Source organism: Oncorhynchus keta, chromosome 4 (genome assembly GCF_023373465.1).
Source record: "Oncorhynchus keta strain PuntledgeMale-10-30-2019 chromosome 4, Oket_V2, whole genome shotgun sequence".
Lineage (NCBI taxonomy): Eukaryota > Metazoa > Chordata > Actinopteri > Salmoniformes > Salmonidae > Oncorhynchus > Oncorhynchus keta.
Window position 1 is genome coordinate 22,754,286 of NC_068424.1, and position 142,064 is coordinate 22,896,349.

A 142,064-nucleotide genomic window follows, 5' to 3' on the forward strand; every position below is an offset into this window, starting at 1 on the left:
CAGTGGAAATGGATGTGTGGGTAGTCAGCTCTGCATTAGCTGTTCAACAGTCTTATTGCTTGGAGATAGAAGCTGTCCACGGAGCCGGTTGTATTTTTGTGTGTGGTGGTGTCATGTCATTGATATCCCCTTGAAATACATTCCCGTGTTTTCCTGAGACAAATTGGGCATAGCTAATTGGCCAATAGAAGTGTGGAGGTTTAGTATCTATCGGTTCGGTCTCATTCTCGGCCACATCCTGGCTTTTCCAAGGGTTTGGAAATGAAACACTAAATTGAAACGGGCACCTCACCCACCTGTCCTTCTGTGACCTGCACCACCGACCACATAAAACCCTTTACTGTAGATCCTCGGCGTCAGAAGACACCCACTCCTGAGGTCCCAGCCTGCTTTAAGAGGGGTGTGTGTGTGTGTGCATGCAATGCAGGCATACGTGCTTGTCTGTTTGGATCCCCAATTGATTACAAAACCATGACCACCACTTAAAGGGTTGGCCCTGTGCATGGGCTGCAGGCGCACTTGTATAAAGCAATTACAATAACAAAGTTCATTCGTTAATATCAATTGATGCAAGGTTGTGTGTTTGCACAGAGCAGAACATCTCGAAGTGAGTTTTCAACAGTGATTTACCACTGGATGCTTTATGTACAGGATACTGATGGTTCTCGTTACTCTGATAGATTCATGTATTGTTATTAGGGCTGTTTGGTAGTATATAGTGTGTGCGTGTGTGTGCGTGTGTGTGTGTGTGTTTTGGTTCCTGATCTATGTGGGTGGTGAGCCTAGTATCTGGCAGTGTTATTGGGATTAGGCGTCCATTAACACTTCCCCCCAGCGGGTGACCTCCTCTTGGCAGCCAGCACACGGCTTGACTGGGGCAGCAGCTTCAAACAGCTGGGTCTTCAGGACCAGCCTGACTGTTTGGAGTAGGAGACGGGACTGGAGCCACTGCAAACACACAAAAACCCACGCTACCCCAAAATGTCTGCACCCATTTATTTTCCTTACTGAGCTGCAAACACGGTCTTCCAAACACTGCAAATGATTACCCTCAGAATATCTGCTGTGGGTTTAAGTGACCGTAATGATAAAAACATCAGGACTCGGGAGAGCGAGAGGGAGGCTATGTCTGTCTTTGCGGATGCAGAGCAGCACACTTCCATGCCCCATTGCTTCCTCGTCAAGCTCCATGTCATGTAGAGTTTGCACTTCATCACCTATGCTGTACACACCCCATTCATTATTACGCTAAGATCGCCCCACCAAGCTGGTGGCTTTTAGGATCAGAAATTTAGACCAGGTTTAATAGTTTCATCCCCTTGGGGATTTATAGACAAGACCGGGATTGAGTTATATCACGCCGTTTAAACTATAAAGAAATGAACAGCACAGAATGTTCTTTGGGGCTAAACTTCATTTTCATTTTAGTAGAACAACTTGCAATTAGGGTTAAGTGCCTTGCTCAAGGGCATGTCGACAGATTTTTCACCTAGTTAGGTCAGGGATTTGAATGAGCGACCTTTCAGTTATTGACTAAAGCTCTTAACCACTAGGCTACCTTTCCGCCCTTCTTTGGTAAAATCAAAACATCTCTATTTGGCAGTGAGAGAATGTTGGATGCCCGCTTGAATATCGTTCCAGAGACCTAATCGGTCCAAAGTAAATAGCATGTGGTGGAATGTGACTACAGACATGCCTTATTGTGACCAAACATGTCAATCAGACTCTATGTGTGCTTATTTATCACAAGCCGTTGGCTGTTGAGAACACATTATTTTCAAGTAATGAAAGGACTTAACTGACAGACATGGAGAAGGAGTTTGACTCTGCTATGGTACAATAATTCTATCCTATGTTATAGAATACCAGATTCAGTGTGGGGATCTTCCTCGAGCGTTTAGTCCTTAACACGAAAGCAAAAGTACAGAGACAGTAAAGAGCTGCAAATTCTACATTTCAGCATCGTAAAAAAAAACAGGGTGTCGTCGACAATAATGAAGTTGAATGAGAGAGACAGCAGTGTGGGTTAACAGAAGACATTCACAAAAATGAGTTGTGTCACAAAACAGTGTGTGGTATGTCCCTAAATCAGACGAACTCAGCAATTGCTCAGCAATTTTACTTGCTAGCAACCACAGGACACAGATATTGAATTTTAGCAAACATAACATGCTAATAATTAAGACAGTTTAATAATGCAACCCATAATTCTAGTTCATATTTCCGGTAAAAGCACATCAAAAGATCCATTACTGCACCACAAAGAATTTGCAAACAATAAATATTTTCACCCTTCCCTATCCCAACCTTCCCACTTCTGGCCAACTAAACGACTAGTGTTGCCAGAATTATGCACCAAACATACTAGCAGTTTAGATTTTTTTGTAATTCAATTCTTGTTCCAACATCTGTGTTAGGGTTTTTTTTTTAAACGATATCTATTTACAGAATCTTCTGCAAATCTTAAAGTTTGCAAATCATGAAGGATCATAGCAAACTTTACTTTGAAATCACACAGGACGGCCAATAAATGATGAGGTATAGCATCCTATGGGACTATGAAGTCGGTGTGGTCATCGTATTATCCCACAGACAAAGCGTGTCTTCTGTATGTGATCCTGTAACACTCACTGTAACACCTGTGAGCAAATCAAATAGCAAGGGGCATAATCCCCCATCCAACCTCCATTCACTCCCATTAATTTCACCTCTGGCAGAAAATATGTGTATCGACCAATCACACATCATCATGGTCATCATACATATAAATACTGTACATACACGACATGACCAAAAGTATGTGGACACTGTTCGTTGAACATCTCATTCCAAAATCATGGGCATTGATATGGAGTTGGTCCCCCTTTGCTGCTAGAACAGCCTCCACTCTTCTGTGAAGGCTTTCCACTAGATGTTGGAACATTGCTGTTGGGACTTGCTTCCATTCAGCTACAAGAGCATTAGTGAGGTCGGGCACTGATGTTGGGCGATTAGGCCTGGCTCGCAGTCAGCATTCCAATTCATCCCATAGGTGTTTGATGGGTTGAGGTCAGGGCTTTGTGCAGGCCAGTCAAGTTCTTCCACATTTCTGTATGTACCTTGCTTTGTGCACAGGGGCAATGTCATGCTGAAACAGGAAAGGGCCAGAAGCACAGAATCCTCCAGAATATCATTGTATGCTGTTGCATTAAGATTTCCCTTCATTGGAACTGAGGAGCCTAGCCCAAACCATGAAAAACAGCCCTAGACCAGTATTCCTCCTCCACCAAACTTCACAGTTGGCACTATGCATTGGGGCAGGTAGCATTTAGCCCTTAACAAGAAAGCAAAAGGACAGAGACAGTAAAGAGCTGCGAATTCTGCATTTCAGCATTGTAAAAAAAAGCATGGCGTTGTCGACAATAATAAAGTTGAATGAGAGAGACAACAGTGTGGGTTAACCCCGATCCGTTGGACTGCCAGATGGTGAAGCATGATTCTTCACTAAAGAGAACGCATTTCCACTGCTACAGAGTTCAATGTGCGGAGCTTTACACCACTCTAGCCGAGGCTTGGCATTGTGCATGGTGATCTTAGGCTTGTGTGCGGCTGCTCGACCATGGAAACCCATTTCACGAAGCTCCTGACAAACAGTTATTGTGCTGACATTGCTTCCAGAGGCCATTTGTAACTCGGTACTGAGTGTTGCAACTGAGAACAGATGCGCTTCACCACTCTGCGGTCTCGTTCTGTGAGCTTGTGTGGCCTACCACTTCACTGCTGAGACATTGTTGCTCCTAGACATTTCCACTTCACAATAACAGCATTTACAGTTAACCGGGGAAGCTCTAGCAGGGCAGAAATTTGACGAACTGACTTGTTGAAAAATTGCCATCCTACTGCCAATTTTTGTCTATGGAGATTGCATGGCTTTGTGCTCAATTTTATACACCTGTCAGCAACGGGTGTCGCTGAAATAGTTGAATCCACTAATTTGAAGTGGTTTTCCACATGTTTTGTATATATAGTGTATGTTACTGACAGATAAGTCTCTCAATTACATTATTGTAAGACGTTACTGTCACGCCATTCATTTGGTATGACCTTGAACCCTGGAAACATATTTATGCTCAAAGGAAGATTAAAAAACATGTGATAGATCTCTCCTGTCATTCAATCAATTACAAGAGAGATTTGAATTATCCAAGGCCGATTTCTTTAAGTTCTTACAACACTTACTCAATCTTACTCAATCGCTGCAATCGAATCTGGATGAACCCAAGGCATCTAGCATGGAAAAAATACTGAAAGAAGCTGCTACGCCAAAGAAGTTGATATTAAGGGTTGATTGAAACTCTACCTGATGGCTCAGAACCTAAAAGGAACACATGAGAAACCGATCTAAATGAAGAAACTGAGGAGAACCATTGGTCACAGATAAGTGAAAATGTTCATACCGACTCCTACAACCGAAGACATAAACTACTGCAATTTAAGATCATTCATAGGACTTACTACACTCCTGCCAGAATGCATGTTATGCTGAAGATGCAAAAAGCACAAAGGAACCCTATTACATATGCCGTGGTCCTGTGATAAACTGACACCATTATGGGATAATGTATGCGCTGTCATTTCATTGTGTTTCCACGATTATGTCTTCTGGGAAATGTAAATATTGGTGATCAATATCAGAGAATGTTTTGTAATATAGGTCTAACGGCTGCAAACAAATATATAGCCATCAATTGGAAAGCCTCATATCCACCCACAATAGCAACCTGGAGAACTGAACTATCTAGCTACATCCCATTAGACTCTATATATTATAAATCAGACATTAACCAGACTTATTTGACAGAATGTGGAGACCGTATGTTGACCATCCTAGAGAATGTGCTGTGTAGTGGGCGTTTTTGATGTTGTTGTTTCTGTTTGTGAATGTCAGTTTGGCACGTACTCTCACACTGGAGAATAGAGCCACTGGAACTTCCCTACTCTTTGCCCGATGAGTCACTGGAATTGAGGGGGATTGTGCACAAATTCAAATAATAATTTGTCCTATTTAAACAAGGGCATTTCCATCTAAAAGGACCCATGAGCACCAACATGTGAAGTTCAAAGGAGCATATCAAATTGGATGTCAAATTGTATTTTATTTAAACTTGATTTAACTAGTCAAGTCAGTTAAGAACAAATTCTTATTTACAATGACGGTCTACTGGGGAACAGTGGGTTAACTGCCTTGTTCAGGGGCAGAATGGCCGATGTTAACCTTGTCAGCTCGGGGACTCGATCCAGCAACCTTTCGGTTACTGGCTCAACACCAAATTAAGCTAAGAGTATATATTTTTGAGAAATGAAGGCATTTATACTGTATATTTTTCAACCATTTAACATCTTACAAATAAGGCTGATTTCTGGATGAACAGATGGAAAAGGGGTCTTAGGAAACATCTTCCAGAAAAAGTCTTAAAAGGTATCAGAAATACATCAAAACACAATCATGTTGATGTAAAGACCCCTGCCAACTAATATCAACACTTATATTTAGTTTTGTGGAAGTGATTTACCTCCTCCAAGTTTAATAAATATGCCCTTCTCTACCTCATGAGGAGGGAGGATAATGAAAGTTCACACAAGTAACAAGTAATGGTAGACCTATCAATAAATTATAGTGATTTCACGTATATCAATTTTATTTATGAATTATTAAGTAATTAAAACTGGTAATCAGATGGTACTACTATTGTACATTATGATAGTCAGTTTAGATAACACATTAGTATTTATTTTTCATTATTTTTTTTTAATGTAAAAGGAATACCATTGTTTGCCAACTGAATGACCCCAAAAAATCTGTAACGGAATTACTACAGCTGAATTGGCTACAATGGGAAATCATAATCCACAGTTAGGCCACCTGCTACTGTCCTCCCTTCCACTGGCATACTGTTATGTGCAGCTGATAACTGATTTCTTTCTCTTTCTGTCATCAGGTGGTCAAAGCAAGAGTGTGGGAGACAACCCCTCCCAGTTAATGTAATCTCTCCTAGATCTTACTGACACCTACCCAGGAGCCCCCTCTCTTTCCATTTACTTTAACCAGCATCCTCACCTACTAAGCATCGACCGACACCGGACGTCAATGGACGTTGAAAAGTAGTTGAAATTTGGTCAGTTCACCCTGGCCTTGACTTTAACATCCACAGACGGACTGGACTAAATCTGAACCTGTCATAGACGCGTGTTTCACAAGTTTGGATAGGATAGTAGAATACAGTACATTAAAGGTCTTCACGGGTCTGACAGACATGAAATTCTGACTTTTGTCTCGGATCTGGGTCGGGTCTGATATCGTTGCCACGAGTCTCGGGTATTTGCAATTTCAATTGATTTACCAACTGGACCCAATTGGACCCATCCTCTGATCATTTTAAGTGTGTGAGTCGATGAGAATTGTGTGAGCTTGTTATCTGTGTCAGCCAATTGCAACTCTATAAAACGTATAGCCTATGTCCAGCTGAAACTAGTTCCGGCTGCTCACATCAGGGGCGCCTGTTGCCGGGGAGAAAGAGAGCAAGTGAAAGGAGCATTGGCCTAGGCTACTGTTGATTGTTAAGATAGAGGCCTTTTTCATTGGTGTAAATCAACAGTTAGAGGAGAAGGAGTATAGTGAAAAGAAGACTACAAGGAGAATGGACATCTAGTGGACAAAGATGAGAGGAAGTTGGCGAGGCCATATGGACTGTGCAACTTCAGGTTTGAACTTGTATTTATTTATTTTCGTATTTATTATCATTTGTTTTATCATTATTATTATTATTATCGTAGGCCTATTTAAGAATTTAAAAGTTCTTTATATTTTTAAAGAGGGTTTTATTTCATATTTTTAATTTTGTGCTATTTAGGCCATTGCTGTCATTTGTTAGGTAAGTAGGCTCTACTCACCTTTGTTGGTCATTTTTGAAGGTTTAAACCAGTTTTTTAAATAGGCTATGCAACAAGTGTTTTGTTTCATTCTGTTGAGCCATTTCCTTTGGCCAAATTAAGTTAATGTTGTGTTTAACCCAATATAATATAATTACCAGTAGGTCTAGGGCCACTTGCACTCAAACCATGAAAAGGAGAAACCAAAGGGGGCGAGATGCAAAACGTAATTTAATGAACCAGTATATTAACCTGTTCGTATTTCCCCTATAAACAATTACTTGATTTACAGTAGGACTACTTTTGATATTACCCTTATAAAGTGCATTGTCGGAACTAGAAGCACAAGCATTTCGCTACACTCGCATTAACATCTGCTAACCATGTGTATGTGACAAATAAAATTTGATTTGGTTTGATTTGATTTGAAGAAACTTCTGCGAAGGTTTGGTGTGGTATGGCTATCATTAGTCTTAGCTATGCAGGCCTATGAAGGACGTGCGCACCAGCAATCCAACAGACAGTTCAACATGAGGTGAGGAAGAAGGTTTTAGGCCGACCAGGTGGTACTCTTTTAATCGAACAATATGATGCTTATCTTTATAAAAAATATTCTGATTGAAAATGTTCCAATAAGCCTCCTTCTGTGTAGCAGTAGTAGCCTATCTGACAAGTAGCATAGGAAGGAAAGCAGGTCGGTGTCGGGAACATGGCGCCAGAATATCTCCATCTTTCTCTCAGTTTCTCTAGGGCTAGACCTTAGCTTTTCTTCCTTTATGTTTATGTTTTAAATATGAATATCATACAGCGGATGACTAGGCCAATAAGCCTACAGTGCATTCGGAAAGTGTTCAGATTCCTTGAATTTTTCCACATTTTCTTAGGTTACGGCCTTATTCTAAAATTGGTACAAAATTGGGGGGTTTGTTGCTCATCAATCTACACACAATACCCGTTAATGACAAAGCAAAAATAGTTTTAGCAAAACGTTTTTTTATTTAAATATACATTTACATAAGTATTATAAGTATAGACCTTTTACTCAGTACCTTGTTGAAGCACATTTGACAGCGATTACAGCCTCGGGTCTTCTTGGGTATGACGCTACAAGCTTGGCACACCTGTATTTGGGGAGTTTATCCCCATCTTCTCTAGAGATCCTCTCAAGCTCTGTCAGGTTGGATGGGGAGCATTGCTACACAGCTATTTTCAGGTCTCTTCAGAGATGTTCGATCCGGTTCATGTTCCGGCTCTGGCTGGGCCACTCAAGGACATTAAAAGAGTTGTCCTGAAGCCAGTCCTGTGTTGTCTTGGCTGTGTGCTTAGGGTCGTTGTCCTGTTGGAATGTGAACCTTCGCCCCAGTCTGAGGTCCTGAGCGCTCTGGGGCAGGTTTTCATCAAGGATCTCTCTGTATTTTGCTCTGTTAATCTTTGCCTCGATCCTGACGAGCCTCCCAGTCCTTGCCACTGAAAAACATCCCCACAGCATGATGCTGCCACCACCATGCTTCACTGTAGGGATGGTGCCAGGTTTCTTCCAGATGTGACACTTGGCATTCAGGTCAAAGAGAATCTTGTTTCTCATGGTCTGAGATTCTTTTGGCAAACTCCAAGTGGGCTCTCATGTGCCTTTTACTGGGGAGTGGCTTCATCATTATGGGGTATTGTGTGTAGATTGCTGAGGATTTTTATTTATTAAATATATTTTAGAATAAGGCTGTAACATAAAAAAAATGTGGAAAAAGTCAAGGGGTCTGAATACTTTCTGAAGGCACTGGTATGTCCATACAATGTCCTGATGCATTTAGCGCTCAAATCTCCAACAGCTGAACCACGAGGTGGACAATCATTGTTTTAGGAAGTAATTGACTGTAAAGTTTTGAATATGCTACACATGGAAACACAACAAATATTTGTTTTGTAATTTGTTAATGGCAATTTTTAAGGACACAACTGTTGAACATTTGGCCATTATCACTCGTTTATTGATAGTGCTGACAGCGCCCGGTCGAAGGTTTCTTTCTCTCTCTCTTTCTACTCTTGGACTGAACCGGTCTCTCGGATCTGAAATGGCACAGGTCTGTTTGGGTCTGTTAATTCCACTGGCCTTTTCGGAATGGGTCTGACTGTCTCTGGGCCATTCGGAACAGGTCTTGTTTAAAAAATATATATTTATTCATATCGGGTTGGGTGGGAAAGCCACAAGTACTTTATACTTTTCTTTACTGTAGTGTACTGTATTGTACTGTACTCTACTCTGCTATAATCACTGTACTGTAGAGGTCTTCACGGATCCAAAAAGTTGTACCATATCGAAATGGATCCGTGAAGACCTCTACAGTACAGTGATTATAGCAGAGTAGAGTACAGTACAATACAGTACACTACAGTAAAGAAATGTATAAAGTATAGTACAGTAGAGTACAATATATTGTACTGTACTCTACTGCTGTACTTTACTTTACTGAACTCTAGTGTACTCTACTGCACTCTACCCTAATCTGCTCTGCTGTGCTGTGGTGTATTGTAATCTACTGTACTCTAGTGTGCTCTGCTGTGCTGTGCTGTGCTGTGGTGTATTGTAATGCACTGTACTCTAGTGTGCTCTGCTCTGCTGTGATGTGCTGTGGTGTATTGTAATGCACTGTACTCTACTGTGCTGTGCTGTGCTGTGCTGTGCTGTGCTGTCCAAACTTGTGAAACATGAAGAGAATGACATTCATATCCATAATTATGCATTTCTGTGTAGTACAAATCAGAGACCCATGATGTAATTATATAACCGTATTCCATTACCGGGTGTTAATCCACTTCACTTACTGTACTGTAGTTCAATAACCAAAATATATGTTTTTAAACTCAAGGTGACATGTCATAGCTGACAACCCATTTTTTCTGCAGACATCTTTGAATCTTAATTTGGAGGCAATATTTTTGGAAAACGTGGTCGCATAAAAACCTGAGGGAGATTTTAATGTTTTTCTGTTGCATCGGCACAGTTCTTCCACTTATATTAATTTTTTGTGCATAGAGTTGTATGGTTTGTTCAACTTTGAAATCAATGCTTTTTGTTTGGCCTACATTTTAAAGTGAAAAAACAACGCCTAATTCCGTTTCCGTGGAATTGCCCCCAACACACCCACTAGGACACACCTTTGCTTGGCAAAATAAATAACCATACATGTACCCATATTCTTCTTTGGGGATATTATTTTGCTTTTGTTTGGTCAGTAAAGCCCAAGTCCTAGAAATCATGCAATACTTTTGAGCTTTTTACAGCACCAAGTGGACACAGAAAGCAAATAAGTAATGTTGAAAGTCAAATGTATGTTTCATAAAACATGATTGGCTATACAGAGAATATCTCTTGGAACTGAAATTATATTTTGCTCCAGGAAATGTGTACTTCAGATTTTAAACTGCCTGGTTATGAGGGACATCAAGGGGTGAGGGATGGAGAGTCAAGGATACCATATAAAGTACATGTGAAATACCAGACATGTTATACTATCACATATCTTTAATGTAAAGTTATGATCTTGAGTGATGGTCATTAATATAAAACTACTGATCTTATTTATCTTACTAATGACTTGAAAGATAAGCAATTTAGACTTTCACAGTAAATCATACATTGGTGTCAATCAACCTTCTGGGTTTTTCAGTATTAATAATCAGAACTGGCCTGAAGATTTATGAATAGTTGTCGTTTCAATATTGACGGTTCATTTCTGGCAGTATTGTTTATTCAGAGTGAGTGTTTTCTGTTCGGTGAGTTTTTGGCCGAGAGAAAATTCTCGAAGTCCCTGGCATAGTCTGTGTCTACACTGAATAACATTGATGTTGACATTAAAATAATACCAAGTGCCAATGAATATATATCCAAACATATTAAAAAGACCCCAAAATGTTCCAAAATGTTTATATCAGAGCTAAACATTAATGTTAGGCGTAAATATGTCAGTTCATTGATGCTGGTGAAATGAATGGGAGGCGGAGAGGACAGAAACCTCCGGCGGGAACAGTGTGCGCAGATATCCAAGTTCACCTCTCTCACCGGCCCCCTCCAAAATGGTTCCGTTTTCACAGGTAACTCAATCTGTTATTTAACTGGGCTCTGTTTACACTAGAACTGCCAAACTTAAAAATGTCTGAAGTTCAGGAATGAGACAGAACTAACTCTAGTGAGCCTTGTTGCTAAAAAAACCCTGACTAAAACTAGCTGCACTCTGCCTGCAATTCCCACTCCCCCACCCCACATCACTTTTACCATCACCCTGCCATGTCCACCTTTCCACCCTCAGGGATTTAACTCTTTAAGAAACAACTGACTGGTAATCGGATGATACTACCATTGTACATTATGGTAGTCAGTTTAGATACAATAGTGTGCCAAACTGTGTCTGTAAATTGAGAATCCTTGCATTCTTTCAGTGCAAAAATAATACTATCTTTGACTTATCAGAAGCCCAGTATCCAGGATTGAGGGAACAGGGTCCTGAGTTTTAGTAACTAACTACAGTTTGATTCACGGTAATCTTAGTCTTAGCTCAATACCAACGCACCCATGGTGATTGTGGAAGAGTCTGGGGGATATTTCATGACCTCAAGACAAACTACCAGTAACTCCCAATCACTGCTGGTTGTGATACAGCCTGGAGTCAAACCAGGGTCTGTAGTGACGCTTCTAGCACTGAGATGCAGTGCCTTAGACCTCGGTGTCACTCGGGAGCCCAGATGCCTTGCAAGAACTACCATCTGTCTCCTAGTTGAGTGACTTCTATGACTAACCCTTTCTGGAAGCTATTCCAATAGCCAGTTAAACAGATATGAGTCATCATTGAGATGATGCGAGACCAGAATCAGAGAGACGGGAAGTTCATTACAGGGTTATTAATGGAAGAATCCATAGGCATTGTTGCATAAGGTTATTCTTGATGAGTACATCAACCAGCCACCACTAACTCAGTAGAAAAAAAATGAAACACTAATACTGAAATCACTTTACCACAAAGACATCAGATACTTCGACAACAACAGGTTGTGCTTCCAGAATATTAAATTGTGTTAATTTCTGTAACAGTCAGAACTGTGGTAAAAGACAGAAAGCTTAAATACAAATGTTTGTTTTGTCTGCAAGTGGGAGCTTTGGGACCAAAGGCTTGGGACATCTTTCAGTGTGACCGTTGCTTCCACAGGTCTGTATTGTTAAGCGTTGGCGTCTGCTAGCTCGTCAATTTGCACATCGGTCCAACAAACAAACGAGCAATGCAGCTGCCAGTGTGAGCAGCGTTAGCCCCCTCACAGCCTGGCTCAATGGAGTGACTACCTCGTGTGGCAAAGGTAAACCCTGAAACAATAATAACCTGTTGATTCTTTATTTAGACAAGGTATATGGGACTAAGCCTAAACTCAGTACCCTCCAGCCAAAGTTACATTTCTGAGCTGTATAAATGATGTCCGCAATCAATCATGGGCCCTGTATTCAGGAGTCTTGGCTGTGTTAAATACAGTATAGTAAGAACGTGGGAGGTGTATTTCAGTAACCTCAATCACCTAAGTAATCGGTGGGCTTATTCAGAAGGCTTTCTAATTATACTATCACTGTCAGATTAACAAACCTGCTAAACTGGAAAGAATCTTATTCTTACCCCATTATTTTACACACAATGTCAATCCTATAATTAACTTGAGATAGAATTGAAAAGTAAAACAAAAACACATCTTTAGCTCTTGAAACCAGACACTGTGAGGTGTGATATAGAACTGGCTTGTTTCTAGTAGTCTGCCTGTGATTGCTTAAGTGGATGGGTGGGAGGGGCTCTGGGTTCTGTGTGGTTGGGGGAGTTCGCACAAAAGGTCCATTCAGGTGGCTGAGTGTATTTCAGTGGCACTGCTGTCAGATTATAGACAGGAAACAGTTAAGATAAAACTGTATGAATAGTCTGACTATAAAGCCAAAGGGGGAAGAGAGAGAGAGTGAGAGAGTGTGAGAGAGAGTACTTTAACCATTTGTACATTGTTACAAAACTGTATATTTATATTATGACATTTGTAATGTCTTTATTGTTTTGAAACTTCTGTATGTGTAATGTTTACTGTTCATTTTTATTGTTTATTTCACTTTTGTATATTATCTACCTCACTAGCTTTGGCAATGTGAATGGAGCCCTTTGAATTGACAAATTGAACTGAATTGAATTGAGAGAGAGAGAGAGAGAGAGAGAGAGAGAGAGAGAGAGAGAGAGAGAGAGAGAGAGAGAGAGAGAGAGAGAGAGAGAGAGAGAGAGAGAGAGAGAGAGAGAGAGAGAGAGAGAGAGAGAGAGAGAGAGAGAGAGAGAGAGAGGGAACAGAGTGATAAATCCCCAATAATGGCGTAAACTTAAATAAAACTTTATCCAACTGACCAGGAATGGAAAAATAATCACAAGTTTATACCCCAAAATGTTTTGATATATATCTCACTAGGTATTTGACTCCATGTCCAGACAAATGTTTGCTTCTGCTGGGGACATAATGTACAATGCCTTCAGAAATTGTTCATACCACTTGACTTATTCCAAGTATGGAATAAGTCAAGTTAGAGCCTGAATTCAAAATGAATTAAATAGATTTTTTTCTCACCCATCTACACACAATACCCCGTAATGACAAAGTAAAAATATGTTTTAGAAATGTTTGCAAATATATTAAAAATTAAATACAGATAGATCTCATCCACCTGTAAGTATTCACAACCCTGAGTCAATACATGTTAGAACCACCTTACAGTTGTGACTCTTTCTGGGTAAGTGTGTAAGAGTTTTCCAACAGCTGGACAATACAATATTTTTTACCTAGGCAAGTCAGTTAACAACAAATTCTTATTTACAATGACAGCCTACCAGGGAAGAGTGGGTTAACTGCCTTGTTCATGGGCAGAACAACAGAATTTTACCTTATCTGCTCAGGGATTCGATCCAGCAACCTTCCGGTTACTGGCCCAATGCTCTACCCACTAGGCTACCTGCCGCCCCTATATTATCACATTATTATTTTCAAAATTCTTCATGCTCTGTCAAATTGGTTGTTAATCATTATCATGGATTATCAAGCAGATTTAAGTCACAACTGTAACTTGGCCACTCAGGAACCTTCACAGTCTTCTTGGTAAGCAACTCCATTTTATATTTGGCCTTGTGTTTTAACTCCCCAGTCTGTAACAATTAAAAGCATAACTATAACATGATGCAGCTACCTCTATAATTCAAAATATGCAGAGTGGTACTCAGTAATGTGTTGTATTGATTTGCCCCAAACAATACAATATGTATTCAGGACAGAAAGTCAGTATTACTTCAGTGCCTTGTTGCAAACAGGATACATGTTTTGGAATATTTTTATTCTGTCAATAATGTTAGTATTGTGGAGTAAACTACAATGTTGTTGATCCACCCTTCGTTTTGTCATATCACAGAACATTAAACTATGTAATTGTTTTATAGTCACCATTGGCCTCATGTTGAAATCCCTGAGCGGTTTCCTTCCTCTCCGGCAACTGAGTTAGGAAGGACACCTGTATCTTTGTAGTTACTGCATGTATTGATACACCATCCAAAGTGTAATTAATAACTTCACCATGCTCAAATGGATATTCAATGCATCTACCATTAGGTGCCCTTCTTTGCGAGGCATTGGAAAACCTCCCTGGTCTTTGTGGTTGAATCTGTGTTTGAAATTCACTGCTCAACTGAGGGACCTTACAGATAATTATTGTATATGTGGGGTATAGAGATGAGGTAGTCATTCAAAAATCATGATAAACACTCCTGAACTTATTTAGACTTGCCATAACAAAATGGTTGAATACTTATTGACTAAAGACTGTTAATGTTTACTGTTCATTTGTATTGTTTATTTTACTTTTGTTTACTATCTACTTCACTTGCTTTGGAAATGTTAACATGTGTTGTCCATGCCAATAAAACCCTTAAATTGAATTGAGAGAGAGAGAGAGAGAGAGAGAGAGAGAGAGAGAGAGAGAGAGAGAGAGAGAGATGTTTTACTGATAAGAAAGAGGAGAGAAAGCAATGTGTGTTTTTGAGGCAGCACACACTCAAATCCCAGCCTCATTTAAATTCTCATCTTCTCAGACTAATCAAGGGGAGATGCTGGGTAACTCAGCACAAATGGCGGCCACCATGATAATTTAGCAGAGCCAATGAGGCTTCCAAAAGTTCCAGTAACAGTTGTTTTCAAGGGCAGAGAAGAGGCATGCGTGGCAAGACTCGGGGCTAAGGGACAGCTTAAAGTTATCTGGAAAGCCTTGCGGCACACCATGTACAAACACTGGTCCCTTCCTCTCCAGCCATGCACAGCTTCATTTATCCATTTAGCTCATTCACCAGCACAGCTCTCTATAAACTTTATAGTCTCTGTATACATCCTGGGGACCCATGCAAAAAAAAGTGTTTTTCCAAAGAGAAAACCGCATAAAAAGCTTTAATAAAAGCTAAACAAAATTGGTTGATGGTCACCAGTGCGCTGTGAGGGGAACTTGAGGGAGCAGTAGGCTATGACTGGAACATGAAATAGCACTCAGGTATAATGTCTTCTTTTGTTTACACATTAGTCTGACTGGTTGAGATGTATAGTTAGAAACAGCTATCACTCTACTTGGTCTAAAAGCTCATGGATTCTTATGTCCTATCATTTGTAAAGAAGGCAAATTACCGTCACTCTTATTTCAAGTGAGACAGATCAGATACCAACTATCCTCCAAGAAGCTGTTTCATCAGGTGATAGGAAGACCACCGTCTCAAATAAAACATATTTTCGTCACATGCTTTGCAAACAACAGGTGTGGACTAACAGGGAAATGCTTAGGGGCACTTCCCAACTATGCAGAGAGAAAGAAAATAGTGAAATAATAGAAAAGTAAAACACATAATAATCGCAGTAATAATAATAGATACATAATGAGTAATGATAACATGGCAATATACAAGGGCTACCAGTACTGAGTCTATGTGCAGGGGTACGAGAAAATTGAGGTAGATATGTACAGTACATACCATGCATTCGGGAAGTATTCAGACCCCTTGACATTTCAAAATTTTATAACGTTACAGCCTTATTCTAAAATTAATTAAATATTTTTTTTACCCCTCATCAATCTACACACAATACCCCATAATGACAACGCAAAGACAGATTTTTAGACATAAAAAAAACAACTGAAATATAACATTTACATAAGTATTCAGACCCTTCACTCAGTACTTTGTTGAAGCACCTTTGGCAGCGATAACAGTCTTCTTGGGTATGACGCTACAAGCTTGGCACACCTGTATTTGGGGAGTTTCTTCCATTCGTCTATGCAGATCCTCCTAAGGAGAAACCAGCTATTTTCAGGTCTCTCCAGAGATGTTTGATCAGGTTCAAATCCGGGCTCTGGCTGGGCCACTCAAGATCCTTCAGAGACTTGTCCCGAAGCCACTTTAGCACACATCTTTAGCTCTTATAACCAGACATTGTCAGGTGTGATATAACTGGCTTGTTTCTTGTAGTCTGTCTGTGATTACTTAAGTGTGTGTGTGTGTGTGTGTGTGGGGGGGCGCTCTGGGTTCTGTGTGGTTGGGGGAGTTCGCACAAAAGATCCATTCAGGTGGCTGAGTGTATTTCAGTGGCACTGCTGTCAGATTATAGACAGGAAACAGTTAGATAAAACTGTATGAATAGTCTGACTATAAAGCCAAACGAAAGGGAGATCTAGAGAGAGAGACAGAGAGTGAGAGAGAGAGACAGAGAGTGAGAGATCTCCAGGGAACTACAGAGTGATAAAACCCCATCTTATTTTAACAATGGGCCATAAACGATTTTACTGATAATGGCATCAACTGCTTTAGAGGCACTTTAACTTAGATTAAACTTCAACAAACTGACCAGAAATGGAATAATAATCACACATGTATACCCCCCCAAAAATTGAACCATTTCTCCCTAGGTATTTGACCCTAAGTCCAGACAAATGTTTGCTTCTGCTTGGACCATCATGTGCCTTCAGATATTGTTAATACTCCATGACTTATTGCACATTTTGTTGTGTTAGAGCCTTAATTCAAAATGGATTAAATAGATGTTTTTGTCACCCATCTACCTATCTACACACAATGCCCCATAATGACAAAGCAAAAAAGGGATTTATACATTTTTGCACATTTATTAAAAAAACAATAACATTTAAATAAGTATTCAGACTCTTTACTCAGTACTTTATTGGGTATTACGCTATACACTTGGCACGCCTGTATTTGGGGAGTTTCTCCCATTCGTCTCTGCAGATCTTCGCAAGCTCAGGTTGGATGGGGAGTATCGCTGCACAGCTATTTTCAGGTATCTCCAGAGATATTCAATCAGGTTCAAGTCCGGACTCTGGCTGGGCGACTCAAGAACATTCAGAGACTTGTCCCGAAGCCACTTCTGCATTGCCTTGGTTGTGTACTTAGGGTCATTGTCCTGTTGGAAGGTGAACCAAGTCTGAGGTCTGAGTAGTCTGGAGCATGTTTTCATAAAGGATCTCTCTGTACTTTGCTGAATATACGACTGATTGTTGTCCTATGGACAGAGTCTCCCACCTCAGCTGTAGATCTCTGCAGTTCATCCAGAGTGATCATGGGCCTCTTGGCTGCATCTCTGATCAGTCTTCTCCTTGTATGAGCTGAAAGTTTAGAGGGACGGCCAGGTCTTGGTAGATTTGCAGTGGTCTGATACTCCTTCCATTTCAATGTTATCACTTGCACAGTGCTCCTTGGGATGTTTAAAGCTTGGGAAATCTTTTTGTATCCAAATCCGGCTTTAAACTTCTTCACAACAGTATCTCGGACCTGCCTGGTGCGTTCCTTGTTCTTCATGATGCTCTCTGCGCTTTTAACGGACCTCTGAGACTATCACAGTGCAGGTGCATTTATACGGAGACTTGATTACACACAGGTGGATTGTATTTATCATCATTAGTCATTTAGGTCAACATTGGATCATTCAGAGATCCTCACTGAACTTCTGGAGAGAGTTTGCTGCACTGAAAGTAAAGGGGCTGAATAATTTTGCACGCCCAATTTTTCAGTTTTTGATTTGTTAAAAAAGTTTGAAATATCCAATAAATGCCGTTCCACTTCATGATTGTGTCCCACTTGTTGTTGATTCTTCACAAAAAAATACAGTTTTATATCTTTATGTTTGAAGCCTGAAATGTGGCAAAAGGTCGCAAAGTTCAAGGGGGCCAAATACTTTCGCAAGGCACTGTATATATATTAGCAAACATTTCTAAAAACCTGTTTTCACTTTGTGATTATGTGGTATTCTGTGTAGATTAACAAGTTTTAAAAAATTCAATCCATTTTAGAATAAGACTGTAACGTAACAAAATGTGGAAAAAGTCAAGGGTCTGAATATTTCCCGAATGCACTGTATAACTAGGAATAAAGTGACATGTAGTAAACAGTAGCAGCAGCGTATGTGATGAGTCAAAAAAGTTCGTGCAAAAAGGGTCAATGCAGATAGCTATTTGGTTAACTATTTAACTAACTATTTAGCAGTCTTATGGCTTGTTGGTAGAAGCTGTTCAGGGTCCTTTTGGTTCCAGAAATGGCGCATCTATACTGCTTGCTGTGGTCTAACAGAGACAACAATCTATGACTTGGTTGGCTGGAGTCTTTGACAGTTTGTAGGGCCTTCCTCTGACACTGCTTGGTATAGAGGTCCTGGATTGCAGGGAGCTTAGCTCAGTGATGTACTGGGTCATCCGCACTACACTCTGTATCGTTTTGCGGTCAGGTGGCAAGCAGTTGCCATACCAAGCGGTGATGCAGCCAGTCAAGATGCTCTCAATGGTGCATCTGTAGAAGTTTTTGAGGGGGAATAAGTGTTGTCGTGCCCTCTCCACAACTTTGTTGGTGTGTTTGGACCATGATAGATCCTTGGTGATGTGGACACAGAGGAACTTGAAGCTCTCGACCCGCTCCACTACAGCCCTGTTAATGTGGATGGGGCGGCCCTCAGTTTCCTGTAGTCCACGATCAGCTCCTTTGTCTTGCTGACCTTGAGGGAGAGGTTCTTGTCCTGACACCACACTGCCAGGTCTCTGACCTCCTCCCTATAAGCTGTATCATCATCATCCGTGATCAGTCCTACCACCGTTGTGTCGTCTGCAAACGTAATGATGGTGTTGGAGTCGTGCACCGCCACGCAGGTGTGGTTTAACAGGAAGTACAGGAGGGGACTAGGTACGTACCCCTGAGGGGCCCCCGTGTATTGTTGCCTACCCTCACTCCCTGGGGACATCCCTGGATCCCTCCAGGATCCAGTTCTAGAGGAAAGTGTTCAGAGTCCCAGGGTCCTTAACTTAGTGATGAGCTTGGAGAGCACTACGGTGTTGAATGCTGAGCTGTAGTCAATTAACAGCATTCTCACATATGTGTTCCTTTTGTCAAAGTGGGAAAGGGCAGTGTGGAGTGCAATAGCAATTGCGTCATCTTTGGATCTGTCTCACCCTCCCTCTCTCTCTCTGTTTCTCTCTCCCTCTTCCTCAAACTGGACTTTGAAAAACACCTTTCAAAATGAGTCATCCAATGTAATCATACTCTACATGAACAGAATTAACCAAATCTGGCTTAGGGCTTCCTTCCAAAATGCCAGAAATGACCCTAATGGTGCCACTTTAAAATAAATCTAAATTTTCACCATCTGATAGGGTTAAGTGCCTTACCCAAGGGCACATCTACAGATCTTTCACCAAGGCATCACTTGAATTTGAACCAGCAACCTTCCGAATACTGGCCAAAGGCTCTCAACTGCTAGGATACCTGCCTCCCCGTTTCTACTAGGAAAGACCCAACCACAGCTGCCTGAGAACACTCCATGTTTCAAAGAGTCATAGAAGATTTTGAAAAACATTAAGGAGCAATATTGAAAAAACTAAAAACTAAGTAATCATACCATATTTTGAAAACTTTATAGAAAATCCCACTGTCAGACACAATCCATCAAAGTCACATCTAATATCATCTCTAAAACAGCAAATATTTCATTATCTGAGCATAAAACCTGTTTTACACAAGCCACATAAGCAGCTGCTTAGGGCCCTGTGGACAATAGGGGGCCCCCAACCAGGAAGTGAGTTGAGGTAGTATCTTACTGTTAGTAGAATACACAACATGCTATCTTAACTATTTCAAAATGTGGTAATGCATCAGCACTTGTCTAATTGATATGTCAGTCAATTCTTCCATGTCAGCTAACATTTTATAGATTGCTGAGTGACTCTCACTCAGATATCACATGAACATGGCATAAGTCATGGTAAAATGTGTAGAATTTGTTTATCTACGTCGTGTTTAAAATGATGGTGACACATGCAAAAAATGTAGAGATCTACATTTTCACCATCTGGCCAATGGTGAGTCATGAGGATGGGTCGTTGTTAATTGACTGAACTCCTCCAAAACAAGAGATATCAATCAGCACTGGCATTGGTCGCCCAGCTTCGATAGGTCTGTATAAACAAGCCTTCCAGATAAACCATGAGTCATAGAACAGACATGTCGCTGGACAATCACATTACCAGGGGACTCTGAAACTCTGACTGCTCGTCCTCCCATTGAGCGTGGGCGTGTCGTAAAAGAGACTGCACAGAGTCAGATAAAAGGACTGAAAAGGGAGGAATAATAAGAAGCAGGACAGAGGACGATTAATATAACATCTTTCAAAGTTGGAAGTTAATCTGCTTTGAGAGGTGCTGATAGTCTCCACACAAATCTTTATCACTGCCAAACTGAAGGAATGTGTTGGTGGCATACACTATTTTCTTCTACGAGGCAAGTCAGTTAAGAGCAAATTCTTATTTTCTATGAAGGCCTAGGAATAGTGGGGTAAGTGCCTTGTACAGGGGCAGATTTATACTTTGTCAGATTGGGGATTTGATCTTGCAAACTTTCGGTTACTAGTCCAACACTCTAACCACTAGGCTACGCTGCCACCCCAATGAAGACTCTCCTATGAGGTGATGCCATTAAGAACAAAACGTGCAATGGTTCATGCTTTATTTGTTGGACATTTTGTACTGTATTTGATAGACTCAGTCCATCCATGTCCAGCTAAACACACTTCCATTATTTCATGTATAACAGATATTGGGGGTTTCAATGGTCAAAAGTGACATGACCTCAGCAAGTTGCTCATTTCACATTAGTTTGCACTGCTTTGAAAATGAATACCTGGTCATATAATAATAATGTCCTTAGCTGTCGTAGTTTGCCAACCCTACAGTCTTTAGTGTAGAAATACACAATGTTGATGCTGATAAAACATCTTAAATGATATCACATATTTTCTTTAAATCTGAGACTGATTCCCTAGGCAGTGTACCCCTGGTAAGGTTCATCCAAACATTGTGACCAATCATTTACAGTAGCAGGCATCTGTTCCAATATCTCACCAATCTGATCCTTAGAAATGTAATTAGTATATATTAATTTTTAACACCCATCCTTAACATCACATCAATTGTCTTATAAAACCTACACAGCCTTTGGCAAGTGATTTGAGGCATCAAAACATACATTTACTCGCTCACTTTGGTTTCGTTTGTAAAGCAAGATTAGTCCCCATACTGCGAGATCGTGAGCAATTATTGTGTAGTGAGAATATTCCGAATACAAATCTGAATATTCTGACGATTGGAAGTGAAACACAGCCAAGGCCAACCTGACCACAGTGTCCTGCTAAACAATATAATGATGTTCTATGGTCCTGCTGGACACCCCATCCACATAGTTTAATTTAGCAAAGCAAATAGGTTTAAACGTTGAAGATAATCACAGTGTCAGACACAATCCATCAAAGTCACATCTAATATAATCTCTAAAACACAAATATTTCATTATCTGAGCATAAATCCTTTACAAAACTTCTAAAACGTGTTTTATGCTTAGATGCTACCTCTGAAGTTATTAGAAAATAACGCATTTTCACAATGGCTTCTTAAAAACCCATTTGGCCTCCAACACAATATTCCCGAAATGCAAAACAGTCCATTTATTTTATTTTAATTAATCTAAACAAAAGCACAGTTTTAGTCGCATATTTGCATTACTTCAAATTAGTTCATATTGGCACTTTTTATCGAGTGATCAATAATTAAGCCATTTTTATTTCTTGCATCAAATTTCGTTGAGTTATTGTTTTGTTAGTTGTTGCAATGTTGCATAACTGGGTCTGATGAAGGATACATTGTTAGCTCAGTAATCATATTAATAATAGTAATGAATAATTATTATTAGCGTTATTATATGGATGTGCATATATTATTATTGCTTGTTTTATTTTACAAGTGTTTATGCTATTATCAAATGTAGCCAGTGGACTGATTTAGAACGTTTCCAAATCAATATGGTAAGTTCCAAAAAAACAAACCAACAACCTTTCAAAATACTCCAGTAATATGTCTAGATTATTGCACATATTTCTTGGATTTTCAATTATCGATGCAGCTGCAATTTTAGCAACACGCTTCATAAAATCCGCTTACCTGCAGCGAGACAAACTGGCAGCAGCAGCCTGAAGATCAGTCCGCACACCACCTGGGAAGCCATTCCTTAAGATGTATAAAATATAAACAGGCAGCTGTCTTATTGTGATACGCTGCTATCTTGCATTGGGGAATCTTAATGCACCCGTCCAGCTCTCTCCAAAGTCCAGGTGAGAGGGCATTGTCCCGTTGGTGTCTCCAACATCCTTTTTAGAAGTCCAAGTCCAAAACAGCGCTTTTGATAAGTCATAGCCAACAGCGGAGAAAAGTTTAGGCACAGCTGCTTCCTCTGCCCTTAGTTTCGACACCCCATATCCAAGACCCTAAACATCTGGGCCAGTTGGATAACAAACGTTACACGGAGTTTCACACTATTTCTAACAGGGGAAAATGTGGTTGTAAACAACGATGTTGCAGTTTATCCACACTAGGCTACCTGTTGATAACGGTTGGACCACGCTTAGAGTAAATAAATACTTCACCGTGCTTAAAACAGAAAACAATTATGAAATACGGTCAGCAAATTGCAAATTCATCATCTCCGTCTTCGATAGTTAACGGAGTTAGTCAAGCGTCCTGTTTCTTAATTCTCCATTGGTTTTGTAAGAGAAGACACTTGGAAATGCGTAAAAGCGAGACTATAATTTCTTTCGGAGTAGCCTTAACAGACATCGCGCACGACCCAGCCCCGCACAGCTCTATGCTTTACCTCATATGATTACACTTTTCTCCTCCTCAATGAAAACTTCACAAGACCACCCTGTAACTGACAAATGACTCCACCATTCAGAAGTCAGGCAAGAATTAGGGAAGGATGTCTAGTCCCCAATGAGGAGGAGCGGGAGGCAGACGCAGGGCAGGGCTGTGAGCGTGTAGCCTAGCCTAACATGTTGCTCGCCCCTCCTCTGAGAGAGCCGCAGGCGTGGCTACCGCATTCCAAGCCCTCCTCTGGGTCAGGTAACTCCAACCCTCACAGATTCCAAGCTGGGCCGATTTTACGCGACTAACGGGAAAAGGGGAATAAGGGTTGAGCCTTGCACAGGGACAGGTCATGGACTAGTAGTTCACTATTATATAATTTTGATATGATCTACACAATCTATATAATGTTGTTATAACCATAAAGATAGAGCATGTTCACACACACGCACGCACGCACGCGCGCGCGCACACGCGCTCTCACACACACACACACACACACACACACACACACACACACACACACACACACACACATTACCAGTCCAAAGTTTGGACACACTTACTCATAATAGGGTTTTTCTTCATTTTTACTATTTTTTACATTGTAGAATAATAGAGAAGACATCAAAGCTATGAAATAATAGTTATGGAATCATCTAGTAACCAAAAAAAGTGTAAAAGTGTTTTTGAGATTCTTCAAAATAGCCACCCTTTCACTTGATGACAGCTTTGCACACTCTTGGCATTCTCTCAACTAGCTTCATGAGGTACAGGAGTCACCTGGAATGCAATTTCAATTAACTGGTGTGCCTTGTTAAAAGTTAATTTGTGGAATTTCTTTCCTTCTTAATGCGTTTGAGCCAATCAGTTGTGTTGTAACACAGTAGGGTGGTATACAGAAGTCCATATTATGGCAAAAACAGACATGATGGTCAGTCAATGTGGAAAATGTCAAGAACCTTGAAGGTTTCTTCAAGTGCAGTGTCAAAAACCATCAGGCACCATGATGAAACTGGCTCTCATGAGGACCGCCACAGGAATTGAAGACCCAGAGTTACCTCTGCTGCAGAAGATAATTAGAGTTACCAGCCTCAGATTGCAATCCAAAACTATGCTCCACGGAGTTCAAGTTACAGACATATCTCAACATCAACTGTTCAGAGGAGACTGCGTGAATCAGGCCTTCATGGTCGAATTGCTGCAAAGAAAACCACTACTAAAGTACACCAATAAGAAGAAGAGACTTGCTTGGGCCAAGAAACACGGACGATGGACATTAGACCGGTGGAAATCTGTCCTTGGGTCTGAGTCCAAATTTGAGATTTTTGGTTCTAACCGCATTGTCTTTGCGAGACACAAAAGAAGTGAACGGATGATCTCCGCATGTGTGGTTCCTACAGTGAAGCATGGAGAAGGAGGTGTGATTGTGAGGGAGTGATTCGCTGGTGACACCGTCTGTGATTTATTTAGATTTCAAGGCACACTTAACCAGCATGGTTACCACAGCATTCTGCAATACGCCATCTCACCTGGTTCAAGACAAAGGAGATGATTGTGGACTACAGGAAAATGAGGACCGAGCACACCCCCATTCTCATTGACGGGGCTGCAGAGGAGCAGGTTAAGTGCTTCAAGTTCCTTGGTGTCCACATCACCAACAAACAGACATGGTCTAAGCACACCAAGACAGTCGTCAAGAGGGCACAATAAAACCTTTTCCCCCTCTGGATACGGAAAAGATTTGGAATGGGTCCTCAAAAGGTTCTACAGCTGCACCATCGAGAACATCCTGACTGGTTGCATTACTGCCTGGTATGGCAACTGGTCGGCCTCCGACCATGAGGCACTACAGAGGGTAGTGCGAACGGCCCAGTACATCACTGGGGCCAAGCCTCCTACCATCCAGGACCTTTTATACCAGGCGGTGTCAGAGGAAGGCCCTAAAAATTGTCTAAGACTCCAGCCACCCTAGTCATAGAATGTTCTCTCTGCTACCGCATGGCAAGCGGTACCGGAGTGCCAAGTCTTGGCCCAAAGAGGCTTCTAAACAGCTTCTACCCCCAAGCCATAAGACTCCTGAACATCTAGTCAAATGGCTACCCAGGCTATTTGCATTTCCTCCCCCTCTTTTACACTGCTTACTCTCTGTTGTTATCATCTATGCATAGTCACTTTAATAACTCTACCTACATGTACATATTACCTCAAGTAACCGGTACCCCGCACATTGATCTGTACCGGTACCCCCCTGTATATAGTCTCACTATTGTTATTTTACTGCTGTTCTTTAATTACTTGTTACTTTATTTCTTAGTCTTATCCATTTTTTTTAAAACTACGTTGTTGATTAGTGGCTCGTAAGTAAGCATTTCACTGTAAGGTCCTGTTGTATTCGGCGCTGGTGACTAATACCATTTGATTTGATTTGCGCTTAGTGGGACAATCATTTGTTTTTCAACAGGACAATGACCCAAAACACGCCTCCAGACTGTGTAAGAGCTATTTGACCAAGGAGTTCTGCATCAGAAGACCTGGGCTGTATTCCAAACACTTAACAGACACACCCTATCCCCTCAGCCCTCAAATGTAGTGGATACTTCTGATGACGTATCATGACGTCTGACGAGTATACTCTTGCAGGGCAATGGGCGAGGGAGAAAGGAATGATTTTTAAATGGACCGCCCTTGCCCGGAAATTCGTCACTAGTTCATCCCGCGATGATTGTGTTTTCAGCCACCAGTACCTTGTGGGTGCTTTATATGCATTACAGTCAATTATGATTACAGACTTTTCTTAGCAGATATACAATCATCACAAATTGAATTATGGGGCGTTTCAGGCCCCAAAGTGAACTTAATTGTACACTCACAAACAACGTTAAAAGCAAGGGCTGAGGGGCTTATGTTGCAAACTAATCTTTTGGACAGACAACAAATATGGCGACGTGGATTCCCCCAAGGACATAGGGCTGAGGGTTTAGGGCCGAAACACAGCCCCGGTGTCACGTTTACGTTTACTCCCGTCCCCCTCTTCGGTGCTTGACATCGCCGTTGTCGCATCATTACTCACACCTACCACCATCGGTACGTGCACCTGCGCCTCATGACACTCACCTGGACACTATCCCCTTTCTGATTACCTCCCCTATATCTGTCACTTCCCTTGGTTCTGTTTCTCTTTCATGTCTCTTTGTGTTTTGTACTATGTTCTATTTATTATAAAAGTTGCACTCCCTGTACTTGCTTCCCGACTCCCAGCATACACGTTACACATGGCCTCCACAATCACCTGACATCAACTCAGCATATGTGGGAACTCCTTCAAGACTGTTGGAAAAGCATTCCTCATGAAGCTGCTTGAGAGAATGCCAAGAGTCTGCAAAGCTGTCATCAAGGTAAAGGGTGGATACTCCGAAGAATTTAAAATATAAAAATGTATTTTTTCATTTAACACATTTGTGGTTACTACATGATTCCATATGTGTTATTTCATAGTTTTGATGTCTTCAGTATTCTACAGTGTAGAAAATAGTAAAAACAAAAAAAACATTGAATGAGTAGGTGTGCCCAAACTTTTGACTGGATTTGTGTATTGTATATTAAATATTGTCACGGATCCTCCAAAAATGCTGCTCACAGATCCCAGGTACTACTTCTCGTCCCGTGTATTGTTGTGTACTTGTTATTACGGGTCTCGTCCCGTGTATTTATTAGAGGTTTAACCTCGCTCTTTTGTTTGGGTTTACATCCCTGTTTTTGTATACTTCGGCAGTAGCAACTGGCCCGTCCGGCGCCGCTACAACTTCGGCAGCTGCAACTGGCCCGTCCGACGCCGCTACAACTTCGGCAGCTGCAACTGGCCCGTCCGACGCCGCCGCAACTTCGGCAACTGCAACTGACCAGCACAGCGTCCCTGTGGTCGTCCCCGAGGCCTGTGTCATTCCGCTGCTAGTACAGTGCATCGGGGTACCGTCACGGATCCCCCAGTAATGCTGCTCATTCCGCGCACCAGTTCTGGAGGCCTACGTCACCAGCCTCTAGGCTTCCCTGAACTGTCCAATTACGCACTCCTGGTTCCCATTTCCCCTGATTAGTAATTGTATATATGTGCCCTCTGGATCGCATTGTCCTGGTTGTTATATTTTCCAATGTCCGTTGGTCTTGAGTACCTGTGCTTTGTTGTTTTGGCTTTCGTGCTGCCTGTATTGTGTTCTCATTATTACGGTCCCGTGTATTGTTGTGTACTTGTTATTACAGGTCTCGTCCCGTGTATTTATTAGAGGTTTAACCTCACTCTTTTGTTTGGGTTACATCCCTGTTTTTGAATGTGTTTGTTTTGGGCTTCCTGCCTGTGCCTTTCATGGCATGTTATAATTTTGGGTGGAGTATTAAAACCCCCTATTATATATTCCTGCGCCGGTCTCCAATCATGTATACAACTTGACATAGATAGAAATGTATTAATACTCCGACATTGCTCGTCGTAAATATTCTATAATTTTCTTAATTCCATTCTTTTACTTTTTAGATTTGTGTATGAGATATTACTGCACGGTTATTGCTATGAACACAATCAAATCTGCTAAATATGTGTATGCGACCAATACAATTTGATTCATATCTATGGTTATTGCATATACAGACATTTCTCATTCATTAATTGTTAGGCCTACACTAATTGTGTAAACATAGGCAAGTTGAGGATTATATTAGGAATAGGCTTTCATGCATATGGTTGATTTTGTACTTCACTTATTGTATGAAAATAACATGTAGGCTACACCTACATACAATAAATCATAGCCTAACCTATGGCTCAGCAACAGTAATCTAGGTGATGTATTCATAGGCTACAAAACAGTTTGTAACAATTTATTTGAAGTAGAGTACAGATATAGGTTCAAACGCATTTGCTTTGTGGTGTTACACAACTTAAAACCAATAGCGCAGTAGCAGGCCTATTTGGTTTTAGAAGAATGGTCATGTGTAGTGAGTCGTGTATAGGCTACAACAGCGACATCTATCGGGATTTGAGTGGTGCAACATGAGCGCTTTAGAGCCTTGCTACAGTATCTGTGTTCCTTGGGACATCCCTACCCCGTTGAATTTGCATTTTAAAATGGTTAAAAGTAATGAACTCATGAAATGTGATATTTGGATGAAACCAGATCCAAGTATGAAAAATGGCAGTTGCTTTTACATTAAAGTTTGATCATAAAGTTACTGGTCCCCTCCCCCATGTCAAAGACTTGGATTCAGGAGGTGGAATTATTAAGGGGATAGTGACATCACCCTAACTCTCCTTTTAATACACCAATGGTAACATGAAGTTCTCTTACGTAATTTAAATAAGTACCTTCTTGTAACCAACATCTGAGAAGGTGTGTTTGCAGAGGGGTGTGGTTTATACGTAAATAGGTACTCTACTCATGCCAAAATGTGACTGTAGGGTTTGAGCAAATATAATTAAACGTTTACACTATTGATCTATGGCAAAGATACTTATATGTTTCCCTTTTCATCCATGTCTGGTGTTAGCTAGTTACTGACCAGCATGGAACAAAAGGGGGAGGGTTGTTCAAAACTCTGACGCAGTTGTCATGTCAACACATCTGTCAGAGCTGCTGTGAATTGCATCACAAGAGACAGGCCAAACGGGAGATGTATATTAAAAGAATGTACATAATTGATGCAGTTTCAAGGTCTGAGTTTCTTTAAGTAATTTTTCTAAACTTTTGGGCATTTCTATCTCCCAAAAAGACTATGGGTGTTCCAGGGACATTATTGGAGAGCCCTGGGGGCAAGGGTTAGGGTTTAGGATAGGGACGTCACAAGGATTCGAGACAGCAGTAACCTTTCTACCTGTCACTGTCATCTGAGATATTCTCTTTCCAGAAGGCCTATTCAGTTGTTTAATTTATTCAACCTTTATTTAACTAGGCAAGTCAGTTAAGAACAAATTCTTATTTACAATGACGGCCTACCCCGGCCAAACCCTAACCCGGACGACGCTGGGCCAATTGTGCGCCCCCCTATGGGTTGTACCTAGTGTTATGAAATCTATATCAGTTGTATTTTCTTGGAATGTAATTTGGTGAGAGAACATGGATTGTTAGTAGCATAGTCTAATATTGCTAAGCAATGCTACTGTACCACTTCTTGACCATCTAAAAGTGGAACGCCCGAGTGGCACAGCGGTCTAAGGCACTGCATCTCAGTGCTTGAGGCGTCACAACAGTCACCCCGTATCATGTTTTAGGGAAGACCCAGATGCAGACAGTGTCAAAGTAACATGTTTATTACTAGAACAGGGGGCAGGCAGTCTCAGGTTCAGGGCAGGCAGAGGTCAGTAATCCAGTGTGGTGGGACAAGGTACAGGATGTCAGGGCAGGCAGAATGGTCAAAACCAGGAAAACTAGAAACAGACAGGAGCAAGGGGGAAAACCGCTGGTAGGCTTGACAAACAAAACAAACTGTCAACAGACAGAGAACAAAGGTATAAATACACAGGGGATAATGAGGGGAGATGGGAGACACAGGTGAAACAGATCAGGGCGTGACACCCTGGTTTAAATCCAGGCGGTATCACAATAACTGGCTGTGATTGGGAGTCCCATAGGGTGGCGCACAATTGGCCCAGCGTCGTCCGGATTTGGCCAGAGTAGGCCGTCATTGTAATTAAAAATTGGTTGTGAACTGGCTTGCCTAGTTAAATAAAGGAAACAAAAAAAATGTCATACAGCTTGTGAGAGCAAGGCAAGGCCTACCTTTAAACTCAGTGTCTCTTTGCTTGACATCATGGGAAAATCAAAAGAAATCACCTCAGAAAATAAATTGTAGACCTCCACAAGTCTGGTACATCCTTGGGAGCAATTTCCAAACGGCCGAAGGTACCACGTTCATCTGTACAAACAATAGTACGCAAGTAAAAACACGGGACCACGCAGCCGTCATACCGCTCAGGATGGAGACGCGTTCTGTCTCCTAGAGATGAATGTACTTTGGTGTGAAAAGAGCAAATCAATCCCAGAACAACAGCAAAGGACCTTGTGAAGATGCTGGAGGAAACCGGTACAAAAGTATCTATATCCACAGTAGAACGAGTCCTATATCGACATAACCTGAAAGGCCGCTCAGCAAGGAAGAAGCCACTGCTCCAAAACCGCCATAAAAAAGTCAGACTACGGTTTGCATCTGCACATGGGGACAAAGATTGTACTTTTTGGAGAAATGTCCCCTGGTCTGATGGAACAAAAAGAGAACTGTTTGGCCATAATGACCATCGTTACGTTTGGAGGAAAAAGGGGGAGGCTTGCAAGCCAAAGAACACCATCCCAACCATGAAGCACGGGGGTGGCAGCATCATGTTGTGGGGGTGCTTTGCTGCAGGAGGGACTGGTACACTTTACAAACTAGATGGCTTCATGAGGAAGGAAAATGATTGGGATATATTGAAGCAACATCTCAAGACATCAGTCAGGAAGTTAAAGCTTGGACACAAATAGATCTTCCAAATGGACAATGACCCCAAGCATACTTCCAAAGATGTCAAAATGGCTTAAGGACAACAAAGTCATGGTATTGGAGTGGCCATCACAAAGCCCTGACCTCAAACCTATAGAAAATGTGCGAGCAAGGCCTATAGACCTGACTCAGTTACACCAGCTCTGTCAGGAGGAATGGGCCAAAATTCACCCAACTTATTGTGGGAAGCTTGTGGAAGGCTACCCGAAACATTTGACCCAAGTTAAATAATTTAAAGGCAATGCTACTAAATACTAATTAAATGTATGTAAACTTCTGACCACTGGGAATGTGATGAAAGAAATAAAAGCAGAAATAAATAATTCTCTACTATTATTCTGACATTTCACATTCTTAAAATAAAGTGCTGATCCTAACTGACCTAAGACAGGGAATTATTACTAGGATTAAATTGTATTTGGCTAAGGTGTATGTAAACTTCCAACTTCAACTGTATGTTAGCTGACATGGGCTAATTGACTGACAGAAGAGAAAAACTACTGATGCACTAACTTACACCTTGTATAAGTTACCTACTCTCAACAGTAAAATGAGACCCCGACTGAGTTCCTTATGTTCGCTTATGCCTTGGGCCGGCCCTGTGCGAGGAGCCATGTGAGGGTGAAGTGAATTAGATACAGCCATCACACACCAATCCAGTAAAAACAGAACCAACAGAACCAAAGAGCTGCCTACTGTAGAACCAAAGGACACATATGTGGATCCATATTTGTACAGGCACACAGTACCAAGAAAAACATGTTTCCCAGTGATAACTACCGTACATCACAGTGCTATTCTATCAAAGAAAAACATGTGTCAAACATGTGAAAGGAACCACAAAATTCATTAGACAATGTGTAAAATGAATATCCAACTTTCTTGTGAAAATGCTTGTGGGAAAAACACTATGAAAAAGGTGCTGTCTAACAGCACAGACAATGAGAAACAGGTGAATACAACTTGCAAAAAAGAAAAACATACATACTGTAATTGTTTATTTATTCATTTAAGATTACATATTGAATAAGTAAAGGTGCTGAAAATAAGTGATTTTAGTGGCAGTGATTTAGGTCTTAAAAACATGAACAACCATCACTACAAGCCAAATCTCTAGCTCCCATACAAACCTGCTCCATCTACAGTATTTTCATTGCGTCCATTTTCCTGTCTGTATGAGGATCCATATTTAGAAAAAGTTGTTTAAAAAAAGAAGGTTAAACATGGTTAACTTCAGTCAGTGTATAAACCACAAGAAATGAGTGAAATCATACAAAACCATTGAGTTTCAGTAGTTTTAACACAATGTAACAGTGTGTGTATCATAATTAAAGGGACATTTGACTCACAAATAAATTAATACCTAGAACTTTACTGTAGATATGCGTTGGATGAGATCCAATTTGGAATATGACTGATCTACTCCTTTAATTTCCTATAATACATTTCTATCATGGTCTGGTACCACGTATGGCAAAGACTGTCAAACAATCTAGGTAACAACTACTGTAAATGTAGTCAAAAATGTATAACTTTCCTGTGTGTATATTATTACATATACACACATGTTAAACTGTAACAAGAGTTTGCATATTGAAGGAGGAAAATGGTGTTTCTTGCAGAATACACCGCAGATGGTGTGAACAGGACAGTGTGCTGCAGGATTTCACGATTTGAGGTAAAAGGCGGAGGAGAATCCACTAGAGAGATGGAGGTTGACTTTCACTTTTGCACACCGGGGTCACTGTCGTCCCGCTCGTAGCTGATTGGCTGCAGTTGCTGGACGATGTAATTGGCCATCTCGTGGGTTCCCGCAGCGACCACTCTTCGGGACATGAGGTCAAGTGGACCCCCTGGAAAAGAAAAACGCATACATATGTTGTGTAACAAACACACTCATATAACCACATATTAAAAGAAACTATAAAAAAAGAAAACTATAGATAAATTAATCAGTCCTAACCGTCAGCACCAAAAGCCTCCCCACTAATAAAAAAAACCCCGAAATTAACTATTTCAATCACATTTCTATTCAGGCACCATAGCCACCCACTACTAGACTGTTGGAACTGGTTGAAAGGTTGAATGGAGTCTCTTCCAACATTACAGGGAAGGAACTGATAGCTTGGCTTCGCCTGGCCTCAAGAGGGCCCTTGTTCTCTCTGGGCTGCCAGAGACTGAACTGCAGCACACCCAGCAGCTGACCACATGATCCTGACCTCACGTCCAGACCAGTCCCTCACACTCTCAACAGTGGTCCTTTTGTGCAACACCCCGGAACTGGGGAAGAAGAGATGAACGAGGCGGGCAGTCAGTCACTTCTTCAGCCGGATATCAAGCTCAGCCTCACAAAGGCTTCGGAAGTCCATTCACTCATACAGTATCACTCAGGAGATAGCAGCCATCGTGTCAAATACAATACATTTTGGATTCTCTTTTTAAAAGTCAGTGTGTCCATCAAAATAATGACAGCCTATAAGAACTGCTTTAATCATACTCTAGGGACTTTTCCATAATAACAGCATGCATTGTGGGGCCTCAATAGTTATTTTCTCAAATGAAAGCTCAAGTTCCAGGAGAACCGTACAGCTGAGAGCTAAGTTTGAGACCAGATAACAGAGGACAGTCAGGACAAATTATTTAAACAAACATTGACTGCTTGTGAAACCGGTCCCCATCACCTATCGACCATCATTGACTAGCAGTAACATATTGTATTCTAGAACCCCCACCTGAGGTGTCTATGACGATCCCCCCAGCCTCTCGGATGATGACAGCTGCGGCGGCGATGTCCCAGCAGTGCAGGCCGTACTGATAGTAGGCCTCAGCCGCCCCCGTGGCTATCAGACACAGGGCCAGGGTGGAGCTGCCGATGATCCTCACCCTGGAACACAAGGAGTAGCCTAGGGCCGTGTGTATCAAGCATCTCAGAATAAGAGTGCTGATCTAAGGTCAGGTCCCACCTCACCTGTCCATGTAATCTTGTTCATTGTTATCTAAAAGGCAAAACTGATCCTAAACCAGCACTCCTACTCTGAGACATTTTAAATGTACGGCCCCTGGTCCCAGATCTGTTTGTGACAATGGCCATAGGAGTTGGCGAGAAAGATCAGACAGATCTGGTACCAGGCTATTCAAGGAAAGTCTAGGGCCAAAATACATCACTGTATTGAGATTTGGAGCGCGCCACATATACCCTGATGTGAGGCCCATTAGACCAGGCTCATGTGTTGGCTGCTGCCAACACACTGACTCAACTCCAGCCACTTTAATAATGGGAATTGATGGGAAATGTAAAATATATCACTAGCCACTTTAAACAATGCTACCTAATATAATGTTACATACCCTACATTATTCATCTCATATGTATATGTATATACTGTACTCTATATCATCTACTGCATCTTTATGTAATACATGTATCACTAGACACTTTAACTATGCCACTTTGTTTACATTCTCATCTCATATGTATATACTGCACTCAATACCATCTACTGTATCTTGCCTATGCCGCTCTGTACCATCACTCATTCATATATCTTTATGTACATATTCTTTATCCCCTTACACTTGTGTCTATAAGGTAGTAGTTTTGGAATTGTTAGCTAGATTACTTGTTGGTTATTACTGCATTGTCGGAACTAGAAGCACAAGCATTTCGCTACACTCGCATTAACATCTGCTAACCATGTGTATGTGACAAATACAATTTGATTTGATTTGATGTTCATTAGGGAACACAACGGAAAATGAGTGTCCAGGTAATCCCTCCCTGTTTCAGTCTGTTTTCTTTCGTTTGGTGCCTAATGAAGATGACCCAGAATGACCACTGAAAGTATTAGAGAACAACCGGTCAGTTCTTACCCATGAGTTGGAGCACTCAGTAACTTCATGATGTTCCCTGAGAAAATGTTCAGTGTTGCTGGATCCCGCTTGGCTCCAATCTCGGTCAAAATGAGCGCCTTGGAGACGTCTAACAGTCGTTGGGAATAGAAAAACAGCTCTAGATTAGGATAATGGATACAGTACAGGTGTGGGAACTTAATTTGATCACTTTTGTTGCTGAGAATTTTCCTGCACCGCCGGAGACAGATCTTTGTGATTTACATACATTTACTGAAAACCCACAGTATTGCACATTTCATGTAGTCAAATTTTGGCAAAGTAAATAGCCTAACCACAAATGTTTGAGTCCTATTGCTGCAGGATTCTTTTGTTGTGACAATATAGGTCAAATGAAGATTCTATATCTGTACATTTTGGTAAACCAATATATTTTTTTAACATAAATTAATCAATCAAGCTTTTGATAATTCTACATTGTACAATGTTTTTAGTTGCTTGCCTTGGTACATTACAATCCAAAGAGAAGTTGACTTACCTTTTTCCTTTGATACTTGGATCCTTACACCATTGCAAAATGCCCCATGGCCTTTTCTAGCTGTGTATAATGTTCCATCGAAGCAATGGTAGATCACTCCAAACTCAAGCTACATTTGAAAACAAATTAATAATAATAATGAGAATATTTTCAACTTGATAACTTCTGTTTACCCACATTTCTCATGCTTACCTCTTTCTTTACAGCGAAACCAATGCTAACTGCAACCATGGGGAAGCTGAGAAAATCAAGTACATCATCAGTAAATCATCTGTGGTGATAGAATACAATCGACGACTGAGCATTCATCTTTTATTTTTATTAACAGCTATATTCTCCTGACTTCAACATGTATAGTTCCAAATCTCTAATCTGAGGAAATGGCTGTTGTGTATACATTTCTGAAGGAATCTGTATTGTACCTGTGAACAAAGTTGCAGGTCCCATCGATAGGGTCTATGATCCAGGAAGGGTTGTCTGTGAGGATGCATTTCTCCCCAGCTGCAGACGATTCCTCTCCAATGAACCTGTCAGGTCACAATTTACAGTGACCTTGATTCACGTAACAATAATGTATTTGCATACCCCATGGCTGTAAGGAAGCGCCATTCACTACCACTCAGAAGTGTCAAAATGAGATGCCTAAATTCACTGGTGTGTTAAAATTCTTCGATTCACAAAGCAAAGTTAGCTATTAGCTCACTAACCCTTACAATGAGATTATTTTTGATGATTCAGTTTACCATCACTCGCTTGTGAAGAGAGAGGCCAACGCTTACTATTTTTGACTCATTCCATTTAATTGCCTAGACAATTCCCCTCGACCCTATTTCTTTAGAATCCACAGATCTGAATGGACTGTAAAGGACGTTGTCAATATAGGGATGGCTACATGGCTGTGGCTCCACCTAGCCCTCCAATACAGCTAACACGTATTCAGTAAACACAAGAGATCTTTCAGATCTGGAAACGCAAAGGGGACTAGGTTAAGGGGCAAGCTAAGGGCCAAAATAGAACCACCCCTTTGTTGGGAAGATACCATTGGCATACATGTTTGAGTAGACAATTGGAATACTTATTTACAATGACGGGCTACACCAGCCAAACCCAGACATACTGGTTCGAATCCAGGCTGTATCACAACCGGCCGTGATTGGGTGTCCCATATGGCGGTGCACAATTGGCCCAGCGTCGTCTGGGTTTGGCCGGTGTAGCCCGTCATTGTAAATAAGAATTTGTTCTTAACGGACTTGCCTGGTTAAATAAAGGTTCAATATTTTGGGGGGGGGAAGATACCATTGCATACCTGTGTGAGGGGAACTTGTCCCTGAGGGTGGAGATGATGAGCTCTTCCACCTGCTGGTCTGCCTCCGTCACCAGGTCAGTTGGAGTGCTCTTCGTGCTCACACTCTTCTCATGTTTCACTGCCTCCTGTACTACCTGGAGGGAGAACAAGTAACATAAAACACACACCACCAACATTCAAGACTGGGAATCAGGACATGGGCTTTCCAAGCAATTTTTGAGGGTAAACCCGGTTTATACAGAATCAATATATTAATGCATAGGTCTTCGAGTCACTTCACATAAAGCGAGCCAGGTTCTCTTGTCCACTGTTACAATGTCTGCCTGATTAAACAGGATAGGAAGATCGGAGTGGCAAGTTCTGCCAACCTCAATGTGTCAACACGGTGAGGCATAGCAGGTCATGAACATGCGCTGTGTCTAAAGTATAGCCCAAACGAACGTTAATTGAATAATACCGCCATCTGCCGGCCAATTGGGCTATCTAAAGTAAAGTGCAATGGGTAAACTTACAAGTAGGCATCAGTGTTTTATTAAATTATTATATTATCAATTATTAAACACTTGTTGAAATACAGTGTTACATGGTAACACTGTATTTCAATACAGTGCAGACTATTTATAATAGCACACTGATGCATACTTGTAAGTTTACCCATTGCACTTTACTTTAGATAGCCCAATTGGCCGGCAGATGGCGGTATTATTCAATTGATTTTTTATATATTTAAGCTACATGGTAACACTGTATTTCAACAAGTGTTTAATCATTTCAATACAGTGCAGACTATTTATAATAGCACACTGATGCCTACTTAGGCCTGTGGGGCAAAATAACCCCTGCAGGTCCTCAACAAAATATGTTCTTAACTGACCTGCCTAGTTAAATAAAGGTACAAAATAAATAAAAACATTGTAGCCTTCTAAATGTAGCCAGGTTAAAAACATTTTAACCAGGTTCGAAACCTTGTAGCGAGGTTTGCAAAAATATAAAATGTCGTTACCTACATTAAAAAAACGTTACAAACATTTTAGCCAGGGTCGAAACCTTGTAGCCAGGTTTGCAAAAATATAAAGTGTCGTTACCTACATTAAAAAAAACGTTACAAAGAGCAACACAGACACATCATGGAATTGATGGATTACGGCGCCCTTGATTTACCTTGCCAGCTCTACATGCAACTTCTACAGCAACATCCATGCACTCCCGCCAGCACTTGTCGCTTTCCGAGGTTGCCATTTTATAATGAGGAACAGATGCTATTGTTTTGCCGTTTACATCACCTTATTCTAGACATCCAAGAGTCAGCAAATTATAACCTATTATGTGGCTTGCGTGCGGTGTAGGCTACGGTCTCTGGTATGGTCCCGTAATGGCCGTTGTCCTCTGTCGACTTACTCGGTGCTGCAGACGGGTGCTCTCGCCTCCACTGTCCTGTTATTGAGTGGATTTGTGCGGCCTATATCTCCGACCTTCGATACAACAACATTTGTAAATAATGTACGATTCTACATCGGATGCGAAGGGCCTTGATAGGCGCAAAACAAATCTCTAAAATAGTCCCGTCAACGCCGATGAGACATGACGGGTCTGTTCGGAACTAAATAAAAACAACTCCATGTTATTGACAGCCATTGTCAACCTGTAGCCTATAAATAAATCCAATAAATAACATTTGGCGAGGAAAACTCTTGATTAAACAATATTGTATTTAAATCAAGTTAGCTCGGCACGTAGAATGAAATATGTTGCAGGTAACAACGATGTATCCAGAAGATGATGCCAGACGCATTTTCTCCAGTAATAACAAAAGAGATGCAGCAGTGAGAAAGGTACGCGGAACTACCACTGCACCACGTGATCATGTCTGGCATGCTGTTGCCGCGGTCAACAATGGTTGTCACTTGCAACACCCCTTTGCTAAAGGGATAGCCTACAATTGTATTCACGACCAAGAATGTATCCTAGCCTAGTAGACTGCATTACATTTGTGCTTGAAGATCAAAGTGAGGTCTCTCAATGCATCTAAAATATTTAGTATATGTACAGTGCATTCGAAAGTATTCAGACTCCTTGACTTTTGTTACATTACAGCCTTATTTTAAAATTGATCAATCTACACACAATACCCCATAATGACAAAGCAAAAACAGATTTTTACGGAAATATACCATTTACATAAGTATTCAGACCCTTTACTCAGTACTTTGTTGAAGCACCTTACGCAGTACAGCCTCAAGTCTTCTTGGGTATGATGCTACAAGCTTGGCACACCTGTATTTAGGGAGTTTTTCCCATTATTCTCTGCCGATCCTCTCAAGCCTCTCAGGTTGGATGAGGAGCATCGCTGCACAGCTATTCTCAGGTCTTTCCAGAAATGTTAGATCGGGTTCAAGTCCGGGCTCTGTCTGGGTCACTCAAGGACATTCAGAGACTTGTCCCGAAGCCACTCCTGCATTGTCTTGGCTGGGTGCTTAGAGTCGTTGTCCTGTTGGAATGTGAACCTCCACCCCAGTCTGAGGTCCTGAGCACTCTGGAGCAGGTTTTCATCAAGGATCTCGCTGTATTTTGCTCCGTTCATCTTTCCCTCTATCCTGATTTGTCTCCCAGTCCCTGCCACTGAAAAACATCTCCACAGCATGATTCTGCCACCAACATGCCCCATATAGACAAAGCAAAAACAGGTTATTTTTTAAATGTTTGCAAATTTATTACAAATAAAAACCAGAATTATCTTATTTAATAAGTATTCAGACCCTTTGCTATGAGACTTGAAATTATGCTCAGATGCATCCTGTTCCCATTGATCATCCTTTAGATGTTTCCACAACTTTATTGGAGTCCACCGGTGGTAAATTCAATTGAATGGACTAAATTTGGAATACTTATTAAATACGTTTTTTTATTTGTAATAAATTTGCAAACAAAAATAATATTATTTCGCTTTGTCTATATGGGATATTGTGTGTAGATTGATGAGGAAAACAATGTATTTAATACATTTTAGAATAAGGCAACAATGTGGTCAAGGGGTCTGAATACTTTCCGAATGCACTATAAATATGAAAAATAAAATGTTTTTCTTGCATGAATGATTGTAGAGGATGTCTTCATTGATCACACCTTTGATTACACATTGGATAGATATTATGGAAATGATAGATTTTCTGTCAATTTTGTTGGGTAATTAAAGTGTATTGATTAATGTGAAAACTGTAATCTGTCATTTACAGTACTGTAACATATTACTTTCGGCACTTCTATGGGTGATTTTAAATGCGTATCTTGCATTGTTTGCCTTTGGATTAACTTTGTAGCTAAAACAACTAAATTGAAAAGATAGCATTATGTTGTGTTTAAACCAATATTAAACCAATGTTCTCATTACATTTCACAATAAACTTAGATTTTGAATCAATGGTTATGTGGCAAAATAGGTTGACAATCCAAATGAATGCACAATGACAGGTTTTGAATAAAAAACTGTCTGCGTTACAATTGTGACCAGTTTGCAGTTTTATGTAATTTCTTGAACCTTTATTTAACTAGGCAAGTCAGTTAAGAACAAATTCTTATTTACAATGACGGCCTACCGGGGAACAGTGAGTTAACTGCCTTGTTCAGGGGCAGAACGACAGATTTATTTTTACAGTGTCAGCTCAATTCAACAACCTCTTGATTGCTTGCCCAACGCTCTAACCACTAGGCTACCTGCCACCCCCAAAAGAGAATTAAGAGTTGTGAAGATGTGCAACATACTTGTAAAAATAGTACCAAAGCGATATATTTTTTTGTAATATTCCTAATAGGAAGAAAAGAACATCAGCCGAGATTCTGATGAATGATACTCAAATAGAGTCTGACAATTCCTAGACAAGGATCTTGTCAGGGTGAGCACGCTTGTAAACTATTCTCTCCATAATCCCAATGCAATTCCTAGACAAGGATCTTGTCAGGGTGAGCACGCTTGTAAACTATTCTCTCCATAATCCCAATGCAATTCCTAGACAAGGATCTTGTCAGGGTGAGCACGCTTGTAAACTATTCTCTCCATAATCCCAATGCAATTCCTAGACAAGGATCTTGTCAGGGTGAGCACGCTTGTAAACTATTCTCTCCATAATCCCAATGCAATTCCTAGACGCAGGATCTTGTCAGGGTGAGCACGCTTGTAAACTATTCTCTCCATAATCCCAATGCAACCTCTTCCTAGACAAGGATCTTGTCAGGGTGAGCACAATTTCCTAGACAAGGATCTTGTCAGGGTGAGTACTTGTAAACTATTCTCTCCATAATCCCAATGCAATTCCTAGACAAGGATCTTGTCAGGGTGAGCACGCTTGTAAACTATTCTCTCCATAATCCCAATGCAATTCCTAGACAAGGATCTTGTCAGGGTGAGCACTCTTGTAAACTATTCTCTCCATAATCCCAATGCAATTCCTAGACAAGGATCTTGTCAGGGTGAGCACTCTTGTAAACTATTCTCTCCATAATCCCAATGCAATTCCTAGAGAAGGATCTTGTCAGGGTGAGCACGCTTGTAAACTATTCTCTCCATAATCCCAATGCAATTCCTAGAGAAGGATCTTGTCAGGGTGAGCACTCTTGTAAACTATTCTCTCCATAGTCCCAATGCATTGCTGGATATTGTTGAAGATTTAAGAAAGGACGATTAAAGAGATGGATTTAGAGCGATTTTTATTAATTTACTTACAGATCTATGGGTAATATAGGCATATATGATAGATATTCCCCAAGGGTTAGAATTAGGTGGAAACACATGCAGAAATGCATTCTACAAGATATTTTGAAAGCAGCAGTGGCTATAGTGGGGTGCCTCAATAGACTAATCCTCCCATTGTGCACCCAGTACATGGTGGGTTAACTGGCTTGACTGGATCTGAAACAATACAGAAAGGTTTCTGTCAGAGATGACATAATAGGACTCATGAAACATACTCTTCATCCCACTGCTGGCTTGCAGTGGGATGGTCCCTGGATGGGAGGCCAGATGCTGCTGGAAGTGGTGTTGGGAGGGCCAGTAGGAGGCACTCTTTACTCTGGTCTAAAAAATATGAACTGTGTAGTGTGCCCTGTAGAGTGCCCTCTTTTGGATGGGACCTTAAACAAGTGTCCTTACTCTGTGGTCACTAAAGATCCCATGGCACTTATCGTAAGAGTAGTGGTGTTAACCCTAGTGTCCTGGCTAAATTTCCAATGTGGTCCTCATACCATCATGGTCACTTAATCATGCCCAGATTCCAATTGTCTCATTCATCCCCCTCCTCTCCTCTGTTTATTTAATTTTATTGAACCTTTATTAAACTAGGAAAGTCTGTTTAGAACAAATTCTTATTTCCAATGACGGCCTACCAAAAGGCAAAAGGCCTGCCGGGACGGGGGCTGGGATTAAAAATAAAAGTATAGGACAAAACACACATCACGACAAGAGCGACACCACAACACTACATAAAGAGAGACCTAAAGACAACAACATAGCATGGCAGCAACACATAACAACACAGCATGGAAGCATCCCCACATGACAACAACATGGTAGCAGTACAAAACATGGTACAAACATTATTGGACACAGACAGCAGCACAAAGGCAAGAAGGCAGAGACAACAATACATCATGCGAAGCAGTCACAACTGTCAATAAGCGTGTCCATGATTGAGTTTTTGAATGAAGAGATGGAAATAAAACTAACTATTCCCCAGGTCGTTGCTGTAAATGAGCATGTGTTCTCCGTCAACTTACCTGGTAAAATAAGGGTTAAATATAAAAAATTAATGAAAAATCTTTTTCATTTCCAAAATGAAATGACATGAAATCTCATAAAAATAATAGGCTTATTAATATCTCACATCTTGGATTTCCAAAACCTTAAAAGATAATTCTTGCTAATCATGTCACTATGTGTGTCCGAAGTGTATCAGGTAGTTTTTGTCTTTCAAGGATTAGTGTACTATCTAGTATGCATTGAAATACAATGTAATTTGCACTTCAGTGAAATAAGAGATAGAAAGACTTCAGTGGTGGCTGAAACAAGACAGGTCACTTTAGGTCTCTTTCAGTAAGCTATATATCATCAGGAGGATAGATGATAGAATGGTTGAAAAATACAAACCTTATCATGTTGAAATTAAATCGATGTAGCTAGTCACAAATCAAGGGAAATGCACGTAACAAAGTAACGTACCAGTCAGGCGTGCGCCATTGGGAATCAGATCGATCTCTGAGGAATGTTGCTCGTCCTGCCTTTTTTAGAAGTCAAAACAGCTCTCTCCCTCTCTCTCTCTCTCTCTCTCTCACACACACACACACACACACAGGCTACACCGTCTTTTTATTGTTGACCAGGCTAAACAGTCTATCTCACTCATGCTTTGAATACTTTGTAGCCACATTAAGCACGCAACAACAACAATTCAGCGTCCGCATTCTCTCGACTAGGGTATGCGCACATCGCACGCGAGTCGAATTTGGGAGATTGCTGTCGCTTGGCAATCCTAAACGGACCAAAAAAACGATTCACACCGACGAATATGCGCATTTCTTTGCCAGGGATACGGTTATCTAAGGCACGTTTTTTTTCATGATTTAGCAAGGTTCAGTTCGCCTCGTCCCCGTGTGGAACAGATTCACATGTCTTTCTCAGACATGCACGGACTGAGCGGCAAATGCAAATGGAGCGTAATTTTCACTCTGTTCTTATCTGTCATTTGCGTGTTAATCTTCTGTGAATATTTGATATTTTGCAATTTTGCATTGTTCGTGGTCGGAGTTGAATGGGAACAGCGGCAAAGGACTCCCCAACCGCCCCAGCTTCGCGCTTTGTTTCTCTCGTGTACCCACCTGCTAAGGTAGGCTGTTCACTCCTGTTCCAATTTCATGGTTTATGCGTTTATTACTTAGTTATCATACTGATAAGTGATAAAGAAGAAAGTTTACATAACCCTCATATTATTTGTGTGTTTTACATTAATTTAGGACTGTCATTTGTTGAATATTTTAATGGAAGTGTATTTAAAACGTTTCATTGGTCAAAGCTCTAATGTTCATCTCAGATCATGTGACAGGAAAAATAAAACTCTGAAATAATGAACAGACAGACTGCACAAATCAAGTCCTTGAAAACAAAAAGCATAAATCACACATTTTGTTCATAGCTGATTGAGTCAGGACTATTGGAATTTGCATATCGTGGGAAAACATAATTTTGATCCTGTGTGCACTGAACACTTTGGGTTGGATAGTGGGCATTATTAGTGTTTTTAGGACAGGAATATAATTAATCGTCTTAATATCAGATTCTATGAATTCACCATGACATCCACTTCACCAGCTAGGGCAACCAGATGCCCCGCGGTGACTCCAATGTCTCATGTTCACATGGTCCACAAAATAAGTTATAGTGGTCATTCTCAATAGTTTTCTTAATTGAGACAGGATGCTACCAGGACATTGTGCATTATACAGCATGATAGACAAGAATACTTTAAATCGGTGGTTGTCTCCTTGTAGTACTGGGCAGCCATGGCCTAAAGATCATTATTACGGCCAGGGGATATTCCTTATGTGGCCTGACCAAGGACAACTCTGGGTTGTTATTGCAGGCTATGACTATAGTCAGGACCCAGAGTTTCTCCTAATTGTCCTTCTTAGTGGTCTTTCCACATGGTCAATAAAACTCCCTGCCCTAATCATAATGTACTGTACGTTCCTTCCTGATAGAGCAGGGCAGATGGAGAGGGCTTTCCGGACAGCCCTGGGGCTCCTACAGCCAGAGGTGGTCTTCATTTTGGGAGACATCGTTGACTGAGGAGAAAAGGAGCTCCTCAAAGGTTTGTTGATAGACACTGCCGGTTATTAGACCACACACAGCCCCACCAGCTGGACTACTCAGGATAGTATGTGATCATGTCTTTTAGCACATAAGGGGATCTGTGTGTATGTGTGTGGTCTTATTACCAACCGTGTCCATTTATTCTAATTCCTAATTATATTATATCGCCCACTTACGACACAATGGTATGATTTAACCCCAATTCAAGTGATTGAGGAAGTAAATAACAGTAGAGGCCCAAATGGTTTGTGTTGGGAGGAGATGGAGACATCCTACTGTGTATAGTGCTGAGGGGTTAAGGCAGATGTTCCTACCCCAGCTCAAACTTCTCTGTAACACTTTACTTGACACTGAGTGTCATAACACGTTATGACAGTCAGAACCATGTCATAATATGTCATAACATAACTTTTCGGAACCTGTCATAATTGGGGGTGGCAGGGTAGCCTAGTGGTTAGTGTTGAACTAGTAACTTAAATTTGCAAGTTCGAATCCCCCAGCTGACAAGGTACAAATCTGTCGTTCTGGCCCTGAACAGGCAGTTAGTTAACCCACTGTTCCTGGGCCATCATTGAAAATAAGAATTTGTTCTGAACTGACTTGCCTGGTTAAATAAAGGTAAAATGAAATATTAAAAAAATAATAATAATAATAGGATCATAACACAGTCATGACCCACATTTCCACCTGTTATGACATATATTGCATTCTTTTATGACACCTACATAAGTGTCAAAACCCACATGTATTAAAATTATATTTTTTTCTGCCATGAAGTTTCCTTTGTTGTCGTTGTTGTAATGAATTCTTTACAGTCATCATTTTTTATTATATTTTAAATAACATGTAGAAAATACACTTTATGTCATGAAGCATTATTACAATCCCGTGTCACTTTACTTGGACTAAGAAAATACACTTTATGACACTGTCAAGAAGCATTATGACCATATTAATCATATAAGCCACATTGACCTAATACATACAGTTGAAGTCGGAAGTTTACATACACTTAGGATGGAGTCATTAAAACTTGTTTTTCAACCACTCCACAAATTTCTTGTTCACAAACTTTAACAAAAGTCGGTTAGGACATCTACTTTGTGCATGACACAAGTAATTTTTCCAACAATTGTTTACAGACAAATTATTTCACTTATAATTTCACTGTATCACAATTCCAGTGGGTTAGAAGTTTACATACACTAAGTTGACTGTGCCATTAAACAGCTTGGAAAACTCCAGAAAATTATGTCATGGCTTTAGAAGCTTCTTATAGGCAAATTGACATACTTTGAGTCAATTGGAGGTGTACCTGTGGATGTATTTCAAGGCCTACCTTCAAACTCAGTGCCTCTTTGTTTGACATCATGGGAAAATACAAAGAAATCAGCTGGTCTGGTCTGATGAAATCATCTGGTCTGATGAAACAAAAATAGAACTGTTTGGCAATAATGACCATTGTTATGTTTGGAGGAAAAAGCGGGAGGCTTGCAAGCCAAAGAACACCATCCCAACTGTGAAGCACGGGGGTGGCAGCGTTATGTTGTTGGGGTGCTTTGATGCAGAAGGGACTGGTACACGTAACAAAATAGATGACATCATGAGGGAGGACAATTATGTGGAAATATTGAAGCAGCATCTCAAGACATCAGTCAGGAAGTTAAAGCTTGGTCGCAAATGGGTCTTCCAAATGGGCAATGACCCCAAGCATACTTTAGGCTAGTTGAGAACAAGTTCTCATTTGCAACTGCGACCTGGCCAAGATAAAGCATAGCAGTGTGAACAGACAACACAGAGTTACACATGGAATAAAAATTAATAAGTCAGTAACACAGAAAAAAAAGAGAGTCTATATACATTGTGTGCAAAAGGCATGAGGAGGTAGGCGAATAATTACAATTTTGCAGATTAACACTGGAGTGATAAATGATCAGATGGTCGTGTACAGGTAGAGATATTGGTGTGCAAAAGAGCAGAAAAGTAAATAAATGTAAACAGTATGGGGATGAGGTAGGTCAAATTGGGTGGGCTATTTACCGATAGACTATGTACAGCTGCAGCGATCGGTTAGCTGCTCAGATAGCAGATGTTTGAAGTTGGTGAGGGAGATAAAAGTCTCCAACTTCCAAGGTTGTGGCAAAATGGCTTAAGGACAACAAAGTCAAGGTATTGGAGTGGCCATCACAACGCTCTGACCTCAATCCCATAGAAAATTTGTGGGCAGAACTGAAAAAGCGTGTGCGAGCAAGGTCTACAAACCTGACTCAGTTACACCAGCTCTGTCAGGAGGAATGGGCCAAAATTCATCCAACTTACTGTGGGAAGCTTATGGAAGGCTACCCGAAGTGTTTGACCCAAGATAAACAATTTACAGGCAACGCTAACAAATACTAATTGAGTGTATGTAAACTTCTGACCCACTGGGAATGTGATGAAAGAAATGAAAGCTGAAATAAATCATTCTCTCTACTATTATTCTGACATTTCACAATCTTAAAATAAAGTGGTGATCCTGACTGACCTAAGACAGGGAATTTTTACTAGGATTAAATGTCAGGAATTGTGAAAAACTGAGTTTAAATGTAATTTGGCTAAGGTGTATGTAAACTTCCGACTTCAACTGTACATGCCCTTGTGTCAGTCATCAGTCAAAAAGAGGGTGTCTTGTCCTGCTCCTTGCAAAAATGTCTAAAAACCTGCTTTTGCTTTGTCATTATGGTGTATTGTGTGTAGATTGATGAGGGGAAAAAACTATTTACTACATTTTTGAATAAAGCTGTATCGGAACAGAATGTGGAAAAGGTGAAGGGGTCTGAATACTTTCTGAATGCACTGTAAAGCAGGCAGAGAGGCAGAGGCATTGACTTACTGTTCTATTGTACATTAGAATGGGCAAGTGACCTAAGTGACTTCGAGCATGGTATGATCGTCGGTGCCAGGCGCGCCGGATTCAGAATCCCTCCTGGGCTTTTTATGCACAACAGTGTCTAGGCTTTTTCGAGAATGGAGCTACAAAAATAAAAAATCCGGGTGGCGGCAGTCCTGTTGGCGAAAATAGTTTTTTGATGAGAGAGGTCGAACGAGAATGGCAAGAATCGTTCGTGCAAGATAACTGGCGGGCCTCAAACAGACAAATTATCGCACAGTACTACGGTAGTGTGCCTATTGGAACGCACAACTCGTCGATCCTTGTCATGGATGGGCTATTGCAGCAGACGACCACACCGGGTTACATTCCTATCAGCCACAAGCAAAAAGAAGCTGCTCCAGCACAGGAGGATGGTAGGACCTTAATTGGGGAGGACGGGCTCGTGGTAATGGCTGAAGCGGAAAAGGTGGAATGGTATCAAATGCACCAAACATGGTTTCTATGTGTTTGATGCCATTCCATTTGCTCCACTTCAGTCAATATTATGAGCTGTCCTCCCCTCAGCAACCTTCACTGGGCTCCAGGGGGTACGCGATCACCAACACTGGACAATTGAGGATTGGAAAAACATTGCCTGGTCCGACGAATCCCAGTTCCTATTGCATATTCTGATGGCAGAGTCAGGAGTCAACGGTACAGGCTGGTGGCATAAGGTGGCATAATGGTGTAGGGCAGGGGTGTCAAAGTCAAATGGACGGAGGGCCAAATAAAAATTTAGCTACAAGCCGAGGGCCGGACTGTTCGAATGTTCATTGAAAAATTTTAAATGACGCATATAGTCTAGTGAACCTAATTGAACCTACTGAAAACCTAACAAATATATTCCAATATGATCAGATAAATAAAGCAATATTTTCTTATGGCTCTGTCAGTAATCTTTAATTTTCAACAGACACAAAAGACAAATTTCCTTTATATAAAAATCCCCATAACATGAACATTAAATGAAAGAAACCGGTATTCAAGGCACCATCAGTAGCCTATATTTTCTATTTTAGCAAAAGTGGGCTAAATTTACTTCAAAGAAAAAAACAATAATAGCAATTTTCTATCATCCACTCAACTGAAATATTTTTAAAATATAATTGGATTGAAATACAATAAAATAAAGTGCAAAAATCTATTAATCAAAAACAACACTTTGTTTAAGGAGAAGTAACATGCAGTGAAAACAAATATTAAACTTTAACTTTTAAACTTGAACTGAGTAAAAACTCTAAATATGTGATTGCACAGTAATGTTCACTTGTTTGAGGTTGAGGGTGATACTTGGTGGTGTCCCATCTTTTCCACAAGTTCATCAATGTTCGGGGTAAGGCTCTGAGCTGAGGAAATCCTCAGAATTGAGTGGAGGTGTTCAGCAGTAAGTCGACTTCTGTGTGATGTTTTGTTCAAGTTCATCAAAGAAAACAGTTGTTCACACAGGTATGTGCTGCCAAACATAGACAACGTTTGAGCAGCCTGGATGCGCAGCTGGGGCATTGTGTCGGGGAGGAAACGGGCGAACTCCGCAGCACCCACTGCCGCATATTTTGCCCTCAGTGCATCATTGCATTGGAGGTCAATCAACTCCATTTGGAGGTTTGGTGGTGAGCTTTCCACGTCAACAGCAAATGGGTTACCGAGCAGTTCCAACCTGCTTTTTTGTGCTTCAAAGTCAGCAAATCGGCGTCGAAAGTCAGCGGCAAGCATACCTATTTTATCAGCCAACTGTGCGCTCGGGAACGCACTGGTAGAGAGCTTCTCTTTCATGGTCTGGCAGCTGGGAAAGTGGCTCAAATTTTCTTTCCGCATCTGCGTCTCCCACAGAGTCAGTTTGGTTTTAAATGCCTTCACTGTACTGTACATATCAGAGATGACACGATCCCGACCCTGCAGCTGCAAGTTCATTGCATTCAGATGACTCGTAATGTCACACAGAAAAGCCATTTCACACAGAAACATTTCGTCTCGGAGTTGTGTTGTGTCTTTCCCTTTGCTGTCCAAGAACAGACAAATCTCCTCACGAAGCTCGAAACATCTTTGAAGCACCTTTCCCTGGCTTAGCCATCGCACCTCTGTGTGATAAGGCAAATCACCATGCTCCGTTTCTAACTCCGTCAGAAATGCCTTGAACTGGCGGTGATTCAAACCTTTGGCTCTGATAAAGTTAACTGTGCGCGTGATGATGCTCATTACATGCTCCATTTTCAAGGCTTTACCGCACAACGCTTCCTGGTGTATGATACAATGATAAGCTGTCAGCTCACCTGTCGCGTTTTCCTCTTGCATCTTTTCCCGTATCTTCGCCACCAGTCCGCTCCTGTGTCCACACATCGCAGGTGCTCCGTCGGTTGTCAAACCCACGAGTTTTTCCCAAGGCAGCTCCATCTCATTTACACATCTTGACACCTCTTCATACAAATCATGCCCCGTAGTTGTGCCATGCATAGGACGTAAAGCCAAAAACTCCTCTGTCACGCTTAGGCTGGAGTCCACTCCGCGGATGAAAATTGACAACTGGGCAATGTCAGAAATGTCGGTGCTCTCATCCACAGCCAAGGAATATGCAATGAAATCTTTTCCCTTTTTCACAAGCTGCTCTTTTAGATTGATGGACAACTGGTCTACTCTCTCGGCAATGGTGTTTCTGCTCAGACTCACATTTAAAAAGAGTTGCCTTTTTTCTGGGCAAACTTCGTCACAAACTTTAATCATGCAGTTTTTGATGAAATCCCCTCCGTAAATGGCCGGGCTGATTTAGCGATCTCTTCTGCCAAAATAAAACTGGCCTTGACAGCAGCCTGGCCTTGTGATTTGGCTTTTTTGAACAGAGCCTGTCGAGATTTGAGGCCTCGTTTTAATTCCTCTGCCTTTTGTAGCCTTTGTTCCATGTCCATATTCTTGTTTTTGTCTGCGTGTTTCGTTTCATAATGTCGTCTCAGATTATACTCTTTCAGTACCGCCACACTTTCTCCACACAGAAGACACACAGGTTTTCCAGCTACCTCCGTGAACAAATACTCCGACTCCCACCTTGTTTGAAACCCCGGTTCTCAGTGTCCACCTTCCGTTTTGCCATTTTTGATGGGTATCTGAAAGTTAATTTTACTGTGATGCTGACAACTGCTGTGCCAATAAATATTGAAATGAAGCAGCCTACTGCTCGGTGCGTCACCGTTGCATTGTGGGAAATGTAGTATTGGTGCGTGTAAAAGATCTGCGGGCTGCCGGCTTGCTGCGGTCTGCGGGCCGGTTCTAATAATAAATCAAGATCATCCCAGGGGCCGTAAAAAACCTTCTCGCGGGCCGGATGTGGCCCAAGGGCCTTGACTATGACATATGTGGTGTAGGGAATGTTTTCCTGGCACACTTTAGGTCCCTTGATATCAATCGAGCAACGATTGAACGCCACAGGGTATCTGAACATTGTTGCTGACCAAACCCAAGAGTATATTTGGGATGAGAAGGAATGGGCTGTTTGCAGCATGAATGTACTGCCGTCCAATCTGCAGCAACTGTGTGATGCCATTGAGTCAATATGGACCAACATCCCTGTGGAATGTTTCCGACACCTTGTAGAATCCATGCCCCGAAGAAATCAGTCTGTTCTGGAGGCAAGGGTGGTCCAAGCCAGTACTAAATGGGTGTACATAATACAGTGGCCACAGTGTATTTGACCACATCTGTATCATTAGCACTCATTAGCATAGTTCACTCATGTAATGTTCTAAGTGTGGCAGGTAGCCTAGAGGTTAGAGCTTTGGGCCAATGACTAAAAGGTTGCTGGTTTGAATACATGAGCCAACTAGGTGAAAATCTGTCGATGTGCCCTTGAGCAAGGCATTTAATCCTAATTTTCTCCAAGGGTGCGTACTTAGTCCAAACACACCAAACAGTCGTGAAGAGGGCACAAAACCTTTTCTCCTCAGAACACTAAAAATATTTGGCATGGGCCCCCAGATCCTCAAAAAGTTCTACAGCTGCACAATCGAGAGCATCATGGCCAGTTGCATCACCGCCTGGTATGGCAACTGCTCTGCATCTGACCGTAAGGCGCTACAGAGGGTAGTGCGTACGGCCCAGTACATCACTGGGGCCAAGCTTCCTGCAGTCCTAGACCTATGTAATAGGCGGTGTCAGAAGAAAGCCCATAAAATTGTCAGAGACTCGTCACCCAAGTCATAGACTGTTTTCTCTGCTACCGCACGGCAAGCGGTACCAGAGCACCAAGTCTAGGACCAAAAAGTCTCGTTAACATCTTCTACCCCCAAGCCATAAGACTGCTGAACAATTCATCAAATGGCCACCGGACTCTTACATTGCCCCCCCATTTGTTTTGAACACTGCTGCTACTCGCTGTTTATCATCTATGCATAGTCACTTCACCCCTACCTACATGTACAAATTACCTCTAACCTGTGCCCCCGCACACTGACTCGGTCCCGGTGCCCCATATTTTCTTAACTCTTCTTGAACTGCACCTTTGGTTAAGGGCTTGTAAGTCAGCATTTCACAGTAAGGTCTACACTTGTTGTATTCGGAGCATGTGACAAATAAAGTTTGATTTGACTACTATGGCCAACTCTTTGAAAAACACGTTTCACTGCATCTATCTGGTGTATGTGACAATAAACATCTATTTACTGTTTGTTGACCTTTTCTGTGGGCAGCACTACCCTGTGTACCACCTGAACGATGCAGAGTGCACTGGGAAGGATGTCGCCTCTCCGGAAGAGCGCCACCAGGTGTTCCATGAGCATTATGACATGCTATACCAGGAAGCTTCTCAAAGGGTGAGTTTAAATACACAGGACTATCACTCACACATGGGATTCATCTCTATTGTCTGAAGTGGCCTCTGCTTGCTTTCATAAGTCGTTTTTTCCAGATCAGTGCAGATGAAGGAAAGGTCCTGACAGAGGAAGCCACTTCAGACTGAGATAAATCCCTAAGAATAATTCTCAAGGATATCTTTCTGACTGAAAACAATAATAGGTTGTCACTTACAAGCTTGTGATTGGAGAAATATGATGGATTCTTTTGGTTTCACTCTACAGTTACTTTGCTAGTTTCAGCTCCCCCTTATCCTGAGTGGCCACACCCACAGTGCCTATAAGGTGGTTCATGACAACAAGCACCCAGAGATCGGCTTTCCTTCCTTCAGCTGGAGAAACTGCAACAACCCCAGCTTCATCCTAGTAACTGTCAGGGTTGGGGTCAATTCCATTTCAATTTAAGTTTACTTCATGAATTTAAATAGTGTTAGAAGGGTAGAGAATCGGGACACAACCTCCCACTCCCTCTCTCTGCAGGGCACCTTCTTTCCTGCTAGAGGAGAGCAGCGTGCTGGCCATCTACTGCGCCACAGGCATGGTTGTCTCCCTCATGCTCATGGCCCACCTCCACTTCTCAAAGAGCTTCATGCTCCTAGCCACCAGCCTCATGGGCAAGCACAAGGGCCTGTGACTGTTATAGTGATTGTTTCCCCTAGATCAAATAATTATTTCCTTGGCAGGCCACATAAAAAAAAGGGCAGCATTCAGGTTAGCAAATACACAAAGTGTGATTGAAATCAAAGTAACGGTAGGGGACGTCTCATCTGTGTGACCGACGACCTTTGACCTCCTCACCCTGACCATGTTCATCCCTGAGACCAAAGAGACAGTAATAGGGTTGACACTCCTGACATCCAAACCAACAGCACCTTTTAAAGGCCTTGGTCACTCTTTGTTGGTGCATTTTAATAGTGTGCAAAGATATGTTATCCGTTCATTCTCTTTATAAATGATTGGCAACTGAATGTTTTTTAAATTTTTTTATCCCGGTGAGTAAGCTATTGACCTTTAAATGTGACCCGGACGAAAACAGTCGAGGGAAGACGGCAGAACTGGGTTTCTTGCAACTGTAATTTATGCATATACAAAGTGTACATAAGTATCATTTCCCCACATATTCAGTTTAGACAAACCAAAAAAAATAAACAAAGGTCTTCTGATGTGCCTCTTTATTAAAATAAAAATACTTTTTGTATTCCTTAAAGGCCTGAAAACACAAACGTTATCACATCTACCTCCTCGCTCTCAGAATAGACTTGCACATTGAAAGCTTCTGTTCAGTGTTAAGAATATCCTGTCTAACTGTGCCCACACGCTCACAATGCCTGTGCCATTGTGAAGGGATCTCTATGACCGAAGGATCACTACTTTATCATCTTGTCTCATTCTATATAAGTTGATGCCTATACATCTGTATGCATACATACGTTCTAGACAATCATAAATATGTATACGCATAGGTACACACATTACTATGTATAATTGTACATATAGATTTATAGAATATATGTATATCTTTATAAATGTATATGTACATATATATTAATACAAAATGCACATGTACAATGTAGATATACAATGCATGAGTACATGTGTGTATATATGTTTTACAGTACATGCATGCTTTGAAGCACACATACACACACATTTACTGGCACGCGCATGTATACATCTCATACACACTTCATATCTAAAAAGATGCTTCCTACTGTAGTAAAACAACGCCAGGTTGCGATTTGGACACGTCAATGGATCTTCCAATGTATTAAAGCTGAGAATCAGAAATAAAAATATACATTTTCACCGTCGAAACGAAAGAGGATGAAGGCATGTCTCTGGCTGCGACCTGCGGTCACTGCGGTAGGTAAGTGGTTAATTTGCATAATGTATACAGGATTTGATTTTTTTTTTTTACACCGCACAAATTTTTCCGCCGTTTTCTACTAAAAGAACATTTTCTTTTTTTATAAACCAGAAAAACTAACCGAGAGAGAAAGAGAGAGAGAGCGAGAGCAAGAGAGAAACTCCCTGCCTGCAGTCTCTACTGTCAGATAGAGTTTGACATCAAGCTGTACAGCGCAGTCAAAAACATACATCAGAGCTCAATTTACAGGTACAGCCATTATCAAGGCACAAAGATATTCTACAAGAAGTTTTTTCTCTCAATAAAGTTGTACAAAATAACATTACATTTTGCAGTCTGTACAAGATAATCAACCTTGCACAGTGTGCAAGATAACAAAAACAAAAATATATTATATATATTTATATATATATATAGAACTATTGCCCAAGAGGATCTAAGTCAAAAAGGACTGTCTGTGGGCAAATCAAAGTGAGTGTGGTATTTCTCTTTCCATCTAGACACGTGGCAGAATGCTGCTGCCCTACGACAGGAGGTGCATTGGACTCAAACTCCCAGCATCCTCCTGGTCTTCCCACAAGCCCCACCCCCTCTATGCTAATTCTACGGCTCTCAGCAACCACACAAAAGCAGTCAGAAAGCCTCTCTCTTCATGTTGCAATAAAAACAAACAAACCCAAATAAAAAGTGACAGAGTAATAAATATCTCGGTGCTACATCATGTGTATACTTCCTTGACGGCGTTAAGTTACCTAATGCAAAGTGCATTACATCTCCTGCCCGCCCCACTCCTTCATCAAGTACTCAGAGCAGAATAGAGAGAGGGAGGGAGAGAGCGAGCAAAGCGGAGTAATCCATGCAAAGGAGTGTCGGAAGGTTGATTCCAACTCTGGAACCAACACACACAGGAGTTACCTCATTAGATACCTCAACTCTCTCACGCACAAACGTACACACACACGCCCTCTGACAACATCAGCTGGTCCAGGTCCAACCACAACAGAAACTACAGAAGACTAGTTCAAATCAAAACCCACAAAACAAGATGTCTAAAAAGGCTTAGTGGAATGAGCAGAATAAAGGCATTTGAAATAAGACAGGCACACACACATCCTTTCCCATCCCCGCTTATACCTACAAAATAACAGTAAAAAATGGGCCAAAATTAAAGAACAAAATAAAACCAAAAATGGCAAACAAAATGACAGCATTGTGATGCTTCAGTAGTTCTCCTGGTCCCTGTGTTGAAAGGAACTTGTGTTTTGGGAGTGGAAACAAACTGCACCGGGATTGGCCCAGAGCCGACTGGATGGTGGGCTACGACCAATCACAAGAGTTCGTACTGGCGCAGGTGCATCCTCTGGATGATGTCTCGGCAGTCGTTGAAGACACGGCGGATGTTCTCCGTGTCCACGGCGCAGGTGAAGTGGGGGTAGCAGTAGTGCTTTCCGTCGCCGCTCGCCGTGCTGATCCTCTGTGGGGAGACACATTTCTGTTAACTTCCTGAATCGGAACAGAAAATGACCCCAAACCTGAAATGGTTAACACTACAATACAAGCATCTACAGTCAGAACATAGAATGAAAACTGTACGTACAAGGAACTCATCTCGGATGAAAAACTTGGCCCGGGTCACTTTAGGGTCCTCTCCGGGGTCTGGAACGGCTGTTCAGAAAGAGACAAACAGAAGAAATCCAGGTTCATCAGTACAAGGATACCATATCATTAGGACTGGATGTAGTGCAGTGCCTGATGATGGTATCTGCAATCAAATGTTTATGGAGCATCTAACTAGTGCTCTCCGTGCTCCAAACTATTCTGTGATTTAATTTGACGATGGGAAGAAAGGCATGTTTATGCTATTACATCCTGCAATTGAGTACCTGGGATATCTATAAGTTAGAGGGTCATATGAGGGCTAAATAAAGGTTTATTCCAGGGCCTGCGCAAATGACTCCATTTGAGTCGCAAATTTCAAAAGTGTGAGTCGCCAAAATGGGTTAATCTTTGTATACATCTTGTGGATCGGTTTGGAGGTCCTTCACTGTGAAGCAACAACGATTTGGTGCACGCTTCGTTGCTGGAAGAGCGTAATGTGTGGGTCTCTTAGGTTAGTAGATCTTAATTATTATGATCAAGTTTTATTTAAAGAAACAGTGTTTTCCGCACATCTCAGCACCCACCTTCGGCCGGCACAGTATACCGAGCGTACTCAGGGAAGTAGTCTTCAAGTTTGGATTTCCCTGCTAAGATCTTGTCAGCCAGCATGTCCTGCTTGTTCAAGAACAGGATGACTGAAATGGTCCGTAAAAATCTGAAAAGAAAGATTGTAAGAATGACGTGACTTGACAGGCATTTAAACAATGACACTGTGTCAGAGTTATTGGAATGTGAATGGATGCGTCTAAAAGTCAAATATCTCGATCCAACTCATGTGTTGCTTCCGTTTGACCGATTCACACTGATATCACCACGTTGACGGATTAAAACTAAAATGGGAAGCACGCTTCAGTCTGTTACCATTATTACTGTCAATCGCTAAAAGTACATGCTCTTACAATAATATATACTCCAGAAGTCATATTATTATACATGTAGTGTTGCAATGTACTTTAAAACATATTTTCACCAAGAATTTGCAACAGAAAATAAACAAATCTGGTTTAAAATTAATTCAGTTTGCAACTGTATTGCAAGTATATTGAAATCGTAACAAAATGGAATGCAAAAGTTACATTCGCCTATTACTAAATCTGGTGTGAAATTTTAAGTAGGGCATAATTGAGTCGGGAGAGGGCAGAGAGCCTGATTAGGTGACCATGACCAACCTGTTATTCCAGATGCTCTTGAAGAGATCCAGGGATTCCCGGAGTCTGTTGGTGCTGTTGTCTTCCCTTATGACCATGTTATAACTGCTGCTTGCTGCCACAAAGATGATAGCAGTCACGTCTAAAAGAAATAAGAGCACATTAAATGTTTTTTTTAAGCATGATATGGTGCATATTGGTGCATAATGGTGTGCATTATGAGGATCAGACGCAGTGACATCGTAAACCATGTAATGTTAAAGGAAAATTCCACTAAAAGACTATCTTTAGTCATTAGTTTCATTAGTCCACTGTTGATACAGTCCAAAAATGTCATACTATGACACCTTCTGTATTTGTTGTTACTTGGTAGCAACTAGCTACAGACCCTGTGTTGCGGATCATTTACAACTATTTTGGATTGTCCAAGCTGTAACATTAGCGTTAATCTCAGGCTTCACTAACTAACGTTACGGTTTTAAGTGGAAATATTCTTTGCTACTTTTCAAACGAAGACCAAGTAGTATTTCACGTAACAAGTTGCTATATATGCCTTTTGTTTTGTTCATGAGGAGTAATGGCCGAGAGAAGGCAGGAGACACTTTATTTTGTTGAGCGTCACATTGGTTAGACTGCTCCCTGTAACGGATCAGTCGTCCACCAGACTACACTCTACGGTTAGAGGGAGGTGGGAGAGGAAGCGTTGGGTGTCTTGGTTAGGGAGACAAGGGAATGGGGTTCAGTGTTTTCCGGTTAGGATAGATTTATGTTCTTTCCAACAGATCTTTACATATTTTCCTCACTACAAAGTATTAATGTGGTCCTTGTTGTTACTAAACATACACGATCACCCCTGTTAACCAACCCGTTCACACACCCCAATATCCCAGACCTGTGTGTTAATTGTAACACACATCTAGGCACCTTGTATCATTGCCTATGGGAGTGTGCCGAGATAAACATTTTGGAGCTCAGTGCTGCGCTATATCTCTGAGATTACTTCTACCCCAATACCATTAATCCCTAAACTTTGCAACCTAAATCTTTACCCAGAGAATATCTCTTTACATCGGAGAGAGAGAAGAAAATAGTTGACCTGTGTCTATTAAAAGCTAGGCGTTCAATTTCTCTCCTTTGCAGGTATGTCAGTTCTCTCTCACTTGGTCATTGGTTAAAATAATTAACGTCAAGCCTAGCTCTTGAAGAATTCACTTATATAATAAAAACATTTTTTTTTAAAAAGCCCCGGTCACTGTTTCACCTGTCCCTGTGATTGTCTCCACCCCCTCCAGGTGTCGCTTATTTCCCCCAGTGTATTTATCCCTGTGTTTCCTGTCTCTCTGTGCCAGTTCATCTTATATGTTTAGTCAAGTCAACCAGCGTATTTTTCCCCATACTCCTTTTCCATTCTCTTTTGCTAGTTTTCACGGTTTTGACCCCTGCCTGGACTACTGGACTACTTTCCCACCTGCCTGATCATCCTGCCTGCCCTTACCTTGAATCTGCCTGCCCTTCGGTACCTATTGGACTCTGAACTGGTTGACCTTTTTCTTGTACATGGCCATTCTCTTGCCTACCCCTTTTGGATTAATAAACATTGTAAGACTCCAACCATCTGCCTCCTGTGTCTGCATCTGGGTCTCGCCTTGTGCCTTGATAGCTCCAGAGTTTAATGTTATTTGGGATCTGTTTATTTTCTACAATTTTATTTGACCTTTGTTTAACTAGGCATGTCAGTTAAGAACAAATTCTTATTTTCAATGACGGCCCAGGAACAGTGGGTTAACTGCCTTGTTCAAGGGCAGAACAACAGATGTTTACCTTGTCAGCTCGGGGATTCGATCTGGCAAACTTTCGGGTTACTAGTCCAACGCTCTAACCACTAGGCTACCTGCCACCTATAAACCGGTGATATTGTAGAAGCATTGGAACTGTATATCTGTATATTCTAAAGAAATGTATATGAATATTGGCTATAGTTCAAGCGTAATCCGCATGATAATGTGAGGACTTTTTTTCTCTTCCGTTTATCTGTTGTTAATGTTGGATTGTTAAGTTTTTGTCTTTGGGTGAAAAATAATTGTATTTCTGTAACTGTTGACCTTATTTGGAACTAATACATAAGTGTAAAATTATATATATTTTTAAAATTGACTAATTAAACAAATACCAAAATAGATTTTTTTAGTGGAAGTGGATCCAGATGGTATACAATGCTAAGCTACTGTGACACAGTCCCTGTTCCCCCACAAGACGCTCAGGAGTTAACGCAGGTCTTCCGGTTTCAGGTAAGGTTACTCATTAAGCAAGCATGGTTCACTGAACCACCAACAGGACACATGCAAAACAACATTGTGGGCAGCAAAATTGTCCACATAATCCAAATTTACCATTGAAGCACTGAATCCATTTTCTCCTCTCGTCTCTCTGGCCACCTACATCAAACATACTGGGAGGGAAGAGAAAAATAACATTTTAACAGACTTCTGTATGATCCAATGTGTGATGGTGCCTATTTAACTCAAACATGTCTTGATCTCAAAACATATCTTATTTGTCACATGCGCTGAAAACTATATCGTGAAATGCTTACTTATACAAGCCCTTAACCAATAATGCAGTTTGAAGAAAATATTTACAAAATAAACATTTTAACAAAATAACAATAACAAGACTATATACAGGGGGTACCTGCACCGAGTCAATGTGCGGGGTACAGGTTAGTCGAGGTAATTGAGGTACACATCATGGACAAATTGAAATGGACAGCGTGGTGACAGCGTGGTGAAGAAGGCGCAATAGCGCATCTTCAACCACAGGAGGCTGAAGAAATTGGGCTTGTCACCTAAATCACACAAACTTTACAGATGCACAATCGAGAGCATCCTGTCGGGCTGTATTGCCGCCTGGTACGGCAACTGCACCACCCTTAACCGCACCGCCCTTAACCGCAAGGCTCTCCAGAGGGTAGTGCAGTCTGCACAACACATCACCGGGGGCAAACTACCTGCCCTCCAGGACACCTACACCACCTGATGTCACAGGAAGGCCATAAAGATCATCAAGGACAATAACCACTCGAGCCACTGCCCGTTCACCCCGCTATAATTCAGAAGGCGAGGTCAGTACAGGTGCATCAAAGCTGGGAGCGAGAGACTGAAAAACAGCTTCTATCTCAAGGCTATCAGACTGTTATACAGCCATCACTAACAGAGTGGCTGCTGCCCACATACAGACTCAAATCTCTGGCCACTTTAATAAAAGGACTTAATAAAAGGTATCACTTAGTCACTTTAAATAACGCCACTTTATTAATGTGTACATATACTACATTACTCATCTCATAACTAAAACTGTATTCTTTACCATCTACTGCATCTTGCCTATGCCGCAGAGCAATATATTTATATGTACAGTTGAAGTCGGAAGTTTACATACACTTAGGTTGGAGTCATTAAAACTTGTTTTTCAACCACTCCACACATTTCTTGTTAAACCAACTTTAGTTTTGGCAAAGCGGTTAGGACATCTACTTTGTGCATGACAAGTCATTTTTCCAACAATTGTTTTTATTGAATTATTTCACTTATAATTCACTGTATCACAATTCCAGTGGGTCAGAAGTTTAGATACACTAAGTTGACTGTGCCTTTAAACAGCTTGGAAAATTCCAGAAAATGATGTCATGGCTTTAGAAGCTTCTGATAGGCTAATTGACATCATTTGAGTCAATTGGAGGTGTACCCGTGGATGTATTTCAAGGCCTACCTTCAAACTCAGTGCCTCTTTGCTTGACATCATGGGAAAATCTAAAGAAATCGGCCAAGACCTCAGAAAAATTAATTGTAGACCTCCACATGTCTGGTTCATCCTTGGGAGCAATTTCCAAACGTCTGAAGGTACCATGTTCATCTGTACAAACAATAGTACACAAGTATATACACCATGGGACGACGCAGACGTCATACCGCTCAGGAAGGAGACGCATTGTCTCCTAGAGATGAACGTACTTTGGTATGAAAACTGCAAATCAATCCCAGAACAGCAGCAAAGGACCTTGTGAAGATGCTGGAGGAAACCGGTACAAAAGTATCTATATCCACAATAAAACAAGTCCTATATCAACATAACCTGAAAGGCCGCTCAGCAAGGAAGAAGCCACTGCTCAAAAACAGCCATAAAAAAGCCAGACTACGGTTTGCAACTGCACAAAGATCTGGGACAAAGATCGTACTTTTTGGAGCAATGTCCTCTGGTATGATGAAACAAAAATAGAACTGTTTGGCCATAATGACCATCGTTACGTTTGGAGGAAAAAGGGGGATGCTTGCAAGCCGAATAACCCCATCCCAACCGTGAAGCACGCGGATGGCAGAATCATGAGGAAGGAAAAAATGTGGATATATTGAAGTAACATCTCAAGACATCAGTCAGGAAGTTAAAGCTTGGTCGCAAATAGGTCTTCCAAATGGACAATCGCCCCAAGCATACTTCTAAAGTTGTGGCAAAATTGCTTAAGGACAACAAAATCAAGGTATTGGAGTGGCCATCACAAAGCCTTGATCTCAATCCTATAGAAAATGTGTGGGCAGAACTGAAAAAGCGTGTGCGAGCAAGGAGGCCTACAGACCTGACTCAGTTACACCAGCTCTGTCAGGAGAAATGGGCTAAAATTTAACCAACTTATTGTGGGTAAATGTTTGACCCAAGTTAAACAATTTTAAAAAGGCAATGCTACCAAATACTAATCGAGTGTATGTAAACTTCTGACCCACTGGGAATGTGATGAAAGAAATGAAAGCTGAAATAAATCATTCTCTCTACTATTATTCATAAAATAAAGTGGTGATCCTGACTGACCTAAGACAGGGAATTTTTACTAGGATTAAATGTCAGGAATTGTGAAAAACTGAGTTTAAATGTATTTGGCTAAGGTGTAAGTAAACTTCAGACTTCAACTGTACATATTCTTATTCATCCCTTTACATGTGTGTGTATATAAGGTCGTTGTTGTGAATTTGTTAGATATTACTGCATTGTCGGAACTAGAAGCACAAGCATTTCGCTACACTCGCATTAACATCTGCTCACACAATGTGTATGTGACCAATACAATTAGACTTGATTGGACTTGAATATAGTGCTTTCAGAAAGTATTCAGATCCCTTGACTTTTTCCAACTTTTGTTACGCTACAGCCTTATTCTAAAATTGCTGAAAAAACATTTCTCATCAATCTGCACATAATACCCCATAAAGACAAAGCAATTTTTTTGTTGACATTTTAGCTCATTTACAGCATTGAGCCTTCATGGGTAAGATGATACAAGCTTGACACACCTGTATTTGGTGAGTGTCTCCCATTCTACTCTGCAGTTCCTCTCGCGCTCAGTCAGGTAGAATGGTGAGAGTCACTGCACAGCTATTTTCAAGTCTCTCCAGAGATGTTTGATCGGGTTCAGGTCCGGACTCTGGCTGGATCACTCAAGGACATTCAGAGAATTGTCACAAAGCCACTCCAGCGTTGTCTTGGCTGTGTGCTTAGGGTCGTCGCCCTGTTGGAAGGTGAACCTTTGCACCTGTCTGAGCTCCTGAGCGCTCTGGAGCAGTTTAAAACAAAAATCCTGATCACTCTGTACTCTGTACCTGATCCTGATTAGTCTCCCAGTCCCTGCCTCTGAAAAACATCCCCACAGCATTATGCTGACACCACCATGCCTCGCCGTAGGGATGGTGCCAGGTTTCCTCCAGACGTGACACTTGGCATTCAGGCTAAAAAGTTCAATCTTGGTTTCATCAGACCAGACAATCTTGTTTCTCATGGCCTGAGAGTCTTTAGATGCCTTTTGGCAAACTCCAAGTGGGATGTCATGTGCCTTTTACTGAGGAGTGGCTACCGTCTGGCCACTCTACCATAAAGGCTTGTTTTGTGCAGTGCTGCAGAGATGGTTGTCCTTCTGGAAGGTTCTCCCATCTCCACAGAAAAACTCTGTCAGTGACCATTGGGTTCTTGGTCACCTCCCTGACCAAGGCCCTTCTCCCTCGATTTCTCAGTTTGGCCGGGTGGCCAGCTCTAGGAAGAGTCTTGGTGGTTCCAAACATCTTCCATTTAAGAATGATGAGGCATCTGTTCTTGGGGACCTTCAATGCTGCAGAAATGTTTTGGTACCCTTCCCCAGATCTGTGCCTCAACACAATCCTGTCTCGGAGCTCTACGGAGAATTCCTTCGACCTCATGGGTTGGTTTTTGCTCTGAAATGCACTGTCAACTGTGGGACTTTACATAGACATGTGTGCACCATGTCCAATCAATTGAATTTACCACAGGTGGACTCCAATCAAGTTGTAGAAACACCTCAAGGACAATCAGTGGAAACAGGATGTACCTGAGCTCAATTTCGAGTCTCATAGCAGAGGGTCTGACTATTTATGTAAATAAGGTTTCTGTTTTTAATACATTCAATTTTTTTTTCGAGAGAGACTTGTTTTCGCTTTGCCATTATGGGGTATTGTGTGTAGATTGATGAGGAAAACATTTAATTTAGTCCATTTTAGAATAAGGCTGTAACGTAACAAAAGGTGGAAAAAGTCAAGGGTCTGAATACTCTCCGAATGCACTGTAGGTGACTTATAGTATAGGGATTTCTCAATAAAGACCTTGCAATACAGTTGATTAGACTAGTTTTCTACATGGAGTGATGATGGAAACAGAGCTCCTGTGGGTAAAGTTAACCACTACAGTAAACCACTTGGCAGTATGTTGAGTTCCTGTGTCGTGGTGTTCTAGAGCAGATACTGCTTTCCTATTTAGTGTGCATACGTTAGACAAAATGGTAACCTAATCAAGGAGCAACGGTCTGACCCCACATTAGAAGAGTTGCGTGACCAAATTGTGCTTGTGGAACAGTTTGGAGATGTCGCCCATGGCCATTTCCTCCAAGATGATGTCCTGATGAGAAAGTGGGTACCTCAGTAGTTTTGTGGGGGAGGCTTGTTGGTTGTTGTACCAGTTAAGATGTGTGAGTTGGTGCTGAAAACTTTCCACGAGGATGTTGCTGGTCATCTGGGTGTGAGGAAAACCTACAATCGCATACTGAGACATTTCTTTTGGCCTAGTTTAAAGAGGGATGTTTCTGCGTTCATCAAAACCTGTCAATTAACGGGTAAACCTACTCAAGCTATTAAGCCGGTACTGCGGTTTCCTATTCCCGTAGTCAGCCAGCCTTTTGAGTAGCTAATTGTTGACTGTGTTGGCCCTCTGCCTCGCTCTAACGTAGTAGTTACCTGTTCACTGTGATATGTCAGACCACTAGGTTTCCTGTTGCCTATCCGGTCTATCACAACTAATTCCATGCTAAAAGCTTTGACTCAGTTTTTCGCTGTTTGGAATCCATAAGTTTATTCAGAGTGACCAAGGTTCTAATTTGTTTAGTGCCTGGAACGTTTCCATTAAACACGTCTTTGTTGAGAGCTTATTGTACGGAGATGGATAAGGATTGGGAGGAGGGGTTGCCATGGTTACAGTTAGCCACCAGGGAGGTTTCACAGGAGTGCACAGGTTTCAGTCCAAAGGACCTAGTGTTCGGACATAGTGTACGTGGGCTTCTAGCAGTGCTCCAGGATGAATGGAAGTCTCCTAAGCCACCTCAGTCCTGTTATCCTATGAGTGTGATTTCCGGCGCCGCCTGTATGCCGCTGGTGAGATGGCCAAAGAGAAGCTATCATCTTCACAGGGGAGGATGAAAGGAATATTTGATCGGGGAGCTGAGCCTCGTCACCTGGACTAAAGTGACCAGGTTCTTGCTCTGCTGCCAATTGTTGGTTCTCCTTTTCAAGCCAAGTTTAAGGTCCATATACAGTTGTGCGCCAGTAAACTGAGCAAAACTATCTAGTTGCCACTCCGGGAACGGAGGGAAAAAAAGCACCATCTGTGTCATGTCAATCTGCTAAAACCCTACTACACACGTTCCTCTGGGGACGAAGAGTGGGAGTTTGCAGAGGACGGTAAAACCTGTTATTTTGGCCAGTACTGTCACATTGCTGGGTCCTTTCTGTCATGCTATGTCCGTGCATGGTGAGGAGGATGTCCTTGGTCCTGACTATTGTGTACTGCAGGGTAGATACAGAAAGATACAGAGTCACTGGATGTTTTGGAAAGCCTTCTTGCTCATCTACCTGCTGATAGGCGAGACGAGTTGGTCAGTCTGAGTTTTCCAGTTTTGTTTTCTGATACACCAACATGTACAAACGTAATAGAACACGATATTGATGTTGGGGATGCTGACCCCATCCGTCAGCGGTTCTATAGTTTCTTCAGAGAAACGGCGTTATCTGGATGCTGAGATCGGGTACATGCTGGAGAATGAAATTGCAGAGCCTTCTTTCTCCAGCTGGGCTTTCTCCCTGTATCTTGGTCAGTAAACCGGATGGGACAAACAGATTTTGTACAGACTACCGTAAGGTAAACAGTGTCACAAAGCCAGATTCATTTCCTCTTCCTCGGATGGAGGACTGCGTTGATCAGGTCGGAGCAGCGAGGTTTGTGAGAAAGTTTGACGTATCAAAGGGCTATTGGCTGGTGCCACTGATGCATAGGGCTTGGGAAAGCTCTGCCTTTGTTACACCTTCAGGTCTGTACACCTATTTGGTTATGAGTTTCGGCCTGCGTAACGCACCTGCCACTTTTCAGCGCCTTATGAATAGGGTTGTCTTCGGTCTCGTCGGGTGAGCTGTTTATCTGGACGATGTAGTGGTTTATGCAGATATTTGGGAGGAGCATCTGGCCTGTATTCAAGCCTTGTTCGACCGCCTAGCTGCGGATTCCCTCAAATCTGGCAAAATGAGAGTTTGTACCTTGGTAAGGTGGTTGGGCAGGGTGAAGTGTGTCCTGTTTGGTGGTAGCTACTGATACTTTTCCACCGCCAACCACTAAAAAGGAACTGATGCGTTTCTTGGGAATGATAGGTTATTACCATAGATTTTGTAGGAACTTCTCTACCGTAGTCACTCCCCTGAAAGATTTTCTGAAAGCTATGGCGGTTTACATCAGGTCTCCTCTCTGTCAACAGGCTTTTGAAGATGTAAAGAGGTTACTTACCTCAACTCCGGTGCTGGCTGCTCCTCGTGTGGATTTGTCATTTACCTTTCAGGTGGATGCAAGTCACATGGGGGCAGGTGCAAGCAGATATGTCTGGTGTTGAGGTGCCTGTTAGTTAAGTTTCCAAGAAGTTTAATTGTTATCAGTTCAACTTCTCTGTGTCGGAAAAACAATCGCTAGCACTCATATAGGCGCTACGACAATTCGAGGTGTAGGTCGGGATGGGTGTAGTACCTATTGCGGTCTACATTGACCATAACCCTCTCACCTTCTTGAGGTCTATGATGTGTGCTAACCTGAGGATAATGAGATGGTGTTTGTTTTTACAGGCATTCCATCTGGATGTGCGGCACATGTCGTTGCTGACACACTCTCGTGCGCTCTGTTCCTATTGATCGGTGGACATGCGTTCTCATACGCGTTGTCCCCGAGTGTGTATGCCAGTCGTCCACGTGACCGGCCACTGTTTATTTTGTGTTGTCCTGTTGTGCCTCTCTTCTGTTCCCTGCTGTCTTCATTTTTTTCTTTCCTTTTAAAAGGTTGCTTCCTGTGAGCAAAGGTTGCTGAGTTCTGGGGAGGCTGAGGTGGGCTGGGGCAGTTGGGTAGCGTTTACCTGGGCTAGGGTCTGTCCCGGGGATGAATACACCTTTCCCCCCATACATTGAGGAGACCCTCTCCATGCAGACGCGCTGTTGTTTTTGGTATTTTGGAGCTTCTTTGTGTTCATTTGTTTTGGCACCTCTCAACACCCCTCATTATCTATGCAGTCATCCACTCACTTACACTACACACAAAAAAAATGTTATTTGTATATAGTTTACTTTTTAAAATATATTTTTGTTACTTCTTTATCTCTGCGTTGTCTCTCTCTTTGTTACGGAATACGAGCCGGTTCATAAAAAACTGAAATGAAAAACAACCCTAAGTGACCAAAAGGTGGGGACATTTCCAATATAATATGAAACCACAATGGCCATTTACAGTACACTGTTTATACAGTGAATAAAACAGACAACAATGGGCACCATAACATCACAATGAAGGGGACACTTACTGAAAGTTCACTTTGTCGACTTGAAATCTGGTTTCGAAAATCCCTGAAGTCAAAACTCGGCAGCGAAGCAAGTCCTGGGGTTTAAAACAAGAGGAGCATAGAGATGAAGATATGCACTAAAGGAATGAGTAGAAAAGAGAGGTAGAGAGAGCGAGAGACGGAGAGACTAAAAGTGTATGATGTTTTCCTACACAGTGCTTATTGATTAAGCAATACAGTTACAGCTATGGTTGGTAACATTTGGCATGTCATTTTATCACTACATTTTTAGCTATGCTCTAGAGCGTTGAAAAGTAATCTTACCTGATCTGTTGGTGTGTAGTCATTCGACCTCACCGACTCAATTCTGTCCAAGAAGCTGCAAAACACAAAACATCATAATATGACACTGGACTGGATCTTAAGAACAGTAAATATCACTGTCATTACAGTAGATATAGCTTAAGATCTGACTCTACACATTTAAACTAAGAAAAGGAACTAATGCAGGCACTAGCATAGAACAATCATATCCAGAATATATGTCATCACATAGAGTAGAGCAGAACTATATTGTAAGATATAGAATGGAGCCCAATCTATCCACTGTATTTCTATCTATAGCCTTTTGAATGTTTCACCTCAGTACATAGCTAAATCCCTATGACAACGGACTAGAATACTACTTGTAGGGGTGATCCCAGCACTGCACCATCCTTCCCCAGCAGAGGGCATCAGAGTACATCCCCCGCCTATTTATGTCCCCCTTTTCCTGTCCCATTACATAAGACCGCAATTAGTTCCTGCCAGAGCTAGTCGAGAGCCTCTCGCTCTGGTGTGCACTGTGCATGAGCTGTATGTTCCCTGGGTGTGTGTGAGTGTGTGTCCCCGCGGTAGAAGAGACGGGGGGGGAAAAGACACACACACAGGGCAGCCTGTAACCACTGAACAGCATGGTGATATCACCAGCACTGTCACCAGTCTAAACCAGCAGATACCACACTACAAATCCCTATTCTGTTCTGTTCTATTCCGTTCCGTTCTGTTCTATTGTATTCTAGGAAGCAGCCTGATATGTAGGTCTTTGTGTGATGACAATGATCACACTATGAGCCTTAGGGAAGTCCAACTGACTCAGTCCTCATCTCTAAGTACCTAGAAAAGAGCCAATCGGGTATATTATAAAGTTATTTAACCAGTCACTGTTCACAGACAGTTGGATCCACTAAAACCTTTATTTTACTGTAAAGAAAGAACCAGTTAGTTACTGAGATTCAGAATGTACAGCATATGATATAAAAAGACAATAACCGTTTTGGTTTATATTGGAATTATTCAAACTAGCACCTGTCGGCATCATTTGGTACAAGGCAGTTACCAATATAATTATTTAGCAAGTACCATAGTTAATAAAGTGTTAACAAACCTCTGATACAAGTGCCAGATTGTTTACACAAAAAAAAAAAAAAAAAAGTGCCCTCCTCTGGAGTTTGGGCCTGTAAACGCTACAGCAACACAGCCAAGTTTCATAATGAATTATCCATGACTGTAAGTGACCCGCCCCCCATCATCCCCTGCTACCAACACTCCGCTAGGTTGACCTGTTAATCCACAAACAGACCAATGCTGCCCTGCTTTTTTGACTCAGACTTGTCCATAGCCTAGATCTACTGGACTGATGCTATTAATTGGTTGAATGGAAAGATGGAATCAATAGTTTCCACATTTTGAGTGGCTGATGTGAAAATCTGGTCAGTCACCAAAACAACACAACGTACAGGGAATGTCTTTCTCAGAGCCTGACAGTTCCAAATAACAGGCAAAGAAATAGAGATCTTTTTCCAATGGATCTGGACGGCCTATACTGTAGTATTTTCTACTTCTATTAATCAATTGAAGAAAATGGCTGTATTTTATGCCAGAAGTTATAGTATAAAGGCAAATATGTAAGCTTGAGGAGTTTGAACCCATTTCACACTAGGAACACTAGGATGCTGAAATGTTACATTTGTACTTTGTCATTTAGTAGATGCTATTATTCACAGCAACTTAGAGTAGTGAGTTCATACATTTTCATACTTTTTGCATACTGGTCCCCCATGGGAATAGAACCCACAACCCTGGCGTTGCAAGCACCATGCTCTACCAACTGAGCCCCCCCCCCACACACACATTCTCAGTTACACACCAGAGCAGTACACTAAAATAGCTCTGTCTGGTTCTAGTGTTACATGTCTGAATAGCTGCTGGGTGTTTATGTGTGTGAGTCTGGCCTGCTTATCGCTGGCTCTGCCAGAAAACGACAGACATTTACACAACTCCTATATTCCTGGTAGCAGCAGTCGTTTAACATGACGAACTCTATCTCCATCCAGGTCTGTGTCTGAAATTAAACCCTAACCCTATAGTGTACTACTTTTCACCAAAGCCCAGCTCTGGTCCAAATGAATGCTAGTCTGAAATTATAGACCCTATTTTCATAAAGTGTGCACTATCTTTGACCTATATGGGCTCTGGTCAAAAGTAGTGCACTATATAGGAAATAGGTTGCCATTGATGTCTAGGGGGGAAATGAGGGAAGAACATGAAGATTTAGTTGACAAGATTGATGTTAGGAGTCTTAGTGTTACTAGAAGCTATGATAGGCGCTCTCGTTCTCCCTGGCAATAGAGAGAGTTTATACGAGGAAAGACGGGGCCATTTTGCATCCGAACAGATACCACACAGACAGAGACACACACACACACCCACCCAGCTGCAGGGGAGCTGGGGCTAAAAATATCCCTGGGAATGGATCCGCTCCGAAAAAGACAGATTATACAAGCCCCGAGCGGGCATATAAACACACACATACACACACTAGAGCTGGGACGATAAACTGAACATTTCTGACACGGACCATCACTTATCACAGGCATTTTGCTGATATTGTTCATTACGATAAGTAGCTCTATGCTAGGGAAATTGTTAATGGGACAATTGATGGAGAAAACCATCTAACTAGTAGTAGTAGTAGTAGTAGTAGTAGTAGTAGATCTTGCTACCATGGAAAGGTAAATCTGTATATTTGTGGAAAAATCGCCCTTATTAATTATTTAGTCATATCCCAGTTTACTCATTTACTTATGGCCCTGCCTACATGGAACAACTTTTTAAAATTATATGACTAAAAAAATATCCCATTTTATTTGAAACGGCAAACCTGACAAAATTAAAACGACCTATTTATATAATGCATATGAATTTGGAGGGCCAAAATGATTAAATATTAAAGCATTAAACCTCTAACTAAAAGCTTCAGTCATGCAAAAGTTAATCCGAACTGGTTCTCCAGCAGATTAGTAAGAATGGCTCACCTAAGGATAAAAAAATAGCCTCTTTCCCTTCATTCAGATTACAACCTCTAACTTAATTTGACAATTAAATAATCTCCAAAATATAGCTTTTTTTTTAAAGCCATAGAAAAGCTGATTGCAATTTCAGTTTAATCCACCAGAAAAGACTAAACAAACACTGCAACAATTATGGTTACACTCAAATATACCAATCATTTTTTTTATCAAACATTATTTTTTAGATATGATTTTTGTTACTGTAAAAATCTTTGTCAATTATATCATAAATAAGACTGTTGGAGTTGTCATGGCATTCAGCTAAAAATGGAGGAGGAAAGTAGAAGAAGCTAGTGAACTTGTCAGCCCTGCATTAAAGACTAAAATTGGTGAAATGTTTTAGTTGAGATAAATAAAAAAGCATACCAGTTCCACATAAAGACCAGGAAAGTGACAGCTACGCCATACAAGCTAAATAGTTTGAAAGAACTTTGCGATGTGCCGATTCCATCGCCCATGGTTTATAAACCGATACATAAATATGTTTTTCAATTTCAATTATAAAAAATAATTCTAACCAATAGAATGTTATGTATATGGAGGATGCAACACAACAATGACCTAATGCTAACTCTGCAAATACCACAGCTGGTGACCATATTCATTTGATCACTAATATAATAATACTCTTTGTAAAAATGGTCATCTTTCATTTACAATCTGTAGAAACTATGAGAATAGAAAGGTTTAGAACTTTTGTCAAACATCACAGAACATTTGAAAAGATATGGCAAATAGAAATCAACTCTGGATGGTTTTCAGAGATAGATGGGAGGGGTTGAGGGTAGCTGAAGGAGGGGAAAATAATAAAGAAAGAAAACATTTTTTTTAAATAAGAAAAATATAAAAAATTATATAGGGGATTGGAAATACAGACAATTACATTAATAGAAACTACAATTTATCTGCAATTTTAAAGCTGACTACCCCCCCAAAAAAAAATTTGTAAAATAAAAAGTAGTAGTAGTTTAAAGGATAATTTGTGCACTGCATATTAATGTTATAAAACATTCTATTTAGGGAAGTACAGCTCAGCACATACACTGCGCAGGCCCCACCAGTTTGACACACATACACACAAATGCCTAGATTTATAGACACACTTTTGAGAAACTGCTCATGGAGAGACAGAAAAAGCGAGAGAGAAGGAGAGAGAGGTCTGTATCTCTACAGTTGGTCCAATCACTAACTTCCATAAATAAAACAGGGACGGAAATAGAAGCAGAGCCGTGATAGGATGTTTGATTTATCCAAAAGGAACAGGGCCAGCTTCTTGACTCTTAACTGACCGAACCCAGCAGACGGCTAGGCTCTGTTTGTGTTATTCCTCTAGTGGCCACTGGGTGGCACACCCTCTGACTGAGATGGGTGAAGCCAGAGCACCTCCTTTAGTGACTGACTGTGCCTGCTCTGAGCTGCAGCTGGGTTGCCATGGCAACCTCTGTCAGCTGGGTCGATAGAGAGCGCTCCTCCTCTTCCTTAGCTGGCTTGCGCTCACTCACACACAACCATAGGCAATGAAACAATCACAAACAAACCCACACGTCTACAAGAGCCTAGATCAGAATAAAATGTAAACAAAGACACACTCACGAGTACACACACACATCTCTTGCCCTGCACCACACTCTCCTACTCCACCTCGGGAGGAATGCAAGCATGTCAAAATTCAGTCCAACAATATGAGAAAAGAAGCCATAACAGCTGGGCCTAGCTGACTGGGGAGAGAAGTCATAAACTAGCCAAAGAATCACAGTGTACATCACACACGGTCTTCAGATTTTATCTGGCTACAAACATCTGCACATGGACAAACAATGACCAAAAGATATGTAGGGAATGATGAAGGTAAACTAGAGAAGGAATGAACTGACGAGGACCAAGTGGTAGAGAAGAAGGACGGGCCTACTCTATCCTCCATTTTAGATGAATTACCAGCAGTGAATTTCAAACACAGATACAACCCAAAAAACAGGGAGGTTTTCCAATACCTTGCAGGGCACCTATTGGTAGATGGGTAAAATAAAACATTTAAAAACCTGACATTGAATACCCCTTTGAAGTTATTAATTACACTTTGGATGGTGTATCAATACACCGAGTCACTACAAAGATACAGGTGTCCCTCGGTTGCCGGAGAGGGAGGAAAACGCTCAGGGATTTCACCATGAGGCCAATAGTGACTTTAAAACAATTACATAGTTTAATTGCTAGGATTGGAGAAAACTGAGGATGGATCAACAACATTGTAGTTACACTACATTACTAAATAATTGACGGAGTGAAAAGAAGCTATATAGTATAGTTGCCATTTGGGGCCTATATACAGAAGTTGCCATACACATTAGTCAAACCAGAGTCAAATATATAGTATATAATCCTAAAGCGCAGCATGTCTGCTGATCATGCAGTAGGTGTGTGTGTGTGTGTGTTTGCCTGTGCTATATGACTATAGCAAATGCTCTGTGTATGTAGCCTGTGTGGGGCCATCCCCTCCACTTTCCTAAAACAGCTAGCTTTCACGTCTCCTTCACACACACACCTTGTCGCACTCCTGAATGACAGAGGAGGGGGTGGAAGGCACTGGGGGCTCCCTATCACTGATGAGGCTTCACACAAGGATGAACAGACTGAGCACACACACACCTCAAAAGGCCTACCGATCCCTCTTCAAGACCATCACAAATGTGCATGTGCCTGTGCTGCTATAATCAGAGACGGTGTCACAATGAGATCCTCTCAAGGCCTTCTGCCCGTGAACAGAAGAAGGTTCTGTGAACCGTAGGGTTGGAGTGTTTGGCAGGACTGTGTGAGTGCACAAGCCAAGCTTTGTGTATGTGCACGTCTCTCAGTCTGAGTGTAGGTGTGTGTGTGTTTATGCTAGTGTGTGCACTGCAGACCACCTCATATGTGTAAGTAGTACAATCTTTGTGTCTGTTAATCTGCCAAACACCAAGGAATACTATCTAGTATGTGTGCAGACCACCTCGGTGCCATAGTCCCTCCCTCCTCTCTCTCCCTCTCTCCTTCTGTGGCTGACCTTCCTTTGTTTAGAGCCTATTGGTGGGTTTCTCCCTTTGATTTGGCCATGCAGCCATGTGACCCTGTAGCCAGTTTGTGCTCGGCAGCACCGAGTGGCTAAAAATAGCTCCAGTTTGCCCCGGCTCCACGGCTCGTTTACATAAGCTCTGAGGAAGGGGGAGGAGAGACCCCGTGGAGAAGAGGGGAGAAGGGGATGAGGGAGGACAGGAGCATTGTACAGAAGTCCACAGGCGCTGGCTGGGGCCTAAAATGCAGCCCTGCTGCTCAGCCCTTCTCTTCCTTCCTTAAGATCTCCCTCTTTTTCACTCTCTCCAGTCTTCTCTCTGTACTCGTGGGCTGGGGCCTGGTGCACGCACACATACAGACTGACACAGAAACACATACACAAACACACTCTAGATGCAGACACCCTGCTGCCTGTGCCTCTGTACCTTGTGCTAGCTAGCGCTATAGGGAGGTGCTCTACTTGACCTCATTTTACATAGCTGCTTTGAAACAGGAGGCATTACCTAGGCCTAGATTCAATCAGATCAAGCTTTCACCGGCGATAGCAGACACCCGCATAGCAGATGTTGTGGCTGTGTTGGTGTTGGAGCCGACAAATCAGAGAGCAGCTACTCCTGATCATTGTCACAGCCACACCCGTCCCACTTTTGTTAGAAGTTCAGAACGAGAAAGTGTAGGCTATATATTGTAGACATAATTATGCTCAAATGTAATATTAATTCAACAAAACAATGAGAATTTCTATCATCCTAATCAAGGTATAGATTACATCTCACATTCCAGTTTTCAAACTTGTAAAGAACGCTGCATGGGATTTCTGTTAATGCGACTGCGTACAGCCAATGGCAATTTCCGCTTTAGGTATAATGCCGGGAGCCACTTTTGGATTTCTCAGCTCTAACTCAGTTCCTCATCAGACACCTCCAAAACCAGCGCTATGCGGATGTTGGCTAAAGCTGATCTTATTGAATCGAGCCCCTATTCTGTCCTTATGGTGATATGTTCCTCTGCTGCTAAGCACAACCAATCACACACCACAGATGTGTCAAAGTACCAAATCAACCAAACAACAGGTGTAGGATCTTAATTTGATCACTTTTGTTGCTGAGAATTGTCCTGCAATGCAGGAAATGCAGATGAGCATCGTGATTAACATAAAATCACTGAAAAATCACTGAAAACCCACACTAACAGTATTGCACTTTTCATGTAGCCTAATTTTTGGCCAGCTAATATCCTAACCACTGATCAAGCAACATTATGAACTAAAATGTTAAAATCCTGTTGCTGCAGGATTATTTTTCTGTGACAATATTGGTCAAATTAAGGTCTTACACCTGTAGCTTGTATCGTGCCGGAGTAACGTCTGTAGTCCTAAACTCTACTAAACTGTCATAGGATGTCATAAGTTGATACAGTAAGCATTCACTTGTGAAAAAAGGATCCATATCAGGGGATATCTTTACATGACATGTTTTTGATATTCTAGAAAATACAGACCATTTCCAAATGCATATTTAGAGTTTTGTGGATTTGCACCATATCCTTACAAATTATGAATCCTGATGTGTCTTATACATGTACTGTGCCTTTCGAAATTGTTACATTCTAAATGTTTTAATTGAGATTTTTATGTCACTGACCTAAACACAATAGCCCATAATTTCAAAGTGATGTTTTTCAAAAGTTTAACTAATTTAAAAGCTTAAAATGTATTGAGTCAATAAGTATTCAACTATACTTTTTATATGGCAAGCCTAAATAAGTTCAGGAGTAAAAAAATGTGCTTAACAAGTCACATGGACTCTGTGTGCAATAAAAGTGTTCAACAGGATTTTTAAATGACTAACTCATCTCTGTACCTCACACATACAATTATCTGTAAGATCAAGCAGTGAATTTCAAACACAGATTCAACTAAAAACACCAGGGAGGTTTTCCAATGCCTTGTAAAGAAAAGGCACCTATTGGTAGATGGGAAAAAGAAAAAAAAACCTGGCATTGAATATCCCTTTGAGCATGGTGAAGTTATTAATTACACTTTGGATGGTGTGTCAATACACCCAGTCATTACAAAGATACAGGTGTCCTTCCTAACTCAGTTGCCGGAGAGGAAGGAAACCGCTCAGGGATTTCATCCTGAGGCCAATGGTAACTTTAAAACAAATTACATAGTTTTCTCCAATCACAGCAATTAAACTCAGGATGGATCAACAACATTGTAGTTACTCCACATTACTAAAGAATTGACAGAGTGAAAAGGAAGCTTGTACATAAAAATATTCCAAAACATGCATCCTGTTTGCTACAAGGCACTAACGTAATACTGCAAACAACATGGCAAAGCAAAAGTGTTGTATTGGATTTGCACCAAACATATTACAGAGTACCACTCTACATATTTTCAAGCATAGTGGTGGCTGCATCATGTTATGTGTATGCTTGTAATCGTTAAGGACTGGGTGTTAAGGATAAAAAAAGAAAACCTTGTTCAGTTTGCTTTCCACCTGACACTGGGAGATTAAGTCACCTTTCAGCAGGACAATAACCTAAAACACAAGGCCAAATCTACACTGGAGTTGTTTACCAAGAAGACAGTGAATGTTCCTGAGTAGGCGAGTTACAGTTTGACTCAAAATCTGCTTGAAAAGCTATGGTAAGACCTAAAAAAAAATGGCTGTCTAGCAACACTCAACAACCAATTTTTAAAATAATATTGTGCAAATACTGTGCAATCCAGGTGTGCAAAAAAGCTCTTACAGATTTACCCAGAAAGACACAGCTGAAATTGCTGCTGCTGGTGATTCTAACATGTATTGACTCAGGGATGTGAATACTTAAGTAAATGAAATATTTCTGTATTTATATTAAAACACAGTTGCAAAAATGTCTAAAAACATGTTTTCACTGTCAATATGGGGTATTGTGTGTAGATGTCAACAAAACATAAATTTAATCCATTTTGAATTCTGGCTGTAAATAAGTCAAGGGGTATGAATACTTTCTGAAGGCACTGTATGATATTGGGATTACTCAGAATATTACACATGGACATTTACTATGGCCGGATATTGACTCATTCCATATCCTGAGATATGTGACATCCTATTTTCTCTCTTCATGTTGACAAAAACTGACTGTATACATCACATATGTGTTTTCTCAGCACATTCAAGATATGAAGCTATTTTGATTTCAGATATGCTTCTCTTGGCTGAGGTCCATATCCGGATCTTGATGGGATTTTCGATATGCTGAAAATAAGGATCATTTCTGAGTTTTCAGCACATACTCAATAATTTGTCAAATAAAATCCATATTTATTATTCACAAATCATTTTTGGATTCCGTCTAGATATCATACATGGTATGGCTGGATATTGACTCATTAGATATCCTAGATCGAGAACATGTCCAGATAGGCCTATATGAGGAATGACACTGACGCTCAGCCGACACAGTATATTTTCTCAGCACATACAATGCATAGGCTCTTGACTGAGGTCCATATCAGGATCTTGATATGCTAAATAAGGACAATTTCTGATGCTTATGAGTTGAGCACATACCCAATAATTGGACAAATATTAAATCCATATAATTGTTTTTGTTACTCAAATTTCATATTAATACACATTAGACATGGCAAAATGAATAGAATTGCTAAATTCTCTCCACCAACAAGAGGGGTGGGAACAGTTTGTCATGAACAGTATTATCATGGTCATTTTGATGTATTTAACTGTATATCCAGTATGTGGAATATGCAGGAGTCCGTACCACCCAGCTGTTGCAAGCACCATGGTCCAATGAGAATGAAAAATAACAACTGCAACTCAATGGTCTTTAAAACAAGTAAGGCAGTCTGCCATTTTGCAGATGCTTTTATCTAAAGTGACTTACAGTCATGTGTACATACACTTCTTGCGTATGGGTGGTCCCAGGAATCGAACCCACTATCCTGGCATTTCACACCTCCGGTGTGTAGGCTACACACTTGTGTGAGTGCCACCTCTTTGTATAATCTGGAAGAAGTCCAGTGCAACGGCAGAACCACATGAACAGTATGGTAGAACAATGACATAGTGTGATTGAATTCAACTGTACTGAGTAATTGGGCTGCATTGCACATGCCAGGGAGCCCTTGTATCACGGCTGGCAAGCTCATTAGGCAGGATTAGGTGGCCGTCTATGGTGGCAGATTGACACATTTTCTGGGCTAAACTGACCAAGATGCACCTCAAACAACACATAAAACCTCACAAAATTCTGCCAATGACAATTTCTCTCAACCAGTGGCATGTGGGCTTTTTAGGTGAGCACTGATGCCACCCTTTGATAAGCTGTGCCCACTTTGTCAAAGACAAGGGGGGGAAATGATTTAGCTTGTCTATTCCCAGTGCGTCCTTCCAGGGTGCTGTTGGAGAGATTAATCTTTTTATTTTTTATTTAACTAGGCAAGTCAGTTAAGAATACATTCTTATTTACAATGACAGCCTACCCCCGGCCAAACCCTAACCCGGGCGACACTGGGCCAATTGCGCGCCACCCTATGGGACTCCCAATCACGGCCGGTTGTGATACAGCCTGGAATCTAACCAGGGTCTGTAGTGACGCCTCTAGCACTGCAACGCTGCGCCAACATTCCGCCAAAAATGATAAACATAAATCATGTAGCAGATCTAGGATATGGTAGAAAGAGTATGCAACCTTTTCTGTAGCCTACAGGCTGGAGATACATTGTATGAATTACGCTTTTTACATCATGCAGGTTTCTCTGATCAAATAGCCTAAACTTAAATGGCGCTCAATCAAATAAAAAAAATGTGCTGTCATGTTAACAAACATATCCTAAAAACAGGACAGGTCAAAGTTGAATGGACAATCAACTTTTGGCCAGACGTTTCACCTCATTGTCATGATCAGTGGTTTTAAGTTTGTATCTGTAAATTTTTTGACAAGCTGATCATAGTGAAAAAGAAAATACTCTTGCATTTCCAGCTGTGTAAACACATTGCAAATGTGCTCGCGATAACTCCTGATAAAGTTAGGTAGATGATATTCAGAGCTTATTTAGCCAAATTGATGAGTCAAAGGAATCAGGATTAATAAAGTCAATTCAATTGCCAGTTTTAAAAACGGTGGGCCTACCACATGGATGGGCATTCATAAAATGATATTGCGGTCCGACGTGATAGGCACGAGCCGAGAAGTCGTTTTTTGGTGTTTTACAACCTGTAGGCTTACCACATACAGTAGATATATGGGCATTCCTAAAATTCAATTTCAGGCAACACTGTAGGTTACACCTCAGTAAGCACGGGCTGATGCCTTTGACATATTGTTTTGGTGCAGCTCAGGACCGGCCTTGATATCCACATCCACTGATATTTGTTTTTGTTCCGTTTATGTTTGGTTCAGATTTTGTCCGGTCTAGACCAGCCTTGATTTGGTCCAATCATAGACGTCTATAAATTACTTATTTTCAACTTTCATTCAAAACCAAAATTGTCCGGGAAATACGTATTTTTTAACATCTGAGATGCCTTTTCAACGTACTGTAAAATGTGTATTTAAAAAATTCAAAAATATTTAAAAAAAATAAAAATAGGGAAAATACGTTTAATTCAGAACTGAAATTGAACCCAACTTCAACGTCTGTAAAATACGTCTATTTAAAGTCTGGGACTTACTGGGACTATTCCGGCCCTGCCTTGTACGGCAAATATTTGCATAGGAAACCTGATATTCCTGAGTTCATTGAGAAAACAAGCAATCGCACCCACTTCAACAAATTAAATATTTGATCTGAAGTTGAAATCTCAAGACTGTGTTTTGATATTTTTCTTTTGTACAATGTAGGCTATACGTGTTTAGCCAAAGTTCATACCAAACTCCCTGGATTACCAGAATTAAGGGTGAAATACAGCTGAGACATAAACCTTAACTCAACTAAAGGCCTTATACCAACCTGGTTTAGGCAAGGAAAAACAAACTAGATTAACCAGGCTAGCCGGGAGAGCGAGCGACAGAGCGAGCGACAGCGAGAGGACAGAAAGAAAGCGAGAGAGGACAGAAAGAAAGCGAGAGAGGACAGAAAGAAAGCGAGAGAGGACAAAAAGAAAGCGAGAGAGGACAAAAAGAAAGAGACAGCGAGCGAGAGCGTGCGTGAGCGAGCGTTTGTGTATGCACAATGCTCTCCCCAGCTAGGAACAGAACAGGCCAGTCAGAACAGGATTCCTATTGTGCTCCCACAGGACTATATTAAGGCCTTATCAGACTGCAACATCAACAGTGTCCTCTGCTTGCTACTGCCCACTGAGCACACAAACCAGGATATGCAGCTAGCGCAGACAGCTTTAGCGTGCTAGGCTAACGCTAACATTTATCGTGCTAACGCTAAAGTTTTTGAGGTGGCGATGCTGTTGCTATTGTGGCGATGGTAGCTATTAAATACATGGCTACTTGAGCATCAGTGACATACTTGAGGAGAGTTGCTGTGTAGCTTTGAGAGTACACCATACGGTTGCTATGTGTATATTTGTATACATGTTGTTGTGGAAATTATGTTTTTATTTAGGAAAAACAAGGTTCAGACACACATGACATTTTCACATTATCATGGAGACTTCTCTCACACCAATCCATAGATCAGCAATAGTCCATAAGCAAGTCCAGTTATGCAACACAGCGCTCAGGGCCACCCCACCAAGTCCATGCATAGAATGTACATAGTTGCCACCACTAATTAACAGTGCGAATATGCAAGATGTCTACAATTAAAAGTAAAAGAGCACAGTAAAAGTTGAAAGCATAAAACAAAAAGTTAAGTTCAGTGAGCGTCAGGAATTCAATGTGTCATAAAGCACAAAAGTCTTAATAATTCTGCATATGCCAATTCTTATTTCTTTGTCTTACATTAACTATTGTGCTCGGTTGTTTTTATGCAAATTCAAACCTGAAGTCACAGACGGGGTCCATTTCGACGAGCTTAAATCTCAGTTTTGTATATTAGGATAAAGTAATCGACTAGCCTGAAGCTAACATTACCAGAGAGTAAGAGGACCCTCTGTGTACTTGTGCTGGTATGATATCAGTTACTGAAATATACAGCAAGCTAATGGATAAACTCAATGGTACACAAACGACAGTGTGTCTAGATGCTAGCCTTCAAGCTACGGTACAGTATGCTAACAAATTACATAGAAAACTAGAAAAATAGATGAATCTTTTGTATAGTTGTTGGCAAGTAGTCAAAATGTTGGACTGCCCCCCTATATCAGTTGCTTGGTCGTTTGTACATGGCATTTAGGTCACTGTAGTTTCAATGGAGTGTGATACGCCTACAAACTGACCGTTTTCTGGGATTGATATAGTAGGAAGTAAAGTAATTACGTGATTGTTACTAAACAAGACACTTCCCAACAAGTTGAGTCAATCTCCTGACAACACTCCAATGGATAAACAAAGTGGAATGAAACAAACTAGCCATTCCATGACATTTATGGGCTTTCAAAGGCACACAACGATGCATCAATGCACGGCCCAACGGCTTCAAACTGTACAACAAAACAGAACATTGAAATCAATTTAAATGAAACAGAAAACGGATCTCCCCCACCTCCCAAAAAAACCCTAGATGCACTATGTACAGTCTAAATGTACAATGTACCGTCGGTATTGATTGGCTTATAGGATTGTGGAATGTCAATATGGGCCTCCTCTTTGACACAAGCACTTGGATCTGCCGACTTGTCTATCTGCCCATAATCATTTAGAGTTTAAATTGGGATTGAGAGATAGCAGCGGCTAACTGAAAAAGCTAAGTTGAAAAGCAGGTGCTACTGGACACTGACTACTGAGCATTTTCCATTGCTTTACATAGGTCATTGGAGGACTTAAGAATAGCACCATGGAGCCATCCTGGATACTACACAGGCTAAATGCAGCACAGAGAAGAGGGTAGGCTATGCTGGCTGACTAGATAAATATGTGTTCTGAACCAGCTACCACTGGTCGATCACAACTTAAAGACTCAGCAATATGACATAATCATAACAGAAGGGCGACTTCTTGCTTACAGTCATCGACAACAGATTTTAAAACAGCCAATAGTGGCAGTCTTGTCAGATTTGACTATAATGATGTGATATTGCTAAATCTACCTTTAAAGCTAAACAAAGTGAGCGGACTAGAACACGCTATCATGCTAGCTACGGCTAAATGGACAGGAACAGGAAGTTGAAATGCCAGCTTGTGCTAACTTAGCGCTAACCATCAGTTATGGGCCCTCACAGATGGCAGTTTCCTCCTCCTAGCCCAATGGGTGTCAATGGAAACGAGATAGCCGGTGAGCAGTTGAACATGGATACAGTGGAGCTACTGTGCGTCATGGCATTGAGCGATATGTGCGTGCGCACACACAGACACACAGACACTCACACACACACTCAGCCAGAGCAAACACTCAGATGGGTGTGTGTCTGCCTTCAGTAAGCCTCAGCATAATGGGTGACTTCCTGGGAGAGGAACAACAAGGGGGTCTGACGTCACATATTTCACTCCACTCGACACAACCCGCTGCCATGTACAGAATGACTGGAGATTAGAAGGAGGACAACTTGTTTGTATTTCACAGTCACAGTATTTGCCAGGGGTAGAATACACTGCTTCACAGCAAAGAGGGGAGCACAAACAGAGACGAGACTGCGGTAAGCCAAGTGGCCTCCGTAGCGCTTTTCCTAACCAAAGGAGTGCTTCTCATTCAAGCACATCATCGACACCAACATGCATGTTGCATATTATGTATGTTGCATAATGGGCTGTACCATCGCCTATGGAAATGGTATTGTTATTAATGAGGGTCAAATAAAGACCAAATAAGGGGTCGTGTTCTGCAAAGTGCACACAAAAAAGTGTATACACATATAGTACCAGTCAAATGTTTGAACACACCTACTCATTCAAGGGTTTCTTTATTGTTAATATTTTCCACATTGTAGAATAATAGTGAAGACATCAAAACTATGAAATAACTCATATGGAATCATGTAGTAACCAAAATAATGTTCAATCAAAATATATTTTATATTTTCATTATTCAAAAGTAGCCACCCTTTGCCTTGACGATAGCTTTGCACACTCTTGGCATTCTCTCAACCAGTTTCACATAGAATGCTTTTCCAACAGTCTTGAAGGACTTCCCACATATGCTGAGCACTTGTTGGCTGCTTTTCCTTCACTCTGCAGTCCAACTCATCCCAAACCATCCCAATTGGGTTGAGGTCGGGTGGTTGTGAAGGCCAGGTCATCTGATGCAGCACTCCATCACTCTCATTCTTGGTCAAATAGCCCTTACACAGCATGGCCGTGTGTGTTGGGGCATTGTCCTGTTGAAAAACAAATGCTAGTCACACTAAGCGCAAACCAGATGGGATGGCATATCGCTGTAGAATGCTGTAGTGGTTTCTTTGCAGCAATTCGACCATGAGGCCGGATTCATGCAGTCTCCTCTGAACAGTTGATGTTGTGATGTGTCTGCTACTTCAACTCTGTGGAACATTTATTTGGGCTGCAATTTCTGAGGCTGGTAACTCTAATGAACGTATCTTCTGCAGCAGAGGTTACTCTGGGTCTTCCTTTCCTGTGGCGGTCCTCATGAGAACCAGGTTCATCATAGCGCTTGATGGTTTATGTGACTGCACTTGTAAACTTTCAAAGTTCTTGAAATGTTCCAGATTAAGACATGAAGGTCAGTCAAAGTAATGATGGACTGTTGTTTCTCTTGACTTATTTGAACTGTTTTTGTCATAATATGGACTTGGTCTTTTACCGAATAGGGCCATCTTCTCACAACACACCTGATTGGATCAAAAATATTGAGAAGGAAATAAATCCCACAAATTAACTTACCTGTTAATTGTTACCTGTTAACCTGTTAATTGAAATGTATTCCAGGTGACTACATGAAGCTGGTTGAGAGAATGCCAAGAGTGTGCAAAGCTGTCATCAAGGCAAAGGGTGGCTACTTTGAAGAATCTCAAATAAAATCTATTTTGATTTGTTTACTACATGATTCCATATGTGTTATTTCATAGTTTTGATGTCTTATTCTACAATGTAGAAAATAGTCAAATAAAGAAAAACCCTGAAATGAGTAAGTGTGTCCAAACATTTGACTGGTACTGCATACACACACGCGCTCAAACACACACACACACAAATGCCTAAAACATCGATCTCCATTAAATCTCTAAGGAGTACCTCTGAGGACTTGGGTGCTTATGTGAGGTCTAAAAGGCCAAATCAAAATGCAGTGAGGGTCCAGGACACATGAGAGTCAATGGAGACACGTCATTGGCTGAGAAAACAACCAGGGCTGTGAGTGGATAGAAACCACAGAACTCTTCTACAGCTGTATGATCTTAATTGGATCAACGTTGAGAACTTTCCCTTACTAAATATGTATCAACTCCTACAAAAAGATCCATCAATTATAATCCACATTTCCTGTTGGTGCAGGATTATTTTCCTGCTGAAGAAAACTAGCTCAAATTAAGTTAACTACATCTGTAAGGACCCAGCTTTCATTAAAGAGGATTCTTGAGTAACACTCATGCACACACACACACATAATGGATATTCTCACCCGTAACACAACCGGACAGGCTTAATTGAAGTTGCACTATGTAGAAATCGCTTCTCCATTTCCTGGTTGATAAAATAGTAATAGTTTACATGCAATGTCAGTGGAGAGATGGGGAGTCCACAGGGACAAGAGAGAGGGGAGATAGGATGAGGACGGGGGGAAAATGATTGGGATGGAGGATGAAAGAGGCAACGAGGGATGGATGGAGAAAGAAGGATGAGATGGGATAAAGGGAGGGCATAAGGGATGGGGGGGGGGTTACTCACTACTGTGCACAGTCGATGAGCTGGTACTCGTTGGAGCGCTCGAAGCACGCCTTCACGCCTTCATCGTCCCAGAGCTGCTTGGCATGTTCGAAGAACTCCTGTTTTCCACGAATGAAAATAAGAGTGAAGAACAGAGGGTTAGGAGGAGGAGAGACACGTGACAGCCCAGGGAGAAACCTGTGTTGTCAAAGCAGAGTGTCTTCAACAGGGGATTTTGTTTAAGACAAGAGAGCCAACTTATCATCACTTTTGAGTTCCATGTATATTTGCATGATAGATTAAAGTACATTTCATGTAAGTGCCCTCTGTAGCAGCAGGTTAGATGATCACAAGTGTCTTCCATCATATATTATTCACATGTTGCACCACGTGAAAAGTGAAAAGATTGATTTATTTCATCCCTTACGACCAAACTAAGGTGGAAAACGTCTGATCCATTCACAGCGTGAACACAAAAACAAGAAAAAGGGGGGTAAAAATGATACCGCTCGTGGAGAAAGAGCATCCCCATAATTACCAATTCAATGAGGGGCTAGTGAGTGGAGGAGCAGTCTGTGGTTTGTAAGGACAGAAGGTGTGTGGTGGAGGAGGTTGGGAAGGAAACTTGTATCATATGAGGACAGGGCTAATCTCACATGATACCGGTGGCTTTTAGAGAGCCAGAGAGACATACTGTAGAAAGATTAACTTTTAATATCCAAACCGAGAAAGACAAGACAATAAAATGCTGAACTTTTAGGGACAAACCAGCGCTAAAATCCAAAACTCTTTTTTGGACAACACAAACACACCGTTCGCTGTCTTCTGCCTCAGAAGTATACCAATAGGAAAGAGGGAGGGAGGGATGATTGGAGGCAGGAAGACAAACAGAGGAGAGGGAGGTTCTGAGAAACAGAGGCTCGTTCCTTAGAGAGAGTCGAGAGATGGGTATAAAATAATTAGTCCCCCGGTGGGGTCATCACATAATAACCACAACACAGGCAATCAAATGGCAACAGACACTCAAAACAAACTCAAATGCTAAACAGGGCTTGACATTAACTTTTTTTATCTACTTGTCCATCAAACAAGTTAGGACCGATTTATCACTTTCGAATGTCACTTGTCCCAACAAGCTCACTTGTCCCAATAACCCCAAAAGTTTGCTAAAATGGTGACATTACTTCTCAACACCCAATTTTGAGAGATGGTATTACAACCGGAGTATGAAGCATTGGTTTCATCAACTCTCTCCCCCTCCCCGGTAACAGCACACTGGCACGTACGCAGTTGATGCCAACACCATGACTTTTCTAGGATTTTCATTGCTGACCTAAAATTTTTTATAACTGGGTAAATAACTCACTAACTAGCAATGAAAATCAACAAATGTGCACACGTGGCTCGCTTTGATCTCAAAAACGTATGTCAGACTAGAGGTCGACCGATTAATCAGAATGGCCGGTTAATTAGGGCCGATTTCAAGTTTTCATAACAATCGGAAATCTGTATTTTTGGACACCGATTTGGCCGATTTTAAAAACATATATTTTTTTACACCTTTATTTAACCTTTATTTAACAAGGCAAGTCAGTTAAGAACACATTCTTATTTTCAATGACGGCCTAGGAAGGGTGGGTTAACTGCCTCGTTCAGGGGCAGACCGACAGATTTTTTACCTTGTCAGCTCGGGGGATTCAATCTTGCAAACTTACAGTTAATTAGTCCAACGCTCTAACCACCTGATTACATTGCACTCCGAGGAGACTGCCTGTTATGCGAATGCAGTAAGCCAAGGTAAGTTGCTAGCTAGCATTAAACTTATCTTATAAAAAAACAATCATAATCACTAGTTAAACTAGTAATATCATCAACCATGTGTAGTTATCAAGTGTGTCCTGCATTGCATATAATCAATGCGGTGCGTATCGTTGCTCCAATGTGTACCTAACCATAAACATCAATACCTTTCTTAAAATCAATACACAGAAGTATATATTTTTAAACCTAAAAATAAAAGAAATCCAGGTCACCAGGTGAAATTGTGTCACTTCTCTTGTGTTCATTGCACGTAGAGTCAGTGTATATGCAAGAGTTTGGGCTGCCTAATTTGCCAGAATGTTATGTAATTATGACATAACATTGAAGGTTGTGCAATGTAACAGGAATATTTAGACTTATGGATGCCACCCGTTAGATAAAATACGGAATGGTTCTGTATTTCACTGAAAGAATAAAAAGGTTTTGTTTTCGAGATGATAGTTTCCGGATTCGACTATATTAATGACCCAAGGCTAGTATTTCTGTGTGTCATTATTTTATAATTAAGTCTATGATTTGATATTTGATAGCGCAGTCTGACTGAGCGATGGTAGGCACCAGCAGGCTCGTAAACATTCATTCAAACAGCACTTTCGTGCATTTGCCAGCAGCTGTTTATGACTTCAAGCATTGAGCTGTTTATGACTTCAAGCCTATCAACTCCCGAGATTAGGCTGGTGTAACCGATGTGAAATGGCTAGCTAGTTAGCGGGGTGCGCGCTAATAGTGTTTCAAACGTCATTCACTCAGACTTGGAGTGGTTGTTAACCTTGCTCTACATGGGTAATGCTGCTTCGATGGTGGCTGTTGTCGTTGTGTTTCTGGTTCGAGCCCAGGTAGTGGCGAGGAGAGGGATGGAAGCTATACTGTTACACTGGCAATGCTATAGTGCCTATAAGAACATCCAATAGTCAAAGGTTAATGAAATACAAATGGTATAGAGAGAAATAGTCCTATAATTCCTACAACCTAAAACTTCTTACCTGGGAATATTGAAGACTCATGTAAAAAGGAACCACCAGCTTTCATATGTTCTGAGCAAGGAACTTAAACGTTCTTCTCCAACATTTTGTTTTCGCATTATTTAAACCAAATTGAACATGTTTCATTATTTGAGGCTAAATTTATTTTATTAATGTATTATATTAAGTTAAAAGTGTTCATTCAGTATTGTTGTAATTGCCATTATTACAAATAAATAAATAAATAGGCCGATTAATCTGTATGGGCTTTTTTTGGTCCTCCAATAAATCGGTATCGGTGTTGAAAAATCATAATCTGTTGACCTCTAGTCACGACTTCATGATTCAATGTGACTGCATGATTGAAAGACTGCTCGTGCCTGTCAATGAAGGCCTACAATAAATTTTACAGCGATGCGCTCTGCAAAGATTGGGAGGACAAATGGCGCTGGAGAATGTAGAGGTTTTACGTGCACACAACCAATTGTTTTTTGTTTGTTTATTTGCAGCTTATTTTTTACTTATTTTGTGCATAATGTTGCCACTGCCGTCCGTCTTATGACCGAAAATAACTTCTAGACATCAGGACTGCGATTACTCAGCACATACTAGCGAATCATTTTTTTCCTTTCACGACTCTGACAAGCCCGACGAAGGATAAACTGCTTCCTCGGGAACAGGCCCCGATCCCCGTGATCTGTGTGAAGAGGAGGCAGAGAAAGAGGGGCCACAGGTCAGGCTGCTATTTGAGAATTCATAGGCGATTGAATAAACCCCCACTTCCCTGCAATCTGCGAGCAAACGTGCAATCTTTGGAGAATAAAATCAACGAGTTACGCGGAAAATTAAACTACCAACGGGACATTAAAAACTGTAACATCTTATGCTTCATGGAGTCGTGGCTGAATGAACACAATCTCAACATACAGCTGGCTGGTTATATGATGTACCGGCAGGATAGAACAGAAAAATGCGAAAGGCCCAGTACATCACTGGGGCCAAGCTTCCTGCCATCCAGGATCTCTATACCAGGCGGTGTCAGAGGAAGGCCCTAAAAATTGTCAAAGACTCCAGCCATCCTAGTCATAGACTGTTCTCTCTACTACCGCACGGCAAGCGGGTACCGGAGCGCCAAGACTAGGTCCAAGAGGCTTCTTAACAGCTTCTACCTCCAAGCCATAAGACTCCTGAACATCTAGTCAAATAGCTCCCCAGACTATTTGCAGTGCCCCCCCGCACCTCAACTAACCAGTGCCCCCGCACATTGACACTGTATCAGTACCCCCCTGTATATAGTCTCACTATTGTACTGCTGCTCTTTAATAACTTGTTACTTTTATCTCTTATTCTTATCCGTAATTTTTTGAAACTGCATTGTTCGTTAGGGGCTCGTAAGTAAGCATTACACCTGTTGTATTTGGCGCATGTGACTGATAGAATTTGATTTGAACACGTCGCACTTTGATCCGATTCTGACCGGGGTAGCCACATTTTTGATATTGTGATGTGTTTTTTTTACTTGTCCATTCAGACAACTTAAATATATAATCTGCTATAAGGTCAATTTTGATAAAAGCGAAATCTTACCGTTGTCTGTCTTTGACCATCATACCATCAAGCACAAGTTTCCTTTTAGATGGTCTCCTATGGGCTTCACATATTTGGGCATAATGGTGGATGGTAATCTGAACAACCTCTATAAACTCAATCTGGCCAGTTTGTTGCAAAAGGTGGAGGGTGACCTTTGTAAATGGATGGACTTACCTCTCACTCTACTGGGTAGAATCAATGTAATTAAAATGAATGTCCTGCCCAGATTTCTATATCTGTTTCAATCTCTCCCTATCCCTGTTCCCGCAGCATTTTTTTCCTCTCTCGACAAGCTGACCAGAAGGTTTATCTGGCATGGCAAAACCCCTAGGGTTGGCCTGGATAAACTGACTCTTGATTACAGTCAAGGGGGCTTAAGCCTCCCCAATTTTAGAATGTACTACTGGGCTGCACAGTCTAGGTTTCTGGCTCAGAGGTTTGACAATGGTCCCTCTCCCTCATGGTTGAACATTGAAAAGCTTTAGGTAAATGATGACACTGGAGCAGAATTGTTTTACAAATGGGACAGAAAATCTATAAATGCCATCACAGACAACCCTTTAATCATACATTCTGTCCTGGCATGGTGCAAACTACCTGAGCTGTTCGGACGAGGGGGATTCCTTTCCCCTAAAACCCCTTTATGGAACAATAGATTGATCCCTATGTTTTTCCAGAATAGTAACTTTAGACCATGGTCTGATAAGTGGATAAGTCTTCTGGAACATTGTTACGAGGAGGGAGTTCTTATGTCTTTTGATCAGCTGAAACAGAAATACCACTTGCCTAACAGGGACTTCTTTAGCTACCTACAACTACGAAACTTTATTAGGGTGACTCTCAAGGGACAATGGAACCTACCTAAGATGTCACCTATTGAACAACTCTGCCACGCAGACCAACCACTGTTCAAGACCATTTCCTGTGTATACGATGCTCTTATGTCAGGACTAACACTGCCTGGGCTAGATAAACCCCGACTTAGATGGGAGAAAGATCTGGGTATTGATCTTGATGAGGGTCTATGGAGTGACCTATGCAGGGATGGTGTTAAATCCACATTGAACTCCAGATACAGACTGATCCAGTTTAATTTCCTCCATCAGCTCTATAGCACCCCATCTAGACTGCACAAGTTCAACCCAGATATCTCCTCCCTATGTTTTAGATGTGGCTCAGATGAAGGAACATTCCTCCATTCCACTTGGCAGTGTTCAAAACTACACGGTTTCTGGCAGGGGGTATGCGATACCATATCCTCAATTCACGGGGTTGCATTCTCTTTAGACCCGGAGGTCTGTCTACTGGGCAACTTTACTAACACCAATCTTAGGCAAAGCCATACTATAAAGCGAACAGAAATATTGCTAGCGATTGCCAAGAAATGTATTGCCTTGAAATGGAAATTGGATTCCTCCCTGCCAGTTGCAATGTGGCTATCGGAAGTTAATAGTTGTATCACTTACTGCTTGAGGAATAAGTTAGACATTTTACAGAATTTGGCAACCTTTTGACTATATGGAGAATCTCCCCCACATCTCATTGAATCTCTATATAATCCTCACATAATGTTTCACACGTAATGTATAATATGTAGCCTACGGCAGGTGATCCAATGTCTCATTATTATATATATATATATATATATATATATATATATATATATATAAATAAATAAATCTGCTTGTCCAACAATTTGTTTTAATTGACCCAGACAAGTGCTAATGTCAAGGCCTGCTAAAGTCGCTGACACCAATGCAACAAGGACTTGAGCAAAGTTTGATCCAGCCTTGTTCACGATTCTGCTAAACAGTCTGTACTGAACCACTGTGCAGTATCGACCATGTATCTGCTATCTACTAGGGATATAACATTGTTTTCCCAATTCAAATATTTAAAGTTACAAGTGCACCGGGCCGCAGCCCCCAAACCGATCCAAATGTAGCATGCAATTCACTTGATTTTTTTCTCATATTACATTCTTTCTATCTTCCAATTGTTTGTTTTTTTCAATCTTATTTTGTGACAACTGATGCTTTCTCTCCTTTAGTGTCGAACTGCATGTATCTGTTGATAGTCATTCATCTACAAGTAATTCTGCATGCTGAACAACCCAAAGAAATTTTCACTGTTCAGTAGCCTCATCAAACTGCGCACTGTGCCCAGCTTCGCAGGCTGAACAGCGCAAGATAGGCGGCCTGTTCCTGATCTTGCACATCTGTGTTGCACCCCAAAATGGCTTGTGTGATATTAGGCTTTATTAGTTGAGTGACAACCTATATTATTTGCTAGGTTATTATTATCTATGTGCCGTTGAAAATGATATTTTACCGTAATTAAAAGTAAGCTATCGGAGACAACTCATCTGGCTATACCTGCTGATCAGGACTTACAATATATTTTATTTTGATTGTTCAGGTTTACCATAGGCAATAGTTTTGGTAGTTTTGCTTTAAACAAATCAGTGTATATGCTATTTTTTAGATATACTGTACAAGGTAAAGCTTATAATTTCATAATGGGGAACACAATCACATTTGCAAGGGCACACTGCATGGCCGAAGGGAGAGAAGATCACTTCATTAAAACTTCCAAACAGTCAAGACAATTAGATTTTGAGATGGGGGTGTGCTATATATTCATATGTCATAGCTAATTTGTAAACAAATATTTACATATAGTGGTGATGGTGATTTCAGAACCAAAGTAGGGGGGGGTGGGCAAGAAAAACATTGCCCCCCCCCCCCTAATCTGATTGGTAGATCCCTAGTCTACCTTATAGCTCAGATAAATTGCCTACATAGTACATAGACATTGTTTTCCCAATTCATAGACACAGACACACACACACACACACACACACACACACACACACACACACACACAGCTCAGAGAGGCCTAGCTCATGAGCTCCATCAGAAGCAGATGTTAATGTACAATGGAAAATGTGTTTATGCAACAAATGTTAGTGCATCGAATCATATCGCATCAATTCGTTCTCTAATCAAAACGAATTGCACAAAATAAATGCAACCATAAAGATTTTACTGAGTTACAGTTACTATAAGGAAATCGGTCAATTTAAATAACATGTATTAGGCCCTAATTTGTGGATTTCACATAACTGGGCAGGGGTGCAGTCATGGGTGGGAGCCAGGCCAGGCCAATCAAATATACTTTTTCCCATTTTTTCATATGTGGATGTCATGGCTGGAATGGTTACACGTTGTCTGTGGTTGTGATGCCGGCTGGACATACTGTCAAATTCTCTAAAAATACGTTGGTAGAGAAATTAACATTCAATTCTCTGGCAACAGCTCTGGTGGACATTCCTGCAGTCACCATGCCAATTGTGCACTCCCTCAAAACTTGAGGCATCTGTAGCATTGTGTTGTGTAACACATTTTAGAGTGGCCTTTTATTGTCCCCCAGCACAAGGTGCACCTGTGTAATGATTGTGCTGTTTAATCAGCTTCTTGATATGCCACACACATCAGGTGGATGGAAATGCTCACTTACAGGGATGTGAACACATTTGTGCACAACATTTGAGAGAAATAAGCTTTTTGTGCTTATGCAACATTTCTGGGATATTTTATTTCTTGCTCATGAAACCAACAATTTACAGGTTGTGTTTATATTTTTTGTTCAGTATAAAACGTATCGTTCCTGTATCATATCAGAGCCCATCTATCTAGAAACGTATCTATTGGTCTTAAAAGGAAAAGATGGACATCCCTACTATCTACCATGTGTCAACCATTCCCCAGAAACCCAACACAGTAGGAGGACATTTAGTCATATTGTCATAGTTTACTTTCATACGGTGGTAGAGAAAGGTTTTCAACACGCACACCTCAAAGCTGCCATCAGAGGGAAAACAAAACATCCTTCCACACACTGGAATGTGCAAATTGCAAGAAAATTCCTACATAGTTCCTATGATATTTCATAAATAAAAAACGCTCCAAAAACGACTTACTAAGCGTCACTTATCAGGTTTAATGTCTCCACTGAAATATAGCTCTGTATATGATCACAACCGCACCTCTCTGACTTCCTCTTTGCCTCCATTAGTCCCAGGTGACATTTTGATGTACTGACCCAGCAGAGTCGCTCTCTCCACAAAGCAGAGTCAGGATGTCTCGCTCTCTCCACAAAGCAGAGTGTGGATCTCTTTCTCCACATGCAAAGCAGAGTCAGGATCTCTCGTTCTCCACAAAGCAGAGTGCGTCTGTCTGCCAGGGCAGTTTCCTAGTCAAGGCTGATGATCTTACCGCGGGAACAGGAAGTTGATAAGTGGAGAGGAGGAAAGAAGCGGGAGGACATTGAGCCAGTTCATATGCTCTGCTGCCTGTATCAGAAGATACAGGGATGTTGCTTTAATGTGTGCCATGTTATTATGTTACAGCAACACTGAGCCAGGTTCTAACTGACTTGTGACTGAGGAAAATTATATGTCTTTTCCCAAATTAATGAGTTATTACTTGCACTGGACCAAAACAGGGAGCACAATGAGGGTGCTCTAAAATGTTTTACAACTACTAATTCCAAGTGACAAACACCCAGCCCATCTGTTTCTAAAATTGTCAAATTGTTTTTGACAAAGCAAGTGAATGATCAAGCATTGTGGAGTGTAGAAATGAGGGGGTACCCAGCCTAGTTAAATCCATCTAAAAACTAAATGACTTCGGCTGCGTTTAGACAGGCAGAACAATTCTGATATTTTTTTCACGAAAAGATCTTTTGACCAATCAGATCAGCTCTGAAAAAGATCTGATGTGAAAAGATCTAATGCAATTGATTGGTCAAAAGACCAGTTAGTAGAAAAAATATCAGAATTGTGCTGCCTGTCTAAACGCTGTTTATGAAATCCAAATTTACACCAGTTTAAATTGCTGGAAAAACACCTGAGCTAAAAACAAAGGAACTTTAAAGAACGTATGTAGCCTGTGGCAGGCAGCATATCACAGGGCTGGGGATCACTAAAGCGGCACTGTGGGTCCCCACAGTCAAAACTCACAAGGCCCAACACTGAGCCCTGGGGAACACCTGGTGACACAAAAACACGTTAACAAAACCCTGATGCCCATTTATCCAGTATGTCCTTTACTGTACCTAGGCCTTCATTAGCGATGAAGCAATGGCAAAAAGAGTAATTAGGAGTGTGTTAAACAGAGCTAGTCCTGTGCCAAGGAGCTTTGGCTAATGGCGTCCCTGGCTACTTTGGGGCTTCCTCCAGTCCCTCCACACCGCTACCCTAGTTATCAACACTCCCCCTTGTATACCCTCAAGTGGATCAATGAGGGAGATTGTGCTAGGATACCACTGTCTTTAGTGCCACAACATTTGAGCTCCCAGGGCAGGGTCTCAATCTATGGCGTGTTTGTTCATTTTTAGGGCCACAGTTCTGTCCAGGTGGGTGCTAAGTGATGGGTTAGGCAGGGTTCAGGCAGTGCCTGTGGTCTGGTACCTGACCTAGAACCCAGGAAGGCTGTTTTCACTGGAGATGTTCCATTCAAAACAAGTGTGTGTGTGGGTGGTTGGAGGGAGAGGGGGGGTTACTAGCCGTGTCTTCTGCAACACTTTTACAATGTTATGGTAACTTTCACAGACTAATCTAAATTCTGGTGAGATGACATCCTCAGCCATGTGTAACAAGTAATGAGCACACTTACAATGAAATAAAAAGCCTTTTTGGTAGCCTGCCTGTCAGCTATGGTTTGCTGTCACTAAACGCTCAATTAAATGTTCAAGTTTTTCAGTTGTTTGTGCGTATGGATGCAGGGTTGAATACAATTGTATGCATGTTCCATAAAACTCACGTTGCAATTTCCACATTGTTAGTCATGGCCATCCTTTTTTGAATGAGATGGTTCATCAACTTTATGAAAACAACATCAAAACAAGAAGTCCCAAGAACAACTCCCTTGAATGAATTTCTGCTCAGAAACCAAATTTCAGAGTACAATCAGACAAAGAATTCTTAGATATATTTGTCAACCCACAGCTATGCATTATGCAATTTCTCAGGAATCCCACTCTATCACAGAGCCTGCTTTTTTGCCCCAGGTTTAGCTTTCCTGTCACACATAAAGCTACGATGAGTCATCAACAAAATGAAGAGGATATTTTTAGCTCCTAATAGTTCTCGAACACAACACACACCCTCAGACAAAACCGTCAGGGGAGACATAATGCTGGTCAAAACGCCAGCGAGGCATGATCCTGCGTCTCTCAGATACGTCCTGTTACACTTCAAAACACCCCTTCCTGTCAAACACACACACACACACACACACACACACACACACACACGCCTCTCTGCTCTTTTGCCTGTCTGTCAGTCTGTCACTAAAATAATCTGGTGTAAATGGCTGCCGTCAGGAAATGGTGATGCAGGCCAGAGCAAAGGAGCCCCAGACAAAGGATTAACAGGAAGAGATCTAGAGAGAAGGGGAGCGCACGATAGAAGGGGAGCGCGAGAGAGAGAGAGAGAGAGAGAGAGAGAGAGAAAACAAGAGCGCGCGAGAGAAGGGGAGCCCAAGAGAGAAAACTAGAGAAGAGAGTAAGAGAAAGAGAACATCTGGTCCTGTTACCAACTCTTCTTGATGTATGAATTTTTCACTGGCAGACAAAGAGAAGAATAGCACTGAAATGGATCTGTCGGTGACAATGTGTTGAAATATTAGCCTGACATACTGCTAGCCTGGCTACTGCTAGCCTGACATACTGCTAGCCTGACATACTGCTAGCCTGACATACTGCTAGCCTGACATACTGCTAGCCTGGCTACTGCTAGCCTGACATACTGCTAGCCTGACATACTGCTAGCCTGACATACTGCTAGCCTGACATACTGCTAGCCTGGCTACTGCTAGCCTGGCTACTGCTAGCCTGACATACACACCCCTTAGACCAAAAAAGCCCTATGAGGTAACATTTTACCAACATGTCACACAGCACTTCCGGATTAATACACAATTAGCAATGGTCGCTTTTAATCGAGTTTCAGAAAGTTCAGAGGGCACACAATTATACAGTAGTATTCAGTGTCTTCAACAAGCATTACAAAATGCCATTGCTGAGGCATGTCTGAAGACGAGAGGTCTGTCTCTCATATGATCATTTTATTTGGATTTTAAGGTATATCGGTCTTCAACTTGCCGTCATTGGCCTACTAAAGCACGTAGGACTGATCTGACGGTTTACACATACTACAGGTAACTGCCCCAAAATAATGGAAACACATGAGTATACAAAGTATATTGAAAGCAGGTGCTTCCACACAGGTGTTGTTTCTGAGTTAATTAATCAAATAACATCATGCTTAGGGTCATGTAATATGATAGTGGGCAGGCCATTATTTTGCTACCATGGCTAAGCCCCCATAGGATGACAATGCCCCTATTCACAGGGCAGGAGTGGTCACTGAATGGTTTGATGAGTATGAATACGATGTAAACCATATGCCATCTCAGTCACCAGATCTCAACCCAATTAATTTAATTCTTATGGGAGATTCTGGAGTGGTGCCTCAGACAGCATTTTCAACCACCATCAACAAAACACCAAAAAATTGAGTTTCTCGTGGAACAATGGTGTTGCATCCCTCCAATAGACTTCCAGACACTTGTAGAATCTATGCCAAGGTGCATTGAAGCTATTCTGGTTCATGGTGACCAATGCCCAATATACTGTATGTATACTATGTAGGGTTAATGAAGTTAAAGAGAGGCAGTTCACTCCATATCGTACTGTATGGTATCAATCCCATTCACCATTCCAACCCTGTCGTCCATTACACGCTGGAGCGTCCCTCCAGCCGACAATCTAAAAACCCACTGGCGCTTCTCTCTCCTCTTCCGATGGCTTAACAAAGGAGGCCTAATATGATCAAGCTGTTTGTGTGTGTGTGTAGAGAAGCAGGAGACACTCCTCGGGGCTCGGGTTTAGGGAGGCTCGTGACACAGCCTGAATAAACGCAGTGTGCAGTTTACGGTCTCTTAATGGAGGGGCCCATGAAAGACAGCAAACGGGACAATGTGTACTTTGCTTACGTCTCCTTAACCGTTTCATACCTCTGGCCGGGTACCACACTCTCACCATATTGAGCAAAGCCCATTCCTATGTTTTGTATTGACAATTCTGTAGTCGTTTCAAATAAATGCATTCATTGGTAGATTCCGCAATTTACAGGAGATATTAACGTGTGTTTTATATCATTGATAGTTTCCGCTATCTGCATCTGCCATCAATATTTCCCCTAAATAGAATAGACAGACAAGTAGATAAAGTGTAGTCGTGATGTTGCATAATGAAGAATCACATGTCAACTTTAGGCAAATGCAAAAAGCAGAGCAAACTGAACACGAGAATGCATTGGAGACAAGTCGCAGGCCCCAAATACTATCTACGATTATTCTAGTCTAGCCGCTACTGGCACCATGTCAAGAAATCTTGGAATGGATGAAAAAAGTAATGCTCTTCAATTATGTAACCACAATCAAATGCTCAACTGCTGAGGCGTTATTTAAAAAAGGGGCAATCTGTAGTTACTACATCCATTTTTAAACTTATATATTCTTCAATAATCAATGGGTATATATTTAACTTCTAAATTCCTCATGAACTTAGTTCAACTGTGGCACCCGGTCAGAACCTAAGGTATTTTATTATTATTTTTTATTTTTTATTTTACTTAACCAGGCAAGTCAGTTAAGAACACATTCTTATTTTCAATGACCTGGGAACAGTGCCTGTTCAGGGGCAGAACAACAGATTTGTACCATGTCAGCTCGGGGGTTTGAACTCGCAACCTTCCGGTTACTAGTCCAACGCTCTAACCACTAGGCTACGCTGCCGCCCCGTATAAGATTGTTCTACTCCAATGTTTGATATCATGGATGGTCAGTCCATAGTGCTATCTATGAATTTGAGAGTAATTACATTTCTCCAGGACCATCCTTCAGCTTTAAAACTGTTGATTGGGCCTTTAAAGCAGTGGTTTTTAACCAATGGTGTATGTCACCTGCTGACAAAATAATAGTTTGAGCCAGGGCCACAGCAAGACAAGCCATATATTTTGCTATATTCTTTTTTGCCTAAATAATCACTGAACAATCTATGAAAAAAAGAAACACGCCTGTTTATGGTTTCATATTGCAGTATGAAAAAATGGACTACTGTGATTTTCAATTATCAACGAATGCGGGTGAGTAGAGATTAAAGAGTATGGTACGCAGACTCTGCATTTTATTGTTTTAATAATCTGAAGGGAACCATTTTGAAAGTGCGTGCTTGCAGGCATGGTGAATGAAGTTGAAGGCATAATTTCATTAATTCAGGTTTAAATTAGAAAAAAATGTGGTTAAACCCATTTATTTCTCAACTTAAACACTGGACAATTGCTCTTTTTAAAGGCTGTTTTTTAGCAACATTAAAAAGCTAATTGGATGATATGATTTACCTAAAGGCCTATATAGCCTAGCATGAAAGTAAAGACATCACATCAAATGTCAAATCTTCAGCAGAGGCCAATGCTGAAATTTATTTTTGTAATTTAAAAAAAAATCTGATTTGAGGAAAAATTGCATTTTGAATCTCTGCTGTAGTAGACAAAGGAGGTTTTGAGTCCCAGCAGAAACAGGGACATGTGCATGTGACATGGGAGGCCAGACATAAAACACAGACCTGCTTTAGAGGGAAATTATTAAGTCGTTTGGTTGCTGGGAGGGCCTCTCTTTGTCTCAGGCTCTAGCCAGCATGTTTACTAAGAGAAATCGATGCGCCATTACATAATAGGCCTAATTAATGAAGCCTGTGTGTTGCAGCCAAAACATCTACTGTTTCTACTGTCCATGTTTTGACAGATTAGTATAGAGTATGTATCTCCACTAGTATAAATACACAGACGGACGGACCGACACCTCCAACAACTGGGCAACATGAGAGAATAGGACTGAAATGGCGTTCTAAACAGCTTTAGTTTGAACGCCAAAGCAAAAGCACACGGTTGAAATATCCGATCCAACTCAACTCTGACTTGAACAACGTGGACATGTTTGAAACACAATGCAATAAACTTTATGTACCCCCTCTTCTTACAATGTCCCGTTATAAAAACAAATAGAAAACACTAAACAGAGGAAACGTAAGCTCTTAACAAATATCCTCATCTTGGGGTCAAATAAACTTTTGAAAGTCCCATATTTCAAGTTTGTCGGCCAATCACAACCAGTGCTTATCATTAGCAAGCCAATGTCAAATTCACAACGGCCTTCATCAGGGCTCGTACAGTACACAGTTAAAAGCATTAGATAACTCAGCATCAACACAACCTGGAGCAGAACCACACTCTCGTCATCCGTTTCATGTCGTCTGCAACGTCTCAGAACTAACACAGGGAATCTAAAACACTAAAAGAAACTACTGTTTGGATTCTTTCGTAACACCTCGGCAGCAACAGACCAAGGCTTTGTCTGCCTTGACCCAGTGAACGCAGAGAAGGCATCAGACAATTCCTTGTGAGGAAGAAGGGACGCTTTAATTTAAATGTCTAACGATGCGCTCCCCCAAACTCACCCCTCCTCCAAAAAAGGCAAATTAGGTTACTAAAAGCTTTTTCTAGGAAGCAGACTCATCATGTAACAGTTGATTAGTATTTATCTAGTCCAACAGATGTGCCCAGATTGCACACTGGGCCAGCCTCCCCTTACTCACTGTCTGAAAAAACAAGATTACTGATTGGAGCAAACTTTTGAACAGGTCCTATTTTGTGGACATTCCAATGGGAGGACGTAACAACAAATATCACAGCCAATAGTAACTCTCTTGTTCTAGTTCAATCATGTCATGTTACCCGTTGTTATTTATTCCAAGCCTTTCCAGAAATGAGAATAACCACAAAATAACATTTACTTATAGCAGATGCTCTTATCCAGAGCGACATTTTTTTAATGAAAGCAATAGTGAACAGTTTGAATGAAAAGCTTTAAAGATAAGGATAAGCTCAAGGTCATGTGACATGATCAAACAAAACCCCTGGGCCCTACGTTATAGGGTATATACTGTGTATAAGGCGGCAGGTAGCCTTGTGGTTAAGACTATTGGACCAGTAACTGATAGGTTGCTGGTTTAAATCCCAGAGCTGACAAGGTGATTTTTACCCCCTCCATGTGCCCTTGAGTAATGTACATAACCCCTCATCGCTCTGGATAACAGCATCTTCTAAAATTACACATTTCTAAAATATCATATATTTCCAGGGAGTCAAATACAGGTCTATCTATTTTCTTGGGTACTCATTCAAAGTACTGTTGAGTTCATACAACAATTCAATTCATAGCTGGGAGATATCATTGAAAGCAAACACCAGGAGTGATGTCATCTATTTGCCCACATCAGGCCCTTTCATTCAAATCCAAAGTAAAGAAAACATCCAAGGTATCCACCGTAGCCTACTACTGGGCATTTGCAGAACCTGTTGCAGAGCTCAGGTAGTCATACATATTACACAATTTAGTAAAGCATTTACAACTTTTTTTTTAATGATTAAGCCCTGCAATGGTTCATACATTTATAAATGACCAAATCATGTAGCTTATGGCTCAGAAGTTTGTGGTTTTGACTGGAATCTGATCCTTTGTGAGTAGGATCTGAACACTTCTCTGAACAAACTTGAATAACTCGCTTCTCGTTGTTTCCTCAAGGAAGTAATTGCAAATAGCGCTGTGGTTGATTGTCTGAAGCAAATGACTCCTCCCCATTGGCAAAAATGTCCATCCACCAGGCCTACTAAACTAGTCTGATTACAGCGTTAAAAAAGGACACTAGTGAATGTGGCTAATTTAGATGACTGCTCTTGGAGTATAGGCCTACATAACCACTTTTTCATGGTGACCGTATATTTGGCATCAGCATTTAGACTCCACATTGAACAACTTGACTATAAATAAACTTGGAAAACGTTTGTATTAGAGTGTCCACTGACACAATCAGTTGGATAGTCTATCAATAGCAGGCCTGATCAATGCCTTAAAGTTGCTTCTCAGGGCATAACTAACAGGCTGTAGAGTGACAAAGACAGAAATCAGCTTCAAAGACTATAAAGCATTAATGACAGTGTTTGGTCAGTCGCCCTTACCTCTGTGTAGTCGAAGTCCGAGAGAGGTGCTATACTTTTGATGTAGTCAATTCTGGACTCGTTCGATGGGTTGCCTATTGGAACTGGGGGTATTAACGTGCTCATCGCCGAAACTACCGTCTAAAAAGCAGATAAAAACAAAAACATTAGACATTAAGCTGGATAAATGTGGGATAAGCCAGTCTAATTAGTAAAATGGGATTGCAGGAAACAACCTCATAGGGTGTGACCATATTCTATCATACAAATCTCAGCACATCATCAACTTACCACAATGGCATCCTTCACATTTTTCCGAATATCCAGGACTTTCTGTTTCTTTTCTCTGGATGGGGAAACAACATATACAAATGGGTCTGTTAAACATGAATTAAATACCTCAAAAATGATAATTGCATTGATTAAATGAATCTTTATGCTGCCCCACAGAAAGGAAAGGTTCTCATATCACCACTAATGCAAACCATCATAGGCCTAATAGCCTATTTAGTAATACTCACTATTTGTAAATTAACAGTAAGGATGTATTGTGCTAAAATGTTATTTGAAAGTTTACTTTTTAAGCTATTACATTAGGCAAGCCTATGCTACAACAATATTCAACGAGACGAGTCTCATTTAGAACTAAAGATGGACAGAAATTAAGCATAGCCTATATTTACTTGGTCCATTTCCTCAAATAATATCAAATGTATTATTAAAGATATAAATATTGAGGACAGTTTAGGATTGGGTATCATTCATTCATTAATTTTCTAAAAAACGTATTCAGTACACTACAGTCTATACAGAAGCATATATTTCAGTGCACTATGTAACCAAATCAAACTACAATGTAACCAAGTATAGATTGAATATAGTAGGATATCATAAACCATAGAAAGATCCCACTGGGCACACACTGGTTGAATCAACATTGTTCCCACGTCATTTCAATTAAATTACGTTGAGCCAACGTGGAATAAACCTTGAATTGACGCCTGTGCCCAGTGGGATACATTGACACATACATATAAAGATACATCGTTTTAGCACCGTTTTAAAATACCACTGCACACATTACTGTCGCAGAACAGATTTTTTTTAAACACATGAATTCAGTTGAGATTTTGTTTGTTCGGTCCACGTTATAATGCAATAGCAAATGTAAATACAGCGTAACATGTATCCGTCAGTGTTTTGACACACATCATCTCGACCACAAGTAGGCCTAAATCTTCTACTATGTCGTCTTTATCACTGTGACAGCTATTTGAAATCAGTTGGACATAGCAGGCTTGTTGCCATGCTGTTGTTAAACCATTGGGCCCGATGGACACTGCAGTGCTACAGAGCAAAGAAACGTCTACCCAACCCTCGGTCCTTTTCTTATCCTACATCAAACAAATCAAAATGACAACAAGAAAATATATTTTAATACTCAACACTATCAAAATAGAACAGGAATACGTCCAATTTTGCACGTAAATAATTTAATGAAATAACGGGTACTTACTCCGCATTAAAGCCATTGACGTGCAGAATCCGCATCTGCTTGACAATCGTACTTTTCCCAGACTCTCCGGCCCCTTCGAAATAAAACACAGATGAAGCATAAGGAAATGGAGCCATCGCTAAAATATAAGAATGTACTTGGGTGCCGCATATGCTGGTGTTTAAAATCCATGCCAATTGTACAATCCATCTGACGATTCAGTCAGCGCTCGCCTGCGAGACCTGTCAACATATGTGGGCTGGGGGCGAATCTGAAAACATACATGATACCTATCCGTTATCATATCCACCTTCTGGACCTTACCCAATAAAAGCAGTCGATGTGTGGCTTTATATGCTTGTCTTTCCTTTTGTAATTGTTTCTCGATTTTTTTATTCGCTTCTCTTTGTGCCTTTTCATCGATGCGTTGATCTTCAGTCTTGCTGTTGCCCAAACACCCCATCTTCCGCTGAGCTCTTCTCGTAAAAAGAAAGTATAAAATAACAGCTAATGCAATTCCTACTTTCAATATAAAAGGAGAAGAAATAGGGCGAAAAATCCGTGCGCCACTTCTCCGTCGCTCAGAAAAAAATCTTCCCCGTTACAATTTCGTTTTAACCCCTTGTCAAACCCAACCCAGTGGATTCAGTCGATTCTAATAAATATGTGCATCATAAATAGAACAAAAAGATACATTGACTTCATAAATATGCAAAGAGTGGAGCGGGGCTGAATCTGGAAGCCAGCCAACTGCTCTTCTCTCTCGCTCCTGCTTCCCACTCTCTATTTTTCCGGTCTAAAATTCTGTTTGTGTTTCGGTCCCTTTAACTCAGCACTGCCTCTCTCTGTAGCACCAGGAAGTCACACTGCACCGAAAGAGAAACACCTCACAGAGCGCGCGCCACCTTACCACTGTTTGAATACCCAGTTTAAAACAACATTTCTTAATTTCACATGTACAACAAACAAAAAGATAAACGCAGCCTATCTAATAAAATGTGCGCCGAAAAGTTTCGTTTCAATATGCTGTTCAGTGTAAAATAATTGGTGAATAATATAGTACAATTGTTTCCAAAAACGGGTATATGTTTGATCCAGACAAACACTTTAATCACGTTTCCTACACAAATCATTTCCCAATCCACATTGCGCGCGTAAATCATTTCACAGGTGCTTGCAAACACCGGTAAATGGAGGTTAACCAGAGAGCGCGACCGTAGACAATCAGGGCCGCGCACCAGCGTATAATCACACAAACCATATGGATCATATTACAAAACCAAATAATAACACTGTTAAACTTGATACAAAAGATAATGAAACAAGTAGTTTGCTGCTATTCAAATTTCTCCTGAAGTAGCCTATTAACTTGACATAGGCCTACTCTATAGCCTAGTAGGTTCTCTTTCATCTGTAGCAATACAAAATGACACACTACAATAATAAACTCAGCAAAAAAATAAAACGTCCTCTCACTGTCAACTACTTTTATTTTCAGCAAACTTAACATGTGTAAATATGAACATAAGGTTCAACAACTGAGACATGAACTGAACAAGTTCCACAGACATGTGACAAACAGAAATTGAATCATGTGTCTCTGAACAAGGGGTGTCCAAATCAAAAGTAACAGTCAGTATCTGGTGTGGCCACCAGCTGCATTAAGTACTGCAGTGCATCTCCTCCTCATGGACTGCACCAGATTTGCCTGTTCTTGTTGTGAGATGTTACCCCACTCTTCCACCAAGGCACCTGCAAGTTCCCGGACATTTCTGGGGGGAATTGCCCTAGCCCTCACTCTCAGAACCAGCAGGTCCCAGACGTGCTCAATGGGATTGAGATCCGTGCCCTTCACTGGCCCTGGCAGAACACTGACATTCCTGTCTTGCAGGAAATCACACACAGAACGAGCAGTCTGGCTGGTGGCATTGTCATGCTGGAGGGTCATGTCAGGATGAGCCTACAAGAAGGGTACCACATGAGGGAAGTGGATGTCTTCCCTGTAACGCACAGGGTTGAGATTACCTGCAATGACAACAATGATGCTGTGACACACCGCCCCAGACCATGACGGACCCTCCACCTCCAAATCGATCCCGCTCCAGAGTACAGGCCTCTGTGTAACACTCACTCCTTCGACGATAAACACAAATCTGACCATCACCCCTGGTGAGACAAAACCACGACTCGTCAGTGAAGAGCACTTTTTGCCAGTCCTGTGGTCCAGTGCCGGTGGGTTTGTGCCCCTAGGCGACGTTGTTGCCGGTGATGTCTGGTGAGGACCTGCCTTACAACAGGCCTACAAGCCCTCAGTCCAGCCTCTCTCGGCCTATCGCGGACAGTCTGAGCACTGATGGAGGGATTGTGCGTTCCTGGTGTAACTCGGGCAGTTGTTGTTGCCATCCTGTACCTGTCCCGCAGGTGTGATGTTCGGATGTACCGATCCTGTGAAGATGTTGTTACCCATGGTCTGCCACTGCGAGGACGATAAGCTGTTCGTAATGTCTCCATGTAGCGCTGTCTTAGGTGTCTCACAATACGGACATTGCAATTTATTGCCCTGGCCACATCTGCAGTCTTCATGCCTCCTTGCATCATGCCTAAGGCACGTTCACGCAGATGAACATGGATCCTGGGCATCTTTCTTTTGGTGTTTTTCAGAGTCAGTAGAAAGGCCTCTTTAGTGTCCTAAGTGTTCATAACTGTGACCTTAATTGCATACCGTCTGTAAGCTGTTAGTGTCTTAATGACCGTTCCACATGTGCATGTTCATTAATTGTTTATGGTTCATTGAACAAGCATGGGAAACAGTGTTTAAAACATTTACAATGAAGATCTGTGAAGTTATTTGGATTTTTACAAATTATCTTTGAAAGACAGGGTCCTAAAAAAGGGACGTTTCTTCTTTTGCTGAGTTTAGTAGAGAATCCAAAGGTGTGAATATAACATCACCTCAAGCTTTGAGAAAAAAAAGTCACAATGCAAATGCAATGGAATATATGCAAACGAGTTCATGTGTTTGCATATCAGCATCCATGTTCTAGCAGCACAGCTGGGCAGTGCTCCCATCAACAGTGGAGAGTATATCCATGTAGTGAGTGAGAGCCAAAGACAATCTCCCAATATGATAGGATGGAGGTGGTGTCTGGGTCATTTTAAGGTTAGTGTGGATGAACATGCCCCGACAACCAATAAAAGCCATCCTCAAAGTAAAGCATTGTTGGGCAAATGAATCATTAATGAAGTCCTTTCAAACCCCAATAAGATGTAGTCAACTAATTCAAAGATGACAGATACAATGACTAAAGTAGTACTTTGTGATCTAAATTAAGTGAGGTAGATGATTCCCGGGACCACCCATACGTAGAATGTATGCACACATGACTGTAAGTCGCTTTGGATAAAAGCGTCTGCTAAATGGCATATATTATTATTATTATTAGATGTGTTTGACCATTTCAGTGGCAAACCAGACTCGGAAGGACTAGAATTAATTGCATCAATTGAACGATTGATTGATTTCAAAACATTTAAAAAATAAATCAGACATATCAAAACATGGATTATATCAAAAGTAGTGTGAGGCAAACTGGCAACTGAGGGGCCATATGTGATGGTTATCTGTCGTGATGTGTCACTGTTTAGAACATTAGCAGCCTCCAGAACAATGGAAAGATTTTCCAGTACAAAAAAAATATGAAAACAAGATGCAAATGTGATGTTATAGGTCGAGTTGGCCAGTGTGTGGCTCCTCTGGATGCAAATTTAGCCCGCGGAGCTTACTAACTGTTAATGTTGTGTGTTGGTTGCGAGTGTTGGCTCTACCTACATCTAGCCTCGTTCAAACCATCCTGATCTCATGAGCTTACGCTCTGTTACAGAATGTAAACTCACAAGATCAGGATGGTTCGTACGAGGCTAACCTACCGCTCTACTATTCAGAAATGAGTAATTTACTGTATGTCTCCCTACAATGTCATGGGGAGTTAAGACAATCTTTGCTTTCACTTGTTTTGGTTTTTGTCACCTGTTTGCATCGCTCCCAGTCACAACTATGTGAACTACAGAGCCAAAGTTCTTTCCCTGTTTGGCACAAGGAGTTAAGTAACAAACATATTTTTAAAGTCACTAGAAATGATCACCATCATCTTATCTAATTCTCTCTATAGTGTCAACGTAGAGCAGCCCATTGACTATCGTTTTACATTGCCTTTTGTCTCCCTCTTGTGGTTTAGATTGATACTATAAACTTCAGTGCGTGTGTGTGCGTGCGTGCTTGATGACAATATGCATGTACAACAAAGGAATGGTCAAGAATACATGCATGCTTTACTAGAAAGCTATGACTGTATGACTTTCACCCTTCCTCCTTGTACCCGGTTGCCTGAATAAAAATAGCTTGTGTATGATAAGTTACTATATAGCTCAGGTCATACCTTAGGCTGGAAAACTGGTATTCTAGTTTCTCTTTCCAGTGAGTACACAGAGAAGGTTAGAGATTAAGAGGATACCTGGAATGGTAGCTATCTTTCTAAAAGCTCTCCGTAGTCATAACATGGCATTCCCAAAGGCCCAGTGCAGGGTCATGTTCATTAGGCACTAAATGGAATAAAACGGCTTGACAAGGGGAGGGACTACCTGGACTTGTCCAATAACAAACAGTAATTTTTGTTTTCGTTTTTCAAAAGGCTTTGCTGTGGTGTGCCCTACTGAACATGACCGAGGAGATCTGCAGGTTAGTATTGACCAGATAAACTTGCAAATTGCAAAAGCAACTGCTTTCGGTCAACTGAGTTGAGAGTGCATCTAAGACAATCATTCCTTTTTTATAGTAGGGCAGTCTGTCAGCAGTCTGGTGGCCAAATGAGTGAATTTGGGATATTACTGTCCTTTGTCACACATTCCTGGCGCGTGATCTTTTGATTTGTTTTGGTTCGGGCTGAACTTTCAACCCCGCTGGACAGCCCCGGGCTAGTTTCCGTAGGACGTGGGGCCCGATTTAGAAAGCGAGAGTAAAAAAAAAAACAGGATGCACATTTTCTCCCCAGAGAACGGGAGGTGTAAGAGAGGTCTGATGAGGTCAAGATGAGGTCATAGCTGCTGGTTGGTGGGTTGGATGGTAGGTTCACCACCACTGTCTGTCTGACAAGAGTGGCACAGGACTGAGAAAGTGAAACCATTTCCAGGGAAGACATAACTTTACAAAAACATCCACCCAGAATTAAGTCACCTTAACTTGAACCCTTCATAGGAAGGGCTACATATCACTGACATAGTAATTATGTAACGGATGTCATAAATATATCTGTCTGCTGGATTGCTGTCAGCTTGCAAACAGAACTAATCCCAAGGTTTAATGATAGCCAACTTGCTTACCTCGGTGCTATTTTATGTCACGAGTAAAGTCAGTTGACATAAGCACCCCTTACAGAACAACACATGAATTTCACGTGAACACATGTGGAGTGTTCCAAAAACACACTTTCATGTGATCACAATGTGACGACATGTAAAGCAAAATGTGATAACATGAAGCTACATGTATAAACATGTGAATTGTTCTAAATAAAAATGTGAAAACATGTTTTTCTGTAAGGGACAGCTATATGTAACCCTTTTGACTTAGATTTCCACTTAAGTGTAACCAGCAGACGTTTCAATATATAGACAGAGAATAACATTTAACTGTGTGCATGTCTGTCAGCCTTGATAATTAGGCTAAATAGCTGACTAAATGATCTTAGAACATTTTTGGATCCCAGGTCATTTCTACTGGTCTAGTGACTGAGGGTGAAAACTGATTAGGGACGTTGACGTCAAAGAACATTAAAGGACGTTAGAAGAAGTCAGCAGTGAGGAGGAGGCTTTTGTCCCAATGACCAGACCGGCAGTACATGCCGATAAAAATGTAAATAAAATGACAGTGCTATTTTTCCTATGACCAAACAAACAGAGAAGGCATGAACAATAGATAAAACCGTTTGGAGACATATTTTGCCTTTTCACATGGCAAGTTCTTAGCTCAGAACTATCCTTAATGAATATTGCAATTAAGTGACGCCGGGAAACACGGAACTGATTAGCTAGCCGAGCCCTGACAATGTGGTGTTGTTAAGAGCTCCTAATTGTTGATTACTTTATCACTTAGAAGGTTGAATGTATATGACTTTAATGTTACTTTTTCAAAAGATGGCTGCTATATCCATTCAGGTAAATCACAGCTACTTGAGGGGATAGGATCTTTCCCAACTGATCTCCGAACATTTGCATATTTGGATGGAACCTGAACCTTCTTGAGAGCATCTCTGTTCCATATCTTGAAATTCCGTAACCCAGATTCCATCTGGGCTAAAAATAGCCCCCCCAGAGAGCGTCTCTCTATGCAGCTCTGATATGGAATGATAAGAGCCAACCTGCCCCTTAGCGTGCAGAAAAACACATGCATGCAAATAGACATGTTACACTGCAGACAGACGTGTTATATTAGAGACAGACGTGTTACCCTGTACACATACGTGTTACACAGCACACATACGTGTTACACAGCACAGAGACGTGTTACACAGCACAGAGACGTGTTACACAGCACAGAGACGTGTTACACTGCACAGAGACGTGTTACACTGCACAGAGACGTGTTACACTGCACAGAGACGTGTTACACTGCACAGAGACGTGTTACACTGCACAGAGACGTGTTACACTAGAGACAGACGTGTTACCCTGTACACATATGTGTTACACAGCACAGAGACGTGTTACACTGCAGACAGAGACGTGTTACACTGCAGACAGAGAAGTGTTACACTGCAGACCGACACGTGTTACACTGCAGACAAATGTGTTACAAAGCACACAGACGTGTTACACTGCAGACAAACTTGTTACAAAGCACACAGACGTGTTACCCTGTACACATACGTGTTACACTGCACAAAGATGTGTTACACTGCACAGACATGTTAAACTGCACTCAGACGCATTTACTCTTCCCTTTGTTGCCTCACAAACATCTTCCCCCACACACACACCACACTTGAACTCAAACTCCATATTAATAACGAAGGAAAATGTATTGTATGAATGATCAATGAACATGCACTATGGCGCTCTGAGGCCAAGCCTTTCCTCTCAATCTCTTATCATTGGCCATTGGTCATCCCAGATATGAAAGATTACAATAGCTGAAAACGTGGCAGCTATGTTCAGGTCATGAGACTGAGAAAGCAAGGTGGGGAAGGGTTTATGGGATGGGCCGGCAGCAAAAATAGCACAGACTTTGGACTATTCCCACTTGAGTTTATATATGGCATCATGACACAAGAATGGACCCCACTCTCAATAAACACAATATCATAAGAATGACACGTGCATTACAAAATGAGAGTTTGGAGTTCTTAGTCAAGGAAAGAATAGGGCTAATCGTAATAATTCCAGACCTTATTTGGTTATAGACAGACCTGCATGCCAGCAGTAAAGTATGCTAGCAGTAGCAAGGTAAAGTAGCAATATTTGTAAAACTTTGATACATAGCTGCCAGGACAAGTGTACTGTATGCAGTGAAGGGTACATATGTTGGATCTTAATTTGAGCCAGTTTGCTACAGCAGGAAAATAATCCTGCAGCAACGGGAATTGTAAATTATTATGTGGATTATAATTCATGGACATTTTTGTAGGGTTTGATAAATGTTTCACTATGGCAAAATCAAGTCTGACATTTAAAAGTGGAAATGACTAACTTTAGAAGGATTTTTAAACCTCTAATACACTACAAGTTTGCATTTCCTGCAATCTCAGCAACAAAATAGTGATCAAATTAAGATCCTACATCTGTAATGCCTAAATACACAATCATAGAGTTTTTCAGAGTAGTAGAATGGGGACAGGGCGATGTGTGCGTGTGAGAGAAAGACAGAGAGAGAGAGTGGGAGATAATGTGTAACATACACTAACAGTTAATGTCACTTACCCACATAGGATAAAATTGCTAGCTGTTCAAATAAAGGATAAAATGAAGTGTTAAACATTTCAGTCAGTTTTCCTAGAGGCTGCAATTGTGGCCTTGTTCCCCCACCTGAAAGAACATGTGGGGTGAGAAATTGGGTTAGATGCACACAGGCAACCCAGAGATATGAGTACCAACAGGTCTCATGTATGTACCATTTTCTAACTATTACGAGACAAACCACAAATCTGATATTTTCTTTTCACAACAGTTCCAGCAATATGGTGGATGAGTAACCAGGCTAGCGCAGTACAACTCTGTTTGGGTTAGCTCAGTAGTGTGGAAAGGGTCATGTATCCAGAGCAACTAACAGCAGTGAGTGGATACATTTAAATTTGTAATGGTCCCCCATGGGAATCGAACCCACAACCTTGGTGTTGCAAGTGCCATGCTCTGCCATTTGAGCCACACAAGAACTCCGACCACTCTCAACGTTAAATTCCATATGCCAACGTCCTGACACCCATGGTTGCTAGGCGCCAGTCATATAAACCCAGCTGAAGTTGTCAACTTCCTTCGACTTCCATTCTGCATAAAAAGCAGAGGAATGGTGTCATTTCTAGTGTCCTTATAGTCTCAGCAATAAAATGCTACAGCCTGCACTGTATAACAAAATGAACTACTATATATATATTTAAAAAATTAAACACACACGCATTCGGAAAGTACTCACCCCTTGACTTTTTCCACATTTTGTTACGTTACAGCCTGTCTAAAATGTATTAACAATGTTTTTTTCCTCATCAATCGAAACACAATACCTCATAATGACAAAGCAAAAAAAGGTTTAGACATTTTTGCAAATGTATTAAAAAAAATTAAAAACTGAAATATTACATTTACATAAGCATTCAGACCCTTTGCGCAGTACTTTGTTGAAGCATCTTTGGCAGCGATTACAGCCTCGAGTCTTGTTGGGTATGATACAAGCTTGGCACACCTGTATTTGGGGAGTTTCTCCCATTCTTCTCTGCAGATCCTCTCAAGCTCTGTCAGGTTGGATGGGGAGCGTCGCTGCACAGGTATTTTCACATCTCTCCAGAGATGTTTGATTGGGTTCAAGTCCGGGCTCTGGCTGGGTCATTCAAGGACATTCAGAGACTTGTCCCGAAGCCACTCCTGCATTGTCTTGGCTGTGTGCTTAGGGTCATTGTCCTATTGGAAGGTGAACATTCACTCCAGTCTGAGGTCCTGATTGCTCTGGAGCAGGTTTTCATCAAGGATCTCTCTGTACTTTACTCTGTTCATCTTTCCCTCGATCCTGACGAGTCTCTCAGTCCCTGCCGCTGAAAAACAACCCAACAACACAATGATGTCACCACTATGCTTCATTATAGGGATGGTCTGAGGTTTCCTTCAGACGTGACACTTGGCATTCAGGCCAAAGATTTCAATCTTGGTTTCATCAAACCAGAGAATCTTGTTTCTCATGATCTGAGTCTTTAGGTGCCTTTTGGCAAACTCCAACCGGGCTGTCATGTGCCTTTTACTGAGGAGTGGCTTCCATCTGGCCATGCTACCATAAAGGCCTGATTGGTGGAGTGCTCCAGAGATGGGAGAAACTTCTAGAAGGACAACCATCTCTCCATTAGGAACTCTAGAGCTCTGTCAGAGTGACCATCAGGTTCTTGGTCACCTAACTGACCAAGGATCTTCTCCCCCGATAGCACAGTTTGGCCGGGCGACCAGCTCTAGAAAGAGTCTTGGTGGTTCCAAACTGCTTACATTTAAGAATTATGGATGCCATTGTGTTCTTGGGGACCTTCATTGCTGCAAAAAAATGTTGCTACCCTTCCCCAGATCTGTGCCACAACACAATCATGTCTCGGAGCTCTACGGACAATTCCGGTTTTTGCTCTGACATGCACTGTCAAATGTGGGACCTTATATAGACAGCTGCGTGCCTTTCCAAATCATGTCCAATGAATTGCATTTACCACAGCTGGACTCCAATCAAGTTGTAGAAACATCTCAAGGATGCACCGGAGCTCAATTTTGAGTCTCATAGCAAAGGGTCTGAATACTTATGTAAATAAGGTGTTTGTTTATTTTCAATAAATCTGGAAACATTTCTAAAAACCTGTTTTCGCTTTGTCATTATGGGGTATTGTGTGTAGACTGGTGTGTCCCAAAAATGTTTTAATACATTTTTTTTTATTTAACTAGGCAAGTCAGTTAAGAACAAATTCTTATTTTCAATGATAGCCTAGGAACAGTGGGTTAACTGCCTGTTCAGGGGCAGAACAACAGATTTGTACCTTGTCAGCTGGGGGATTTGAACTTGCAACCTAAGTTACTAGTCCATCGCTCTAACCACTAGGCTACCCTGCCTCTGTTAGGCTGTAAAATGTGGAAAAATGTGATTGATTGATTGATTTCAGAACAGAAACTATACCATGAATTCCAAGGAACTGTCGTGTGGAAAAAGTCTCTCCACCAATCAGGCCTTTACTTTCCTGTATAATATATACCGTATATAATAATATAAACTATTTAGCAGATGCCAATTCTTATTTTCAATGACAGCCTAGGAACAGTGCCTGCCTGTTCAGGGGCAGAATGACAGAGTTGTATCTTGTCACCTCGGGGATTTGAACTTGCAACCTTTCGGTTACTAGTTCAACACTCTAACCCCTGCCACCCCAAATTAAACCCACAACCCTGGCATAACAAGCACCATGCACTGCCAACTAAGCTTCAGATATATAGTATCATGGTATAGGTCATTTCTCAATAGCCCATGTGAGTTTATTAGTCAGCAATGTATTTTCTGATGTTCACTGCCAGCTCTCAATTAATTTTTTATTCAAAAACAGTAAATACAGATTGCTACCCTAATTTAAAATCCAGACTCCATCTGAGGTCATAAGGGGAACTGACTGACTGACCGATTGCCATGTTCCAGGACACTAGCAGGTCACATGCACTAGCCTACTGCTATGGCTAGTTAAGCAGCTCTTGATGTGTGCTTCTTGGTCTTTGATAAGCTAGTTCTTGGAATGCTGAGATACTACCACTGTGACGGTTACACATAGCCTGGTCCCAGATCTGTTACCGCAGTCTTGCAACAGCTATATGATAATTGTCCCGCTAAGGCAAGACATCACAAACCGATCTGGGGCCAGGCTAGGTATCCTACGGGCTGTCATTATGACATGGTTAGACCTCATGTTATATCAGAGGTTTCATGATGAATTGGGATGTGAGGTAGGCTATAACTGTCACTAACAAATGACTAGTGACTGCATATTGCCATTGGTGTGCTTCACGCCTGTGATCCACAACTTCAGGATAGCATGTAGTGCTTTCAGAAAGTATTCATACCCGTTGACTTATTCCACATTTTGTTGTGTTCAGCCTGAATTCAAAATGGTTAACATTTTTGTTTTTCTAATCCAGCTACACACACACACAATACCCCATAATGACAAAGTGAAAGCTGATTTTTAGAAATTTTAGCACATTTATTGAAAATGAAATACAGAAATACAGGTGCATCCAATTTCCTTTGATCATCCTTGAGAAGTCGCTACAACTTGATTGGAATCAACCTGTGGCTAATTCAATTCTTTGGACACAATTTAGAAAGAAACACACCTGTCTACATAAGGTTCATCTGCATTGCCAGCTGTTTGGCGTTTAAGGCTGGGTTTCTGTACAGCACTTTGTGACATCGGCTGATGTAAAAAGAAAAAAGGGCTTTATAAATACATTTGATTGATTGATTGATTTCAGAACAGAAACTATACCATGAAGTCCAAGGACCTGTCTGTAGATCTCTGAGATAGAACTGTGATGAGGCATATACACTGACAGTAAAAACATAAGGAGCACCTTCCTAATATTGAGTTGTACCTCCTTTTGCCCTCAGCACAGCCTCAATTCGTCAGGGCATGGACTCTACAAGGTGTCGAAGGCGTTCCACAGAGATGCTGGTCCATGTTGACACCGATTCTTCCCACAGTTGTGCGAAGTTGGCTGGTAGTGGATCTCTACTCCCAATTGCTCGTTCCATGTCATCTCATAGACGCTCAATTAGACTGAGACCTGGTTACTGGAAAGGCCACTGCAGTAAGCGGAATTTACTGTCATGTTCGTGGAACCATTCCTGGACAATCCTTGTCTTGTGGCACGGGGCATTATTCTGCTGAAATAAATATATTTGCAAATGGATACTGTCATGATGGGATGCAACTGATTGGTAATGATGTTCAGATATACTGTGGCACTCAAACGTTGCTCCAATTTGAACACACCATCACAAGCCTTCAATGTTGACACGCTGCATGATGGATGCATGTACTCATGTGGTTTTCTCCCATCAGCGTGAAACAGCAGGAACCAGGATTCACCAGACCAGGCAATGTTTTTCCAATTCTCCAGTGTCCAGAGTTTTCAATCATTAGCCCACTATAACCACAGTTTATTGTATTTTTCTGCAAGAAGTGGAACTCTTAGTCATTGGCTGCCATACCCCATTTGTGTCAAGGCACGACGGGTTGTGCATTCTTTTATGGGTCTTTGGGCATCAATGGTATACTGGAGTGTCAGTTGACTAACTGTAGCCGTCTGTTGCTTTGCACAATTCGTGTCAGCCTCCTTTGTCATCTTTCATCAATTACCTGTTTTTGTCTACTGATCTGTTGTTTGCTGGACATCCTTTGGGTGGTGGACAATTCTTGATACACATGGGAAACTGTTGAGCATGAAAACCCAGCAGTGTTGCAGTTCTTGACACACTCAAACCAGTGTGCCGGCACCTACTACCGGCACCTACTACCATAACCCGTTCAAAGGCACTTAAATATTTTGTCTGGCCCATTCGCCCTCAATGGAATACATACACAATCCATGTCTCAGTTGTCTCAAGGCTTAAAAATCCTTATTTAACCTGTCTCTTCCCTGTCATCTACACTGATTTAACAGGTGACATCAATAAGGGATCATAGCTTTCACCTGGATTCACCTGGTCAGTCTGTCATGGAAGAACAGGTGTACTTAATGTTTTGTACACTCAGTGTATCTGGGAAAGGGTATAAACCAATCTCTAGAATGCTGAAAGTTTCCAAGAGAACAGTCTCCATCATTGGTAAATGGAAATAATATGGAACTGCCCAGACTCTGGCCTTCCGATCAAACTGAGCAATTGGGCAAGAAGAACCTTGGTCATGGAGGTAACCAAGAACCCAATGACCTCTCTGGCAAAACTACAGAGTTCCTTGGCTGAGATGGGAGAATCTACCAGAAGGACAACAGTTTCTATAGCACTAAACCAATCTGAACTTCACGGGACAGTGGCCAAACGGAAGCCACTCCTAAGAAAAAGGCACGAGAGCACACCTAGAGTTGGCAAAAAGGCACGTGAAAGATTTTGAGATCAGACCACATCATCTTTTGCCTTATGATGAGACAAAAATGTTGCCCCTTTGCATGAATGCAAAGCATTGTCTGGAGAAAACCAGACACAGCTCATCACCTGTCTACACCATCCGTACCGTGAAGCATGGTGGTGGCAGCATCATGCTATGGAGATACTTTTCAGTGGCAGGGACTGGGAGACTGGTAAAGATAGAAGAAACAATGAATGGCGCAAATCCTTGATGGGAACAAACAACCTTAAACGGGGGTGAAGATTTACATTCAAACAGGACAATGACCCCAAGCATAGAGTCAAATCAATGCTGGAATGGCTTCAGAACAAGAATGTGAAAGTCCTTGAGTGGCCCAGCCAAAGCCCAGACTTGAATCCCATTGAAAATCTGTAGAAAGACTTGAAGATTGCTGTTCACAACTGCTCCCCATCTAACTTAACAGAGCTTGAGAAAATCTCCAAGGAAGAATAAGAGAAAATCCCCAAATCCAGACATGCAAAGCTGATAGACATACCCAAGATGACTCAAAGCTGTAATCGATGCCAAAGGACCTTCTACAAAGTATTGCCATTAGATATCTGTATTTATTTTTCAATACATTTGCAAAAATGTCTAAAAACATGTTTTAACTTTGTCATTATGAGGCACTATGTGTAGATGGGTGAGAGAAAACAATATATTTAATCAATTTTGAATTCAGGCTGTAACACAACAAAATGTGGAATACATATGTTAGCATACATGCATTAGCCTACGGTAGAATTTCCTTTAGTAACTGGAAATATAATTTGAAGGTTTGGGGTGAAGTGTCCCTTTAAAATCTTCTGTGTGTCTTGTACGGCATTGTGCTATAATGATTAACCCATCGCTTATCTGTTGTCCTATAGTCCAAGTGCATTTTCAAGGACATTTTGCACGTATAATGCTTCAACCTGGAATGAGAACCAGTAGCCTACTTAATATTCTGTTATCAATGCATTACTGTCCATACTCCTGTGACTGTATTAATCACTGGTAGGCTATATTGTCAGGCCTAATGAAAAATGTCCATTCATTAATGCAAATATATATGAAATATTACAGCTGAATTAATTGGTAGAGGAGAACTAGACCATAGGCCTCAGGGACCATCATGACGTGTGTTGGAGGTATGCCGTGCATTAGCCCTCTACTGCACATCATCGCACTCAGGCAACAGAAAACCATTTTTCCCCCTCACCCGCCCACCATATTTAAAAAATCCTATACATGACAATATGTGATGACATGTCTGTAAACAATCCAATGAGGTGCAGAAGTTGGTATGATGTATCGATTTGGGCAGGAACCTTCTTTCAGGGAAAGCAGAGTGATGTTAGTGCATGGTGTGAGTGAAGGGTACAACACATTTCATTATTTTACATGTTTAAATAGAGAAGTACACATGTTCTATTGTCAAGTTGTGTAGTAACCTCTAAAGAAGCATATTTGATAGGTTTTGAACACACACACACACACATACATATATATATATTTTCGGAGCAACATTGTGCAGTTAGGCTACATTTCAGGGAAATATCATGCTCGATGAAATACCATTTGAAAGCAATTTGATGTAAAATTATGGGCTTGGTCAATGTTTTTGCCAACATATCCACTGACATTCACAGGCAGTGGACACGGGGACATTATATAGTTGATAGGACCCTAATCAAGCAGTTAGGAGGCTCATATCCTCTGATAGTAAGAACAGTGAGCTTGACTACAGTGGCAGCAAGGAAGAATGGGCCCCAGAATCAGGATTGAGAGGAAGTGAAATACTAGTTTATGCCCAATTTGAATTTATATATTAAAATATCAAGATGTTCTTTGTTTTTTAGGGGGGTAAAGTATTTTATTACTTTTGATACATCAAATTAAAGTAGGATGGAATATTTATTTTCCCAGAAAAAAAAAATGTGCGCAGTAGCGGGTTATTTACACTGTCCGTTAATTTTCACAGCGTGGGAATACAAGGTTGAGGGGTTCTGGGACCTGGTGGACATAGCCTATTCCATTTAATGTATTTATTTTGATAAAGCTAGTGTATAGATTAAATAAGTTAGCCTATAGCCTATTCATGACCTGACATACATCTCATTGGTTTGTAGAAGGATAACATAGCCTGGGCTAATCAATGTATTAGCCCCAGCCATCTATCTCACACACCTACCGAGTAAAAGCAGACGATGCGTCTGCTCGTATTCCCGTTTCTGCTCCTTCAGAGTTCGGTCAATATGTTTACTGACTTTCTTCGCCTGTTTTTTGACCTCCTTCTCCTCCGATAACTTTTTGTCCAAGGTTTTCTGTTTCTGTTTGCTGAGCTTCTTCTGCAGCAAATGTTGCCGCTGGCTGCGGTCAGCTCCAACATTGTCCCCATTCTGTATGGGCACGCCTTTAGTCGTGTCCCCTCTACCGGCATCTCGTGTATTCGGCTTGCCTTTGCTCGGGCCCCCGCTGCGACACCAACAACCACGGAGCAGTGTCATGTCATTATATGCCTCTGTATCCTCGTGGTCAAGGTCCTTGGAGCGTAACGATACAGAGCAGTCCGCAGGTTTCTCGGTGTCACTGGATTCGTCAAGACTAAGACGCAGGCTGTAGCACAGTCCCATTGTGGGGTTTGTTCCGTTAGTAAAATGGAAGGGAAATGTTCTTAGTAAAATGGAAGGGAAATGTTCAAGTGAAAAGCGCAAAATTCCTCGAGAGATGGTAGGCCTACCTGCTCGCCTATACTCATTGTGGCATTTCCCCTGTCCTGGGATGCTTGTTGAATTCAAACTGCAGAGGTGATCTAATCACGGTCCTGGACTTGTCACCATGTGAGCCATTTTGCATTTTGTCCCGTCTGTCAATGCCAGCCTGTAGTTGGTGGATAACCTGATTGTGACAGTGGCCACCGCTGGTCCACCTTACCGTAAATAAATCTAAAGTACAACCCCAAAAATACGCAAGGTAGTGTGCGCCCAGGACTGGCTCTCGAATTATAATACTCACTCTCTAGGGGCGCCAGTAGTATGTGCATCCCCCTCATTGTGTGAGGCGTCAGCGTTAAATTCACTACTGGTGTAGTCATGGACTTTAACTATTCGTGTGCCAGGACAAAGTAAAAGCTCAGTTGTTAGAATTTGTTTTCAAATTCTCTCCTACAATAGCCTAACCTAAATATGTTGGTAACACTTTATCAAGAGATATGATTTATTACTTGTTATTTGTATGAGCCCATATGATCTTATTATATACCGAAATAGGTCATGTATAATAAAACCGAATATACACACTTTACTGCATATTTTTCTATGGAAATATATAATTCTGCTGTCACAATACCCAACCACACACATATTTCAGGATAAAGTGAAGGGTGCCTTGCTCAAGGGCACAATGGCAGTGATTGGTAGGCTATCTTGGATGAGGGTCCTACCATCAGCTCTCTGGTTGCTGGTTTAGTTTCCATTTGTACCTTGCCCAAAGATAGAAATATGAAAATAGATGTTATTTAACACATTATGAGGTGATATTTAAGACATTATGGGGATCATGCATGCTTATGACAAGTCTTACAATGCAGATAACAGCATCCCAATGCATTATACAGGTAAGCTTAAAGTAAAATGTTACCAGAAATCTAAAATTGCACTTCTCACTACATGTATGAGTGTAGATTCCTGTGTGGGTCTACACCATTCCTACTGACCAAAGGTTCCAGTTCAGCACAGGCTGTCAGCCTTGAATGGTGATCTCAACATTTATTGGGCAGTTCACCAATAAAGCCTATTTGATACCACAGGGCTGAAGTAGACTGTACAATGCAGGGGTAATAAAACATTGTGTCAGCACCAAATACTGATAGGTGTTGATTGCCTGAATTGTCTGTGAACTTTCCCCAAAGGAGATATCCAGAATGTTCTGTCTACAGGTGCAGGATCTTAATCTGATCACACTTTTGTTGCTGAGAATTTTCCTGCACCTAAAGTAGCCTACAATTTTGGCCAGCTATTGACTTAACCACCAATAAAGCAATATTATGGACTAAATATTAAAATCCTGTTGCTGCAGGATTATTTTGCTGTGGCAATATAGGTCAAATTATGATACCACATATGTACTACCTTGACTTTTTACAGTGTGAGCAACTAGTTGTGTAATGCAGGGCAGTAGACTCTTGAACAGATAAGAAGAGCAACTTGGAGCCAAAGAGATTGGTATTGCCTGGTAGAGGTGTGACACCTACAGCTCTGAGAATAGATGTTCTACTCAGTCGGTCTGTGGATTAATGGGGAAAGTATACTGCCTCTACCTCACAGTCCAACCAAGGTGTATGAATTGAAGAATAAACTGAATGTTCCAAAAATGTGACAATTTAAATATAAAGTCCTTCTTTATTAACTTAAAAAACATTTTGGTATTAAAGCCTTCATCGGGGTGATTGATCTCTTTGGATATGCAATTTAAGCACTAATGCACCAATGCATTTTCCTCATAAGACCATACATTTATCGGGGGTGTTTTATAAGACTATGATGATATCATATTACTAAGAAAAATAAACGTCATCTTTCTAGATATCTTGAGTTACTTGAGAAAGAATAATCATCTGAGTCCATGGGGCCATCACACACATTTTGTTGTGTTACAGCATGAATACAAAAAGGAGGAAATGTAGATTTGTCACTGGCCTACACACAATAAGTCATCATGTTAAAGCGGAATTATGTTTTTCACATTTTTTTACAAATGAATTAAAAATTAAAAACCAAAATGTCTTGAGTAAATAAATATTCAACCCCTTTGTTATGGTAAGCATAACTAAGTTCAGGAGTAAAATTATTCTGAAGAAGTCACAGCTGCATGGACTCACTCTGTGTGCAATAAGAGTGTTTAGCACAATTGTTTAATGACTGCCTCATCTTTATACCCCACACATATAATTATCTGTAAGGTCCCTCAGTCAAGCAGTGAATTTCAAACACAGATTCAACCACAAAGACCAGGGAGGTTTTCCCTTGCCTCGCATAGAAGGGCACACAAAAAAGCAGACATTGAATATCCCTTTGAGCACAACAAAATTTGGAATAAGTCAATGGGTATGAATACCTCCTGAAGGCACTGTAGCTTTCTTATCGAAACAGTTCCATGACTAGACAGTATACAGTCCTGTTGATTGGTAACCATAACTCATATCTTGGAAAATAAACTATGTTGTGTGGATGGGCCAGTGCAGTGCAGAGAGTGAGGTGTGTCACAGTACAAAGGTCATAAAGGGATTCCCATGGAATGGCTATTCTGTATCTGTGGTGAGGCCATCACAGGCGCATGCTCTAAAACGATACATTGTTGTCACCTTGTGGAGAAATGTTGTACATGCAAGCCTCGTTTCTACATGTCAAGGCACACTTCTTCTTGTAAGCAACACATTGAACGCAACGGAGGAGAATAATTGTCCAAAGTAAATAAAAATGAATTACTCATGAGGGTTTACATTAGCCTGGGTCCCAGTCTGTTTCTGCTCTCCTGCCAACTCAAATAAAATAAAAATGTATTTGTCACATGAAATGCTTACTTGGGGGCCCTTTTCAACAATGCAGAGAACAATCATGGAAAAATAATAAAACCTAATAATAAATACACAATGAGTAATGATTGGATGCCAAGCAGATGCCATACCATGCGGTGATGCACCCAGCCAAAATATTCTCAATGGTGCAGCTATCTGAGGGCACATGCCAAATCTTTTCAGCCTCTTGAGGGGAAATATGCCATGTCATGCCCTCTTCGCAAATATGTTGGTGTGTGTGGACCATGATAGATCCTAAGTGATGTAGACACCAAGGTACTTGAAGCTCTCGACAAGCTCCACTATAGCCCCATCAATGTGAATGGAGACATTCTCGGCCCTCAGTTTCCTGTAATTCACGATCGGCTGCTAATCTTGTTGTCGTTGCGTGAAAGGTTTTTGTCCTGGCACCACACTGCCTACCACCGCTGTGCTGTCAACAAACTTAATGATGGTGTTGGAGTCATGCGCTGCCATGCAGTCGTGGGTCAACAGGGAGTACAGGGGGCACGCACCCCTGAGAGGCCCCATGTTTAGGGTCAGCGTGGCGGATGTGTTGTTGCCTACCCATACCACTTGAGAGCGGCCCATCATGAAGTCCAGGATCCAGTTGCAGAGGGAGGCATTCAGTCCCAGGGGCCTTAGCTTAGTGATTAGCTTGGAGGGCACTGTGTTGTTGAATGCTGAGCTGTAGTCAATTAACATGTTTGGCTTGACAATGACAGCGGAGTAGACAAAAGCACAAACGGACCAGGGACCAGGCTAAGTAGACCGACAACTGTGTTTCATTCCAAACACATCACTTCCAATGCATGTGACTGTCAACTGGTAACCACCACAAGACCTTCAGCTGCATATCCACAGGGTGGCAGCACCATCAAAGCTACATATCATATACTCCTCCCAGATCATTACAATCAGCTCGCACACATTACGATCAGCCCAGCCTGCACTGCAGCATTTACAGGTGTAGGATCTTAATTTGACCTATATTTTCAAAATAATCCTACACCAACAGGATTTGAACGTTTAGTCCATAATGTTGCTTTTTTTGGTGGTTAGGCTATTAGCCAGCCAAAAGTAGACTACATGAACAGTGCAATAGTGTTAATACAACAGCGTGTGAGTGCGGGTTTTCAGTTCATTTATGTAAATCACAAAGTTCACCTGCATTTCCCGCAGTGCTGTGTCATTTTCAGCAACAAATGACAGCCAATTAAGATCTTACCTCAGTGCATAGGCCCAAGGAATGTTTCTCCAACCCTATTCCTGCGGAGCTACCGCCCTGTAGGCTTTCGCTCCACCCCAATTTGTAAATAACCTGAATCAGTTTATCAACCAGCTACATATTAGAATCAGGTGTGGTAGATTAGGCTTGGAGTAAAAACCTACAGGAAGTTAGTTATCCCTGACCAGGGCTGGAGAGCCCTGCCCTAGTGGAACATACTTTCTTGTAAATATTTTCTTATGCACTCTCCATTATGTTTAGTCTTGTATTTCATAAATAAATCATAAACTCTAAACATATATACTAATGCCAATCATATTAGGCTAATATATTATAAACGTTGGTAATTGTCTTGTCGGGGTAGAACTACACTGACTGACAGCATTGAAAATGGGTTTATGGCAACACTTGGCACTATGCAAAGTGTTTTCAAATCAACAACCACACCTTGAAGTTCGATTCATTGGTCAATGACACACAGGGTAAAGATTCCATGTTTGGGAAGTTTGCCTATTCAAATGAATCCTAAAGGATGATATTAAGCCATGCAATGTGTGTGTAAGAGAATTTAGAAAAAATATTCCTATTGCAAAAATAGCCCACATCATCATGTTTTCTCCATTAATTTGTCATATTCCACTCATTCCCCGAGCAGTCGAAAACAGTCTGAAATGCATTTGGAGGTATGAACGCTAAGCTGCCTGAATGCACTGAAAAATATAATATATTACATTGCTGAATAAGGCCATCTGAATGCACTAGTTGCATTACAGGGGAGATACAGCCGTTCACATCCCACATTGCAGAAAATGAGCATAGTAGGTTTATCCCGCAAAGTGTCCTGTCTTTGTCGGGTCAATAACGTTGCCTTTTTCCTGCCCGCAGCCTATGCTCAGGTGTCATCCATCCAGTGGTTCTCTCTCACACGTGAGTATCCGATTCAGTAGCATCATCGACGTCAATACAAAAACAATGCCGTCCCATCCATCCCTTCTGTTCCGTCATGTCCAACCCCGGCAGCCTCCAAGGTATGATTAGATTGCCTTGCCGCTGCTGCTGGAACCACGCCCACGCTGGCGTGCGCCTTGATTGGTCCCTGTCGGTCATTTCAGCATCCCCCAACCGCCCAGTTGTGGCTTCACATACCGGCATATGACGGGCCATACTTCGTAGGGTCTGTGGAAGCGTGCCACAGTGAGCTATAAAGGCGGACCCCGGGCAGCGCACCTTCTGTTTCCTTTAGCTTATTTGTCTCTCTTCAGGGTAACGTGCCTCACAATCTTAACGCTATTTGACCTCCGCAGTACCAAATACTCGTCTTCTTACACCCAGAAAAAAAGAGATGGTAAGCATACTAGCCTATAGGCTATAGCCTACTGTCGGCATCTATTGGAAATGTTTGGGCGTAAAGTGATGTTTGGCACAGACTTCCCACATATTCTAGGGAAGATACAGTACCCCTTGTTGATGTGAGAGTGTAAGGGATTTGATTGCTCTGGATTCTTGTGCTTGTCTAAATGTGCGTTGAATAGGTGGAAGTATCGTCTGACTTGAACTAGAGTCAGTATCTCTTTTTAACACTTTGAAAAGTTGAATGTCACAGCAAGGAATGTGGACCTCCCATTTGACTTGAAAGAGGGTCAGGGCAATGGGAAGCAGGTAATAGGAAGTGCAAATTGCAAACTCGAATCAATACTTAGCTACATGTTTATTACATTGGCACTGATTTTGTTTACTGTAGAAGGCTGAACATATAAAAAAAAATATTAATTAGCCTATTCATATTTGATTTAAAGGACGTGTACGTTGTAGCCTGCTATTATTGCATGGCGCATAGATCATATGTATTTTGATGAGGCATGTAGCCTATTAATCTGTGCAGTGTGCTCACTGTCAACTAGTCTTCTATCAGATATAAAATACTAGGTATGATGAAAACATTTAATATGGTATTTTTTTTAAAATCATGCCTTGCAATGTATTGCTTGTTGGTCACTTTTAGTTGAGTGCTTCTATCAGCAAGAACCAATTACATTGTTTAAAGGAATCAACATTTTAGTTGGTTATGGCCTGGTTGACCATTGACAACAAACCCTGTTGAAACACAACAATACTTCCAAATCCATCTGAATGAGTTATTAAACAACTTAAACAAGAGCCAGAGTGACTTCATACTGTAGATGCTGTCAGCCAGAGGCTGGGAAATCAACAATTACAAAGCTGCTCTGGGCTACTGAGATGCACACTAAAATACTTCCTGTCCTTCCAGTCACAGCTAATCCTAAATCCTGGCCCTTCAGATGTGACCACCAATTCAGGTTCTTACCAATACATACCACCATTTCATTCCTTGATTAAAAATACAAAGGAAAAAAATTGGGCTAACTATTACCATGTCGATGCCCATGGGGGAATTCTTACGGTAACACTGCACTTCGTGTAAGGAGAGACACTGACAATCTGAACCAAATTTGAGTAGTTATAGCTTAGAGTACCTGCTAGAAGCTAAGCCAGGTAAAAAAAAGACAAAGAGTAGACAAGACAGCCAAGTAACAATGTAAAGAATCTGAGAACAAAAGAGAACACCATATGGCAAAGTTTCATACCTAGACCTACTTCACAACAAGCTATGTATTTCAGGCCAATTACCACAGGCATGTGCAACAAAATGTATGAAAAAGTTACTTTTCGCCTATCTCCTCGTGACTGCACAGCTGATTTGTTTCTGGGTGCTGAGATGACATTTCTCATTGATATATTATTTGAATAACCCAGTTGTTCTCTTCACAAAATGCTCAATAGTTCTTGCTGAACTGTGTTATGGCTTATCAACAATATGAAATCTGGTTATTCGGAGAAAGTAAAATGAATGGTGTGCTCTGACTCTCATTGATGGCTCTCTATCGAAGTGGCCAGTCCTGCCTGCCTGTCTGTCTGTAGGCCTAAGGGATAGTTTAACCTCTCAGCTTAGTTTAATGAGATAAGTGACACTAAGTGCTGCTGGACAGGACAGGAGTTGTCAATATGGTGACACCAAAGAGCCGAGGACAGGCCACAAGTTGTACTCCTCACCTCTGTATCAGAAATCCATCACCCCATAACAGCTTTGGTCGGTTGGGTCATCTCTCCACAGGAGGTGGAATGCGTTGTTCTGATAACACTTCACTTATATGTGGGAGATCGTTTTCATGGAAATAAGGTGTTTTAACCTGATTATGCTCATGTCAGAGCTGGGGGCCATAGATCAATGGATAATTGAAGGTCACTTGTCCAGAGTGTAGGCCTAGTCTGGCCAGCTCCCTGGACCAGAGGAAAGAGGAGTAGACAAGAATGGAGTAGAGGAAAGCATAGGAGTGCAGAGGAGAGGCAAGGAGAGGATAGGAGAGAGGGTAGGAAAGGAGAGGGTAGAAGAGGAAAGGAGAGGAGAGGGTAGGAGAGGAGAGGGTAGAAGAGGAGAGGGTAGAAGAGGAAAGGAGAGGGTAGCAGAGGAAAGGAGAGGGTAGCAGAGGAAAGGAGAGGGTAGCAGAGGAAAGGAGAGGAGTGCAGAGGAAAGGCAAGGAGAGGATAGGAGAGAGGGTAGGAAAGGAGAGGGTAGAAGAGGAAAGGAGAGGAGAGGGTAGGAGAGGAAAAGAGAATGGAGAAGGTAGGAGAGGAAAGGCAAGGAGTGGCGAGTGGAGGAGAGGGTAGGAGAGGAAAGGAGAGTGGAGAAGGTAGGAGAGGAAAGGTAAGGAGAGGAGAGTGGAGGACAGGGTAGGAGAGCAAAGGAGAGGGTAGGAAAGGTAAGGAGATGAGAGCGAAGGAGAGGGTAGGAGAAGAAAGGAGAGGAGAGGAGTTGGAGGTCAGAAAGGAAGGAAGGACTTCCTTCTCCGGCATGGCTAGAGTCCATGTTGTCCATTGCTTGATAATACATAGCATTTATATAGTGCTTTGCTAAAACCCAAAGATGCTTAAAGAACAGGAGTCATCATTGAATGTGACATAGACCACTCTTTAGGCGTTTATCCCATGCATTTGAGGACCTTGATGCATTTGTAATCCAATGCATAATGGCATCTAAAATCAGACTGTTTACATGAAAATGGGTTCTATGATGTAATGTGCATTATTTTGATAAATGCCATAGAAACAGACACACGGTGGCACATACACACTCATTTATTGCAAGTGACTTCATTTTTCTTTTGCTTTCCGAACCATTTAGAAAGTTTGGACAAGCGGTTAAACACGTTTTTGTACTACGTGTTTGGAGCGAGAGGTATGTACTTCCCAATGAAGACTGCAAATATGGCTGTTGAAAAACTACAAATATGTTTTTTGAAAAAATAAGTCTGCTCAGACTACAGCGTAGCATCAGCTGATGTGTGACTGACATTAGAGAGTCCTTCAAGGCTCACCTCATGCAGGAGAGTAGCAGTCTAGATCCAGGAAACTGTATGTCATCAGACTGGCCCTTCTGAATACTAGGAATCAAGGTGATAAGGCACCGCTGTGGAGATTCCTAGTATTCAGAAGGGCCAGAAACCTATTAGGATTTATACCTGTGTAATTAAGGTGTAATAGCCTATGTCATAACTCTAATAGAGGAGTAAATACATACACTTATGGAATACTTACATATTACGTCTTTATCAAAAGTAACTACCTATCTCCACATAACAGGTTCAAGGAAAGTTACGATAGAAGTGCTGCTGGTAATTAGTTTATAGTCATAGCCTCCACTCAGCTCCACAAGATCCATTGGCCAGAGTCAAGGCGAAGCTGCTATGGAAAAGAAATCCCCCCAATAGTAGGAAAACAACACCCTTAACTATGAAAATAAAAGCAGTGACAGCTTGTTCACGCCCCATTAGTTCACGAACATGGTGACATACTTTATTTATATTAACAATTAGTCTGTCTTGTTATTTTTTATAGATTTCTCATATTCAATTTATGAACCATTAAGTTCATAGACAAGGACATAGTGAAATTCAATAAACTGATTTGAATGTACATTATCTGGTACATAGATCATGTGTAGGACGTTTCTGGTCATGTATAAACACGACTCTATTTATATTTAAGTTTGTTAATAACAATTCGTCAACAGTCTTGTTATCCTTTATAGCAGTATGTTGTATTTAGTTATAAACCATTCAACTAGGCTACTATAAGGGACTCTAATCATATAAAAATCATATTAACAACAGACTATATATGTTTATAATCAGTTCAAATAGAGTTTAATATCAGATCTTTTTGCCTATGACCGGTTGAGCAGTCACGGTTTCAATGGAGTAATAATGAGATGTGATTGGATGACAATACTAGCGGTGTCAAGGCTCAGGAGAAGACCCAGATGCAGACAGTTTCAATGTAACAAAATTTACAAAAAAAAGGGGGGCAGGTAAACGACAGGCAGTAGTCAGTAGTCCAGGATGGTGTGACAAGGTACAGAACTGCAGGCAGGCTGAGGGTCAGGGCAGGCCGAATGGTCAAAAACCGGGAAAGCTAGAAAACAGGCACTAGAGACAGACATCAGCACTGGAAAAAACGCTGCTAGGCTTGACAAAACAAAACGAACTGGCAACAGACAAACAGAGAACACAGGTATAAATACACTGGGGATAATGAGGAACATGAGCAACGCCTGGTGAGGGGTGGAGACAAGCACAAAAACAGGTGAAACAGATTAGGGTGTGGCAAACGGCGATCGTTCACTGTGTTCTCCTTCTTGCCCTGAGACTCCAGAGTACGAGGATGGCTTCTGTTGGACTCGTACCTCCCCACCCTCTCCTTCACCATCGTCTACCTCCTCATAGTATACCTGGGACCAAAATACACTAGGAACATACCATCGTACTCACTCAAGGGTGTTTTACTAGTGTACAACTTCTCTGTATCCATGCTCTCCCTCTACATGCTGGTTGAGGTAAGTTGTTCTAAGACAAACCGCATGAAGAGAGAATTCTGTGGATGAGTTTGGGCTATTGAGTGCCTTGATACCCTGGGTCATGTTAATTAGGGATCAAACGGAAGAAAAAGACTGAAACAGGAATTACCTAGACTTCTCCAATAAGAAAGACTCATTTAAATGTTACATTGCAAAATGTTTTAAAATGTTTTCCATGGCATGCACTAATAAACAATACCCCTAGAATGGATATCTGGTGGTAGAGTGTGTCTTACTGAGAAACTGTAGGTATAAAAGAGCCTTTGACTGTCAGACAAGTCGGAAGACATCTATGTTAAAAACATCCTAGTATTATACAGTGGGCGAAAGTGATGCTGATGCTTCGATAAATTATTCACTCTGAAAACAAAGAGATGATGCCTCAAAGTGAGGTTTCTTCACCCCTCCAAACGTGTGTGTGTGTGTGTGTGTGAAAAGGCCCTCTGGCATTAAAGGAATCTACAGTGTGTAAAGGTCATAGAAATCCTATTAGATTTATTAGATTCATTTATTTATATACAGTACCAGTCAAAGGTTTGGACACACCTACTCATTCCAGGGTTTTGCTTTATTTTTACAATTAGTGAAGACATCAAACTATGAAATAACACATAGGGAATCATGTAGTAACCAAAAAAAGTGTTTGTGTGTGTATATATATAGTATTCCAAGATGGCATAGCAGTTCAGACGTCTCCACCCGGCACAGCCAGAAGAGGACGGGCCACCCCACATATGCTCTCTCTAATTCTCTCTTTCTTTCTCTCTCTCGGAGGACCTGAGCCCTAGGACCGTGCCCCAGGACTACCTGACATGATGACTCCTTGCTGTCCCCGGTCCACCTGACTGTGCTGCTGCTCCAGTTTCAACTGTTCTGCCTTGTTATTATTCGACCATGCTGGTCATTTATGAACATTTGAACATCTTGGCCATGTTCTGTTATAATCTCCACCCAGCACAGACAGAAGAGGACTGGCCACCCACATAGCCTGGTTCCTCTCTAGGTTTCTTCCTAGGTTTTGGCCTTTCTAGGGAGTTTTTCCTAGCCACCGTGCTTCTACACCTTCATTGCTTGCTGTTTGGGGTTTTAGGCTGGGTTTCTGTACAGCACTTTGAGATATCAGCTGATGTACGAAGGGCTATATAAATAAATTTGATTTGATTTGATCTCGTCTTGTCCCGTGTATATATATTTATATATATTTATATAAATATATATTTATATAAATATATATTTATATAAATATATAAATATATAAATATATATTTATATAAATATATAAATATATAAATATATATTTATATAAATATATATATATATAAATATATATTTATATAAATATATATTTATATATATAAATATATATTTATATATATAAATATATATTTATATATATATATTTATATATATATATTTATATATATATATTTATATATATATATTTATATATATATTTATATAAATATATATTTATATATATATATTTATATATATATATTTATATATATTTATATATATATATATATTTATATATTTAAATATATATATATTTATATATATAAATATATATATAAATATATATATTTATATATATATATATATATATATATATATATATATATATTTATATATATATATAAATATATATATAAATATATATATATATAAATATATATATTTATATATATATTTATATATATAAATATATATATATTTAAATATATAAATATATATTTAAATATATAAATATATATTTAAATATATAAATATATATTTATATATTTATATATATTTTATAAATATATAAATATATATTTATATATATATTTATATATATATTTATAAATATATATATATATATTTATATATATAAATATAAATATATAAATATATATATATATATAAATATATATTTATATATATATATTTATATATATATATATATAAATATATATTTATATATATATATATATTTATATATATATATATATTTATATATATATATATATATATATATATAAATATATATATATTTATATATTTATATATATATATATATATATATATATTTATATATTTATATATATATATATATTTATATATTTATATATATATATATATATTTATATATATATATATATATATATATTTATATATTTATATATATATTTATATATATATTTATATATTTATTTATATATTTATATATATATTTATATATATATATATATACACACACACACACACACACAACTTTTTCACATACCTTTTTATATATTTTTTTTAAATATATATATATATACAACTTTTTTACATACCTTTTTATATATATTTTTTAATTTTCCATAAACTCATCTTCAATACACTCTCCTGCAACCCGCCTCACCAATTTATATTTATAAAAAAAGTATTATTTACCTCAAATCTGTAATCCTCCAAGAAGCTTGCCAGAAACTAGCCAGAAGCTAGCCAGAAGCTAATCCAGAAGCTAATCAGAAGCTAATCCAGAAGCTAATCAGAAGCTAGTTAGCTTCTTTACTGGCTAATCGTCAGTATTCAGCTAACCACGGCTTGTGGTCATCAGCTATCCTTTAGCTCGAAAATCTATCACCAGTTTTGTACGGCGCAGCGCGGCTCGGAACATACCGGACCAATTTTTCTCTCCATGTCTCTGGATTTCAACCGCTAACTCTGGACATTCATACCTGGATCTCACAGCTAGCTAGCTGCTCTCCGTGTGACTATCGGCTTTCGTCGATTCCGGAGCAAACATCAATTATTCCGGAGCTAGCCAGCTGAAGAGTTCCATCAATCACTCCTGGGCTACAATCACCTATCCGGACCCGTTTTACTGCCTACACGGAGCCCCACCGGGCCTTCACAACTGGACTGCCGACGTTATCTACCCGAAGGAGTTATCCGGCTGGCTCCTCCGTCGCGACGTACCTGAACGCCCATCTGCGGCCCGCTAACCGTTAGCTGTCTTATCGGCTGCTATCTGAATAGACAGACTATTTATTTGTTTATTTTTATTATTATTATTTTTCTTCTTGGGCCTCTATAACTATCTCTATTGTTTTTTTTGTGTGATTTGGATTAATCCCCTCTACCACACGGAACCCTACTAATCTACTGACGAAATGCAAGAGGTGGCTAATAACAGACCTCCATCCTATGCTAGCTTGCTACCGATGGCCTGGCTAGCTGTCTAAATCGCCGTGACCCCCAACCAACCTCTCTACTCACTGGACCCTTTTGATCACTCGACTAAGCATGCCTCTCCTTAATGTTAATATGCCTTGTCCATTGCTGTTCTGGTTAGTGTTTATTGGCTTATTTCACTGTAGAGCCTCTAGTCCTGCTCACTATACCTTATCCAACTTATTAGTTCCACCACCCACACATGCAATGACATCTCCTGGTTTCAATGATGTTTCTAGAGACTATATCTCTCTCTTCATCACTCAATACCTAGGTTTACCTCCACTGTATTCACATCCTACCATACCTTTGTCTGTACATTATACCTTGATGCTATTTTATAGTTTCATGCATGTTAACATTAGAAGCCTCCTCCCTACGTTTGTTCTATTCACTGCTTTAGCACACTCTGCCAACCCGGATGTTCTAGCTGTGTCTGAATCCTGGTTTAGGAAGACCACCAAAAATTCTGAAATTTTAATCCCAAACTACAACATTTTCAGACAAGATAGAACTGCCAAAGGGGGCGGTGTTGAAATCTACTGCAAAGATAGCCTGCAGAGTTCTGTCCTACTATCCAGGTCTGTACCCAAACAATTTGAACTTCTACTTTCACCTCTCTAAAAACAAGTCTCTCACCGTTGCCGCCTGCTATAGACCACCAGCTGTGCTCTGGACACCATATGTGAACTGATTGCACCCCATCGATCTTCAGAGATCGTGCTGCTAGGCGACCTAAACTGGAACATGCTTAACATCCCAGCCATCCTACAATCTAAACTTGATGCCCTCAATCTCACACAAATTATCAATGAACCTACCAGGTACCTCCCCAAAGCCTTAAACACAGGCAATCTCATAGATATCATCCTAACCAACTTGCCCTCTAAATACACCTCTGCTGTCTTCAACCAAGATCTCAGCGATCACTGCCTCATTGCCTGCATCCGTAATGGGTCAGCGGTCAAACGACCTCCACTCATCACTGTCAAACGCTCCCTGAAACACTTCAGCGAGCAGGCCTTTCTAATCGACCTGGCCAGGGTATCCTGGAAGGATATTGATCTCATCCCATCAGTAGAGGATGCCTGGATATTTTGTTTAAATGCCTTCCTAACCATCTTAAATAAACATGCCCCATTCAAAAAATGTAGAACCAGGAACAGATATAGCCCTTGGTTCTCCCCAGACCTGATTGCCCTTAACCAACACAAAAACATCCTATGGCGTTCTGCATTAGCATTGAACAGCCCCCGTGATATGCAGCTGTTCAGGGAAGCTAGAAACCATTATACACAAGCAGTTAGAAAAGCCAAGGCTAGCTTTTTCAAGCAGAACATTTCTTCCTGCAACACTAACTCAAAAAAGTTCTGGGACACTGTAAAGTCCATGGAGAATAAGAACACCTCCTCCCAGCTGCCCACTGCACTGAAGATAGGAAACACTGTCACCACTGATAAATCCACCATAATTGAGAATTTCAATAAGCATTTTTCTACGGCTGGCCAAGCTTTCCACCTGGCTACTCCTACCCCGATCAACAGCACTGCACCCCCCACAGCAACTCGCCCAAGCCTTCCCCATTTCTCCTTCTCCCAAATCCGTTCAGCTGATGTTCTGAAAGAGCTGCAAAATCTGGACCCCTACAAATCAGCCGGACTAGACAATCTGGACCCTTTCTTTCTAAAATTATCTGCCAAAATTGTTGCCACCCCTATTACTAGCCTGTTCAACCTTTCTTTCATGTCGTCTGAGATTTCCGAAGATTGGAAAGCAGCTGCGGTCATCCCCCTCTTCAAAGGGGGGGACACACTTGACCCAAACTGCTACAGACCTATATCTATCCTACCATGCCTTTCTAAGGTCTTCGAAAGCCAAGTCAACAAACAGATTACCAACCATTTCGAATCTCACCATACCTTCTCTGCTATGCAATCTGGTTTCAGAGCTGGTCATGGGTTCACCTCAGCCACGCTCAAAGTCCTAAACGATATCTTAACCGCCATCGATAAGAAACATCACTATGCAGCCGTATTCATTGATCTGGCCAAAGCTTTCGACTCTGTCAATCACCACATCCTCATCAGCAGACTCGACAGCCTTGGTTTCTCAAATGATTGCCTCGCCTGGTTCACCAACTACTTCTCTGATAGAGTTCAGTGTGTCAAATCGGAGGGTGTGCTGTCCGGACCTCTGGCAGTCTCTATGGGGGTGCCACAGGGTTCAATTCTTGGACCGACTCTCTTCTCTGTATACGTCAATGAGGTCGCTCTTGCTGCTGGTGAGTCTCTGATCCACCTCCATGCAGAATACACCATTCTGTATACCTCTGGCCCTTCTTTGGACACTGTGTTAACAACCCTCCAGGCAAGCTTCAATTCCATACAACTCTCCTTCCGTGGTCTCCAGCTGCTCTTAAACGCAAGTAAAACTAAATGCATGCTTTTCAATCAATCGCTGCCTGCACCTGCTCGCCCGACCAGCATCACTACTTACAATATGTGGACAACTACAAATACCTGGGTGTCTGGTTAGACTGTAAACTCTCCTTCCAGATTCACATTAAGCATCTCCAATCCAAAATTAAATCTAGAATCGTCTTCCTATATTGCAACAAAGCATCCTTCACTCATGCTGCCAAACATACCCTCGTAAAACTGACCATCCTACCGATCCTCGACTTTGGTGATGTCATCTATAAAATAGCCTCCAACACTCTACTCAACAAACTGGTTGCAGTCTATCACAGTGCCAACCGTTTTATCACCAAAGCCCCATACATTACCCACCATTGCGACCTGTACTCTCTCGTTGGTTGAGGTTGGCTACAGGTTATCTACAAGTCTCTGCTAGGTAAAGCCCCGCCTTATCTCAGCTCACTGGTCACCATAGCAGCACCCACTCGTAACACGCGCTCTAGCAGGTATATCTCACTGGTCACCCCCAAAGCCAATTCCTCCTTTGGTCATCTTTCCTTCCAAGTCTCTGCTGCCCATGACTGGAACGAATTGCAAAATTCTCTGAAGCTGGAGACTCACATCTCCCTAGCTTTAAGCACCAGCTGTCAGAGCAATTTACAGATCACTGCACCTGTACTTAGATGGGCTGTTTACAGATAGGCTATCTACCTACCTCATCCCCATACTGGTATTTATTTATTTTGCTCCTTTGCACCCAAGTATCTCTACCTGCACATTCATCTTCTGCCGATCCACCATTCCAGTGTTTAATTGCTATATTGTAATTACTTCGCCACCATGGCCTATTTATTTCCTTAACCTGTTAAGTCGAACCTCTACTTTTTCGAACATTCTGTTAAAAATCGCGCAACATTTCAGCGCCCTGCTACTCAGGCCAGTAATATAGTATATGCATATGATTAGTATGTGTGGATAGAAAACACTCAGACGTTTATAAAACTGGTTAAATTACGGCTGTGACTATAACAGAACGTGCGTTTCATCGAAAAGTGCAGGAAAATCTGATCACTGAAAATGGAAATAAATATCCTTGCGCTACTTCCAGGAATTGTTCAAAGTGAACCGAATTAAATGAGGCCGAGGTTGCAGTGCCTACAGCTTCCACACGATGTCTAGAGTCTTGTCATTTGATTCAGCTTTGATTCTTGGTCAAACCGAATCAAGGGAACCGATTCCCTCTGGTCTCCGACCGGATGTTTTGGTCGAGCTCTCTCCAGACATTTTTTCGAGACGGACACCTATAGAATTTACATCGCCTCCTGATGAATTTTATCGCTTATTGACGTGTACTAATACCTAAAGTTGCATTACAAAAGTATTTTGAAGTGTTTTGTGAAAGTTTATCGTCGACTTTTTGAATTTTAAAAAATTACGTTACGTTATGAAACGCTATTTTTTTCCGTTTATCACACAGTCTTCATAGATCGATATCTAGACTATATATGGACCGATTTAATCGAAAAAAAGACCCAATAGTGATTATGGGACATCTAGGAGTGCCAACAAAGAAGATGGTCAAAGGTAATGAATGTTTTATATTTTATTGTGCGGTTTGTGTAGCGCCGAATATGCTAATTATTTTGTTTATGTCCCCTGCGGGTCTTTTGGGGTGTTACATGCTATCAGATAATAGCTTCTCATGCTTTCGCCAAAAAGCATTTTAAAAATCTGACTTGTTGCCTGGATTCACAACGAGTGTAGCTTTAATTCAATACCCTGCATGTGTATTTTAATGAACGTTTGAGTTTTAACTAATACTATTAGCATTTAGCGTAGCGCATTTGCATTTCCAGAGCTCTAGATGGGACGCCTGCGTGCCAGGTAGGAGCAAGAGGCTTACCTCATTTGCACTCACTGTATATATACACTTTTTGTTTTCTTTTGTTCTACTGTATTATTGACTGTATGTTTTGTTGTTGTATGTGTCGAATTGCTACGCTTTATCTTGGCCAGGTCGCAGTTGCAAATGAGAACTTGTTCTCAACTAGCCTACCTGGTTAAATAAAGGTGAAATAAAAAAATATATAAAAAATGTCCCTCCCTGCTTCAAGCAATTTGCAAATTCTGGTTTATTCCTTTTCTCACATTTTGTTGCCTTTGTGACAGTGACAGACCAAACTGAAGGACTTCAATGAAAGGGTTGGTCAAATATCTCCAATGTCTTCTTTCAAGGTTTCTTTGGGCCAACTCTGAACACTTTCATCCATGTGTGTATGTACTCCTATTACAGCCTGTCCACAACACCCTCCATGCAGAATTACCTCTGGTAGAAGCGCTACCTGACTCAGGCTCAGCTGGTGAGTACACTGGTCCCTCTAGTTCACTTTTCTGTCTGAACGATAATGATGCCCCTCTTTCAGCATCCACATGGATGTAAAAAAAAAGATATATCCTGTCAACAAGCAGCTTTTAGGCAGGATGCAAGAACCCCTTAACTCTCATTAAGGGAGCTACCCTTCTAATCTCTAGTTTAGGAACCCCTCTAGACTAAGAAATGCTTTTTAGTGTCTTCATTAACCAACAACATGGGATGATAAGATCCAAGCATGTTAGAGGAATGACAACTCTTTATTTTCCGTCAGGTCCAGTTTCTACTGTCCATCATACACACCCTGAGTGCAGTCATCGTCCCCTGTGGGTTTTCCCATCAGACGCCTGCTCATCCAGGTCCCCTACATGGCCACCCTCGTCATCCTCTTTGTCAACATCTACATTCAGGTACAGTAATGACTGGGGCCAACTTCACATGACCAGTGGATTTAAACAGGGTCATGTTACAAGAAAAATGCTTTGTTTTGCAACACAAAATGTGTTATTGGAAAAGTCCAGGTAGTCCCTCCCTGTTTGTCCATTTGGTGCCTAACAAACACAACCATGGTCTTTGTTACATTAGGGCTTGATTTAAAGGCATTGCTGAATGTTTGTTAGTTTCTCAATGATTCGACGTTGACTGGAGTCCAAATGCTTTGATCCTAGACCTACAGAAAAAGACGGCCCAGCAAACACAATAAGCTTACTTTTGAGCAGAGCCACATCAAGTCCAGTCATCCAAATGGCCACTCCGCCTCGACCAATGGCACCAGCCTCAAGAAAAGGCAGTAGTCATCAGACCCGGATGGCAAGATCACGACTCCAACCACTACTAGAATCAATTAATGCAGTGACACTACTATATCGCTCCAACTCAGCATTTTTGTATAGAATATTTAGTACTTCATTTTTGTATCAAATACTTGTTTTGGTTTCCTTGAAGCTCGACACTGAATTTGTAACAGTACTGTACACAATGCTAATTTCCATTGCACTTCCACGTGTTCAAATATAAGTGTGAAAGCTCCCTCAATTCCTATATTGCCATAGTGCTATCTTGAGCTCAATCAGCAATTTCCACAATACTTTGTATAGGCACCCTGGCACTTTAATCAATTTCATATTTATTCTAAAGTAAATTGAAATTAAACAACTTGATATCCACACCTTATTGGATTTGCAGAACCAATTTGATTTAAGTTTACATAAAAACACTTAACAGAACGGCATGGACAAAATTGCCATCCCTGAACTAGAACATGGTTGCATGTGGCACCCCGTTTGGGTCTTTGTGTGTCAAAAATTATACCCATCAAAAGGGGTGCCCTCCAACTGCTGTTTTCAGCTCTCTCCATAGTTTTATTTATTTAACCAGGAAGGGCTCATTGAGATTTGAAATCTATTTTTCAAGCGCATCCTGGCCAAGATAGGCAGCACCAAGTCATTACACAATTACTGACAAACATGAAAAACTACAGGTAATCTAGTAAAAAAAATAAAGAATTGACAAGAGTATAACAAAATCATAAAACAGATAATTAAAAACAATGGCAGGTCAGGGAATCAGCTTGAAAATACTTCAATGGTTTAAACACCAATCGGGACAAATTCTTCCAGATTAAAAGTATTTCAGGCGTTCCAAGCAGATGGCGCAGAGTACCCTTCTACCAAATTCATTTCAGACATTTGGAACATCTAGCAGGATAAAGTCCTGCGAATGAAGAGAGTACCCACCACATTTCTGAAAAATAAAAATGCCCAAATAAAATAGTAAACCCAATATGGCTTTATAAATTCAAGTATACCAGTGACTGAGACTACGATTGACTAGAGAAGGCCAGCCAACCCTTGTATAAAGTGCAGTGGTGCATAAAGGTTTTGCAGTTTAAAATAAAATCTCAACGCTCCATGATAGAGTGTCAATTGATCTCAAACACTGAGCGGAAGCATTCATATATAAAATATCCCCATAGTCTAGTAAAGGCATAAATGTAGCTGATACTAGCCTCCTTCTGGCTTAAAAAAACAGGCCTTATTCCTAAAATAAAATCCCATCTTCAGCCTCAATTTTTTTGTAAGTTGTTGAATATGCAATTTAAAAGAGTCAGTCATCAATTAAAATTCCAAGATATAAATGAGGTTACAGTCTCAATCTCATTACCCTGACACATAGTAATAGGTGAAAGGTTCAGAGGTCTATTTCTTGCTTTAGAAAACACCATTAGTTTAGTCAGTATTGAGGATAAGCCTTAACTGACACGGTATGTTGAACAGTATAAAGAGCAGTTTGCAAGTTCTTGAAAGCTTTTGTGAGAGACGAGGCACAAGAAATAGCAGTATCATCAGCAAAAAAGTGAAGTTGCGCATTTTGCAAATTTTTCTTAATTATTTATATAAATAGTGAAGTGGGAACCAAGTACAGAGCCCTGGGGCACACCATTAGACCATTTAACAGACGTAAGCCCATCAAATTGAGTGCACTGAGTTATATCAGACAGTTAGCAAACCATGCAACTGCATGCTCCAAAAGACCTACGCGCGACAATCTCTGACTCAGTATAGCACGATCAACTGTATCAAAAGCCTTAGAGATCAATAAAAAGTGAGACTTCAGGGGCTTGTCAAGGGCTTCAAGGGCTTCAGTGATATCATTTCAAAACTTCATGGCTGCTGTAATTGTGCTATGCTTCTTCCTGAAACCCAATTGGTACATTGATAAATTATAGTATATAAAAACTATTAGCTGTTCGCTTACAAGCATTTCAAGTATTTTCGCCAGGGGTAACAGCTTTGAGATTGGCCTGTGATTATTTAAAAGAGTTGGATCTCCCACTTTTAAAAGTGGTAGGGCAAATGCTGATTTCCAGATCTTTGGAATTTCATTACATTCCAGGGTTAGATTGAACAGATATGTAAGTGGTTCAGCTATGAAATCAGCTGCCAGTTTTAAAAAGCTGGGATCAAGAAGTTCAGAACCTGCAGGCTTTCTCTGATCTAAGGATTTCAGGGCTTTATGTACCTCCTGCACTGAGAACAGCAAAAAGCTAAAAGTTTGACCAACTCTCACTGGTTTATGCACACAGGGTTGTACAGAGCCAGAGGATACTGAATTAAGCAGCCTACCAAATGATACAAAGTGCTCATTGAAACAATTCAGCTGTCATATACAGCAACAGAGTACTTCAATACACGTGATGGTAATTCATTAACATTACTGTTACCAGACCGACTTAATAGCCTTCCAATTCTTTAGGGTCATTCAGGTTCAGTGGTAACAGACATAAAATATTCAGACTTCCTGAGAAGAAAATAACACTTGTTTCGTAGCTATTTAAAAAGAACCCAATCAGAACATGATTTCATTGCTTTAGCCCAGGCTAGATTACGTTTGTGAATCATACAAAACAGCTCCGAAGAAAACTATGGATTATCCTGCCATTTGAACTCAGAACCTGCGAAATGGGGCATGTTTGTTTCCTATTTGGGAAAAAACATTCATGAAAGAACTTCCAGGCAGTTTCCAGGTGAGGAATAAGCTCAATCTTTCTCCAGTCACAATAAAACAAATAAAATCATGAAATCATGAATCATGAAATAAAGCCTGCTCATTAAAACTCTAAAAATGTATTTTACGAATAAAGCGTGGGTTTGTTTTAGGAATCTTAGGAACAGCAACAGCACAATGGTCACATAAATCATTACAAAAAACACCAACCGCAGAATATTTATGTGGAACATTTGTCAATATCAAATCAATAAGGGTAGATTTCTCTGGACATTTGGGCGGGTGGGTGAGTTTATCACCTGGGTAAGATTCATAGAATTACAATACTGTAATGAAACAGGCAGGGAGCAGGTATCGAACCCTCGACCTTCGAGCCCCGGCTGAGCCCCGGCTGTGCCGCAAAAACACGCTCGAGAGAAAGAGTCGATTTCCGTGCTTATGAACACAGGGTCATTACAATACATTTAGAAAAATCAGACAAGTAAAGGCATCACCGATAGCAGGAGGTGGGTCTATAACAGACCTTTTGAAACCTCAGGATTTAAAACAAGAAATTCCAACGGTTTACAAATAGTTTCAGACTTTGGCACACTTACAAGGAATTTAGTCTACATATATAGCCGCACCACCACCTTAACTCGATCAGTGTGAACATTTCAAATATCCTTATCAAGAACAAACTTGCTGAGCCAGGTTTCAGAAAACACAATTGCATCAGCATCTGTTGATTTTGGCCAAATCCTAACCCTATCATTTTGACAACCGGCTACGTTCATTGAAATGAAAATGACCAAAACCAGATCTAGATTTAAAATCAGAGGGGGGTTGGAGAAATTGCATATAACGACCAGGTTGCACGTTGCCCGATAAACAAAATAACTAGGCACCTCTGTAATAACCTTGCACGGCTTCTCTTTAAGAGAGTTACTGCAAGTGAATTCTACGAGTTTCCAAACAATCCAAAACAGTCATTTAAAACCATTAGACTTTGGTTGTGACAAGTTCGTACTGGTCACATCATGCCACAAATGCATCGGCACATGGACCGAGTGAAAAATAGCGAATTCTCGCAGACAAAATATCTAATGTACGGGAGAGCACATTGTCAGACGTACTCACCCAGCGACAATGTTTTCTCCAGAGTTCAGTAAAGTCAGTGCATAAAGCAATACCACGAAAACGGTCATTTTCTCTGAGCGATGTAAGAAATGGTGACCAATGAAAGGTAAGGAGGGACTGTGTGCATGTATCAGTCTGTATGCGAGTGTGTGCGCGGGAGTAGATTGGGGGTTGTTGAGCTGCCTCTGACAGCCAGGCGGAGAGTGAAGAGGTGCAGCTTGGACGAGACACCCCGCTAACGGAAATCTGAGGATAGAACCCAGGCCAGTCAGATAGGGGTGCTTTGGTAAACGTCAAGTTAACAAGTGCAAATAGCGAAAAATAAATGTAATTTTTTTCCCGTTTTTTAAAGTGTATTCTAGTTGGAGACCCGCGAGCTTCGCACCAGCAAAACTAAATCGTTTGCACAACACAAGGAAATTGTAGATTTGCTCCACCATAAACTAATAGGTTATTAGTCGGTTAACAATCTCCTAGTCACAGACAAACAACTTGACATGCTGCCATCTTGGATTTTATGGATTGGAATCTGGGCCCAGTTTCCATCTTAAACTGGACCCAAACTTAAGATCATTTGCATCTTAAGGCTCAAGTCTTTAGAACCATCAATTCTATAATGAACTTAACCTGAAGATGCTTTTGGGAAACCATGTCCTGGACTCTTCACTGGCCACTCCAGAACAGTCCAGTGTTTCTTCTTGAACCATTCCAGGGATATTTGTTTGTGTTTTAGGTTGTCCTGATCAAAGAGCGTTTTTGGACACTTGGTTGAACTTTGAACTCAAACGGGAGATTTCGCACACATTTAGGACCCCAGCACCAAAGCAACCTCACAGCATTATCAAGCCTCGTTCTAATAAATTGTTGGAAAGGTGTTATTTTCTTTCAACGCTTTATTTGGTTGATGGTAAACATAGGAAGACCACACTGCTGATGGAGACAAGAAAGCCTGCTTTAACTACACAAAAACTACTAAACACTTCAATGTTATGTGGACCAAAGAAACAAATTAGTTCTATGGCAATTTCAGATCCACGCTGTTTACTGACAACCAAATTAAGTTTTCAATGACAAGAACACCCTCCGTACAATCAAATATTGGGTTTGATAATGCTGCAGGGTTACATTGCTTTTGGTACTAGGGGCCTTGAATGTGCACAAATCATTGTGAAATCAGCAGATTATGTGTTGTAGTCCAATGTTCAACACAGTA

At 41.0% G+C, this 142,064-nt stretch overlaps 3 protein-coding genes and 1 pseudogene across 4 annotated transcripts in view; 1 reads left to right on the forward strand and 3 right to left on the reverse strand.

Annotated features, from left to right (window-relative positions):
- Positions 1-23,238, reverse strand: part of LOC118382724 (piezo-type mechanosensitive ion channel component 2-like) — a 174,297-nt gene extending 151,059 nt beyond the window's left edge. The window contains exon 1 of the mRNA XM_052504202.1: positions 22,475-23,238. Within this exon, the coding sequence (XP_052360162.1) occupies positions 22,475-22,538 (64 nt within the window). The 5' untranslated portion in view covers positions 22,539-23,238. The remainder of the gene's footprint in view (positions 1-22,474) is intronic.
- Positions 23,239-31,683: 8,445 nt separating this feature from the next.
- Positions 31,684-38,252, reverse strand: impa2 (inositol monophosphatase 2). The gene is made up of 8 exons (XM_035756397.2): positions 37,555-38,252; positions 36,394-36,527; positions 35,510-35,614; positions 35,280-35,325; positions 35,088-35,196; positions 34,571-34,679; positions 33,433-33,584; positions 31,684-32,553 (listed from the first exon to the last, which is right to left on the reverse strand). The coding sequence occupies exons 1-8, from the start codon at positions 37,630-37,632 to the stop codon at positions 32,423-32,425; spliced, it is 864 nt and encodes a 287-aa protein (XP_035612290.1). The 5' UTR covers positions 37,633-38,252; the 3' UTR covers positions 31,684-32,422.
- A 14,897-nt stretch (positions 38,253-53,149) lies between these two features.
- gnal (guanine nucleotide binding protein (G protein), alpha activating activity polypeptide, olfactory type) lies at positions 53,150-118,530 on the reverse strand. Of its 2 annotated transcripts, none has more exons than XM_035756408.2 (12): positions 117,693-118,530; positions 102,144-102,216; positions 100,919-100,973; positions 100,649-100,768; positions 84,152-84,249; positions 67,122-67,176; positions 66,819-66,892; positions 59,059-59,117; positions 56,690-56,810; positions 56,045-56,175; positions 55,459-55,526; positions 53,150-55,335 (listed from the first exon to the last, which is right to left on the reverse strand). In XM_035756408.2, exons 1-12 carry the CDS (start codon positions 118,132-118,134, stop codon positions 55,189-55,191), a joined length of 1,443 nt encoding a protein of 480 aa, XP_035612301.1. In that variant the 5' UTR covers positions 118,135-118,530; the 3' UTR covers positions 53,150-55,188. The 2 variants fall into 2 exon arrangements, with proteins under 2 accessions (XP_035612301.1, XP_035612308.1); XM_035756415.2 differs by lacking the exon at positions 117,693-118,530 and adding an exon at positions 102,447-102,951.
- A 4,777-nt stretch (positions 118,531-123,307) lies between these two features.
- On the forward strand, positions 123,308-137,019 carry LOC118382735 (elongation of very long chain fatty acids protein 2-like; annotated as a pseudogene).
- Positions 137,020-142,064: the final 5,045 nt, after the last annotated feature.

Excerpts from the sequence above, each read along its gene's own strand:
- gnal (XM_035756408.2), bottom strand. The coding sequence starts at position 118,134 with ATGGGACTGTGCTACAGCCTGCGTCTTAGTCTTGACGAATCCAGTGAC. Across the intron at positions 100,769-100,918 it reads ATGTGAAGGATGCCATTGTG|ACGGTAGTTTCGGCGATGAG; the intron begins GTAAGTTGATGA and ends TCTGCTTTTTAG. Across the intron at positions 84,250-100,648 it reads CGGACTTCGACTACACAGAG|GAGTTCTTCGAACATGCCAA; the intron begins GTAAGGGCGACT and ends CGTGGAAAACAG.
- impa2 (XM_035756397.2), bottom strand. The coding sequence starts at position 37,632 with ATGGCAACCTCGGAAAGCGACAAGTGCTGGCGGGAGTGCATGGATGTT. Across the intron at positions 35,326-35,509 it reads ACCTGCAACTTTGTTCACAG|CTTCCCCATGGTTGCAGTTA; the intron begins GTACAATACAGA and ends TGATTTTCTCAG. Across the intron at positions 35,197-35,279 it reads GTTTCGCTGTAAAGAAAGAG|CTTGAGTTTGGAGTGATCTA; the intron begins GTAAGCATGAGA and ends TTTCAAATGTAG.